At 34.2% G+C, this 131,869-nt stretch overlaps 1 protein-coding gene across 8 annotated transcripts; it reads left to right on the top strand.

Annotated features, from left to right (window-relative positions):
• The first annotated feature begins 53,153 nt into the window (after window positions 1–53,153).
• On the top strand, window positions 53,154–127,692 carry CD36 (CD36 molecule (CD36 blood group)). Of its 8 annotated transcripts, XM_079150561.1 has the most exons (16): window positions 53,178–53,306; window positions 81,953–82,242; window positions 97,968–98,071; window positions 102,008–102,216; window positions 110,759–110,919; window positions 113,242–113,389; window positions 113,808–113,987; window positions 115,267–115,358; window positions 117,251–117,297; window positions 119,633–119,702; window positions 120,726–120,913; window positions 121,669–121,787; window positions 122,762–122,835; window positions 123,361–123,415; window positions 124,168–124,324; window positions 126,740–127,692. In XM_079150561.1, exons 4-16 carry the CDS (start codon window positions 102,097–102,099, stop codon window positions 126,748–126,750), a joined length of 1,422 nt encoding a protein of 473 aa, XP_079006687.1. In that variant the 5' UTR covers window positions 53,178–53,306; window positions 81,953–82,242; window positions 97,968–98,071; window positions 102,008–102,096; the 3' UTR covers window positions 126,751–127,692. The 8 variants fall into 8 exon arrangements, with proteins under 8 accessions (XP_079006692.1, XP_079006688.1, XP_079006690.1 ...); XM_079150562.1 differs by lacking the exon at window positions 81,953–82,242 and having other exon boundaries at window positions 53,157–53,306; XM_079150564.1 differs by lacking the exon at window positions 97,968–98,071 and having other exon boundaries at window positions 53,176–53,306.
• The last annotated feature ends 4,177 nt before the right edge of the window (window positions 127,693–131,869 follow it).

The raw sequence follows: 131,869 nt of genomic DNA, 5'->3' as shown, positions 1-131,869 counted from the left end.
AAAACAACATGGGCAATGATTTTTTTGTATAAGAACCCAAAAACATAGTATAAAAAGACAAATGGAATTATAGCAAATGAAATTCCTGCCCAAGAAAGGAAATAATCAACAAAGTGAAGAGACAATCTACAGAATGAGAGAAAATAGTTGGAAACTATTCATTTGACAAAGTATTAATCTTTAGAATACATAGAAAACTAAAATAAAAACAAACAACAACAAATGAACTTCAACAACAAAAACAATCTAGTACAATTAGATAAATGACCTGAATATGCATTTTCCAAAAGAAGAAAAACAAATGGCCAATAAATACATAAAAAATTCTCAGTCTAATTATTTTTCAAGGAAATACAAATAAAAACCATAACAAAAATACTACCTCAAAAAAATACTACCTCAGTTAGAATGAATATTATCAAAAAGATAGAAAATTAACACTGACAAGGATATGGAGAAAATGGAACTCATATACTATTGGTGGAAATGTAAATTTGTACAGACATTATGGAGTACAGTTTGTAGGTTCCTCAAAAAATTTAAAATAGAATTACCATATCATCTAAGTGTACCACCTCTTGTTATATATCCAAAGGAAATGAAATCAGTATTTCAAAGTGATACCTGTATGCCCATGTTTATTACAGCACTATTCACAATAGGTAAGATATGGAGTGAAGCAAGGTGCCTATTTATGGATGAATGCATAAAGAAAATGTATATATATGCACAATGGCATATTATTGAACAATCAAAAAGAATTATGTCCTGTCATTTGCAGCAAAATGAGTGGTACTGGTGGCTATGCTCTTAAGTAACATAAACCAGACACAGAAAGACAAATACTGGATGTTCTCTTTGATGTGCAGAAGCAAAAGTCTATCTGAATGTAGAACAGTGAATACTACAGACTGGGAAGTGTGCAGGGAAAAGCAGCTTGAGGAATGTTGGATAAGTATGCCAAATCAGAGAAAAGGAGTAAATTATTGTTTCACAGTACAGTGGGGTGATCATGGTTCAAAATAAACTGCTATGTACTTTATGAAGCACTGGGAAGAGAGGAGCTTGAAAGTTTAAAAAATAAACAAATGATAAGGGGATGGAAATATTAATTGAGTACCCTAATTTTATCAGTGCATGCTGTGCATGAGTATTGAGCTATTGCACTATACCCATAAATAGGTACAATTATTACATGTTAATCAAAAAATAATATTCTAAAATGGGAACGTAAAAATTATACTTAGGCATATTCAATTTGGAAAGGAAAAGACAAGCATTTCTCAGAAATGCTTTCTTTGGTCAGATTCCAAAGAACTTTAGGGATATAAAGAAATGGAAGAAAATAGGGCAGGGGGCAAAAACCCTGTAACACATGAATGTCAGTGGCAAGGGAAATGTAAACTTAAGAACTATGTTGAAGAAATTCTTTTTTCTTTTAGTTTAATAAAATATTAGAAATAAAAACTAGCATAGAGATGCATTACACTAGAAGAATGGTTAATTAAAGGAGAATCAAGTCTAATTTAAGCCATATAAATAAATTAAAATGCTTGAAATAAAAATTATGTGTTATGGTTTGGATGTGAGGTCCCCCGAAAACTCATGTGTGAGAGAGAGCAAGAAAGTTTAAAGAAGAAACGATTGGGTATGAGAATCTTAACCCAATCAGTGAATTAATCCCCTTGTGGGATTGAGTGGTAACTGAAGTCAGGTATGATGTAGCTGGAGGAGGTAGGACATTGGGGGTGTGCCTTTGAGGTATATACTTCGTATCTGGCAAATGAAGTCTGTCTCTGCTTTCTGATCATTATGTGAGTTGCTTCCCTATGCCACATTCTTCCACCATGATGTTCTGCCTTACCTTGAGCCCTGAGGAATAGAGTTGGTTGTCCATGGACTGAGATCTCTGAACCTGTGAGGCCCCAAGTAAACTTTTTCTCCCCTAAAATTGTTCTGGTTGAGTCTTTTAGTCACTGCAGTGAAAAAGTTGACTAAACATCATCTCTCAATAATAACATTGAGTGTAAACAGTCTAAACTCTTCAATCAAAAGATGTAAATTGGTATATTGGATTAAAAAACAAGATTTGACAATACGTTGCCAGCAAGAGATTCACCTCACAGGCAGGCATCCACAGACTGAAGTGAAAGGATTGGAGAAAACAAATCATTCCCATGGGACTCATAAACAAAGAGGGGTTGCTATTCTTATATCAGATAAAGTGGACTTACCGTCAAGATTAATCAGAAATGACAAAGAAGGCACTTCATACTGTTTAAGGAAATCATATATCAATAAGATAATGATCATAAATATGTATGCCCAAACAATGAAGTGTCTATGTTCATCAAACAAACCCTTCTCAATATTAAGAATCAAATAGACCACAGTATAATAATACTGGGTGACTTTAACATGCCTCTCATCATTCAAACACACAGTAAGTAAAGAGTCTACAGAAGGAAAAAATACAATTCATAATATGGATCTTGCACACATCTATAGAATATTTCATCCATCAGTGATTGAATTAACTTTCTTCTTAGCACCAAATAGAACATATTCTAAAATAGATCATATTTTATCTCACAAAATAAATTCTAGTAAATATAAAAAACTAGAAAATATTTTTCATTCTATCAGACCATAATGGAATGAAATTAAAATCAATAATAAGAAAAAAAAAACAGTAGCCACTCTAACACCTGGAGATTAAATAATGCACTTTTTAATGATGAATGGATAACAGAAGGAATCTGGAGAAATAAAAAAAAAATCTTATAAGTAAAGGAGAATCATGATGCAACATATTCAAATCTCTGGGACAGTATGCAGGCAGTTCTAAAAAAGAGTTCATACCATTAAACTCATACATTAAAAGAGTAGAAAGATATCAAATAAATAATGTAAAATTACATCTCAAGACTCTAGAAAAATAAGATAAAACCTACACTCAAATAAATAGAAAACAGGAAATAATTAAAATCAGAACAGAAATCAATGAAATTGAGACTACAACAAACAATACAAAAAAAATCAATGAAAGAAGTTGGTTTTTGGAAAGGATAAACAAAATTGATTAACCCTTAGCCAAAAGAACCAAAAATAAGAGGAGAAAAAGCTCAAATTATTAAAATTCAAGATGAAAAAGGAAATATCACCACAGACACTGCTAAAATCCAGAGGATCATCAGAAACTCTTTTGAAAATTTATACTTGAATTAGCTAGGAAATCTTGAAAATATTGACAAATTGCTAGAGATATATGACCTACCCTAATTGAACCAGGAGTGTATAGAAAACTTAAACAGATCAATTTTAAGAAATAAAGTTGAAGCAGCTTTCAAAATCCTTCCAACAAAGAAAAGTCAGGACCATAAGGATTCTCAGCTGAGTTCCATCAGATCTTTTAAAAAAAACAAATACAAATCCTCCTCAAAGTATTCCATGAAATAGAAAAGGAGGGAACACGGCCAAATCCATTTTACAAAGCCAGAATCAACCTGATACCAAAACCAGATAAAGACACATCAAGGAAATAAAACTTAAGACCAATATCCTTGATGAACATAGATGCAACAATAATTAGCAAAATATTGGCAAACCACATGCAAAAACACATTAAAAGGATAGTACACCATGATCAAATAGGTTTCATTCCAGGGATGCTAAGTTGGTTCAACATATGGAAATCAGTAAATGTAATTCATCACATAAATGGACCTAAAGATAAGAATCACATGATTATCTCAATAGATGCAGAAAAAGCTTTTGACAAAGGTCAGTACCCTTTCATGTTTAAAACTCTAGAAAAACTAGGGATAGAAGGAACTTACCTCAACATTGTAATGGCTATATACAATGAACCCAAGTCCAACATTATTCTGAATAGAGAAAGACTGAAAGCATTTTCTCTAAAAAGAGAGACAAGACAAGAATACCAACTTTCACCACTTTTATTCAACGTAGTTCTTGAAAATCTAGCCATAGCAATCAGGCAAAAGAAAGAAATTAAAGGGATACAAATAGGAAAAGAAGAGCTCAAATTATCCTTGTTTGCTGATGACATAATCCTAAATTTAGAATGCCCGAAAAACTCCAACAGAAGACTTGTAGGGTTAATAAATGAATTCAGCAAAGGAGCAGGATACAAGATCAAGACACATAATTTAATTGTGTTTCTAAACACCAATGATGAATCAATGAAAAAAAATATTCTGAAAACTATGCCATTTACAATAGCCTCAACGAAACAAAACAGGACAACTTTGAAATCAATCTAACCAAAGAGGTGAAGGACCTCTACAACAAAAATAGTTTAAGAAGTCAAAGAAGATCTTAGAAAATAGAAAGACCTCCCATATTCTTGGATCAGTATTGTCAAAATGACCTTACAACCAAAAGTGCTATATAGTTTCAAAGCAATTCTCATCAAAATTTCAAAGACATTCCTCACAAAACTAGAAAAAGCAGTTGTGAAGTTCATTTTAAAAAATAAAACACCCAGAATATGGAAAGAAATCCTTAGCAAGAAGTAAAGCAGAAAGCATCACGATACCAGGCCTCAAGTTATACTACAGAGCTATAGTAACAAAACAGCATGGTACTGGCACCAAAACAGGTATGAAGAACAGTGGAATAGAATAGAAGACACAGAGACAAACCCACAAAAATACAGTTATGTCATACTCAATAGAAGTGTCAAAATCAAAAATTGGAGAAAATATAGCCTTTTTAACAAATGGTACTGGGAAAACTATAAATTCATATGTAATAGAATGAAATTTAACCTCTATGTCTCACCTGCACAAAACTCAAAGTGATTCAAAAACCTGGGGTTTAGATCAGAAACCCTGCAACTGCTAGAAAAAAAAATGTAGGACCAACACTCTAACATGTCAGCTGAATAACTGTCTTCTTTAACAAGACTCCTAAAGGGCAAGAAGTAAAATAAAAAAAATCAGTTGAATGTTATCAAGTTAAAATGCTTCTTCATAGCAAAGGAAATAATTAAGAGCATGAAGAGTGACCCAATAAAATAGGAGAAAGTCTTTACCACCTGCTTTGAGACAAGGCTTCAATATCCAGGGTATACAAAGATCTCAAAAAACATAACACCAAGAAAAACAAATAACACAATAAAAAATGGGCAAAAGAACTAAACGGACACTTCTCAAAAGAAAAAAAAAATAGGAGTGGTCAACAAATAACATCTCTAGCAATTGGAGAAACAAAACCACATTCAGATTTCATCTTACTCTAGTCAGAGTGACAATTGTCAAGAATATAAATGTGGACGAGGATGTGGGGAAAAGGGTACACTCATAGGTTGTTGGAAGGACTGCAAATTAGTGCAACCATTCTGGAATGCAGTTGTGGAGATTCCTCAAATACTAGGAATGAAATCACCATAACCTAGACATCCCACTCTTCAGTTTATATCCAAAGATTTTAAATCAACATACTTCAGTGATGCAGCCATATCAAAGTTTACAGCAGGTCAATTCACTATAGCTAAGTTATGGAGCCAAACTTGGTGTCCCTTGACAGATGAATGGATAAAGAATATGTGGTATGTATACACAATGGAGTACTGTTCAGCCATAAAGAAGGATGGCATTTGCTGGTAAATTAATGGAATTGGACATGATCATGCTAAGTGAAATAAGCCAGTCCCAAAAAGTCCAAGGTTGAATGTTTTCTCTGATATGCAGAAGCTAATCCAAAATAAGGTGGGAAGGGGATAAAAAAAATAATAGAAGTAAGATCAAAGAGTAGACAAAGGGCAATGAAGGGAAGGGAGTGAGATGGGCTAGGGAATGACAGTGGAAATAATCTGACCAAACATTCCTATCTACCTATAGGAATATACCACAGGGAATCTCACCATCATAAACATCCACAAGACACTAACTTAAAAAAAAAAAAAAACTCTAAGTGAATAGCAGAAATATTAAGTATTGGAAAGGAAACAGGGTGAGGGAGGGGAGGAGAAGGAGAAGTACTGGAGACTGAATTAGAACAAATTATATTCCATGCTTTTATGATTATGTCAAAATAAATGACATTTATAACTAGAAATCAATTAAAAATGAAAAGGTAGAATTTTCTCTTCAAAATGTGGTTATCCTGAAGGTCTAGAATTATGCCTGATATTGGGTGCTCAGTTAATGTTTGTGGAATATGTAAATAAGCACTGAACACGTGGATTCATTAAGATCTAATTTTGATGTTACTTTCTGGAAGTATTTGTGGAGAATTTCAACAACTAGATTGAAGCGTACGTAACTACCAATAATTGAACATTCATGACCTGTAAAAATGGCAATTTCATGAAGAACTTCAATATGAGTAATTCTAAAGAAATGATAAAAAGTAATAAATTATAAAACAGTCTACCAGCTATACAAGTGCTCTCTGATAATGGCAAAGGATTATTTTATTTGATTAGGTTAAATTGTTTAGTATGTTATTCATTGGAGTTTGTTAAAATGAAAATTTCTGTATTCTTTACAATTGGAATTCTACCCCAAAAAGGAAACCTAAATCCATGTGTGGCACTGAAGGACCCTTGCAAGAGGTTTTGTCTTCTGTGTTCAGTATCAGCTCCTCACCAGCCCCTGCTTTTTTCTTTACTTATAATGATACATCATACATTATTCCCTTCCTGTCTTTTTTGTCTCTCTCTGAAATTCACTGTTTTGTCAAATTAATAAATTTATAAGCTATTTCTTCATAGAGTTACTTAATTATTGTCTGGTTCTCCCATTAAGCTGGTAAATTCCCCAGTGGTAGGGCTATTTGTTGACATCTGCCTGGCGACTTTACCTGGTAAATAGAATGTGATCAATAAACATCAGTAATATCTTTATAGTAGAATAGCATACCATAGTATAAAGCTAAATGACATAAATATAAAACAAAAATGGATATTCCCTAGGATGAACTGCAGAGTTTCAGTTCGTTAGTTCTATTGTATTGAGGGGTAGTTTTAACAAAGGCTTCATTGAAATGGTGGCAAATCAGGGCTGATTGAAGGCTAGGGATTTTGACTGTAAGCAAGAACTGACTAGGGTTTAGTTTTCTCTCTCTCTCTCTCAAAATGGAATGTATTGTACATATTTTTTCATTAACTTCTCAAATGTTATTGTTTCTTAATGTCTACCCCTTTTCATTTTTCAACTTCTTAATTTCACCTTAGTCAGTAGTTCTACCTTTTATTTTCTTATTTATTTAATACAATAATATACTGTTATTAGTGTTGTTCACAGCAAATTTCTATCAGCTCTGTATAATTCTCTTGGAACTTGTGCTCAGTATAAAAAGGAGTTGGCTTTTGGAAGCATCCCAGAAACTTTGACCTATGATTTATAACATTTACTTAATGATACAAAGAAAATAAACAAAAGAACATTTTTTAATATCCCCAGAGACATTCCCCATTAATATCTAATTTTAGATTGTTTTAGTTCCTACTATTGGAGGTCTTGGAAGCTGGAAGTTCACACAGTGCTTTTAAATTTACAGAAGGCAGAAAACATATGGGACCAAAGTTCTGTTTTTTATATTCTACATTTTAACCTTTCCCTTTAAAATTTAATCAGCATGAGAGGAAATAAACACATTTCGTCTCCATTGTACAATGGGAGTGATATCCTCCTCCATTTCCCCACCGATAGTCAGGTTCCAGATGGCTGCCTTTCACTGAAAAATTTGATTCAGGTTCACTCCCAAAAACAACTTGACAAATATTTTTACCAAGCAGAGGACACCTGCTTCTAAGATGGAGCAGAGGTGAAGGGCTAAGTACTACTCTAAAACTACTCATAGATTCATATATCTAAACTGGAGTAAAATTGTTAAAGAACTCTCTGATATTTTATATGCAATATAATCTAGAAGGGGAAAAATGCAAGAGAAAGGTAAGGACTTGTAGAGCATAAAGTAACTTTCAAAAACTGATTTGTGCTTCATAATATTTTCTGAACAATGACAAAGATATACAATTGGAAAGGGAAAGATAAAGATTATGTAAAACACACTACTATATTTTCTAAGATTTCATTTGCTTCATGTAAAAACAACAAATAGAAGTACTTGTGAAAATACATAGATTTGAAGACTTACCCATGTATTCGGTTCATTAAAAAAGAAAAAGAAAATTATTAAATATGAATTTTTCTATCCTGGTTATGTCTGAAATGGAATTGTCTAGCTGTATATTGACTCTATATAGTGTCCACACTTAATGGTCCTACATTTTATTGACATCAGAAATAAAAGCAAATGTTTTCATTCTTTAACCTTGGGAGGGGAATATTATAAATCCGAAAGAAGAGAATTTTATGATTCAATGATTCTACTAATTTGGATGAGTAAATCTCTCTCTCTAAGAAAGACTTGAAAATTTCTATCAACACCTAGTTCAATAAGAGCCTTATAGAAGATATGATTATTCTTAAGTATTGGTTGATATATTTCCTTTCTATGCAAATATTTTTGTCAGTGGATACATTGTTTTTCCATATAATTTCAGTCATTAGATCACTAAGTCATATAAGAATTTTTTTTCCTACAGAGTAAAATATGTGGGTAACATTTTATGTGTTAATTGTTCCTATTGATTGGGCTACACTTGTGTGTAAAGGGCTGTGGTAAGAACATTCTTTGCACATTCTGATACTCAACTTATAGTTGTCACATATATAAAAGGGGGAAAACAATGACATTTACCTTTTAGCTTTAGTGTTTGAAATAAAGGATTGGTAAATGAAAAAACTTGGAAGAGTGGTGACTATAGAATAATCTCCATATGTATTAAATATTTCTTAATATAGGATCTAATACAATTTATTGATATTTTATCTTGTGGAATTGTCCCATGGGATTGGTAATATTTAACATTTAAATGTTGAGAAAATTAAATTTAGGAGTTTAAATGAGAGGCTCAATTTCACAAAGTATGTAGAGATGACAAAACTGGAATCCATGTCTCTCTCAATCCAAAGCCCACATTTGTAATCTACCTCTCCTGTTGCTCCTATATTGCCCACCCCACACACTGCCTCCCAGCACATACAACATCGCCCTGAAGGAGGCATGTACCTTGACTCCCTTGCTGGGTTGTGTAGAGCCTGCTACAAAGGAAGCACTTGCCGGAACTAAGTTCTCCATGTTCTGTTTTGTCTTTACAGTGTGCTACTCTTCTTTTTACATCCCATTTCTGTTTCTTGATTTCTGTCACTCTTACTCTGTCCTACCTCATATTCTTTCATCCCCAGGAAAAGAGGAGAAAGTCTGTCTACTTTAAAGCAAAGTTATCTTTTCTCTCATGGTGAAGACCAGACAGCTTTTCTCCCACCACTTCTTTGTATTCAAGAGATATGGCACAGTGCTTGTTTCAGTTAGTCTTGAAATCCTGCCTTAATTTTAGTTTGCAAATTAAGGTTACTTAAGAATACCTGCAATCCTTTTAGAAGACTAAGGCTTTCTTGAGCTATTTTGTGAATTTATGTGGAAGAAATGAAACTCCAATGCATTTTTCACAAATGTGGGTCTCAATGCCAGAAAAGGCATGATTACTGTGAGAAGGACAGGCTTATCCCTCCACAGAAGAGTAGTTTAACTCTGAAGAAGAAAAACCAGGCAGAAAGGAGTAATTTGCAGGCAATAATCTTTTTTTGAGTATTGATTTTCATTGTTGAAATATTGACATACCTACTTACTCAGGCTGAAAGACCTTTATGCCTCTTTAATTAAGAATTTGTAAACAAGTAATTGCTGGGCTACAAATCAAGAGGAAAAGTCGCCCTGTTACTTCCTGCTTTTCAATCAGGAATATAGGCAGACCTTCCGTTCCTCTTCCTGTTCTTTCAGCAATAACCTCCATCCTACTGGCCCAGAGATAACCTTTTCTGATAATGTTTCTCTAGCAAGAATTAATAATAATTTCTCTTGTAGAAATCCAATTGCATATTAAACTAAAAAGCTTCTTCACGGCAAAGGAAACAATCAACAATGTGAAGAGAGAGCCTACAGAATATGAGAAAATCTTTGCCACCTGTACCACAGATAGAGCATTCATCACCAGGATATATAAAAAACTCAAAAAAACTTAACACCAAAAAACAATAACCCAATCAATAAGTGGACAAAATAACTGAACAGTCACTTCACAGAAGAAGAAATAGGAATGATCAACATATATATATAAAAAAGTGTTCAACATAAGTAGCAATTAGAGAAGTGCAAATTAAAACTACACTGAGATTTCATTTTATTTGAGTCAGAATGACAATTACCAAGAATACCAGTAACAAGAAATGTTGGTGAGGATGTGAGAAATAAAGTTACACTTACATCTTGCTGGTGGAACTGCAAAGTGGTACAATCACTCTGGAAAGCAGTATGAAAACTTGGAATGGAACCATCATTTGACCCAGTTATCCCACTCCTTGGCATACACCCAAAAGACTTAAAATCAGCATACTATAGTGATGCAGCCACGTCAATGTTCATAGCAGATCAATTCATGAAAGGTAAGCTATGGAACCAGTCAAGATGCCCTTCAACAGATAAATGGATAAACAAAGTGTGGTATATATACACAATAGACTATTACTCAGCCATAAAGAGAAATGAAATCATTGCATTTGCCAGAAAAAGGATGGAATTGGAGAATAGCATACTAAGTGAAATAAACCAAAGGCCGAATGTTCTCTCTGATATGCAGTTGCTAACTCACAATAAGTGTGGGGTAGTAGGGAAAAATAGAAGTACTTTGGATTAGACAAAGGGACATGAAGGGAGGGAAGGGGGAATGGGAATAGGAAAGACAGTAGAATGAATTGGACATTACTTCCTATCTTCATATATGAATACATGACCAATGCAATTTCACATCGCGTACAAGCAGAAGAATGAAAATTGTACTCCATGTATGTATAATGTGTCAAAACACATTCTACTGTCATGTATAACTAAAAAGAACAAATAAAAAAGAAAAAAGGAAACTCGATTGCTATAGAGGCTACTTATATTGATATTTCCCAATTTCCTAATCTAAAAGGATGACTATGAATAGTTAAGTACTCAAATCTGCTATGTAATATGCCAAAACATATAGCTTAGAATATGTCAAACTGGTAGCGATTAATGCAGTTCCATGATGTACTGAAGATTCTGTTTTTCTGTATTAATGTTTGTTCACAAATCTTCAAATAAATTTATCAGGGTATGTTGACATACCATGGCTAACTTGGGATTAAATAAAGGAGTCAAAATTATTTGCTCAGGGTGACAGAACACTTACTTTGAAATAAGAATTATGTAGACCTAATGTAGAGATACTTTTCAAACATATCAAAAAGTTATGATTAAGATTCTAATTCAACTTTCAGGAGCTCATTGCTCTATGATAGCTTTTATTTATGGGACCAAACATATTCTTATGCAATTGGTAATTCATCTAAACATTCCTTTCCCAAGGCATTCATATGTCTTCTGTTCAGTCAGTTTCCACACCCTCAATAAACACTTTTTATTTTGTGCAATTTACAAAATTGTATGACCTTAAATTCTCCTCTTGTCTAATTTTTCAGTTCTCCACATGTCTAAACATGCAATCTACTTGGCTATGGAGTTTGGGGGAGTAAATGAATGTTGATTTCACTTGGTTGAAAACTCAGATACAAGTCTCTATTAATACCTTTTCTATGTGGGAAAAAATCCAATAGGAAATGATGCTAACCACCACAATTTCTTCAATTCCTTTTAAAATTGTTAATAATTCACAGGAAATTTTAATTTCCTTTTTCTGAAATCTTCTGTAGTTTCTAATGTTCAAAAATATTCCTTATACTGTTTTACTTTTGCTTTGCTATTGCTTATTATTTTTATTTATCTTCATTAATTCTTTCATATGCCAATGCTTTACACAGACAACATATCATAGTTCTCTCTTTTGAATTCAATTAAATGTGCATTTACTGTGTTATCTGGGCACCTTTTCTTGGTGGTGGTTTTACTGTATTCATGGACTAGCAAGGCATACATTAAACCCACATAGTACTTACAAACTACTAAGTAGAAATCAGCACATATGCACCAGTTGATTATAATACATATAAATAATTAGGAGGTAATCTCTCATTTGCCATGTAAAACAAATGAAAAGGAGGAGAGAAGGAAGAGGAAGAAAGAGATGTGAATGGAAAGAAGTGAAGTGGAGGAAGAAAAGATTTTCAGAAAATCTGAGAAGTTACTTTATCCTTGAGTAACAAATTAGATTTCTCAAAAAAATTTTTTTAAACATTTGTTTCTAAAACAATTCATAAAATCAGAAATTATAGTGAAACCCATACGCCCAACCCTCTTGTTGAACAATTATTAACATGTTCCATATTTCTTTCAAATAAGTGGATTTTGATGATGAAAAATTTGGGGGTGAACGTTCCAGACAATACACATTTCCTAAGGAAAGGCACCAGAATGAGGCTCTTAAGAGCTGTTTAAAAACAAGTTTCTTAGAAGGATAGGGGACAAAAACAAAATCAAGGTTATGATAGAGCTGGTGTCTGAATCACAGGAACAAGCAGCTCAAGAATGTGTGTGCATTAAGGGATGTCAAGGATAGAAGGGACATAACATTTTTAGTGTAAAAAAAAGTAAATGTAGTTTAAGTGTTAAACAAAGGCCATATTGTGAAAACTCTGGTCAAGAGAGGCTCAGTAGTTACTATCATTTTTTAAAAAATTAAGCATTGGGTATAACTTTGTGACTGATGTAGAGTTTGATCTATATTTTCCAGTGAAAAGAAGTTTACTCCTTAAAGGAGAAAGACCTAAGTTTATGTAAATCCCCAAAATTTACAGAGTACATAGATAATATAAAAGTAACAAATACTTAATTTTTGCAATATATAACATCACTTGTGGTTCTTTGTTAAACTCCAGTAGACTTCTCATATATTTGTGATACAATATCACATTAAAGCATTCAGTGGTAGAGTACTTGAGTAGTATGAGTGAGTCTAAACCAAAAAACCTAATGTTAGGATTGTTAGATTGCTATCACCATATATCTGATACTACTAATAAATAAATAACAAATATTGGAAATTCTTAATGAGAAAGAAACATCTCTGAACTTAGTAGTGCATTTTATGTAGAAGATCTTCCTTGGTTATCACATGACCTACTTTGATTTCTATGAAAATTAAAGAAATTTTAGGAACATATGACTTTTTAGGGTAAGCTGTTAAATATCTGTGTTAGTCAATTTCTAATTGCTATGTGTTAGTCAATTTCTAATTGCTATGAGCAAAATACCTGGCAAGACAACTTTGAGGAGAAAAAGTTTATTTTGAGCTAATGGTTTTAGAGTTTTAGTTCATGGTCATCCAAGTCCATTGCTCTGGGCTCTAAGAGAGAGAAAGAGAGGGAGGGAAGGGGAGAGAGGGAAAGAGGGAAGGGGAGAGAGGGAAGGAGGGAAGGGGAGAGAGAGAAAAAGAGAGAGAGAAAGAGAGAAAAAGAGAGAGAGAGAGAGAGAGAGAGAGAGAGAGAGAAAAGAAGAAGAAGAAGGAGGAGGAGGAGGAGGAGGAGGGGGAGGAGGAGGAGGGAGAGGGAGAGGGAGGAAAGAGAGAAAGAGAAAGAGATACTTCCAGGGATGTACTTCCTCCAGCCATACCCCATCTGCTTACAGTTACCATCCAGTAGTCCATTTAAATTATTTACCCATCAAGTGGATTAGTCTCCTGTGTTGAGGGTACAGCTCTCATAGTCTAATTATTTTACCTCTGAATATTCCATCATTGTCTATCACATGAGCTTACTGGAGACATCTCATGTATGTAACATCTATCACGTTTTTGGGGGCCGGCTTTCATTTGTTCTAAATTGCTTTCCTAAATAATTTTTTTAAAGTATAATGTACAAAAAAATCTCTTAAGAATAATTTATGTAGTCTGAGTAGTGGAAGAATTTTCATGTGGTAGAAGAAGAGCTAATGAGCAAAAGAAAAGAAAAATGGGTTACTAAGAAATGGTGCTCTCAATGCCAGGAATTATGTATTGGAGCTATTTGGTATACATTAGAGAGAGGCAATAAAATATAGGCCTTTTAATTATTTTGGTTGCTGGAGCATGTTTCTTTGCGTGTAACACTGAGTACTTGAACTAAACAGTGCTCAAGATTTAATTTAGGTTTTATATTTTTTAATAACATAGAGAGATATTCAATTTCTATTTTCCAGTAAGGTTGATTCAAATCATATATAAAATGGTATAAGAGATTAAAACCAGTGAATTTTTTGGCTCTGTTATGCATCTGAAAGATCGTACCACAGTCATTGCAGTTGGCATACATTGTTAGTGTATTCAATGCAGGAATACTGAAATGGTAACTTTGGTAATTTTTTTAAAATTTCACCATTCTTTTTAAATTATTTTTTAATTTAATTGATTTATTTTTATGTGGTACTAAGGATCAAACCCAGTGCGTCACACTCTGTCACTGAGCTACAACCCTATCCCCTGAAATGGTAACTTATTAACTAACCTCAAACTCCTGTGTCTATGTTTTGTGTAACTTTTTAGTATCCTTTGGGAGAGGAGAAGATCCTAAATAAAGTGTGGTTAAATACTTATTTTTAAAATGAATATATGATGATTTTGATAGGCTTATTTATAACCTGTCCCTTTGAAATAGAAAATAGACACCTTTAGGTGGAAACAAGTCCCAACTTATTTATTCCTTATCTTAAGGTACAGGATTTAGCATATAAAATACACTCAGCACTTATTTAAGTAAATGGATGAAAGTGCAAAGTACAAATGTGACTGTAACTGATCACCCAATGTTATGATAAAAAGGACATTTCCTTTCCAACAATTTATTATGAATAGAAATGAGTTATATAATTATATGTGTGTATATACATATACACATAGACATAAATATAAAATAATCTAAAGTCATGTGTAATGTATGTACACATATTGTTCCTGGTTTTGACTATTATAAATAACACTGCTGAGATCCAGAATACTTGATACTCCCTTAGTCCAATTTGTGAAATGTCAAATTCTCTCTTCTAAAACCAGAGTGACATTGGGCTCAATATGAAGATAATCAAGCATCCTGTATACTACATTATAGCAAAGAGAGAGAGTTAGCTATTTAACATAGCCCTGGAACTTGACTGAATGCTGATTGTTGACTTTCCAATGTAAAGTCCAACTGATTTTTTAAAAATTCTATTTCTTTATAGCAATTGAAAAGTTTTTTTTTTTCTAGATTGATAGATATATACTAAGTGCAATATGTGTTGATTTATTCAAATAAAGGTATCATTCACATTGTCACTGCAATTGGGGCGACTTGGTTAAGTCTATCATAGACCATTGCCATCCATAGAGTTTTTGCAAGACTCCTTTAGGTGAATTAAATGAAAATATCATGATAACCACCATACACATATCATTAAATCTTTGAGAGTAACAATCTCTAAAGTTCTACTGAGAATAATTTTTGCTTCTGAAATTTTAGGAATGAGAAATTTCAAAGAGATTCACTTGTTTTTTCCTTTATGTTACCTTAATGGTTTTTATCACATGTGTAAAGAAACACATATTTCCAGCTGAAAATGTATCCACCTCAACTTGGACTTGTAGATCCAAAAATTTACTAGTGTGATCTTTGGACTTGGGTCCCAGAAACTTTTTATTAACTGGTGTTTTAGTCAGCTTTCCATTGTCATTACAACAACTGAAAAACAACAACAACAACAAAAACAAATTAGAATTTTAATTTTGACTCATGGTTCTAGAGGTTTCATCATGAGGTCAGCTAGATCTATTGTTTCAGGCCTGAGGTGAGGAAAAACATTATGGCAGAAGGACATGGCAGAGGAAAGCTACTCACCTCATGGCAGTTCACAAGGAGAGAGAGAGAGAGAAAGAGAGAGAGAGAGAGAGAGAGAGAGAGAAAGAGAGAGAGAGAGAGAGAGAGGAGAGAGAGAGAAAGAGAATGACAAAGAGTCCAGGGACAATATATAGACCCTAAGGACATATTTCCAAGGACCCACTCCTTCAACTAGACCTAACTTCCAACACTTTTCACCACCTCTCAAATTACATCAAATTATTAATCCACTGAATCCTCATGATTCAATCACTTTCCAAAATTGGATAGGGCACCAAACCTTCAACACATGAAATTTTGGTGGACATTTTAGATCCAAACCATATCAACTGGTCTATTATAAACCACATTGTAAACAAGGAGCCATGCTTGCTTTTACATCTCTTGATGAGGCAGGAATATAGATCTCCCACAGGCAGCCTGGATAAGGGCCTTGGAAAAGGACAAAAAGGGAGGGGGACGTCATGCCAATCTGACAGGAGACATCAGGTCTGAAAGACATCTGTCAACTTGCTACTCCCTGCCAGTGTTGACCACAATGCCTTCTCTGAGTTAGAATACCTGCTTCTTCTCTTCACAGCTTCAACCGCAGCAAACCTTCTATAGGACTTACCCATACAATGGCCAACCACAAGCAGACCCATACCAGAAATGCTTCTCTTCCCACAGAGGTATCAAACCACAAGATTGGAATGTCCTTTTATTTACATAAATAAGGGACTGAAATTATGAACTTTTGATTGGCTTATTAAACTTGGCATTTGAACACTGGTCCTTGCTAAACATTCCTCACCCCATCAATCACCTGTGCTGGGTCATCAACTATGTCTTTAAAAACCCCTAGTCAACAGATAACCATTGGCAACCTATCTTAGGGCCCCTACCCTTTGGGAGCTCTGCTTTTTTTCTATTATTCTAATAAATTTTGTTACTTTCCTCTCACTCTTGTGTCCATGGATTTCATTCCTCAAATTTAAGTACAAAGAACGCAACTGCCTAGATCCATGTTACATCTCATTCAGGTTCCATGAAGGATGAGTAACAGGAACAAGAGAGATCACATCCTTTTTCTCTGTGCTCTTCCGTAGTGCACAAACTAAACACTGGGCACCTGTCAACCAGTTAAAAGTAATGAGCTCAGCTGCTGGTCTGCAGACTTAGATGATATCAGGACTGATCTCCTTTTACCTAGGCATTGGGAATGTTAGGCTTGAAGTGCTTCAGTTTCCTTTCTGTGGGAGAAAAATTGGTGTGTGAGACAGAGGAATGCTTGAGACAATTGGAAGCAAAAGAGTAGGTTGACTTCCTGATGCTGCCGGAAGGTTTCATGCCCTGAGTCTGACCCTAACAGCTCTCGGGTATCAAATATTGATCATGATCTATATTTCTGTTTCTGACTGACTTGGTCCAGAACTGAAGGGCACCCTCACCTGACCAATCTTGGATCCTGAGACGAAATCTTAGTCTGATCCAAGGTCTTTGGGAAAGAGGTGGCCCATTAATCCCCATAGCATGAGCAAGGAATTTCTCTCCTTCTCTGCAAAAATACTTCTTCCCCCGTATGTCCTGGTGCTCAGGTTACTCCCAGCTATGTTATGCGTCTGTCCTACTGACCCTAATGAAACACAAAACACATAGGTGTGCACACATACACATTAAAAACTAACAGGAAGCAAAGATTTTATAGCCTTTTGCCTCCCACAGGTAGGAGACAAAAGAGTTATGGATGTTTGTTACACAGACTGTCAAATTTAACTCTCTAGAAATTAAAATAGACCCCATCATAGATTTCTTTCTTTCTCTTTTTTGCAGTGCTGGGGATTGAACCCAGGGTCTCATGCTTGTGAGGCAAGCACTCTACCAACTGAGCTATATCCCCAGGCACCCCATCACAGATTTCTTCCAGTGTGACTCACACAGAGTAAGATCCTGTATAGTTGAGGGTGCTAGGAGTAGAGTCTGCCATCCATGGTGGACACTGAAATCAAAGGTTCAGGTGGCACTTGTCCTCCATGGGTGCAGATACACTCCCATTATCACCACTGTTTATTTTTCCTTCTCAAGGTTCTCCAAAGGAGATCTCATTTCCCTTTCACTGTACTTGAGGGTTAACCCTTGAATAGCTGATCTATGAATATAACCACAAGAAAGAAAAATGGAGTAAAATACTCCAATTTAACCATACAAAACTAGGTATAGTACCAAAGGTGATTTACAAGAAAATCCTGCACCTAGAAAGAGACAGATACATTTAAAAAAAAATGTCACAGCCATAATTACTGTAATAAAGGAACACATGGAACATGCTTATCAGACCAGAGTGCAAAGAACTTACTGGAAGAGCAGAATCCCATAGTAAAAGAAAAGAGGAAATAGTCCTTTATGTCCCACAGCTGCTTGGTTTTAAAAGTGACATTTTTTTCCCTCTGGTCTCAATTGGTTTGGGCACTTTCTCATGTAGCTTCCATTTCAGTGATATCAAGCAGACAGCTAAGGAACAAGGAAAACATCAATTATGAGCACAAGAGGCAAAAAACTTATACCTAGGGAAATTTTGACCAGTTTTCTCCCTTTTGGTAAAAACAGGTCTAGCTCTAAGATGGCGTTACAGCTTACATTTCTTCCAGAGTCCACTTATCTCTATCCCCAGGCAGATAATCAGGCCAGGTTTGGATGCAGAAAACCCTAGGCATTTTTTCCTTAAGGTCTGGAAGTCAAATTTAGTGTGATTCCTTTACTTTTGAAGCATTCCAGGAGGTGGAACCTGGTTTCCTACCTAGGAGGCAGAAGGAAGAGATAGAGGGTCCCCTAATATTTTTTGTCTCCTATGAACCAAAGCATCCTCTGGTTTTCCCCACACACTAGCAAAACTCACATAGTGCAGCTTTGCCTTCATGTGTGACCATGAGGGGAACAAGTCTATGTACTACCTCAAGCTTATTTCCTGAGACCCCATCCAAAGTGCCCTCTGATGAACTGGATAAAAATTTCCTAATTGAAATAATTTGAACCTGTTTATGACTGAAGTTTCTTGATCCCACCACCAACTGAAAACTTTTGGAGGGAGAACTGGGCCTCACCCAAAATGGAAGTTCTTGCATCTATAAATTGTCGCTTGCCGCTGCTTGCCACCGACCAGCGGGACAAACTACACGTACTCGTCAGAAGTTCATGAAGCAGCTTTTGCTTTATTTGGATAACACCCTTAATATATAAGCAGTCTCATGCATATGCAATTGTAACCAGATATGTCCATCCAATCCTATTAAAGGTCAAGCGATCACGATTTCAAGCATACATGTAAGATATATCTGTCCCCGTGCTAGGCAGCTGAACTAATTATCATACAGCCAATGGTAAACGCTTCCTGTTTTTCTCAAGGCACATTCAGCACTCCCTTTGGCTCTCTGCCAGTCGCCATCTTTGGATGCATGTGGCGTAACCCTGGGTCCCGGGTCTTGCCCGCCACAATAAATCATGTACCAAAATTGGCATATAGATAAATGAATGTTCATAAACCTAAAAAGAATGGATTCAAATGCCTTTTAGTTCATATGACTTAAATTGGCTAAATAGATAAGAGTAATGATGTCTTTAAAGTTACTCACACATTTCTCTAGGTTGTCAAACGATCAATAGTGTTGGTTTCTATGAAAGTTTTAAAGTGTAATGTCTATTGCTTCTAGGATTTTTCTTTAGCAGCAAAAATGGCTTAAAATGTTAAGTAGGCCTATCTAATACCTTGGTTTTAATTTAACATAAATGGAATAAATATAAGTGTGTTTGTTTTAAGAGGCACCTGATTAATTTGCAAAGTTAAAATACTTAAATATCAACTGCTAAATATAAATCCAATTATTCGTGACTTCTTAAGTTCTATAAGACACGTATTTGGCCTATTAAACATGTTTTTATATATTGTTGGTAAATGAAAAACAAACTCAAGACTTTTTCTGGGTCTTCACTGAAAGCAAGGTTAAGAAGAATAATATGGCATTTGCAAATAAATGGATGGAATTGAAGAATATCATGCTAAGTGAAATAAGTCAAGCCCAGAAAACCAAAGACTGAATGTTTTCCCTGATAAGTGGAGAATGATATATAATGGGGGTGCAGAGTGAGAGAAGAATGGGAGAACTTTGGATTATGTAAAGGGAAATGAGAAGGAGAGGGGTATGAAAAATGGTGGAATGAGACAGACATCATTACCCTGTGTACATGTATGATTACACAAATAGTATGAATCTACATTGTTCACAACCATAAAAACAAAATGATGTACCCCATTTGTGTACAATGAATGAAAACACAGTCTGTATAAAATTAAAAGATAAATAAAAAAATTCTAACAGGTATAATTCTATATACAAAGAGTATGCAGATATTCAACTGTTGGTTAAAGCACTGTATAAAACAAAGTATTTTATTTCATCAAGAAAGGGAGTAATAAGAATTGTTTCAGAATGTAAATTTAAGAAGAAATCAAAAACAACAAAAAATATCTACGTAAGTCACAGATGCTTTATGAAAGATAAATCTTAAAAATTTGTGTGTGATTAAGTTGACTATAATTAGTACAAACTTATTTAAGCTTTTCTAAGCTCAGATTTTAATATACTGATGTAAAGCAAAATCTAATTTTCTAGTTTTAACAACAAGAATTTCTTAAAACATTGGTCTACTTTTATTTATCAAGATAACTTCTTATGTCTGTTTGGTTTTATTACTTAGGGAAACAAAGTCTTTAAATATTAGGGTTTATACCTGTTTTAAGGCTTAGACTGTTACTCCACACCTGGTTAAATATATAGTTTATTTTAGGTTATGACAAAATAGTTGACACTCTAAATATATGTGACTAAAGATACGTATACATCTGAAAACTAAATGTCCATATTTTGAGTGTTATGGAAAAGTTTGTAAAATGACAGCTTATGAAGATTTAATACAGGCAAGGTGAGCAAAAAATTTTGTCTTTTATACATTTTACCTGACATAAAAGGGCCATACTGTCACTTAAAAAGTGGCTTACATCTGTTTGCTTTGAATACATAAAGATCTTATCATAAATTAGATACATTTATAAACTGGATAATAAATTTATTTCTGACCATTAATACTATTTTATAAATATATAAGGGACTTAGGGCTATTCCTCAAGTTTTGCCAGTATTTTGATTTCAAAATAAACAGGGGATACAATGCATAACTAAATAAAGGTTGGGTAAATTATAAAAGACTTAAGGGTTTTAGAAGAAAGTAATACATAAAAGATTTCATATATGACTTCACAAATTTATGGAACTTTGTATATGCCAAATAGATACCAAAGATACATTAGTGTTATTATAGAAATTATATTTCTTAGTTTAAAGCTATAATACAAATTAAAAATGCTTTTGCTTTTATTAATTTCATTTTGTATTTTCTTTGTAAAATTTACAATTTTAGCCTGTTAGTATTTTTCAGAAATATTACTTCTAACAGAACATCGTAAGTTAAGAGAATGAAGTATTATTTCCAGGACAGATAAAACATGGTGCTGACTCTTAGTACTGATACTAACTCTAATCAAACAAAATGGATCACTGTCAAAGTACAGACAATAAAGTTAAAACCTATTACTCTTATTTCAAGAAAGGTGAAACTGGCCTGCTGGATGTTTAAAACCAAAATTTGGAGACCAAAGTTAAAGGTCCAAGGTAAAAGCAGCCAATATTTTGGCCTTTTCCCTTTAAGGTCAGCCAGAACTCAGGGAACAACCTAAGGGTCACCTAAGGGTCCTGCAACTCTGATGAGTCATCTGACCCTCCAGTTAGTGGGATCTTGAGGGCTCTAGAGGACAGGAAATCAACCAGTGCAAATTCTGCAGATGAGGGTCATTGGAAAGGGAAGTGTGTCTGATGTTTCCAAGGGAGTTACAGATGGTCAGTAAGACCCTGACCCATCCTGGCAAATGGCACAACTTCTAGAGGAAAGCTAAGGGAGCCAAGGGACTTCTTAGATGTTCCCAAAAGTGACCTCTGACAAACTCAGTTGACTATTAACAGTAGATAGGAAAAAGGTAATTTTTGACCAACTTGGTCTTAAACACTGAACAAGAGAGTATAACAAAAGCACAGTCACACATGGACATTAAGGGAAAGTAAAGGTTCTTAATGTAACTTGAGATATACATTTGTATTAATCCTCCCACAAGTAAATAAAACTGAGATGTTATAAAAAAGGATTACAAAAGATGCTACCAGTCACAAGTAGTTCTAAGTCAACTTGAGACCTACAAATCTTCCTAATGTCCCTACCTTGGAATGTTGAATCTCTCCTATTGCTAACACCTCTGGCTGTGTTTGTGTGTTTATCAATGCCATAAGTGAGAAGACACTAGCCCAGATGAGCTTACTAAAGACAAATGACTAAGGTACCAAGTCCTCCAGTGTAAACTGGTATGGCTAATCCCACTTCTTGATTCCATAATAGTAATTATTATTGTAATCTAATCTTATTTCTTAAACCATGCATTTTCAACTACCTTCTATGCTTTATCTCTTTCCATATAGAAGTCATGAAACTTCAAATGGTGGTGGAGATGCAACCCCCATGGAGCTTTCTCCTGACTTCTACAAAGTCTTCTAGATAGGCCCTGTGTGTGTGTGTGTGGGAGGGGGGGGTAACTCTGACTGCCACAGCCAATGTCTCTTATCAGCAGGAACCAGTCAGAGGTGTCGTCACCCAATTCCCTCTAACAGCAGTTAGAGTTACTTCTTCAGAGGTGGGGATTTGAGGCAGAAAAATAGATCTCCCATAGGCAGCCGGGATTAGGACCTTGGAGAAGAACAGGATGGGTAGAGACATCATTCAACCTGGAAGGAGACATAAACTCTGAACATTAACCAACATTAACCACCATGACTTCTGAGTTAGAATATCTGTCTCTGTCCCTCATAGTCTCAAACAGGACAGCCCTTCCTTAGTTACTTACCCTTGGTTTTACCCCTAGCAACTGCTCACCACAAGCAGACCACTACATGAAATGCTTCCATTTCCCCACAGTTGTGTCAAACTACAAGATTACATCTGTCCTCTTAATTATGGAAATAAGGGATTGAAATAAAAAACTTCTGATTGACTTATTAAGCTCAAAACTTGAAGAGCTTGGTTGATCCATGCTAGCATCCCTCACCCTACCAATTACTTGGGCTGGGCCATCAGATATTTCTTTAAAACCCTTAGATAACTGACACCTGTTGGTGTTCCTCTCTTGGGGCCCCTCCTCTTTGGGAGCTCTGTTTTCTTTCTATTACTCTAATAAATCTATTACTCTTTCTTTTCCTCTCACCCTTGTGTACATGGATTTCATTCCTTGCATTCACAAGACAAAGTACGGTCTAGATCCATTACACTGCTGACAATGCCAAATTATATCTTGAGGACCATAAAAGGTATGAGTATTTTTCTTTCCTGTTTTACATTTATTTTAGAAATTATCTTGAGGTCCCCTAAGGGAGAGATGGGGACAGTTTTTTATTGTATGTGCTTGCTGTGTTGTTACATGGTTCTCTTTCACACACAGTCACCCCTGAGAAACAGGTCTCCCAGTTCCCAAATCCAAGAGGAAGCATAGGAAGGTAGGAGTATTCAAAGAAAATGCACACAGAGTTTAAACTGGTACAATGTTTGCTAGCGGAAAGACCATGTTAACCAGGTTTTTGTTTATTTCACAAAATAATTCCAAGGTACTCTTTTGTATAAACTTTTTACCTTTCCTACTTTTTGCTTTATTTTTCCTATAGTTGATAGGAACAATAAAAACAAATTGGACTCTAGACCCTGATTATGCTTAGCTTCTTTTTGACTGGAGATTACATTTTTTAATATATTTAAGGTAGATAAGAATTACCAGATTATTTCAGATAGAAATAATCTATCATAAACATAAATACTCCGTTGGCCAGAGTCAGTGTTTTTAAGTTCTTGCTGTTGTGGTGCTTTTGTTGTTGTTTTTGTGTTTTGTTTCTTGCCAATATCTCCACATTATATTTAGACTACTAAAGAGAATCATCAAGTTTGGGCCCTAAAATCTATATTAAAAAAAAAAAAAAAAAACCACAATGATTTTGGTTTACTTGGTTAAAAACTGCTAGACTCAATTTTCTCTCTGTTTTAAACCATTGCTTTAAAGTATTCCTTTGATTATATTTTCCTGGTTCACTAATGTTCATGAAAGATACATTGTGATGATGGTCTAGGGACTAAAAGTAATATTTGAGTAATTGTTCTTCATATTATGTAATCATTATTTCTCTTTCTAGGACTTTACACAGTAAGATCATCAATTCTTGACTTTGGTTATATTACCATTATGGATTTCCTTCTGATTTCCATTCTTAGAACCTAAGTCCAGATGTGAGAGAAACAAATCTCACTGAGGGTTTGAATTGTATCAATCTTCTGTGATGTCTATGTTTCAGCTCTTTAAACCTGGGGTTTTCATTCCTTTGCAGTACAGAGGATGGTCATAGAAGAATTTAAAGTTTGAAAATATAAGTCTGTTGATATGCTTAGAATAATTTTATATTTCTTCAAACACTTTTAAAATTTTTATTTAATCTTTATGATCCTAGAGTGGAAACTGGAAAAAAGGCAAAACTCTTGATGTGCCCTATTTTAGGCCAATCATAGGCATGCAGTTACATTATTCAGTATCATTCAATTCTTTTAACATCCTGGTTTTTATTTATTTAGTTTTACTTATTCATTTAACTTTAGATAATAGGTGTAAATGTTTACAAAACAAGATATCAAAAAATAATGAAACAAAATGGAAATAAAAAATTCACCTAGAACCTCTAATAAGTACAAAGTATGTCTCATTTCTGTCTTTTCCTGGTCCCATTTTGCTGAGATAATATCTTTTAAATATTTCCAGTTTTATTTCTTATTGTAATTTCCTCTGTAATTATGTGTAGTTAGCATGTATAATAGCCAAGAATGTGAGATCCGGAGTTACGTTACTAGGTTCATATCCTGGCTTCATCATTTATTAGCTTGTCCACCTTCAACCTGATCTTCTGTCTCCATTCCCTCACCTACGAAATATATATCAAAGTGTCAACTTTCAAAGTTGTAATGCATTAAAGTATTGTACAATATTTGACATGAAGAATAGGTTTTACCTATTCTTAATACCTCCAGATTTCTAACAACTATATTTATACCACTACAACTGTATTTTTTGAATCACTGATTCATTACATTGTTTGAATCATCAATCTAGAGTATTTTCTACTCATGAGATATAGATTTAACTCACATAAACCAGCTTGTCTGGCTGCTCTATTGTATGTGTTTTAGGTCATGATTTCTATTCTACTTCATATTTCTTTACCTCTTAGAAATGCAATGATATCTCCTATAAACTGAAGGATCTCCTCCCACTTATTTTACTAGATTCATACATTTATTATGTTTTTACTATTAAGTGATTGGAGTTTTGGAGGTAAGGAAATAAATATATTGAAAGCTTATTCAGCAGCTTGAGTTTAAAACCATAAGTATTCTATGAAATCAAGAGTGAGATAGAAGGGTAAATTATATGTACTTTTATGTGGAAAGGGGAGAGAGGGATTTAAAGTCCCTTTAAAATTACCTAACTTTTCTGATCCTTAATTTCCCATCTCTAAATGAAGTCGTTGAGCGAGATCTTTTCATTAAACTATGTGGTTCTATTAAAATCAAAATCCTACATTGGCCAATATACCTTTTCTAATCTTACCCATCCTCCTCCTTCATCTTCTACCAAGTTCTTTACCTTTACTATATTCCAGCAGAACTGGCCTTCTTAGCATTTCCCAAATATGCCAAACCTTTTCTATCTTTGACTAATAACACTTGTGGTGTCTCTCTTCTCTCTCTCTTTTCCTCTCTTTGGTACCGGGGATTGAACTCAAGAGCGCTCAACCACTGAGCCACATCCTCAGTCCTATTTTGTATTTTATTTAGAGGCAGGGTTTCCCTGAGTTGCTAAGTGTCTCACTTTTGCTGAGGCTGGCTTTGAACTCTCAATTCTCCCACCTCAGCCTCCCCAGTCACTGGGATTATAGGTGTGCACCACCATGGCTGGATTGTGGTGTCCTCTCTTTGGATTAGTCTCTGTAAAATTATGATACACACACACACACACACACACTTTGGGTTTCACCCCATGGTTCCTAGAACACAACTCCCTTCCCAGAGCAAGCCACAGAAACTAGATATTCTCTTTCCCAAGGCAATTCTTAGAATATCTAATCTTAAGTGACCTAAACTACCTTGTTTGATAGTAAATGATAAGAACCTAATTTCAGAAAGGATTCTGACTCACATCTGTAAGGAAGGAATGTTGAAAACTGACTAGATTCCTGGTGGGAGATAGTGGAAATAGGACTCTGGGTGAGGACCTTCAATATTAGTAGGCATGTTTGCTGTGGATGTGGTTTTAGAACTACAAAATGAAATATGTCACATTCCTCTGTCTTCTTTCTATTAATTCAAAGTTGATTCTGAGTACCTAAATGCCTGGACTGCAGCTTAATTTCACCCGTGTTATTCTGGAAGTTCTCTTTCCTCCTGTCAATGTCATGGATACAGCTTGGGTTCTAATCAGCACTCAAGTCCCAGGAAGTTGCTGTTGGTTGTCTCATGTGCTCACTAATTATCACTAAAATTGTCTGTGATCATATCTTCATTGTGCTCTGAGTTTGGGGACTGTTTTGCTTCAATCTTATGTTTTGGGTTCAGAAACCCTTTGTGGAAGCTAGGGGTCCTGAGACTTTCCCATCATCCCCGACCATACCAAAGCCATCAGGATCCTGCCATTTTGCCCAGGATATTTTAAAGAAGCTGGAGAAAAGTCTTCCTTTCTGGACTTGAGAGTGCTGCCCTCTACCCTCCACCAAACACTTCTTTCCCTTCCTCTTTATACCCAAGTCCCTACACTCAAGAGGAAGTGAATTAAATCTACAGTTTGAAGGTAGGAACATCAAAAAAATTGTGTACAGATTTTAAACTTGTACAATATATGCTTGCAGAAAGACCATGTTAATCAGGTTTTTGTTTACTTCACAAGTAATCCCAAGGCACTCTTTTACTTTTCTCCTTTTCTATTTTTTGCTTTATTTCTCCTAGAGGGGATGGGAACAACAAAAACAAATTGGACTCTTGGCCTTGATTATGCTTGGCTTCTTTTTGAGTAGAGTTACATTTTTTTTCTATATTTAAGATAAGAATCATCAGATTATCAAGATAATCGAGTCTTTCCTCATATTTAAATATTGTTTTATATCTTTTAATTGACATAATTATACATATTTATGGGGTATAGTATGATACCCCATAAATGATTGTATATAATATATTTCATACATTGTGTAATGATCAGATGAGTGTAATAGGCACATCCATCACCTCAAACATTTATCATTTCTTTGTATTGGAAACATTCAAAATCCTTTTATTAATTATTTTGAAATATACAATTAATTGTTATCAACCATGGTTATCCCACTGTGTAGTAAAACATTAGAAGTCGTTCCTCCTAACCACGGCATCCCTGCACCTGTTAACCTTCATTTTCTTTCTCCCCTGTGGGTGTTTAGGGCAGGGCAGTAATGTCCTGCTGAAGCCATTGCTATCTATGTTTTTAATTTGGTCCACAGAACAGTTCTCACAAGGACAATGCATAAGAAATACCATTACAGTTATATACAAATTATTGCACACAGTAGGTAATTGGGGGCTTTAGGACTTGATTTTCATGTATAACCCCAGTTAAGAAAGACTATAAGAGATCTGGTGGCTTTCTTTTTTTCTTATACCATCTGCATGCCAGTTGAGCGCACCATATTAATGGGCCTTTGGGTTTGAGTCACATTTCACCATCTTGGAAGCCAGTTCTTGAGGAGTCTGAATTATGTATGTATTCTCTTTGACTGTCTAAAAAATTTTAGTGTCATTCAGGGTCTTTTCACCATCCAAGTGATAGGGCCTAAGGCTGTGATTATGACTCAAAGCTAGGATATACCTGAGTCACTCAGCACATGGATGTGCATTACTTGCTCCTGTGCTTTTTTTCCCCATCACTTCTGTAATGTGTCTGACTTTACTAGTGGGAACCCTGGACTATGTCACCTTACAGTCTCAAGGTCTCCTTCCTAGACTCTGGAATACTTCCCTATCATTTGTCCCCTTAAAATACTCCATAGTGTCACAATTTTTCTTCAGATCATTTGCAATGCTTCTGCAATGAACATTGACTTATAAAAAAGACAGGGAAGTTGGCATCAAGCATATTTTGTCGTTATTAATAAAAACTAATATTTGTCATAAAGAAACGAAATGCTTTGGTATTTATTTGTAAGAGGGATAAGAGGAGATATAGACACAAACACAAATTAATGTCTCAGCAAACTCTTTTGCCACAAAATTTTGAACTATATATGAACAAGAAAAGTTAAGAAAATCTTATTCTTTATCCTTGTAGGAGGCCAGGTCAGACATGGGTCCAGCTTCTTTGGTCTGTGGGGACAGTGCTGAGAGTTCTAAGAGTTTTCCCTATATTACCATACCTAGTGCTAGAGGGCAAGTATCAGAGAATAGCCATGGTGTTTAACAAGACCAAGGTATTAATAGTATATCTGAGTCTAAAGGTTTAATCTACTATTCTTAAGAGAAGAATTTGGGGTTTAGGAACCAAGTCAAGCAGATGTCGGTAGTCAACACTATGGTGTGATTGCAAGGGTCAAAAATTCCAGTGATATGGGGCAATGGTCAAGGTTAGGTTACATGCACTTCCTGATTTGCCTCATAATCCTGATGAATACAGCAGTCCTAGTTTTCATTTTTATTATAGAAGAACAAAAAGTCCAAGAAGAAGACAGCTGACTGTACAATTGTGTCTTGATTTCATAGGGTTAAGAAGAGCAAGTGAGTCTATTTGGTTGGAATGTTGACTTCTGGCACTGTTATATCATGTGGTAGTCCTTGAAACACAGACTAAGTCCTCTACTTCCTTACAGGCCTCATGCTTATCTGAGATTCCCACAATGAGCACAGAATAGGTGTGGTAATGGAATAAATCCATTAGGTATATTTGTACTGATGATTTTACTTGAAATTAAAATAGAGGGCAATGTTACAGAAATTAGCTTTCTGTAACAAAACACCCAAAATAATCAATTTATGAGGTGGATGGGGATGGGTTTATTTTGTCTCCTGGTGTCAGAGATTTCGGTTCATGAACACATAGCTCTGTTACATTTGGACCTTTGGCAAGGTCATAGCAAAAGTGCATTTTGGGGAGGATTGTTCACTTCATGGTGCCAAAGCAAAAAGAGAGAGGAAAAGGCCAGCATTCCAATATGCTCTTCAAAGGCATACCACCAATGAATGACCTAACTTCCTTTCCCTAGACCCCACCTCTTAACAGTTCCATCATCTTCCAACAGTGCCATAGGCTGGGGATCAAGTTTTCTACACATGGGCCTTTGGGAGACATTCAAGATCCAAATTATTGCAGGTGTCAATAACCTTAGTATTAATGGAGTTGTAAGCCTCTTGATAGCACACACCAAAGAGTAAAGGAGATCTCAATAGCAAATAGCTTTCTTCATGCTCTTTATGTGTGGGTCCAATACTGGCCCTCATCACCAACCAGCACAAGAAACATTAACGAGGACTTTAAGTGATATTCATCAAATTAAATGTGCTAACTGAAGTGGTCAATGTAAACACCCTCATGTTGGGTACAAAGAGATAATATATTAAGCTCAAGAATGTATTAGGGGCTGTGTGTAGCAGCTGCTCAAGTCCAATTAGAAGGAAATCAATTCAAGGACTTCAGTTCATTCAAAGGGACTTTTGTGGAAAAGAATCTAATGTTTTAAAGAATTTACAAAGAAAAAAATATGGAATCAGTTACTCAAAACCAGGGTACCAAGGTACAAGCAACATCAGCAGAATAGCCTAATATAGACCAGTGTGACTGCTGCCTGCTCTAAACCACAAGACATGCCCATGATCTGGAGGTCTGAGCCAGCCCACACTAGGGTCTTTCAGGGGGCGGAGACTCTGATAAGATAAATGGTCCCCCTGTAAATGCTAAGGGAACATGTCTGAGACCCAGGGTGATCAATCCAATGTAGTCACAGACATTTTATTTTATGGTGGTGGGATACTGATTACCTGGAGCCTAAGTGCTCTTATGCCAATTTTAAAAAGTTTGTCTTTTGCCAAAAAAAAAAGTCTGGATTCTAAAAGGGATACAGTTTTACTTCTAATCAGTAACACTTGACAGCAAAGGGAAGTACACACATGTGTACAGCGATAGCTATACTTTTCATAGTAAATTCCTTAAACAGTTTTCTATTCTTGTCTAAATAGGAAGCTGCTAACTTTCCTCTTTGGAAACAGAACCATTCTTCTGCAACACACATACTCAAAAGAATTGACAAGTAAAGCTTCTTAAATTTTCGCTTAAATTTTGGAATTTTTAACAAGAACACATCGTAATCCTGAGAAGGCCTCATTCATGTCATTACATTCAGGTCAGCTCATTTTAAAAATTTGTTGTTTTTGCAAAATGTTTGTTGTTTATATGACTTTTAATATATTGTTACTGTTGAGACTTTTTGAAGGGGTTATGTTTTGCTTTTATTGCTTTTTTTTTTTTTTTTTGGTAATGTGAGGAGTTGTAGGGAGAAAAAAATTGCCATTCAGTCATTTTTACAACTGGATATGGATTATGATGAGAATTTTGACTATGAAACATCTGAATTAATAAATAAGAGATTGGATGTTTTCCAGATTATTTCCCTCCCTAAATAACAAAACAAAACAAAGCTCCAAGACCTCCTAATCCTGAAGACAGAATAAAACTCTTCTGGTGATCTATTGTGAAGGTTAAAAAAGCAGGGTTATACAAGAGGACTGACTGTGATGGAATTTATCAAACAAGATTTTTACTTAAAAAAGGAAGTGAAATTCAGAGGGTGTATTTAAGTTGCTTTGAAGAATACACACATTCCCTCTCTTCTTCTGCTCTGTTCTTATCAACATTAAATATTCTGAAATTCTCATGTGTGTTTCATTTACTTACAACTGAAGTTTTGGTATTGGATTGTGCTCTTAGAGACCCTTTTCTTTTCCAGGGAATAATGTATGCTTCCACAGTTTTAATTTGGAATACTTAAACATCACCAAGCATGATTTATTGTACCTAATGACCACCAATGGATATTTATTATAAAAAGAGATTCGAGGCTAATAATATTAATAGTGAAAAGTAGAATGCAAATGTTTTGTTTTGTTATTCCCTTTAAATAATGCTTAAATGTTCAAAGAAGGTTTTAGTTTGCTGCTGTTAGTCTTATTCACCATTTTAGACTTAATTCAAGTGGTATTTCCTAAAAGATGCATCCTGTATTCACTAAAGGTATAATAGTGCTGCCCTTGGTTCTCCCTGTACATATTTCTGTCCCTGCTCTTGCCCAGCTATATTCTGTTTATATATAAACTGTTCCCTCTATGCTTGTTTTCCTCACCAGACTGTGAACTTCTTAAGGGACAGAAACATAAAATTCTTGTATCCTCCATGCCTGAAATATAGGATGTACTCAATTTTCTAGAGTAAATGAACAAATAATGAAATTGTCCATCTTTCTTGTCTATCTATGACATCTGGAGGGAAGAACAACCATGGCTGTATACAGTTAAAATACTACAGGAGATGCTCCCATTACTTCCTGATTTTAATGTAGCCATCTACATATATTCCAACATATCTATCAAATGACTTTTGTAGAAGAAAATCTTATTCAATGTAACTGATAGGGGAGATAATTTGTAAACATTTGAAATTCTTAGAATGTACTTTTTTAAAAATAATTTTCAGTTGTCTTCACATCTCAGTTAACCAATATTAAAAGTTAAATTTAAAAAATTCAACTTAACAGCTAATAATTGAAATGAAAATATAGCACAATGTAAAGACTAAAAGAGCCACATCCACTATATAAAGTTACTTATGATGACTTTAGCCAAACAAAGCAAGTCTACAGATGAACATAAAATAGTTTCCAAGTTCTTCCAAATGAATAGCAGAAGACTTCAGCCACCCATGAGGAGTATCTGGCTTCTTAAAATTACGAGATCCCATCAAAATAAAAATATTCGAAAATGTGTGTGTCTTTGTATAATATGGATTGAAATAATTACAATATGAGTGATTTGTAGCTCTCAAGTAGTAACTAAACCTTTTGATTACCAGAAAGTAATTAGAATTAAATTTAAATCACATAAATATGTCATACCCCCTTCATATCAAGTATATGTAATTTTAAACATGGTTATAAACAGGAACGCAGCACATTTCTATAAACCAAGATAGTACAAAGGCTGAGGAAGAAGGGTTGCATATTCTAGGTCAAAGCAGTCAATGGAGCAAGACCCTGTCTCAAAATAAAATAAAATAAAATAAAACAAAATAAAGGGCTGGTGGTGTATCCCAGTGGTAGAGTACTTACCTAGCATGTGCAACACCCTGGACTTAATCACCAGTTCCACAAACAAAAATAAAATATTATGTTAATGCAAACTGTGAGGCAAATATATGATTTTTATTCAAGGTAGCCCTATTGTGCAGTGCAACTTAAGAAGACAGATCGCCACTGAGAAGTCCAAATTTGGGAGTCTTTATTAGCCAACTGGCTGACTGTCTCACACAATGCCCGAAATGGCTATTGGGAGAACAGTCATGGCCATACGGTTTTATAACATAAGTCAGTACATCAATCATAAGTATCTGTTGCTATAATTCAAAACTACAAACTTACATCATGAGATCTAAAACCATAAGCAGAAATAAGTAGGTCAAAACCATCTTAGTTGAGTACAAGTTAAAGAATGGATACTAACATCTAGATAATCGCTGTTGAGGTGGTACATTGTCTAAGAAAAACAGTAATCAAAAAGAGAACAATTTTACATTATATATGAATATCTATTTTGTGTTGCCAAAACTACTATGCTAAGCAACCATTGATGGGTACAGAGGCCGGGTGTTCCCATGGGAGAAGAATTTCCTACATAACGTGGAGTCTTAAGGTAAAATGGAGTCTGTTTGGTCACTGCCTTTTTAACCTGGCCTATAACATTTCCATGGAGTCAAATATGTCAACCTGTCACAGGCCTTGTATCCCTACTCCTGCCTCATCCCCATTTCTCTCATACCATTCTTAAAAAAATGTTTACTGAATTTGATGCTGGGCTGCATCAGGCTTTTCGTGTTACAGAACTCAAGAAAACTTGCCTGCGGAGTGAATTGCATCCTGTGCATGCCTATCTCCCTCCTCTATGCATAACGCCAACCCTTGGCTTTTCCTGCATTTACATCTTATCTTCCCACACTCTCTCCACAAAACCCTCTTTGACCAGTTCTTTTGCCCTCAACACTGATCTTAGTTCATTTTATCTTGTTTTGAATTAAGCAGCATCGTGCTGATTTAAAACAGGGCTTTAGCAATGAAACGAAAAGAGCACTTTCTCCAATTAAAACCAAGTCTTAAACTAATATTCTTATGACCCATGAGTAAGTTTTACTTATCATAAATATTAACTAAGCAGTATTTTTCTTTGTTTGTTTTGGTACTAGGGCTTGAACCCAGAGGCACTTTACCACTAAGCTACATCCCCAGTCCTTTTTATTTTCGTGTTGAGTCAGTGACTCACTAAACTGCTAAGGCTGGCCTTGCACTTGGGATCTTCCTGCCTCCCCCGACCCTCAGGAATACATCACTATGGCATTGCAGGAATACACCACTATGCCCCACTGTAGTGCATTTTTTTTTTTTTTGTAATCTATATGTTTTTTTTTTTTTATTGTAAACAAATGGGATACATTTTGATTCTCTGTACATGTAGTATATTTTTAAAGAGAAGGATCAATGGAAATGAAGCAAGAACTTTAGGTAACAGAAGAGTCTGACTTTAAAATAGAGAAATGTCATAAGAATGGAGGGTCAAAGAATCAAAGTAGATTTTAATTTATTGCAGAATTTTGTGTAGGAGGATCCCTTAATGTTTTTGTTTTGGAAGGTTTTGTTTTGGGTGTTCACAGTTATATTGAGCTGCGTGGTGCCTGGCTTTGTTACAATCATGGGACCATGCCACAGTAAATGGCAAGGCTACAAGATTGCCTGGGCAAAATTTTTTATTTCTCTTTAACAGACAGAAAAACTGAGGCTCAAAAAACCTGTACAAGTGAATTTTCTGAGGTTTCTGAGGTTCCTGGGTTTAGTTTGGCAGACGTGCATCAAGAAGGAAAGTTCATCAGACACAGAAAGACACATATTGCACTCTTTCTCTTACTTGTAGAATCTAAAAAGGTTGAACTCATAGAAGTAGAGAGTAAATGATAATGACCAGGGACTGGGGCTCATGGGATTGTTGTAGAGCTGATGGTCCAATAGTACAAAGTTTCAGTGAGGGGGAATAAGTTTAAGAGATCTAGTGTATAGCATGGTGACTACAGTTAATACTAATATGTATGTAGATTTGAAAATTACTGAGCGATTTTAAATGTGCTCATCACACACACACACACAAAATGTTGTTTGCTTTAATCATTTTACAATGTACACATATCTCACAGCATTTTTTAAAAATAAACTTTGCATAAAGGAAAAAAAAAGGAGAGTCCAGGTCACCCAGGTTTCCTCTTTCTTTTCAGACCATAACTACTATTTAGATGTCAGGTATATAATCTTAGTGGGACATTGTCATGTTTTCTTCCATTCTGTGCTCATTTCTTCTTCACTTCAGTCACTAGAGTGTTTTTCTTCCCCATGTTTCTGTCCTTCCCTCGATTTCACAAACACCTTTTAAAGTTTGCCCTTGACATTGTATATATTGCTCCATCATTTAAAATAGACCCAGTCAGATTCCCATGATAATCTCTACTCTAAGCATGTTGGCCAACATGCCAGGGAGGCAGGAGGTGAGCCAACATGTTGCATAAATGTCTCTGTCATGTAATTGGATACTGTGGCACAAGACAGGGAACAGGGAAAGCCAGAAGAATGAGGCGGGGTCAAGGGGGAAAGGAGAAAGCCACAGAATTGTTACCCAATTTCATGAGAAGCAGTGACAGGTTGCAACGTTCTTTTGCAACTATACTGCTATAGAGAGTTTCCTGACAGAGATTTCAGTGGAACCCTAAATCTAATTATGTGGAACTTTATTTGGTCACTTGATCTTGCTCCGAGGAAAGAAGGAGACATGTCTCAGAGCACAGAGCATGCACCCTGACTTAGGGTCTCTCTAGAGGAGCCAAGTAGCAAAAAAAACCTGCAGTATTGGGACTGGTTCAATCACTCATACTGTTTGTCTTTGATATTTGCTGCAGGATTTGTTCCAAAGGATTTTAGGGAATTGGGGAAAGTCTTAGAATATTTTTATCATGTAATCTCTGAAATGCCACTTGTTCTAAAAATTTGAAAGGAAAAGAGTTTCCCTTCATATCGTGTTCTTCCTACATTAGGCACCATTGTCTTCTGTTTACCTTCAAATTTATTTTCAATTTTCTTTGCATATTTGGCAAAAAACAGATGATTAGTGCACTCTATTTTTCGAGGTATTAAAGGTTAGAAAATGACTATGGTAGGGGATACTTGGGTATCAATGTCTATAACTGCCCTTTGTAAAAGAGCCTTAGGATTATACTTTTTAAAATTATCTCATTTGACAACCTCTGTTGTCCAAAACATTAATAGTGTCAGTTATCTGTTCCCAAAGCTTTATAAATAGCATTAGTGTTACAAAAAGGAACATTCTGGAAACGAGGTGTATAAAAGACAGTTGAATGCTGAAGAACTTAGGATATGGGCTCAATTGTTTATTTAAGCTTGATTTCTCCAGGAAAGAAATATAGTTCCTTCTCATTTACAGTATCTCCCTGTGGAAGACAATTGTTAAGCCTTTCCACTCACTCACTCAATCAAATTCTATGGCTTGAAATTTGGGTGTTCTTCAAAGCTGTATAAATCTTAGGGCTGGTAGGAACATTTTAGAATGGAGATACAAGAAGAATGAAGGGGGAAATACCTGCTAAGGCAGTAATTTAACATGCTATTTCTTGTAATTCCTTAAGTAATCTTCAATTGCATGATTAAATTTTCCAAACTGAATGAATAATAATTTTAAACTGAATTAATACTCAAAATATAGTTGTAAAAAATAGGAAGAATATTAATGGTGAGACAATGCCAGTGTTATTTCTTATACCAATTTTAAGTAAATAAACACTTATGTAAACTAAGAATGTAACTAAAACTCTGGCAGTCTAAAATGATTTTTCATTGAAAAAAAAGTATTCAAACCATAGCTTTCATATTGGGTCATAATTTGTGATGTTTTAGAAAAACTAATTGTTTTTTTTTTTTTTTTTTTTTTTTTTTTTCCATGAAGATAAAAATGCTCCATACATATAATCAGGGAAATAATTAAAAATTGAAAGCATGTATATGTTATTTATTCCACTAGGTATGACCACTCTCAAGTTTCTGCATAGTTCCTTCCAGTGATAAGGATATTTCTTCTTGCTTGAGAGAGGCACAATGAAGAGCAACTATTGCATAACATCACAAAACTTAGAAATTAAAGTTAAAAGTTCAATGGATTAGACAAAGGGGAATGAAGGGAAGGGGAGATGAGAATAGGAAAGACAGTAGAATGAATTAGACATAACTTTCCTATGTTCACATATGAATACACAACCAACATATCTCCATAACATGTACAACCATACTCCATGTATGTATAATATGTCAAAATACATATAGTAATGAGTACAAGGTCAAGTTTAGAATCCATTGAACCATAATCTAACCTTTAGGGAGCTCAGGATTCTGATGTCTTTTGTTCCTAAATAAGAAAATGTGATTCTTGATCTTTAAAAGGTTGGTTGAATTAGTTAAGTATTGAGAACATCTGAGTAACAGTGTTTGGAAAATCCAGAATCAAGGAAATCCATTAGACATTCATTTCCCATTCAGAACTGAATCTTATGGGAATAAACAACCCCAAATGGATACCAAGATAAGGGAGGATGTTATAATCAAATGAAATTTGACATTTGGTGTCACTTGATGTAGCAGCAAGGATAAATAATCATGACCAGCTGATAAGTAAGATAGCTTCTATATCCAGTGGTTAATTTTCATCATGGAGTCTCACATGAGACATTTATTGAGACTTAAATGAAATGGCAATTGTCTGAGCTATGACTTCTAAGTAACTGTAAGGTGGAGTGTGGGAGTAGGACTGTTGGTACAGAGTTGGTATAAACTATACATTCAGGGAATATTTGCCTTGGAGATACAAACTCAGTGAAGTGCAAAGACCAGGAATCTATGATAGAATTTGCCTTGAATAGCTGCTGAGCATTGACCAAAGCATTGAACTTTTCTCATTTGTCATATATGTAACTTGAGTTAGCTCTATTGATTTTCATTCAAATTAATTCAATTACTTTGAATTAATTACTTTATGTATATCTTAGTCAGTTAATCTTGTTTTTATAATTAGAACTCATCAGAAGATTTTTTTCTCAAAAGTGAGCCTTATTCAAGAGACTAAACTCAAGAACACGCAAAGAGTGGCCTGACATTGGAGGAAAAGCTGAGATCAAAAGGAAAAAAATATTTTAGTCATTTCAAAAGTGCAAGAAGCTGGTCTGTCAATCAACAGGTCTGTATGGTTCTTTGTCCATATACAGTCAACAGGGTAAACCAAGACATCTGGAAATGTAAATAGGAAATCTAACCCAGGGTATTTTGCCACTGAGATATATCCCAAAATCTTTTTTTTATTTTTAATTTAGAGATAGGGTCTTGCAAAATTTCTGAGACTGGTCTTGAACTTGAAATCCTTCTGCCTCTGCCTCCTAAGTCACTGGGATTACAAGTCTGCACCACTCTGCCTGGTGATAGATTCTTATTGTTCATGATTATGATAGTACATAAGGTCAAGATTTTCAATCAAACTATTGATTAATAATATAGTGATGAATACATGTATTTTAAAGTATTATCAATTACTTACTATGTTTCCTTGGAGAGACTTTATATTGTAATGTGAGAAAGCCCCTATTTGCTATTTGGGCAATAGAAAAGAATTTTAATTTAAACTATCTTCAAAAAATGTAGAGGTGACCACTTTGGATTCAGTGATTTTTTAAAATTATCTCTTTGATCTTATGGATATCTTGACTAATAGTATATGATAGATAAATAAATTAATTGCTCCTGGGTTGTGAGTTGAAATGCATAAAAATACAAACACAATTTTTCCCTAGTGTCTCCTGACCTTGGTCTTTGAAATTCTAGGTTCTCATTTAGTTTCAATTGTCAATATTCAAATATCTGGGGTTTTTATATGTACTCCATGTTTCCTTTTAATCATTAAGTTCTTTCGTATTATCTAAGTGATTTTCTGTCTAAACTGCAAAATGCTAATGAACATTGAAACTGAGGGATAATCATCTGGAATCATTATACCATTATCTCCACTTCTGAAAAATGACCATGACACAAGGTCAGAAGACTAAGAAAACTAACATTGTCTTTGTGAACAAAATAAATATGACATTGACTTTTTAACAGGAAGAGAGACGTTTACAAGAACACTGAGCAAGCATGTTTCTTCTGCCTATTATAAAACACATTTATATTTTGCTTTATAAATGTCGTAGGCATTTCAATTTTTATATGAAAGACAATCAGTCTCTTGTAGTTTCTAAGTTTCCTGGAAGAAACCATGCCAGAAAAACCCTGATGAAGAGGTAGGCTTTTCAGTCATAACTGCTCCATTTTCCCATTTCTATATTGTGGTCATTATTAGCTTAAATTTCTAATTTCTCAGGCAGGTCTGTTTCATTTTTAGTACATCATTTATGCTAGGGACCAGATGTTTCCTTTAGACTAGGTAAGGGTTTGTTTTTTGCTTCCTTTATTTCTCTTATAATATGTTTCTAACCAATGTCTTCTTTGAGGGACATTATGGCATAGAAACCTTGAGCTGGAAACCTGGGAATTCCCTGTTTCAGGGACAAGCAAGGAAACTAAGTAAAAAGTATGAAAAAAGGAAAAAAAAATGAAATGCAATCAATGACTATTCCAGATGAGACTAGGAAAAAAATAGCACTCTTGAATGTAACCATGATCTCAGTGTAGAAGGAAAAAGAAATGTCTTATGGGGAAATTCCAGTTTGTATTATAATTGTAGTTTAATATTTAAGTAAACATTTAATAGTTGTCTTTTAGAATAAGGCTGATTATTTCTATGGCTTAATAATCTTGTAAAATTATAATATTTGACTACTTGTCATTTAAGGGGAAAAATGAAAACATTGATTATATTATTCACTGTTCCTTTGATATAACTTCTTTTGATGGCTTCATAAAATTAAATAGAAAATATGCAACAAACAAAGACATTGAAGATTGTATTGGCACTATAAATAATCAGGTCCTACTAATATACCAAGTTTCTGCTGAATTTGCAGATGATAAATTTGAAGTTTAGAGAGATTAAGTGGTCTATGATCATTTACCTTATGAGTGGGAGAATTGGCACTTAGCACAGGACTCCTGATTCAGAATTGTACCTTCAAGTACTACCATTTATAGGAGAGACACACTTTTTACAGTAAAATAAGAATAGTATTTAAAAATTTTTCAGTTTTTCCAAAGTCTAGAGATTTACATTACTCTCAACTAAAACATTATTTAATTTTCAAGCATACTGAGCTATTGCTGAGAGTTCTGTATTTCATATAAAAAAATTACAAATGTTATATAATTTTTGCCTGAAAAAAATGACTCCTTTTAAATGATCTCATTAGGTGTAGAATCAGCATATTTCCAAAGAACAAAAGTTACAGAAGAGCTCTTTTTAGGGATTAAAGTCAACTTTTAGAAGTATTTTCAAAATTATGAGTTTATCGAGTACACAGTATATACATAAATTCTTCAAATACTTTCAAATGCACAAATGTCTCTTTCAAACTGTATTTTTAATAGGTGATAGATGAATTCCAGAAGTTTAAATATACTTTATTTTTAAGTTCCAAACAGGTAAGCATAGGCTGGTCATCTAGAGCACAACCTGAGTGACAGGTAAGAGAAGACTGATTTTCCAAGCTGCAGGATCTCATTGAAAATTTCCTACTCAAGAAAGTAATTGCTGATGGGATGAGACTAAGCAAGGACCAAAGCATAAAGTTGAGATCCATAGGACAAAACCTAGGAGAACCAAGTCCAGTGGGGAGGCTAGAGATGAAAAAAAGAGAAGTGTCTAGAACTACATGAGACAGTTAAGAATCTGAGGAGCATGGATTAGAAATGAGCAAGCGGATTTGTGCTTCACAGACTGCCTCAGCCAAGCAGCAGAGTTCAGAGGCCAGCGGATGCAGACGGATTTCTCACATATTCTTAATGGAAACCTCTGTCACTAATTAGATAAAATGTTTTAGGAATGTTCTCTTTCCTTCCTGCTGAGGTTTTCTTCATCAGGAAAAACCTGTGCTCCCAATGTTGGCCACCCACCCCCATCTCCATTCTGCACGTGCACACAGTGCACAGTCTCAAAGAAATGCACGTGCTCACACATACACATTCACTCTCAAAGGCTCTTTGAATTAAAGGTACAAGGAAAGAAATTATATGATTGCATATTTATTAATTTCTTGGCATCATGTGGCTGACAGTTTAATAGCACCTTACACCAGGCACATCACTTAGCATTTAAATTTCTGGAGTCTTCTTTCACTGAAAAATGCATAGTAGGCCCTCATCCAGTGTATTGTCATTCCTTTTGTCAGCTGTTGAAATATTTGAAGGAATTTTAAATAAAACAATGTCCTCGAGTTCTACAATCATGATGTGTCTCAGAACAAAAGGTTACCAAAGGATATCTTGCAGGAACTCATTGTGAGAACTATCCTAATGACTCATGTGAAAGGCACTGCTGAATGAGTAGTTCTAAAATGAATATGTTAAGGAACAGGTAAGATCAGTAAGAAGAGTTTTTCCATAAATATATGGCTAGGGTGGATCCATTCCATTTTCAGACCTTTGACCTTTGTTCAAATAGTTTATACTTTATCTGACTTTGTGGGGCTGACTGACATATAATAAATCTATAGGCTATCCTTAATGTTAACTCTATGTGCTTTCAAGTAGGATTTGAGGTAGCCTACATCGAGTAATATTATCACTGCCTCATTATCCCTTATTAATTACACTCAACAATAACAGACAGCAATGTCTTTTGAATACTATGTATGATTTAGTCAACAAGCTTCACTTGTGCTTGAAAACAAAGCAAAACAAAGCAAGACAAAACATGTAACTTATATTAGGAAAAAAGAAAATTAAAATTATCAGTGAAAGCCCCAAAACTAATTTTTAAGAGCCTCTAAAATGCTCATTAGTGTGTTCTGCCCATGCAGAAGATGTTTAAGATTGTAGATCAATTAAGAAGCTAGGATGCCAGGTGAGGTGGCGCATGCCTGCAATCCCAGCAGCTCAGAAGGAGGAGGCAGGATTGACATGAATAGACCTATCTTCTAATGGTAATTGTTAGAAGCAATATAAATATTTATTAAAGTAAAAGTACTCTTTATGAATACCTAGATGATACCCCAAAGATGGGGTGGATAAAAACATTCAGTTTATAAGCCATGAACTGCCTGGTAAAGTGTACAAATCTGGTAATGTAATGCCAATTAGTGAAAGTGAGGGAATGGAAGATTATGGAGAGTAAGGGATTGACCGCAAAATTTTAAAGTAATAGTAGTCACAGGAGGTAGCACAGGAGTCTTAAATATATTCACTATTATTAAAAGTCTCCAATGCTTATAGTTTTCAAGGGAAGTCGAAAGTGAAAAAGCAAAGGAAGTTATGAGCCAAGATATGCAAACTCCAAAAAACAAATTTCACCAAACTTTGTAAATGTTTAATATTCCATAACTCATATTTCATGGATACCTTGATCAAGTATGACCTGCTGTGATGTTTCCTCTGTGTTCTTTTATTTTTTCCCCATTTAAAATTACTTCCTGCTTCTTGAGTTAGCAGAGCTGGGACAAGCTGAATCCCTTTCTATTTCTGTATATGTCCTCTTTGCTCAGAAGCCCATTTCATTTGAGTTCCTCATCTAATATCCTACAAAATTTTCAAAGTTCTACATAATATCTTGCCATCTCTATGTTTGCTAATTTCTCTGTGAGCTCTCAAATTATTCATTTATATTTTATGGTTCTATAACTAGCTACATATCTATAGGTAACAAATTTTATATCCATTATTAGAAAGCTCTACATTCACTCAGAAATTTGACATATCAGTAAATAAATAGGTGTGTAAATACATGAGGTAGAAGGTGGATTGAGTAGACAGAGGAGGAGTAATTGTCTGTAAAGATAGAAAGAACTGGTTTGAATTATCATGCTGCTATTATGAACTGTAGGACCCGAGGAAGAACATTTATACCTAAACTTTAGTTGTAGAGCACAAGATCACTATAAGCAAATATAGTAATATCTCTAACACATCTAGCTGTGCCGCACTTCCCATGAAGTTTCCATCTTACATGCTGTACTTTAAGTGTGGGTACAACTTGCTTATGGTATTTATGTGGCTGCAGTGTGTGTTGAAATGTTGGGGAGGGAGATACAAGCCCTGAAAATTGGTACTTCTCCCCAGCTTCACCGTGTGCTGTCGGCATGTGTCCAGACCCAATTGCACTCCAGTATTGTTTGATAGCATCCCTTAACTTTCTAGACTAAGACTAAGGGCTGAATCCTTCCAACTCATCTACATCTTTATAATTTATTCCACCAAATTTTAAAGATGAAAAAAAGTTTTTATAAAATTTGGTCTAATGAACACTTGATAAATAAGTTAATATTAATGTGTTTAATGGCAGGATTGTATAGTATCACCTACATATTGCTCACAAGTTCAGAAAATCTTCCTGATTTTTAATGCTCAAATCCTAAAATCATGGGCACCATGATAGCTTCTTCTGTTGTATTTGTTTAGTGATCTATGCATTGATGAAGAAATTGTAGATTTCTCAGTTCCTCATGTACTCCCCCAATACTTTCCATAAACATGCCTGAGAATGCCGCTTTATAAAGAGCAAATGGGCTGCCATTTTTACATATAGATATTGACTATTAAATAGAAAAATATATCTCTAGTGCACTAATATTAAGATTATAGATTGCATTAGAATTATATGACATGACTTAAAATTTTGCATATTTCTTGACAAGGAGAGCAGGGATTCACATTGCATGATTATTGTTATAGCAATCCCTAATATGAGACTGTGTCTGTTTCAAATATAAGGCATAACTAAAATAAGATGGTTTGTGGCACTGGTAACATGTTAATTTTTAAATATTCCTGGTACCATTTTTCATATTACTGTCTCTAATCAAATAACTAGTGTAAGATGGTGATCACAAGTACAATCATCTTTTTAATTTTAACTTTTATCCAATACTGGACATTGAACCCAGGGTCTCATGAATGCTAGGCTAGCACTCTACCACTGAATGCAGTCAGAGCTCTCAAACACAACAATTTTTAATACTGAGAATGATAGCTACTGGAACTTCAATAACACTGTTATCCTGTTTAAAAACAGAATAAGAAGCTTCAATAGCTGTGCCAATTCCATAGAGGTAAATAGTCATTTATTTATTCGCTCTTCAGAATATCACTAGTAACAACTTTGGTTAGGTTTCATTTGGGATAATAGCATATTAGATGTAGTAGAGAGAACTCTGTGTTGACTCCCAACATTTCTGCTGTCCAGCATACATACATGTGTAATTTTTTGCCTTAGATGAAGGACTGTAATTATGATAACTTTAACTTCATGATTAGGGTATTGCTATGGTTCAAATATGGTTTGATTGTGTCCCCCAAGTGCTCATGTGCTTGGTCCTCTGGCATATTAAGAGGTGGCGGAACTTTTAAGAGGTAAGGTCTAGTGAAAGGTGGTTGTCAGACAGAATTAATGCTGGTCTTACCAAGTGAGTTATTTCTTGCAAAAGTGAGCTGTTGTAAAAGAGAAAAGCTTACCCCTCCCTGCTCTCTAATTGCCTGTCTTATAGTGTTTCCCCACAGATGCACATGCTATTTGACATGATAAAACACAATAGGGTGGAGACATGTGCCAGAACCAGTGTCAGGCTGTTTGGACTTTCATCCACCAAACCTGTGAGCTAAAGAAACCTATTTTCTTTTTAAGGCACCCAGTCTCCAGCCTTCTGTTTCAGTGTTGGAAAATAGTACTGTATGTTCTGTTGTAAATGTTTTGTGGTAAATGTGAAGGGATTTTGTAGATCCTGAGTTAAGCAGATTGGAAGTCTTAAAAAGGCAATAAGGATTTAAAGTATAAGAGACTCCTCTGTTGACTTTAAGGAGGTCATCTTCCATACTGTGAAAAAGCCTCCTAGCTAGGACCCTAAGACAGCCTCTTAGTGGACAAACCCTAGAAAACCATCAACAGGGAAGCAGGAACCTCAGCCCTCTGACTGCACAGAACTCAACAGTTATATGAGCCTGGAAGAGAACCCCAAGACTCAAGTAAGAATTCAGCTCAGCCAAAACTTTAACTTCAGATTTGAGAGATACTGAGAAGAGAATCTAGTCATCCTATGCATGGATAGCTGGCACACAGAACTATGAAGCAATAAAAGAACAAAGTTTGTGCTAATTTATTGTGTAGTAATATAAAATGCTTTTTGTTTTTTATTTTTGTATTAATTCCCATCTCTCTGTATCAAGACAAGTAATCCAAAATCTGTGTATTGGATGCCCACCAATATTCTTTCATGAAATTAAGATTCAATATTAAATTCTGAACAATTTTAGTTGTTTGTAATGCAGTAAAAAATATACAAAAGTTTTCTTGCACTAGCCAAAATATATGTCTTAGCATACCAGATATATGTCTGTGCTGAGTATTCTGAGCAGAGTGGAAATGGCAGTGAACCCAAGAGAGAAATTCTCCTGATCTTAAGGAGCTTACATTTTCAAAGGGAATATAAATACTAGGAATTTTTAAAATATAAAATTAATATATGGTAAAATGGATAGCTTGATAAATGCAATAAAGTGTGCCTGGAAGATAACATATGATGAGAGACCATTATGATAAACAGTGGCTTCTGGGTATATGACATTGGAGAAGAGACACTGAATGAAAAGAGCAAATAAAACTAAGATGCGGATATCTTGGAAACCGGGATCTAATGGAACAGCCACTGAAGGAATAGTCCAGAGGCAGAATGTTGTCTGGAATATTACAGGAAGCCAGAATATTTTGGCTGTGAGCATGAAGTGGAAGGGTCAAATCATGTGAGAGCTTATAGACTCTGAATCCTTGAAGGCTATCTTTTCTACTGAATATTTTATTAGGATATTTTGAAAATACTTCCTCTTTTAAAGTATATCTTTTAGAAAGATCTTCAAGTTGTCTTAGAGTTCAGTGCCTGAAGAAACTTGATGTCTCCTGAAGTATTTACCTTTATCTAATGAAAGCTTTGACACACTGCAGTTGCCTGTGATTCTGACTTTCAGGGAACTTAAAGCTTATGCTCCAGTGAACTAACGTTCCTTAGCTAAGGTATTGGGCAAATCCATTTCCCACCTCAATTATTTTCTTTGCCCTTTGTTTCATGTCTCCAATAATGCTAGGTATTTAATATTATTCTAAATACCTTTTATAATAGGTGTAATAAAAAATCAAAACCACCACATTTATCACTTCTTTTTAAAATTATTATTCATGAGATATCTACTTATTAAATAATGGGTTTAGTATCCAGCCACTCTGTATTAAATTAAATAGAATGATTAAATATGGATTTAAATTGACAGATAAGATAAGGCTTCATCTGTGGGAAGCTATTATAGACAGAGCTTTTGCCAGGGACAGGGAAATTGAAGAAGACATCACAGATGAGATATTTACATTGAATCTTGAAGACTGCTGTGTGATGCTGAATATTATAATGCTTTCTGTACACAGAACAAGACTAAAGGGTGCTATTTATATTGTATATGTGATATATTATATATGCTATATTTATAATGCAAACATTATACATGATGTGATAAATGTAATGGTAATATATGCATATGTATGTTAATATACATAATATATATATTATGGTAATGTTTTTGCAGAGTACAGTGAAGTGTCCTGAAGAAGTGGCTTCTTTCATTTGTACAATGCTGTCAGAAAGCACTAACAGCAATTTTTAAATGTGGAAATACCATTAAATCAAATTCAATTTGGCTGAGATGGAGACTAGACATGGTATTTTTTTTTAAAGTCTCAGCTGTACACAGCTTGTTAACATTAAATTTGGTGAGCAAAATTGAGGTTAAGAATTTGAAAATTCTAGATAGAAGAAATATTTTAAGTAAATAATAAATGTTGCATGAATTGTTTCATTGAAGAACAGACTTCATACTAGTATAGATATTGTATTTGAGGACCTTAAATAAATATTAGTTTAAGGAGCTTAATGCCTTTTAACTAGATGAAGATGATTGTAAATAAGTCATAAAAACTAAATTTATGTTTTTAGGATATTAATCTGATAGTAAGAAGGGAGCAAATCTATGTGCAGGGAGATCAGTTAGTCAGTCAAGGCAAAAATAAAACACAGGAGACATGGAAAGTGCATGGAGAAGTTAGATTTGTAAAGAACTAGAAGATGTTGTATGCATGATGGACAGTTTCAAGCTGGTGACAGAAGTGTGCTGATATAATTTACAGAAATTGACAATGCACACTTAGAGATAGTGATGGGAAAACATGCTTAGGCACCTGGGTAGAAATATCCACAGAAGTTTGAAATGCAGCTGTACCACAAAAAGTCGACCTCACCAGAGTGTATAAGAGCATCTGAGTGTATCCAGGGTAAAGACGTAGATCTATGGTTATCTGATCCCAAGTCTGGTCACCTTAGCACTATGAGAGTGAAATGGGTTACTTTTCCAAACTTCCATTTGAATTTATAAAATACTAAATATTGCTATCATCTCAGAAGTTAAAAGATTAAATGATATAGTAGATAATATAGAAAATTTTCAGAAACATGAACAAATTTTACTATAAAGATAGAATTTATGGATCAAAAAATAGATTTTTAAATTACTGAGTAGGGGTACAAAATAAAGCCCAGAGACAGACTACATCATCGAAGAAGGGAATATACAGGAAGCAAAAGGGAAATATAAGCCTAGATATTCACAGATACCTACATTTAGAATACAGGTGGAACAAAAGTAATGCAAACAGTAGACACAGAAAGACCACTCAAGAGAATAAATATTTGATCCTTATATAAAAAAGATATACAAAAAATGAAGGGACCATATGTGAAGGAACCATTTGATAAAGACTGAATTTCTCAGTTCTAGAACTTTGCTAGAACTGTTTGATCAACTTTAGCATTGCATAATTAATCTTCCCATGTTTCTCTTGAACAAAAAGAGGTAGGAGATGCAGTTCACTAAAACTGCTCTGTACAGTTGCTCACAATCAAAGTACATAAGAATTGATTATTGCTGATGATTACTTGATAACATCAGAACAAAATTTTATAAATAAAAAGTGCTAACAGCATGCAAGGAGTAATTATAATACACCAAGGCTCTGTGTCTGATTTAAAAACCAGTGGGACATCTGCTTGGCTGCTACCATAATTGGCTATCAGCCTGTTGTTTTGTTGTGCTGGAAAAGGAACTGTATGTCCTGTGGATATTATTTGCTCTTGGTCCAGCGGGACCTAAGTTTCCATTAGATTACAAGCTCTATACACATAACCAGATGTGTGTTAAGACTCTTATGGAGTTTCTCTAAATCATGTTTAACATGTTTCCTTTCAGTATTGGATTTTTTTGTTTGTTTGTTTGTTTGTTTCTTGTGGTCCTTGCTCTGTGAAAATTAAGTATCTCCTTAGACTGGTCTCTAAAGTATCATACGGTACATTGTTATTCTTCATATCGCAAGCTTGTAAAAGCTTCCTCTGATTAACCAAACTAAACAGATACATTATTATTGTCTCTTGGTATACTTGGGAGATTGTTCCAGGACCTCTGAGGATTCTAAAGTGTAAAGATACTCAAGAACCTAAATAAAAAGTTGTAATATTTGCATATAACCTATACGATCTTCCCATCAGCCTCAAATTATCCCTAGATTATTAATAATAGGTAACATAACATAAGTGCTATATAAATAGTTGTATTGTTTGGGGAATAATGACAAGAAGAAAATCTAACATGCTAGTACACACATTTTTTTTTCAAATATTTTCCATGCATGGTTGGTTGAATCTGCATATGCCGAACCTCAAGTTGAAGATCCCAAGGAGAATGAGTGCTGATGGTGTTGACGTTGCAGTATCAGCATACCCTGAACTCACTTTCAGTTCCATTCGTGTTCTCATCCATTTATTTACTCTTTCATTCGGGAAATACTTTTTCAGCTCCTACTACATACTGATGTGTTCTCATGTGTTATCTGAAGACTCAGTGTTCATATTAAGGTATAGAATGATTTCAATAATAGTTTTCATTAAAAGTCTTTTTCAGTGAATTCCATTCTCTTTTCTTCACATACCACCACCATGACTAAAACCTATTGATTTTATCTCCTAAGTATTTCTTCAGTCCATGGTTTCCCCCATCTTAGGCCAAGTTACATTACGTTTAGCAAGGGTGTTCCTGTTAATTTCTCCACATTCATCCTCACCTCTCTTCCATCCATTATTCTCACTGCTGTTGGAGACTTTGTTCTGTCCATGTAAATTAGATCCAATGATGTGTCTCTTCAGATTAAAATACTTCAAAGTCTTCTCATTTTAGGGTAAAACCCTACAAGTCCCTATGACACCTGGCCTCTCCCTAACTGTCCTAAATCATCTCTTACTACTCTTCACTATTCTCTATTTTCCACCATATTGGCATTGGCCCTTCTGCTTTCTACTTTCAGTTACCTAAATCTATGCTGTTTTCTGTCCATGGCAGGCTCACTGCAGTTGCTGGTTCCTTATCTTTGAATGCTTCCCTAATCGGTTACCAGTGAAAATCTACCTATTTTTAGATATTAGCTCATTTAGCTCCTGTGCACACATGGACACAGACACTACCCATATGTATCCACAAATACCCACATATATACAATATATATTCATACACATGTATACATATACAAGTTTAAACACACATACACAAACACACACACATATATACAACTACATATATGTGTATGTGGAAATACCCTCTGGACTTCCAACTTTGCTTGTCTCCCTTTGCTAAACAAAAAGAAGCTTAAGCAAACAAACTTTGGCTCTTAATTTATTATTTTTCCCCTAAAGGAGCAGTATAATATGTTCACATTGACAATCTTAATATATCTTTCTACTGACTAAATAAATGATTAAATGACCACCCATCCATCTTAAAAATAAAAAAATGTAGCTTTGGATCTAAACTGTTTAATGCAAATTGTTGTAAGAATTTTATAATTAATGAAGGTGACATTGGAAGGGAGGGGAGAAAAGGATATAGAGTTTAGCAATAATTTTAGGCTTCAAAGACATTAAATTATTTTTGATGGTAGTGATTCCCATCAATCTTAATCAATTTTTAATTCCAAGCCTATAACATTATTCTCTAAAGTATTCTTTCTTCAAATACATAAAACGTCATTTAGTTTTTAAAAATTATCAGTTAAAATTGCAATGTGTTATATACAAGATGATATTTTGATGTAGATATACATTATGAATCACTAGTTCTAGATGATTAGCATCTGCATAAACACACATAGTTATCACTTGTGTGGTGAAAACACCTAACCACTCACTCTCTTACCATTCTCCAAGAACACTATACTTTAAAGTCAGTTTTCAGAGACAGTGACAATCAAAGCTTCACCTTAAACTGATGTTTACAATAAGGGCATTTCAAACGTGATAGATTTGAGGAGAATGACATAAGCAGAGAAGTTTAATATTAAACTTTTATCATAGCTCTCCTGAAAGTGTTCCTTAGGAAGGATGTTTTTAGGTGAAATTGCTTATTCCATGCTAAAATAGAAAACAGTGACCCCTGGGAAGAAGAGCAGGCTAACAGAAGCAGGTACAAATGAGCACCCTGATAGCTTTCAGGTCCTAAATACAAACTTTAAAAAAGTTGATTATTCAAGGGTGTTTCGCAAATGGGTTTTCCCTAGACATATGTTAGTAAGGTTAATGTGCAAGCATTTCAGTGAATACTACTCATTGTTTTCAAGTAGGTAGAGCAGTGTATGCCAATTTTCCCTGGAAGGCCACAAACTGTTCCTTCCCTGTTAGGTTCAGAGCCAGATGTTCAAGAACAGTTCACTGCTAACTCGTACACAATGGGCAGAAATGAACAAATGAGGGACTGATCTCTCATTTAAAATTTCAATATATCTGAAGGAATTTTAAAAAGCATCATACTATTAATTTGAACATTCTAAGCACATTGAGCAGGACATACTGAAGGATGAATCAAATGTCAGTAGTCGCACAGGCTGATGCTGGCTGGCTGAAGAATGACATCTGAAGGAGGGATAGCAGAAGGCAGGGGAGAAACAGGAGTTGGGAAGTAATGGGGAGAGGAAAATATGAACACTCTTATGACTCCTGTGTCACCGTGACCTTGCATATGAACAGATGAATTTAGTAGCTTGTTCTGAGAAAATAATTTCACAAAGAAATAGGAAGTTCCACAATAATATATTAAGAAAAACATTCTAGCAACAGCTGGCAGTAGTGGCACAGTTGTTAATCCAATTTTAATGGCTTAAAGTTATATTGCTCACTGTCTGGCAAAAACCAGACAAGGTCTCAGTGCTGCCTCATTCAAAACTTCAGTTCATAAACACTAAAGAGACAACCAATTGGGTGTGGTGGGGACTCCTGCACTTAACTGACATTGTGATGACATGTTCAGTTTTGAAGAGAGTTGATGAAAGGAATTTCTGATGGATTCCCTGGGTTAAGAATGTCATTTACTTAACTCAGTCCATCACTACTCTTCCTTGGACCTCAACACATAAGCTTCATAACTTGATGACAAGCAAGGAATGAAAAATTTAAAGATGATGCATACATATGCATGGAAAAGAAATTCAAGATTTCCCATCTTACTTATAGGACATAATCCATATTCAAAGATGATGGTGCTTAGAATGTCCGAGGCATTCTATTATACCATGCTTCATGTGTTGCTGGGTTCACCCAAGTTTTAACATTTGTCTTCTGACTTCGTTGATAAAGTGATTTATAAAAAGTTGTTGTTTAACAAGATTTTAGTTCAAGTAATAGAAATATTTTACATACATGAAACATTTCTTCCTATAATGAAAAGCAACATTTTCTTTGCTATCTGGGAATAGGTGGCTCTAATTCTCATGGAAGACTCCCTGGCTTTGAGCCCCAGACTTGACTAACACCTTGCCACCTGGTTATTTATCCCTCCCCTGTCACCCTCTGATTTTCTGCATCAGGACTAGCCCTCTCCAGTCTTTTGTAAGTCAAACTCTGCTTTACAAACCAGCAAAGAGAGCTTGAAAAACATAATTTCAAGAGATGAGAGCTATCTCTGCCTAGGATTCTGGTTTACATATCTTCTATCGTTTCTTTGTGTTAGGGATATAAAATGCTTCTGGGAATTTCCTGGTGTCATGGTAATACTCCATAGGGATCATTTCTATGCTCTCCCTAACTTTGTTTAAATAGAAAAATAAAAGAAGATGGGGAATTGCTCATGGGATGGCAATTCTGACACATATAAAGGACAGATGAAATTTATTTTTAACCTGTAACTACAATGTAGGATGGAAAAGAAAACTTACTCTCAAGTCATAATCATCTGGGTTAGACTCACACATGAACTACTTATTAGCCATGTGTCCAACTGTCAATATTTATCCTTTTACTTTCAGTTTTCTTTTCTGAAAAATGTGATTAAAATATTAGATTGAATTGGAAAGTTCTTTTGAGATTAGGAAATGAGAATGAAATGATATGATGTACACAGAGAATGTTCAATGCATGAGAAGCATTAATAAAATATGAAAATACTGGTTTGATGAAACAACCATCGTTGTTTTCTTTGATGGTAGGTACAGCACAGTTTCAATTAAAGAGTGGTAGTTCTGCATGATTTTTCCCTTAATGCCATTCTATAAAAGATTCATTAAATTGAAAATATTTAATACCTCAGCACATCAAGAGAGTAGTACGACCCTTCTAGTTTTTCTGTTTACTTTGTTTTAAAATGAAATTAGAGATTTTTCATGTATGAATCCTAACAGGTGATTTATTATTAGAAATGTCATTATGTCTTCAGAGTAATAGCTTTTTAATCACAGAGCTATTCAGACTGAGTAAGAGCCTTATTCATAGGTTCAACAGGAATACTAAGCAAAATCCATTCGAAATCAAATACACTATACAACTGTTACAAAACCAACAAATAAAAATAATAATAACAAAAAAGAAATAATTTAAGACTAAGCACCCTGGCAACATATGCCACATTCCACCCCATTAATTGAGGTAAACAGTTACTACTAAATTACTACTAAAACTATATAGGAAATTGAATACTAAGAAAGTTTACCAGATGGACTTCATATTTTACCCACTCGACCTGTAACCATGACTGAAGCAAAAACCTGTTTGTTAACTAAATAATACTCAATATTCACTACAATAGTGAATAATGCTTTTGTATTCCATCAGGAAAGGGAACTTGAACCTGTCTCTACCATCAGAGCAATTGGTAATCATAAAGAAAAGCGAATTGATTATTAACAAGTAATTTAAATTTTCATGTTTCATAAGCACTGCGACTATTTGTTAGGGGCATAATAGGTTTCAGCAGGAAAAGGATTAAGGGTTTTATTTTCCTCAACTGAGGCACAAACTGAGTGAGATTTTCGAGTTAACTTTCATTTCATTTGGCTCATGTGTCAGGGACCTATATTTATCTTGTGTTCAGCATGCGCCTGAAGTGTTGGAATGCTTAGGATGTCAATGGCTTTCAGATGTTAGGACAACCTTCGTGATAAATGAATGGTGGAGACCCTGAGCCTCCTCTCTGAGCTCTCAGTTGCTGTGCTGTGGAAATCATGTGTTTACTTTCTGCCTCTCCTCCGACACTCTCCCTGAAGCCAGTCTCGTTCTACGACTGGGCAAGCACACTCTTCTAGAAGTTGGTGAGCAGAATTTTTTTTTTTTTTTTTGTTTAGGAGTATGCCTATAAATATCTTTGTAGTTGATACACTTTCATCTACTAAATAGCAGTCATTAGTTTAAAGCCTTTAGGTAAATAAATGCTATGTGCTATAATAATTTAGTGTTTGATACTTCTTTTAGTGTATTTATAAGCTTGCAACCACATAAAGTTGATGTTAACCTTTAAATTTTACATTTTCACAAGTCTCTAAATTCATTCTATGAAATTTACGTTTGCACATTTCATGTCTCTTGTTCAGAAAGTAGCAAAAATATTTTATGTAGTTTTAGTTGAACTTTTTATTCCTACGTATTCTCTAAATTTACCTGGTGAGTCCTTATCTAATTTTATATTTTATGAAAATTCCTGTTTACTTGCTTATAGGCCTTTTATAATATTAATCCTGTGAAAAGGATATTTAAGTCCTGACCAATTAGATTTTTCTCTTCCAAGTTGGAAAAACTGCTTTTAAAATCAGAGTAGAGGTTATATGACTTTTGTTTATGAGACTCTGAAATTTTACGTTTTTGGCTGCTTGTCACAACTGATAAAAATATTAAAAGGATCTTAAGACAATCTTCTTAATTCCCAAGAAGGAAAAAAAAGTTTTTCACACATGAAATCTTTTCATCATTGGTGAGCATGAAAATTTTACTGATTGCACACCAGATATGTTATTTGTGAGGTCGTGGAAGATTTTGTTACATAGCAGAACTTTTTTAAAGGTGCGTTCATAAATGCTGTATAGGACTAGGAATAACTGCAAAGAATTCTAGAGTAATGACTTATCCAGAAAGGGAACTTAAGGGTATGCTTATTTAGAGAGAAATCAGTTGCTGACAGAAAATAGCAATTCCCCTTGTCTCTCTATGCTACTTTTCAAAGCCTGAGCATGATTTAGGCTGTCTGACTTTTTGAAGGTCACTGGCTTTTAGTTTTTACAGAATAGTTACTTGGTGCCATGGTGCATTCTGGGGAAAGTATTCTTACTGATTCTTATATGTGCAAACACCTTGTTCTGTCTCTGTGAGACAACTCAACTCAGGTGAGGTTTGGATCAAATGAAGAGAGAGACAACCTGCCTTGTTCTCGGGTATACCGGTAATACAAGCGGAGGTGTGGAGAAACACCTGAGACTCCTGTTACTCTGACAGGGGAAAGGATAAATGTCTGAAATGTTTTCAAATGATGCACTACACAAACACCAATTATTTGGAATCAGATACTTTTGTTGAGGACAAGGACAAATTTGTAATGAACTGTTCTGAGAGTTTAAGAAAACAAATACCTGAGGATAATAAAACAATTTTCACCTGGGAAAAGAGATAAGCTGCTGAACTCAGAAGAAATGCTGTCAGGAAGAAGCAAAAAAGAAAAGGCTTTAAAGTGCTGATGAATCAGTGGCAAAGTGTTTAAGACTGTGGGATAGGACTTTAAGAGAGAAGATTTACAGCAAAGAAATGTATAATGTAACGATCCTGATGTGACTATGATTCATTTTGCTTTTGGCACAAATTGTTCATTGCTGTTGCTACATAAGGAATTTTATTTGATATTCTTAGTATTTATGAAATAAACTTTGCACTGAGAATTTTTGGAAAAATAATCACAAAATTTTGAAATTAAAAAATTATTTAAAATGAATGAAAAGGGAAAATGTCATGGTCAGTTGTTTGTGTTTTTTCTTAAGGATGGGAATGAAAACTGTAGTGTGTGTGTCACCACCTTATTGCGGCCCAAAAGGAGTTATCTAGATTGAAGATGAAGGGACAGAGAAGTTTTCATATCAGATGATTAGAACCCTAAATACTGTCGAATTCAAAATGACTCTCTGAATCACAAACCATGAACTATGCATCAAGAAAAGGAAATACTTGCTTGCACAGGAATATTAAAAACATAGTCTAATAAATAGATTTACTGTTTTGATGTTCTAAGTAAAAATGCAGAAATCAACTGAACCTCAGAAACTGTTCTTTTACAAAGGACGTTAAGATGAGGTTCCACAGCAGACTTTCCAATTGTTTCTTTGTGGAAAAGGGTAGGTGAATTATATTTTGTGTCTTCTAACAAATTAAGCCATGTGGAGAACAAGTACCAAGTACCACTTTTAATTAGGTGCTTGGTAGTACCCTACTAAATAGTTGAAGATGTTTTGCAACATACCCAGAGACCTTTGTCACACAAACACTGTCATATGGGAGGAAATGACAGACAATTGGCAAGCCTTGTGGAGGGGATGTAGGAGACAGCGTGGCTGCATTTTCCAAGGACTCCAGAGTGTACTCACTAGAAAAGAATTGTGTGTCCTTCAGTGCTTGTGAAGTTTAAAAGTAGAATAAGGACAGGTTTTCTAACATTGTTATCAGTTTCATATTTTAATTAACATGCATTGTCATTAAATCTTCCAAATATAAATCTTACACTTCTCTCAATGTAATTTTAGGAAATAAAAAATACATATTAGCTGTCATTGTCATGTTATAAATGGAGCATAATTTCTCATTTTTCTGCTTGTAAATGTTGCAGAATCACATCAGTCATGCAGTCATACATGTACATAAGGTAATAATGTCTGTTTCATTCTACTATCCTGCCTACCCCTATACCTCCTTTTCTCCTTTCACTGCCCTCTACCTAATCTAAAGTAACTCTGTCCTTCCCTAACACCTGCCTCCATGATTGCAGATTAGCATCCCTATATTGGAGAAAACATTCATCCTTTGGTTTTTTTTGTGATTGTTTTATTTTGCTTAGTATGATATTCTCCAACTCCATCTATTTACCTGCAAATGCCATGATATTATTCTTGTTTAAAGCTGAGTAATACACCATCATATATATCACATGGTCTTTATCCATTCATATGTTGAAGGACACCGAGGTTGGTTCTATAGATTAGCTCTTGGGAGTTGAGCTGTTATAAACATTGATGTGACTGCATTACTGTAATATGCAGATTTTAAGTCCTTTGGGTATAAACCGAAGAGTGGAATAGTTGGGTCAATGGTGGTTCCATTCCAAATTTTCTGAGGAATCTCCATATCCCTTTCCATAATGGTCGCACCAATTTGCACTTCCACCAGCAATGGATGAGTGTACTTTTCTCCCCACATCCTCGCCAACACCTATTATTGCTTGTATTCTTGATAATTGCCATTCTGATTGGAGTGAGATGAAATCTTAGTTTTGATTTGCATTTCTCTATTAGTGATGGTGAACCTTTTTTATATATATGTTGATTGATTTGTATTCTGTGAAGTCTGTTCATTTCCTTAGCCCATTTATTAATTGGATTATTTGTTGTTTTTGGTGCTAAGGTTTTTGAGTTCTTTATATATCCCAGAGATTAATGCTTTATCTGAGGTGCATGTGGTAAAGATTTTCTCCCAATCTGCAAGCATCACTTCACAATTTTTTTTTTTTTTTCTTCCGAGAAGCGTTAGTTTGAATCTGTTTGTTTGGGAATTTTTCTGATTTTATGTCATTGAAAAGATTGTGCATTCCTTTGGTTTGTATCTCTGTCCCTTCATCTATCCCAATAACTCTTAAATTTGATCTTTTCATGTTATCCCCTAATTCCTGGAAGTTCTATTCACAGATTCATGCATCTTTTCTGCATGATCAACTTTATTTTACGTATAAAATATTTTATCTTCATTGCCTGAGGTTCTGTCTTCCAAATGGTCTATTCTATTGGTGATGCTTTCCATTGAATTTATAATATGTTTCACTGATTCCTTCATTTTGAGGATTTCTGCTTTTTTTTTCCCCAGAATCTCCAACTCTTTACTGAAGTGATCTTTCACTTCTTGTAGTGAAATCAGATTATGCACTTTCTAAACTCCGTGAACATTTCTTCTCTGTTGTCAGTAGATTGTTATTGGACCATCTTGGTTTGTTTGGGGTATTCATTCTCTTCGCTTTTTTCATGTTGTGTGTTTTCCCCTTTAGCGGTATGGATCTGAGGCAGTACAGATTCTACCCTGTGCTGTTTTCTCATAATAAACAGAAATGAGTTCAATCACTGTCTACAATAGAAACAGAAAATTCGCTAAAAGGGTTTACAATTTCAAATGGTGGACAAAGACACAAGAGAAGTAGTATAGGATATGATGATCATGAGGGATGAAGAAAGAAGTTAGAAGTAAAAATCTACAGGACGAGTGGAAGAGGAACCAACAGAGGTTGGCTGTTAGGTGGAGAAAAGGTAGAAAAAGAATCCAGGAAAACAGATGAGTGAGAGGAAGAATACATACAAAGAGAAAAAAATAAATATAAGAATATACAACAAAACTGCAAAATACCATTTATGTATCACCATTCTCAACTAACTGACAACTGAAAAATGCCTTGCTACAAATATGGTAGAGATGTTGGAGAAGAAAAAAAATTAAAATAAAAAAGACTTGGATGGAAAATTGAACAACTGTCTCTGTCGCTGTTTGAAAGTTTCTCAGCCCTGTCTCTGACTTCTCATGGGATTGCCTGGCCCAGACCAGCCCTGGCAGACCCAGTCACTATCCCACTGATCTGGGCTTCTCATACCCCAGGCTCAGCCACGTTGCAGTCCCAAGATCTCAATGCTGTTGGAATTTGCAGAGACCACTAGGAATGAGCAGTTCTGCAAAGCAGCAACAAACTGGCAGCCAGCAGCACTCCCACCAGGAAGAACCCAGGCACAGCTAAACCCATAGGCACCCTGACTCTGAACCTCCAGGTCCTGACCAGCATCCCAAGACAGGGGCAGCTGACCCCTGAGATGCGATGATGACAAAGCTGCTGGCACCTTGAACCCCCATGCCCTGGCCAGCACCCCAAGACAGATGAGGCCTGTGCAACCAAATCTGGAGTCTCCCTGGCAGCGTACCTCTGGGTGGTGGTGGAAGCGGTAGTGGCAGGGTTGGTAGCAGCAGGCAGTGGCTCAGTGGCAGCTACAGTGGGTCAGTTGCATTGGCAGCATGTGTGGTGGTGGCAGCAGCAGAGGTATTGATGGCAGTTGGATAGACATCAGCCACACATGGAGAAAAGAACTCTGGGGATCCTTGGCGTCAGGGGGCAGCAGGACCTGGAGAAAAGACCTCCTCAGGTTGGTGGCAGCTGTGTCAGCGGCATGATTTAGTCTTAAAATACTAATTTTGTATCCTCCAGAATCAAATAACTGCAGTATGGACTCTAGGGCTTTTGTCTATTTAATTCCTGAGTTTATTTCTTGTGGAACTAATTGTCTAAAATGGGGAGCAAAGAGTTGTCTAACTTTTAGGCTGGTCTCTTGGGTCTACACATAGATGTGTAGTTTCTATGAGCCACAACCTTTTAAGAGTGGCTAGGGCAACATTTATATCAAAGCAGACACAAAATGTGCATTTACAATGCAATAAGGTACAAGTTTTGATGCAAGTAATACTGTATGTGGTGAGAAGGTCATGCTTACAGATCAACACTGTTGCTTGGAGTGAACTTCCAGCTAAAATAGAAACTCCAAGAAGGCAAGGGTCATTTGAAACTTATGTCAGTAGCAATGTCCTAGTACCTGCCATATAATAAGCACTTGATTGACAGATTTTGTTGTATTAAAAATCGTGTGTCTTTTCTAACTGAAAATGCTCACTTTCTATTAAGCACTATTACTAAATTATTTTTATTTATTTTTTGGTACCAGGGATTGAACCCAGGGACAATTAACCACTGGGTCACATCCCCAGCCCTTAGGGGTCTAGGCTGCTTAAGCCCTTGCTAAGTTGCTGAGGTTGGCCTTGAACCTGTGATCCTCCTACCCCAGCCTCCCAAGTTGCTGGAACTATGACTAAACTTAATAAGTTTTAATAATTTAGACAATTTAAAAGTCTATCTTTCATCTCTTGACTCTTTTTAAAAATATCCAGGTTGACATAAATATCTACCATAAAATACACCTGTGAAACTTTTTGTGTGTGAAATCCTGTGATAGTTTAATAGAATGTTATTAGCATTGATTTTCCCAGCAGACTGGGATTTTTATTTGAATGGTGTTTTGTTTTTGCTATTTCAAAAATAAAGAACAGATCCTCATATAAGTAATTGTGGAATTTAATGGAGAAATAGTCTGTAATTTCTATCATCCTAATTACATAGACTCAGACGCAGAATTTCTCAGTGAGTCAGTCCAGGAAGCTCATTAATTTCACCCAGTGTCTTAGTTCTCTCTTCCACAATTGCATGTAAAACTTCAGCATGCTTCCTTCTGTATATTCAGTGTTTTAAATTTCTTCAGTACATGAATTGAATTTAGATAAAGTCAGACACATTCAGTTCAGTCAGTTCCACTGTGACTGTAGAGTCCAAAGGCCATCATGGGGATTTGCTGACCTTGCCATAGGCAAGGGTTGTGATTTCTCCAATATCCACATTGTGAGGAACCACAGCATGTACAGTAAATGTTCTTTTTGAGCCTAGTCACACATTCCCTTCAAACATCCTCTTGGTTGGAGGTAGGGGCCAGCTGCTGGCAGAGGCACAGTCTGATATCACACTTTGTCTTTATTTACCCTTCTGTTCCTCTGGGGTCTCACTGAGAATCTCTCAAAGTTTTCCCCTTCCACACTTTGTCTTTATTTACCCTTCTGTTCCTCTGGGGTCTCACTGAGAATCTCTCAAAGTTTTCCCCTTCCATTCTTCCAATCTTCTGTATGCGGCATTCTTGTCTTACCACAAAATAGTTTTTTAAAAAAATCATCCCCTTCCTAGATGAAGTCAGGAAAGACAGGAGTATACAAGGGAGGAAAGCAAATCCTATAATTAAAAGGTAAACAGAAAGGAAGCTTACTACAATTATTCCCATTATCTTTTCTGTTCCATTAATATTCCTCTTGAGTATCCACGATGCCATTTTGTTCTCTTAAATCTCCCATGCAAGACTTCTGTACATAGTAACAGGGAGAGCATTTCTGAAGCTGAAATCATGTAGAATAAATAAAAGCAGTTGAAATGGAAGAGGAAAAAAAACGAAAAAGAAAAGTACTTAATTATTTACCATGGCAAAGCAACAGCTTTGAAGCTTGGTTTGTTTTCTGAGGTTTAGAGGAGGAGATCTACTTGGCTACTTTCCTAATGGTCACATATTTTATAGCAAAATTTAAAAACATTAGAAGTGTGGATAGTTCTTAGCATACTCTTAAACAAAGATCCACTGACACTTATTACAAAGAAGACCTCTGAGGCTCACAAAAGTTAAGTGAGCTTTTATACCCTTACCTAGATTGTTATTTCCCAGTTTTCCTTTCTGTAGATTTTCCAGGCCCTGCCTCTCCCTCCATCCCTTACCTTCTAAGAGATCTTGTCCATTTTCATAGTTTCACCTATAAACTATGTTGAAAAGAACCAAATCTACATCTCATGACCCAATCACTCTCCTGAGTTTGGCCATATATATCTCTGTGCCTATTGGTCAAGTTCCAGATGTTAACACTTCACATCGTGACTGTCTAAACCCTTTCAGCACATAAATTTGCCATTTGTTTTATGAGGTACATTTTAATATTCAAATTATATTATAAATGACCCCATGATGGATGGTTTTATCATGCTCAAATCTAGTGTTCAGTAAAACGTATGAATATAGCACATATTCTGAATATAACATGTATTCTGCATATTCTTTCTAAACAAATGAATGGATGATATTTATCCTAATTGGGTAGCCACAAATCCCACTGATAACGATGATGTGAAGTGCTTTGTATTTAGGGAGAAGTAGTATAAATGATTGGGTAAGGTATCCTTTCTGTGGCCAGATTTCATAGATTTAAAACTATGATCTACCACATCCCAGTTTTGTGACCTTGGCAAGTTAATAAACCTCTTTGCCTCTGCTTCCCTTTTTGTAGAATAGGGATGGATAACAATAGTATCTTCATTATAAGATGAAGTGTTCAAAATAAGCATGTTAATGTAAGGAAAGTACACAAGTGCCTTTCACACATTAAATGATAAAACACAACTAATTTTTATGATTTCAAAGTCAGTAGTGATTTTCCCCATTTGGGTAATTAAGAAATATTAAGAAACTATTCCAGTATAGTCTAATAAACATGCTAATATTAAAACCAGATAGCATGAACCTCACTTCCCACCCAAATTTAGCCTTTTTCCCCTCCAGGAATAGTATCTCTCTTCATTTTGTCACTCAAGCCTGAGACCTTGGACTCATCCTTGACATTTCCCGCTCCTCCATCTAGCTAATTACTAAGCAGGGTTTGTATGTTCATACACTTTCTAAATCTCTCCCTCTTCCCACTAAATATCTTTCCCAGTGCTTTCCTCCCATAGCTGCTGCTTAATTAGAACAATAAAATTTCCTGCCTAGATTATTTCATTAGGTTTCTTCTGGCCTTCAATTCAATCAAACTTCCATGATACCAGAGTCAAAATGGACGTTTTATCACACTCTCTTTAAAATCCTTGCATGGTCCTGTATTGCTTTCAAGATGAATTCCTGAGAATGAGTTTCTACTTATTCAAGGCAATTTGGCATATTGTGTGTTACATTATGCTTCTGATGTCATTTGTACTTCCCTTTCCAGTGATTCGTCTTGTTCTTCTTGACCTCTTAAGTTATACCAAAGTCTTATCCAACATCTTTTCACCCAGGTACCTGTTCTACCTGGGTCTCTTTTTGGTGAGATGCCTGTAAGTCCTAATGCACTCTCCCATGCTCCAAACCTTGACCTGTGTTCTACAGTAGGGCATCATTTCCTCCTCCAACTGTCTCTTAGCACCCTTCTCCCACCCAGCATCCCTTCTCAACACCTGGGGTAGATGTCACACTATCATATTCTCTGAGTCTGCCCTTCTGTCATGGTGTGAGTTACTTGGGGGGCATATCGGATTTTTGTTTTGTTGATTCTCATATTTTATCCCAATTAAAGGTCCAGAATACTTAAGGAACTTATTGTAGTCTTGCAAGAACTATGGATTAATGAAATAGTTGCCAATGTCACTGGGGGAATGAAAGCATAATGAAAACTAACTGATTAAAGCTATGCTAAGAAAGTAATTTCAAGTATAATCTGCCCATTTCACTAAGAAGAAAGAATTTGATAAGGGAGATAATGGTCTTAGCGACAGAAAACAAAAATAAGAGCAAAAAGACTTGAGCTAAAATTTGCTATGTTCTGATGTCACTCTGCTAGTAGAGTGAGACAGAGCAGAACTTGGTTCAGGTTGCAGGCATGACTGCCCAGCAGGTGCTTGCTATGTAGGCAAAGGGTTGAGGGCAAGATAAGATTAGGGAAGGACACGCACTGTGGACAGAGAGCCAAGCTCAGAGTCAAACAGTTTTAAATGCTTCCTTCTCTTGGAAACAAGGATTGGCAAGTGAATGCTAGAAACTAGATGGGGAAATATTATCTGGAAGTATATAGCTCAGTTTTAACAATTGATTAAATCAGACTAGTCTTAATAAATTAGTTCTCAAAATTAGGTAAGAATGATCATGTTGCTTAACTTTATACACATTTCTGCTTTTAAGAAATTCATTATTGATATGTTGCAATGATCATCATTACTGATTTTTTCTAATCTACATTTGTAAGTAATTCTCAATTCACTGATTAAAATTTTTAATTCCTTCTAAATAGTTTGTCTTAATCCTTTCTAAGAAGTTATTCAAAACTCCCCTACTATAATCTTAGTCATTAATTGGGAGGAATATTAGTTCCCTAATTTTTCTTATGTTTCCTTTTGTAAATATAAGAAGCATACAATATCTGCCATGTGTTGGCTGAGACTTCTTCCCTTGAGTGAAGCTTTGATGATACAGACCTACACCACTTCACTATCTTTTGTTAAAGAATTGTAGTACAGCTGTTGGGCACTGCAAAGCCTTCAGCAAATGGTCTCTTCCACTGCTGTGCCCTGGCTCTATTCCTCAGCTCAGTCTGCCCTTTGACCCAGACCTCTAACCCCAAAAGCTTTGTCTGCTGTCATTTTACACATTCATGATAGTCTCTCCTGTTTCTCATAATTATGGCATCTTGTAATTTCCTTCTTTGAAGTCGTATTTTGTTTTCTTGAAAATTCCAAAACATTATGCTACCAAATATGTGAAAGATCTCTGATAACACTGGTATTTGGAGTCGAACTTTTTAGGTTCCCTCTTAATGCCAATGACCTTCAACCAGAGAACACCAGGAACATATCTGTGAACCAGTTGAGTAAGCTGAGCTTGTTACTCATGGTAAAGAAGGACAAGTATACCATCAGCCAGTAAGAAGATGTAGAATCTGTTACAGACTTTGGACTTTGGTTGGTTGATTTGGGATAGGAGTGAAGTTGAAGGAAATGGAGGTTTTCTCTCAACTGGATGTTGTAGAGGCAAGGTAAGATAAAATTAAGACAGCCATAAAATTATCTGTGGGGAAGGAAAACTAGATGGAGGTTAAATCTGTAATTGATAAGCAGCAGTCACTCACATTAGGTGGGAAAGGAAATTCATGCTGTGGCTTGGACAGGGTTCATAACTGGGCTATGTTCACATATGGTTTTAGAAGAATAAGACCTTGTTTTGTCTTGATCCATTCTGATCTCAGAGTGTCCAGTCTAAAGTTAATGCTCTATGAAATTGCTTAGGTTCAGTGGGACACTCAGGCCTGGTGGTGAATATCAGGCAGTGTCTATAAATAGCTAAGACTTAACTACTAGTCCTAGCACAGCCCCTGGAGGGTGGGCTATTTTCTCACTCCATGACCAAGTTCTTTGTGACTTCATGAAATCTATTCATGGTGAATGCAATTTCCACAGTTAAAGGACTGTTGAAATAAGATTCTGGTGAACTATAAATGATTCTAGTGAAGTTCCTTTATAGTTTCCTCCCTAGCTCCCACGAAATGCTTAACACATTGGGTAATTAAACATGAAATTTCATTTCTGTTTTGCTGGTAGTTTGACCACTAAGGACAATAACTGGAGATAAATCTATGCACAATAACTGTAACATGCAAAAATTTAGTATTTCTTAAAATTCTAAAATCTAATTTGTTATATAAGTGAAAAAATACATAAACTTTTGGCAGATATAAAATGAAATGAAATTTTATTTAGTGAAAGTTACTTGTGAAACAAGGTGTCTTTCCACTTATTACATAGAAAAATAGCTTGATAATCAGATTATAGAATGTTGGACTTGAGAATTACCTTAAATTGGTATATTTCCAAAAACATGAATTTCAATGTAACTTACATAAATGTGCTTTTATATATATTGTTAAGCATTTTTAGATATTCTTTATCTCCTGAAATCAATTGGGTAATATGACTTTGTTTTACAATAGATGTTTTAAATGTTTTAAACTGACAGATAAATTACATTTCTTTACTGTGTACAACATGCTGTTCATAATACATATTGGAATGACTAAATCTAGCTATTTATAATATTGCCTCCCTCACATATCATTTTTTAGGTGAGAGCTCTTTACATCAAGTCTATGAACACTTTAATATAAATATGTAGATTTCCATCATCAAAGCTTTGATTAAAGAAAGAACATCTAGCTAATGAGTCAAGTTAATGACTGAATAATATTCAGCATATTTTAGTTTATGGAGCCAAAATGAGTGGAAACATTAACAAATGTCCCAATCTAATAATTTACTTTCTGACGACTTATGTCTGTAGCAGAAGTGTCAGGAAGTGGGAGAAAAGGAGGAAATGAGAGAAGGCTATAATAAAGCTTGATTCCATATGAAAAAGGCATATTTCCTCTATAGATATGTAATATGACATTTGAAATACTTTGATTTAAACACACATGATTTTTAAATATGAGCTGTACAATAAATGCAACATATGAGAAAACATCTCACCTAGTTAGTTATTAACATATCTCAAATAGTTGATATTTTTGTGATGAAAACATCTATTTTCTTAACATTTTTCAGGGTACAATATAGGACTTATTAGCTTTATCCACCATGCTGTGTAATACATCTCTTGAGCTCATTATTACTATCTTACTAAAATTTTATATTCTTTGACCAACACTTCACAATCCCACCCCTCAAATTCCCTAGTCTCTGGTAACTACCATTCTACAAGATCACTGTCTTTAGATTCCACATAGAAATCAGATCATGAGGTATTTGTGTTTTAGTGCTCGACTTAAAGTGTAACATAATGTCATTCAGTTTCGTAAGCATTATCACAAATAATAAGATTTCTCTTTATGGCTAATGACTATTCCACTGTGTATATGTACCACATTTTCTTTATTCATCTGTTGATGGATACTTGGGTTAATTCCATATTTGGGCTATTAAATTTTGGTGCAATAAATATGCGAGTACAAATATCTCTTCAACATAATGATTTATTTTTTTTGGATGTATACACAGTTGTGGTATTGTGGAATCACATGGTAGTTCTATTTTTTAAATTTTTTGAGGGACCTCTATATACTGTTTCACTTAATGGCAGCACCTGTTTACATTGCCACTAATGATATTCTCCTTTCTATGAGTCCTTTCCAACACTTACTATTTTCCTCTTTGAAAAAGAGACATCTCTTTACAAGAATAAGGTGATGTCATTGCAGTTTTGATTTGCATTTCCCTGATGAAAAATGTTGAGAATTTTTTTTTCATATACCTGTTTATCACTTTGTATTTTAAGAAATGTTTATTTAGGTCATTTACTTATCTATAAATTGGGTTATTTGTTTTATTGCTATTAAGTTCTTTGGGGTTCCTTATATATTTTGCGTATTAACCCCCTGCAGGGATTAGTTTGCAATCAGAGGTAGTTAACAAATATTTTCTTCCATTTTGTAGGTTTTGTTCCCTTGGTTATGCAAAAGAACTTTAGTTTGATTTAATCCCATTTTAAAAATGTTTTTGCTTTTGTTAATTGTGCTTTTGAGTCAAACATTTAAAAAAAAGAAAAAAGATCATCACTAAGACCAGTGTTATGGAGATTTTGCCCTAGGTTTTCTTCTATTGATTTCAGTTTCGAATCTTACATTTAAATCTATTTTGAGTTGCTATTTTTTATATGGTGAGAGCAATTTTCATTCCTCTCTATGTGGATATCCAATTTTCCTATTTATTGAAAAGACTATTCCTGTTGTGTGCTCTCAACATCTTTTCAAAAACTCAATTGACTATAAAGGTACATGGATATATTTCTGGGTACTCCTTTCATTCTGTTCCATTTGTCTTTGTGCCTGGTTTTCCATCAGTTCTATGTTTCATGGCTATTGTAACTGTAGTATATTTTGTAGTAAAGTAGTGAAGTTTTCCACCTTTTTTTTTTTTTTTTTTGTCAAGATTGGTTTTGTTCTTTGAGGCCTTCTGAAGCTGCATATGAATTCTGTAACTTTTTATTTCTGTGAAGAATGTCATTAATAATTTGATAGGGATTTCATGGAACTTGCACATTGCTCTGAGTAGTATAGACATTTTTAACAATATTAATTCTTGCAATTGATGAGCAAAAGAAGGATATCTTTCCATTTGTGTCTTCAGAATCTTTCATCTCCTGATCTTCTTGGACCTAAATATGATAAAGTCAATACAAAATGATTTTCTGCTTTCTACCTCAGCTCTATATTATTTTATTAATAAGCTATTTTGATTGAACTTCATAGTTTGCCTTTTAACTTCTCTTAATGATATCATTTTAACAAAGAATGTTGCACATTCTTCACTTTCCTATTTAGGTTTGTATCCTTTCACAAGGTTCTATTTCATCTTTCCTATTTTTAAGTTAATTATGTAGCTTGGTTTTATGTGAAACAAAAACAATTTACCGAACAGGAAACTGAATTTGAGAAGTTAAAATTCTAAATAAACATTTTATGTTTAAAGATTAAGGATGGCTGTCATGGTTTTAGGACATAGAGTTCACTTAAGTTTTTCAGAATTCGTGGTAGTACTTTTGACCCTTCAATCTAAATGGGCTATTAGATAAATTTGAATAGGATCCTGATAATTGAGTTGACATTTTGTTAGTAGTAAGAAAGGTAAATAAAGTAAATAAACATAAAAATATGAATTGGTTATTTAGGAAATTAAAATAATACTCTTATAACCCACTATATGCAGGATCATATTTGCATATAGTTAGCTTAATGTGCCTTTTGGATATTTTACATTTTCCAATATCACTGTATGGAAGGCTGTTACAGATGAGCATTTATTACTGGTTTTCCTGTTGGTCAAAGGGATATTTTGTATGCCCAACTTTGTAGTAAATATCTATTTGAAATGTAATTGAAACATAACTGATTCAGTTTCCTTATAGGAAATATCTCTGTACTTGACTGTGCAAACTCCTTATAGATCACAAACATTCTTAAAGCAATTGTATAAATTATACAAGAATAAAAAGGGCACTTTGCTCTTTGTTTATGTTTAATTTTCAATTCCCAAGAAATACATAGCCTTTTGGGCAAACAGTGGTGATTGTTTTTAATTGCAGAAACTACGCAGATCATTTTTCAGAGAGTCTCCTTATTTTTCATTGGATTTAGACATAGGTTCTTTAAATGCCATAATGTACTTATATACCCAGTAGCCATTGAAATAATCTACATATATGCTTACCAGAGGGTAGATTAATGTAATCATTTCATTCATTGCTTCTTTCTGATGAAATTCTTTTTTTCCTGATTCCAGTTCCTGACTCTACATTATGTAAGATGAACTGATCTGTTTCTCCTACCTGTTGGTTCATGGCCTTTTTCAGGGATGGCCTTGACCTCACTCTCTTGACCTTCATTCTCTTAACACCTCCATCTTCCTCTCCCAGTCCTGCTTCCAACCTCACCCCATGTCCCATGCCACTGAAGTGCTGCCTGATTCTATGCTACCTTGGAAGACAAACCTTGGAGCCAAGCTCTAACACCAGGATACCAACCTGCTATCTCAGGTGGAGAAAATGGGAAATTAATTATTGCATAATATCGAATGCACTCTGTGGACTCTGTTGTCTGCTCAACTATTTCTTAGTTTTATACAAGTATTTGTCATTTCAGCCAGACCCAATGTAAAACAAGTACTAAGTCCTTCTATTCCTTCAACCTTTAGTAATTTATCTACTTTTACAGACTATCACTTTAGTTCTTATCCAATTCTTATTTCTTTCTACCCCCAGGTTATGTCCTGAAGTGCCATAGAAACAACTTAAGAGTGTCTCTCTCACTCTTGAAGAGGACTCTTAGTCTGCTTTCCAAATTTACAGCCTGCTTTCCAAGTTTATAGCCCTCTGTACTGCTGCCATATACTGCAAGCACATTCCTCACTTATCCAAACCCTGTTTAGATAGAATGGGCCCAACTGTCTTCATAAGGCTGAAACCAAGTTTTAGTTCAGGGCTTTGTCTTTTTAATGTTATAAGTCCTCTAGTCAGATTTATCCTGATTTACTGCTTTTCATGTGACCTTTAGAGATGGAAACTCTTATCCTGTCAATTCCCATATTCAAAATTACTTAATAGTTCTATTCTGTTTATAGAATAAAGTTCAAACTCCTTAGAATATTAAGTAAGGAGATTAAAGGTCTTCTCTACACATTTCCCTTGCTTTTTTCATTTCACTAAAAACAGTCTTTCATTCCCTTCCTGAAACTGAATTTATGCAAGCTCTTTTCTACCCTCTTCTTCCTCTTGTGTTATTAGAAATATTTATCCATCTGTTGAAGCCCTTTTATTATTTTATAGTCTATCTCCTTTTAACAAAACAACAGTATTTTGAAGGTCATGTTTCATTCATCTTTGTATACCAGTGCCAAGCCCAAAGTTTGGAATATAATCAATGGTCAGGAAGTGTTTGACCAGATTAGCTCTTTAACCCTTTCCTTCCTCTAGATCCTAAATTTGGTTTGGATGTTTTCTTTGCTCTTCATAATTAGTTATTTCAAAAAAGCTTTAAGAGGATGCTTCATGAAAACTCTTGGGGTTTCCTTAAGGCTTTGTGACCTTGAGTAAATGATGTAACTTCTCAGTGTCTCCATTTAGTCACTTGGAAAATGAGTACAAAATCATATTATGGTTAAGATTTGAAAAGACAAACCACATATGAACAATCTGAAACTGTTCTTTCATGTGGGGAAAAAATAACTGATATTATATATATTTCATTTTTTGTCCATGGTTCCTGGCTCATAACTTCATCCCCAGGCAGACTGTAGAAACCGCAGTTCTTCCTCCCAGAGGCAGATTGTAGAAAGGTCAATATCCCCCACTCCTGGCCCCACACCACCACCTGCTTTATGTCCTGGAGCTGGTCATAAAGAAATCCTTTGACCTACCTTTTGTCTAATAGTAGGTCATAAGACCCTCCTCATTCCAGAGATGTCCTGCCCCATCCCCTGGAGGGAGGAATGTTAACACACACCAAGAAGAATCTGAACAGACAGGCCTTGCTGCGTCTCCCCACTCAGTCTTGCATTAGATCATACCCCTGTGTCCAATCATATTTCAGCACTGTTGTCCATGCTTCAATCATACCTATGTAACAATCTCCATAAAACCAAAAAAGTAGATTTGGAAGGCTTCCAGATAGCTGAATGCATGGAGGTTCCTCGATGATGGCACACCTGGAGAAGGCAAGGAAGCTCTGTGGCATTTCTTTCCATACTTCAACCTATGCATCTCTTCACCTGAATCCTTTCAAAACCCTTCATAAGAAGCAGGTAAATGTAAATAATAATAATAATGATAATAATAATAATAAAGTTTCCCTGTGTTCTCTGTGCTACTCTAGAAAGTTAAACCCTATGAGGGTATTTTGGGAACCAAAATTTTAGCCAGTCAGAGCACAGGTAATATAACCTAGGGTTAGCAGCTGGCATCTGCAGTAGGGAATAGCATTGGGAAATAAATCCTCAACCTGACAGATTTGATGCTATCTGCAGGTATATATAGTAGTATTGAACAAGGTCTATTTTGTCCTGCATGCCAATCACTGAAATGATAAGGTTTTGAAAAAAGTTAATTCACAAGGTAGCCAATTGTGAAGACCAGAGAGAAATCTCAAATCTGCCTCCCAGAGGATAGGGTTTAGGGATATTTATGGGATAAAGAAACAGGGTGGTGTAAGGTGTGGAGAGGGTGATTGGAGATGAGGAAAAGTGAAGTCATTCAGTGTCTGCACATGCACGATCAAACTTTGACTTGTCACAGAGCACGTTTTCAGAAGCATCAGTGTTAACATGCTTTGCATGTGGACATCTGGGCTTCTGATATTAAAAGGTCACCTCTTAAGACACTTGCTTAGGCCCAAGTGCAGGGTTTCAACTGGTAGAAGATAGACAAAAGCAGCCTTCAAGTTCCTGGGGAAAAAATAAAAACTTAGATATTATCCATAGAAAAGTTAGTTTTAGCTATGTGACCTTTAAAAATTGGTGATTTTTAAGTTAAAAGGAAGTGCAGCTAGTTAAGTCTGGAGGATTTATTCTGATATTTCCCTTGGTTTCCATAATGTCAGAATTGAATTAGTTTAGAGGCTATCCAAGTGGTGTCTGCTGCCGTCCATTGCTTGCTCGGGGTATGGGAGAACCCTCCACACATCTGTTGTCAGTGTTCATTGTGGTGTGAGAGCAGAGAAAAAGCAGGCAGTTTGTTTTATTATCCTGACATGATGATTTTAATCTTTTTCAGACTGTTGAATTGAGACTTGAGCTTGGTTCCCATCTTTTACTGTCTGTAACATTGAGAAAGTAACCTTCTCATGCCATATTTCTGCTTCTTAGAAAGAGAAAGTTGTACCAGCTGCTGTATAAAGAACATTCCAGTGCTGAAGATATTCTGTGATCTATGATCTGAATTCATGAATCTTTTTTCTTTCCCATTGTGTATACTGGTGTATCAAAGTTTCCCAAATGTGTTTTTAAAATTTTTGCCAAAAAAAGATGATTTCAACAGGAGAAATCTTCTAGAATTACAGGGCAGATGATTGGAAACTGGTAAGCAATTGGCTGTAATGTCTGTTTCTAAGCAAATTCACATTTTGTTGAATTTTCTGATTACTGTTGATTTTCTGCTATACAGGATTATATAGCAAGAGTTTATAAAAAACTTCCACACAATTTTATGTATAATATCCAACTGTAATATCCCATTTACAAATAATATCCTAAAAAATATTTTGCAAGAAAAACTGTTTTTAAAGTGTGTAAATATTTCTAAAAAGTACTGACAGTTTATAATAAAGGGCCATTGGAAGTGTTGAAGAAATGATAAAATCTTTGGAGGTCACATAATTCTGAAGTTTACTGTAGCGTTAGTGTGTGAGGAATAATAAGTTCACAAGAGAAGAATCTGACCCCAAGGCAAACTTCAGTTTTGTTCATTGTTTAGTTTCAGAAATGTGTGGTTAGGAATGCCAAAGACATTTAACACATTGTTTTCTCTTTTTGAATATCTATAATCTGGCTCCACCTTGTAAAGATCACAGAAGTCCTGACAATTCCAAGTTACACTCATCTCTGTCTTTCTTGTGTATTTGTTCTATATAAATTTATTTATACACTGATTCTTCTGAGAATTATGATTCTCAGATTGTTTTTCTTTTCATGTTTTAGTTTTCTGATTGCCTTTAAAATCATTACCCTTTTCAGGAGTGCTTAATTGGTTTATTTTATATATTTTGTGATTAAGGAAGTCTTTTTTCTGGTATATAGAAAAAAATAACATTGAATTATATTATTGGATAAAATTAGGTAGTTGAAATGAGATTTATACTGATGCTATAAAGGAGTATTGGACATAATCACAAGGAAAATATACATAATTTCATTGAATCTAGATGTTCAGGCAAGAATAACACTTTGTTAATTTTCAGGTAAGAATGACACATCTATAATCTTTATTAGAGAGAAAACAAACTATTCTCCATGTTGATAGATGTTACTTGGAAAACATCATCAGGTATTATGGTGCTATTTGGACATCAAATACATTTTAGAATGATAATTAAAGACATTTATTATATTTTAGCATTCTAAAGAGTTAGTTTTCAAATTTGTAACTAATATATTCAATTTCCCTCTTTGGGGAAGTTATTAAAGGTGAATTTTATTAAATGAGAAAATTCAGTCTCTTCTGCAGACTGTGTGATCCATGCCCCAGGCTCCTGGTCACCAACAACTCTATAAATTCTTACATGTAATAAACTTTTTTATTCCTATCAGAGAAGAAACTATTGTGACTTCACCCCAACTTCACAAACCTGGCTCAGGTAATGATTGGCCCCATTTGCCTCAGGTATTCCACCTGGCGTAGTAAAATATGGCCAAGACTAGGCAGTATTGCATGGGTCTGACTTTGGTAGGAGCCCATTCTAAGCCAATCCCTGTGCCCAGAGAAGTCAAAACTACAATTAAAAGGATGACTCCAAAAGACAGATATCAATTTTTTTCTTCATGAATATGATGTCAAAGAGAAAGGGACAGCTGATTTACAGGGGCATTTTGTAGAGAGGACAAGACTATAAAGTAGATAGATTCAATCTTTTCAGTATAGTAGAGAATATAGTTCTATCCTGAGAAGACAGGTTTCCAGTGATATTCTTAAGAACGTGAAGGAAACAAGAAAGAATAACTAGAGGGAAGGGGGGAATCATAAGAGGAGGTAGGGAGATTGCAAAGCAATATTGACCACACTCAATTGAAATATAATCTTGCATAATATATTTGAGCCAGGTGTGGTGGCATGTGCCAAAATTCCAGTTACTCAGGAGATTGAGGCAGGATTGCAAGTTCAAGGTCAGCTTCATCACCTTAGTGAGACCCCATCTCAAAATTTTAAAAAGAACTGGTGGCATATCCCTGGATTTAATTCCTAGCACTGACGTGTGTGTATGTGTGTGCACATTTGTGTATCAAATGAATGTTTCTTATTGAAAAAAGTCAAATGGTATTATAAAAAACAACTGCCTTTTTTTCTAAACTAATTCCTCATGCTTTTTTCTAGGAGGGAACATTTTGAGTTATTTCTAGATACAGTGGTATTACTTATTTTAAAAACAATTGTTTTAACTATTAGTCTTTGATGTCTCATGTAGAAAAGAATTTAGCTTTTATATTACCACTCTATACCCTACCACCATCTCCACATAAAAATTTCTCATTTCAACTAATCAATGCAGTTGCTGTTTTAATACTATTGACTATTTACATCATCATTATTACAAATGTTCTTTACAGTAGAACAGAAAGGCACATAATAGTTGCTTTCTTTTTGGTAAAATTTAATTATTTTGGTGATAATTCCCTCCTTAAATCCTCTTCTCTTCTAGATAAATACTATTTTTTTTTTCTCTAGCCTCTTACATAATTTATGGTCAAGACTTCCAAACTCTTTCTGGAAATTCCCTTTGTATCTTAGTTGTCAGATGAACTATTTCCTCAGTCTTCTGTCTTCTTATTTTTTGGCTTACATCCTTGTTTTGGTGAAGTTTATATTCTGGGAACTTAAATATATTACTTAGTTAATATTCTTGAAAATTGGGTTGAATTCTTGAAGGTTTGATCATATAAATAGCAGGTGGGAATTATTTTCTCTGTTTTAAAACAATTTATTGATTTACTTCTAAATTCCAAGTATTGCTATGGGAGTGTTTTCTTTCTGATTCATATGATATTGCTCCCCAATATCTTCTTTTTATTAGCTTGATCCTCTCTAATGCTCTGAAGATGAGTAGGTGGGTCATGGCCTGTGGTCTTATAAGATGTAGACAGATGGTCTCTTGCACTCTGGAGAGTAATGTCTCTCAATTCCAGAAAAACTTTTTGCATTCTCTTACTGTCTCCATTTCGTTTTGGGTTTTACTTCAATTTCTGTGGAAATCTCACTGTATGGAAATTGGATTTGCTCTCCTACTCTAATTTTGCTATAACATTCCAACCATTCTGCTGGATTACTTCTTCACTCACTATTTAAATTTAGTTTGCTGTCTCATTTTTTGATTGATAGTGTCATGGTTTTCTACTTCACCATCTTCACTAATGCAGTAGCTTCCCTTAGTTGTCTGAAGATATTAATCATAAAAAGTTTCTCAATTTTAAAATACCCTTTTTATATTCAATCTTACTAGTGGCTTATTTGTATTAAAATTTTGTCTTATATGTAAAAGCTTTTGCTCAAATGAACAATTTTCCATTTATTCTTAAATTGTGGAAAATAAATATGGATTTTTCTTGACATATATTACCCCATCCAACAGAGTAGCTACTACCCATATGACTAGTGAGAACTTGAAAGGTCGCTAGTCCAAATTCAGATGTACTATGAGTGTAAATAAACACCAGGTTTCCAAAACTTTGTAACACAAATATAAATTATACTTTAATTTTATATTGACCGTTTGTCAAAATGATAGTATTTTTGATAGTCACTTGTTTTCTGTCCTGTATCATTAACATCTTTGGGCCAAACATCTATGTTCATGTTTTTGTAAATTTTATTCATTGTATTTTAATGAGAGTTCAAGTGCAAGTGAAAATAAACATAGGTATTTGATTTGCCATGTTAACTAGAAGTTTTGGTCATGTTTTAAAATTTTTAGGTCATCTCATCATCCCCTTTTACAGTAACTTGCGCCTGCTGGGTTGTTGCTCAGGCATTTAAGTGTCCTGTGATGAGGTCTCTGTTTTTCCCTCTGATAGCCATGGGCTTTCAAGTCAGTAGGCTTACGTGGTTCATATGTCTTTTTTTTTTTTTTTTTTCCCTCAAACCATGCCAACTACAACGATGTAATTACCTAAATGCTTTATGTAATTACCTAATTTTATTTGCTTAGAATTTCACTTCCTTTTACTTAGATTCAGTTAATCTTCTGGGATAGAGTAAGGATCTAATTCTATAAACACACTTTTAGGGGATTTGAGTCCCCATCGATCTCACTGTCTCAGCTAAGCTTCTCTCATTTTCTGCAATTTATAATTTTTAAAATATAAGATGATACTCTGAGGAATTATCTGCATGGTTTTTTTTTTCTTTTACTCTCTTCATTCTTTTATTGGACTGAATGATATGAATCTATAAACTGGGGAAAGGCTTTTAGGTGCCAAGGAACTGAACTTATGCTACTACACAGGTCTACTAAAGATTTTGAAAGTAATTATTACTCAGTCTGAAAGAGTTGTTCTCAACATCGTCCCAAAACAGATAAAAGGGCCAGAAACATGAATGGAAGTGGGGACACCAGAGCTTAAGTCTCAAAGTTCTGTGATCTGCCCTGCTGCAGACTAATTCCTGAGGATGAGCTCTCTCCCTCTTTCACCCAGCAGGTGAGTGTGAGTGTTTCAGTGGAGGTGTCTCTTAGAGAGGGCAAGTCCAACAATATGCCCATCCTGGAGGAAAGGCTGTGGGGTATTTTTTGGCTGTGTGTTGTGGGCTACAGGCAACTATATTTAGAAGCAGATAGGAATGGAAACATTTGGATCCTAAAACTGGGTCCAGGGCCCTAGAAGATGGTGTAATTAAGTCAGGGAAAATAACTATTTCAAAGTGCTCATGGCTGCAACAAGGGAAATCCATAGCCATGCATTTAGTGGAGGCATGCGATATGTTCTCATTCCTATGCACATATTCAGTTGAGAAAAAAAAAATCTGAGATCTAAACACGAAATGACCAAGAAATATCAAAAGTTGAGAGTTTAACAGTGAATATATAGAATATTCTGGATTGTACAGAATGGAGGCTCAAGGTAAAATAAAATTTTATTTTGCACACCATAGTTTTATGATGGTGAAATTCATTTCTATTTCAATATATAAGCATCCCTAGGATTTCTTGTGATTGTTCTCTTATGAAAGCAAATGAAAGATATTTTCAAGTCTGTGATAGCTTTTCTATGATTCAGCTAAATTCGGTATTTCACGTTCCATATGTCAGAAAAATCAATTCTATTTCCCTGAGTGATAGAATCATGGACTGAATTTTTATTTTGAATTTTGAGTTTTTAGACTTCTTAATGTATAACCATTTTTTCCTTTAAAGAAACAGACTTATATTTCCCATAGGGTTTAGGAGATCCTGGTATGATATGTTGATCTTTAATTTGTGTTGATTACATGTTATATACCCACATACATACAAAAATGGAACAAGTAATTATATTATCAAAGAGTCATGATAGTCCAATATTTTATAATGGTTGCTCTAGAGAAAAGCCAGAAGTTTGGAACAGATAATTATTTTTTAATTTTTTAATAAGCACTATAGAAATAAGTCTCAGCAAAAGATCTATAGTTTTATGAGTTGGGATGCATTTGTCTGCAAGTTATAAAACAACCCAATAAAAGTAACTAAAAACATGGGGCACAATAATTTGTTTCATATAACAAGGATTCAATATGTAGGATGATTCCAAACTGACTAATTCAGACAGTCAACAATGATAGGGCTCTTTGTGGGTTTGTCTGTTTATCTCATGGGTGCAAAGTGGCTGCAGGAATTACAAGCATCATGTCTTTATATAATAGTATGGAACATATTTGTCTTGTGTCAATTTTTTAAAATTGAGAGAATCTGTCACTCTCTCTAGTATGTTTTCTTTATGCCTTAATTATGAGCATTGTGTTCCATGTTCAACATGTATCTCTAATTGTCAAGGAGAATTATTGGCTCAGACTGATCAGTATTCAACCTCAGTATCTTGAAAGGGGGTCTTAGAATCACATGGACATGAAATATCTGAAATATAAAATCAGTTTGGTTAGGAAAGATGAGTAAGGAGGAACAGTGACATCTGTCACAATGTGTCCTACTTTGATTTATGTAACTTCAATGTTTGAAGATTAAAATGTCTTCAAAACAAGTTTCAGAAAGTAAAATTGCTGTGAAGAAGATAAAATCTTCAAGTATATATCAAACACTGAAGTTTTCTTTTCTGAAAAGAATATCATTATGATATTCTTTGCAATGAAACCTGTGCCCCTATATGATGTATTTAAGAAAGGCAAGGTAGATTAGACTTGCAAAAAGGTGGTCAAGCCTAAGTTACCCAAATTGGATTTGAACAAGATTTTATTTTCATGTATGAAATTAGTATTTTCTTTCATGTGTAAACTTATTCTCATGAAAAAAGTTAAGAGAAAATATATCATTTTAAAAAATATTTCATTTTAATGTTAGTTTATATAGGTAGTAATAGGTGATCATGTGAGACAGTAATATTAAAGTTCAGAGTTGTGTTGAACTCTTGACTGAGTACTGATTAACCTTGAGCAAGTTACCTAACTTCTCACAGCATCACTTTCACTGTTGTGATATTTGGAAAAACAGTAATTCCTCAAAGGTTGTTGTGAAGATTAATATAGAGGATGTAAATGCCCATGTAATAGTTTCAGGAGACTCTCTGTGGTAAGCACTGTTGGCATTAGCTGTTAATATAACATGACATAGTTTAAATGATTTTTCAATACATGTGCTTGTGAAAATATTATTTCACAAATTAAATATGAAGAGATTTCAAGGACTAAAAAAGGTGATGGGATTATTCTAGTAATCAGTACACCACAAGAATATGTAACCCCCCCACTACAATTGGATTAATGAGATAAGCACAAAGACATTTAAAACAGTCTGTAAAAATAGTCTTGGTTCTACTTGGCCCCAAGGAGGAAGGGGCAGGAGATACCAAAAGGTGGAATTTAGTGAGATTAAATACCTATTTCCTCCAGTTGTCTTATTCTAGGAAGTTGCTTCTAGGTCTGTGCATCCATTTGTTTACATTGAAGCTCAGTTAAGTTCAGGGAGGAGACCAGTGCTTGTCCCAGACTTTGAGGGCTGCTGTCGATGGGGAGAAAGGATAATTCAGATGCTATTGACTAATCCAGTTGAGCAACAGAGGAGGAGAGAATCCAGGAAAAACTGCTGGACAGAGGCCAGGTAGTGAGTTTCACGTGACAAGAATGTGCTGTCCTCAACCTGACCCAAGCTTCTGGGAAGGGTAGTAGAGCTTGGAAACAAATATGACCAGAGTGGTACCAGCAGAGTGAATTTTACATGAGCTACCCAGGATCATCAGAAGATTTTTAAAGAGTAGGGGGAATAAGGGAGATTAGTAGAAAGTCCGTACTTTTAAAAAGCTAACTTCAGTAGCACAGTTCTACCACATAGGCTTATCTCCACATTAAGGTGTAAAATACAATAAAAGAACTTATTTTAAAATATTTTCACCTGTGTTTTCAAATTTCCTTGTGTTTAATTTCTTTATGAACTTCACTTAGATTTCTATATTGTGCATTACTATTTATACATCTCAACTTTCTTGTTTCCTTGGGCCTGAGCATTGACTTTCACTGCTCCCAACATTCACAGTAAGATGATAAGCTTTTATCCATAGATACACAGAAACATACTAAGATCTTTTTAAAATATGTATTACTTAACAAAGCAAAGAGATTTGTACTGCCAGAAACACTTACCTTTTGATATTTTTAGTTTGAACAGTTTAAGGTTTAGAAATCATTATGGTGCTTCCAAAGGTATGTATAAATCTCCTGACTTTTATATTCATTATTTTCAAATTATAGTTTCTGCATTTTATAACAAGTCAACAGATTTGCCCTCATTTTCTAAATTTAAATGGATTTTTCTTTAGGCTAAAAGTTGCCAAATAGCAATGAAGATGCTTATAAAATGCTTCAAGTGTTTTCATAATCTTTTAGTATTGAGATTTGTGTGCCTTGAAACAAAATGTAGTAATTTTTATTTGTGCTTCCCAATGCAAGTTAATTGAGAACTTTTAGCAGTTTGGCTGCTTTTGAAACCTACATTTTCTTCTAGTGGCGCATGAACTAGGTACTCAATTTGAAATGACTTTTCTCTCATTTATTTTGAAGCTACCACAAAAACTGTTTCCCTTCTGAGAGTCCTTGGCTTCTGGAAGAAATTGCTAAATCCTCCTATGGATGAGGAAATGTTCTCTGCCTTGGGCAAGGCCTGGTGATTGATCTGACTCCTGCTTAAGCACAGAGCTGGACTATTGTTTTCTCTGTGAAGCCTGCCATTTCTCCCCCTAAAACCCTCTTCAGAATTTCCTCCTCTGTGTAGGTTGAACTATAGGCCTTTGCTATAGCCTCCATTGTGCTATTTTATAATCATTTTTCTTTGTGTGTAACTAAGCTTATTTTCATTAAGGGTTTTGTCTATTTTCAGATTCTCTGGACTCAGATATAGCTACTGTCAAAGATTAGTTTATTAAAGCTAAATGACTATAAATAAACTTATTTTAATTATAATCTGTATTTGGAAATAAGATAATTCTCAAACATCAAAGTAACAGAGAAATGTTTCTGCTGAGAGATTTATATTGACAAAATCAAAATTTAAATATGAACAAGAAAATGCCTATGTTTACTAAGCATCTTCCTGTTTTCCTACCAATCTTTAATAGTACTTACTTATGAACTAGATGCATAAACTCAAGGTTACCTCTTTGCATTTATCTAATTTTCTTAACTTCCTCAGGTCAGTTATCTTCTCTGTAAAAATAAGCTAAAAGTACTTAATTTAGAGAAATTTTCAGGACAGGAGTATTTTAACATGATGCCTGACCCATGGTAATATGTGCACAAGTATTTGTCATTTTCCTAATTCTTTACTAGAATTTATCAGGTTGTCCCACATCAGGGGAAAGAAATAGAATATGTTGTTTAATTGATGTCATTCTATTAATAATTTTAATTAAAATTTTCTATTTAATTAATGTAGCCTATTTTAATTCTATTTAATGATTTAATTAATTCAATACTTAAAATATGAAAGAACAGCTGGGTGCAGTGGTGCATGTCTGTAATCCCAGCTGCTTGGGATCCTGAAGCAGGAGGGTCACTAAGCAACTCACTGAGACCCTGTCTCTAAATAAAATACAAAATAGGACTGGGGATGTGGCTCAGTGGTGCAGTGACCCTGAGTTCAATCCCTGGTACCCACGGCCACCCCCCCCACACACAAAAAACTCAGATGAAATAAAACAAAAGAACACTGGAATCAAAGTTTTTAAAAATTAACTTCATACTAATAATAGTAATAATAACATATGGAAATCAAAAAGAAGTATAAATTATTAACACCACCCAATAGGTTATTTTTAGGTTGAGTAGCATCACTGAGGAACAAAGAATAATGAAAAATTACAGCAATACCTTATCAAATATCAGGGTAAAACCTGGGATAAGAGATGTAAAAAGAGGTGACAAGTAGAGAAAGTAGGAATACAATGAGAAAAATCAAGCAATATTCTACTTGAGGGCTTTACAAATAACCACTAGGATGATCCAGAACAAGTTTTTGACTCCCTCATTCTCAGAAACCTTCTTTGTTAAATGATGAGGATTGGATGATCCCTAAGACTTTCTCAACTTCTGCTATATGAAGGTCATGAAGGAAAGAGAAGAACTGCATCACGTGTAGACGTGGGCAAAGGGTCCTTGGACTGTGAGTCACAGCTATTTATATCTGAGCAAATGTGCATGTCCTATGAGTCAAAAGGATTCTGTAGTCTTCTCCCCATGAATCTTTATGGAATTCTGCATATGTAGAGTGTAAGCTCCTTCAAACTATGTGCCAGTGTGGACAGGTACTGGTATTGGGTTATCTTGGTAAGGATTAATACCATCAATAAATAACAGTTCATTTGAGAAATACCCTTAATGTGTATCTAAAACCAACCCTTCATTCAGAAGCACCAAGACTGCTTTAAATCAATGCTTAGATAATAATAAGCCATTTCTGAGATGGCTTTAGACAACTCTACTTTGTAGATGTTTTTTTTAACTGTTATGTAAGAGTAGAGAGTTGGCCTGTACTATTTCTAGTCAATTCATAAATCCTTAACATCATTTATTTCACCAGTAAAACCTCAATGAATACTTATGCCAATCTCCTGAGGAGATAAAGATAACTAAATTGTAGACTTGTATTAAATGCTAGGTAACTATCTCTAGAATGAATGTTCTCAACTAGGGTAGATTCAATGTATGGAACACTTGAATACATGCTGTAATTTATGTTGAAGTATTTGAAGTATATAGCAGAAAATATCCTGGTAGGAATCATGCTTTCTTCTTTGTGGCAGAGTTCTAAGCATGTAGTGGCCACATGGTTAATATCCATGTGGTATGTGAGTTCATGAGGATGCATGTAATCAGGCTTGAAATCTGTAATCATTTCTTAAATGATTTGGGAAACAATCATATTTTTGGTTTCATTTAGCATATATTTAATGTCCTTAATTTGTAGAGTACATTTGTTTTAATTTATGATTACGTATTGTATATTTTATAGTATACCCATCAAATAGTACCATCTTAATTCTCTCATGGCAAAGGAGTGTCAACACTATGGTGAGCCTGAACTTGATAGTTTTCCAGGGCTCCGTAAAATACTATCCCTATCTCCAGCTTTCCAAAACCTAGAATATTCATCAGTGCTTTGTTTCTCCTCCCAAAGGCCAGAATACATGTTCTTATGTGGTTCTGAGGAAGATCGCAAAGACTAAGACACAGGATGGACAGAGTCGAGGGAATTGCTAGGGGAAAATAAGTAGGGCTATCCCTGGAGAATGAACTGCTGCAGTGTTCTTTTAAACGTCACAGAGTAATTGTTTCTTTCTTTTTTTTTTTTTTTTTCCCTAAAGAAAAGAACCAGGATAAAGAGAGCTCATTTTCAAGTTGGACAGGTTAGCAAACACTGGGCTCAGGGTTTACTTTGGTTTTGGAGTCTACTGCCTCACTGGAGTGTCAATCAAAATTCCACAGCCATTCTTGGATACTTGGAGGTGGGGCTGTCTGGCATACAGCAATGATTTGACCCAGCACTTGGGGCACACAGACTGGAGTCATCAGTGTTATTCCGTGGTCTTCCAACAGCGTTTGCAAAATACATTGACATTTGTGGACTTGCACTCTTTCATCGGACTTCTAACTGGTAATTACAACTATGTAATAACTGAAAGTTACCTTGTCTAAAGATATGACTCAAGACTGGTGCCTGCAATACTAAACACTCTTGCTTTGTTCTGATTTTTGCTTTGTCCTTGCCCAGTTTAGGGTGTACTTGAATTTCTTTCTCCTTTCAGGTAGGAGAGTGTACCGGGTATTGTAGGCAGTAAGCTGGTACTGCATCCCAAACTTTTAATAAGGATTATATTTAAAGAAAGGGGAGAGAGAGCCCAGGTGTAGTAATTTTACTATGATCTGGCCTAATATCTGCATTACTAACTCAAGAGGACATTCAAAAATATCTGAAATTATCTAAACCCTCCAACATATGCTTGCATATATGCAACAACAGAAAACTACCTTAATAGAGCAACATACTAAAAAGTGCAAATTTAAGCGTATAATCCTTTATTTAAAGGATATACATGTCCTATGAAGACTATTAAATTGTAGATGGTCAATTTCAAAGATGCAATTAATATAGCATAGAAGTATTGGGCTCTTTTGTATTAAGATTTTAAGGCAGAGTGGCTATTTTCCCACACAGGAAGAATAATCTGTGCTCCCTGCCTCTGATCAGTGCAACAAGTAGAGGTCACAGGCAGTCTCTCCTGCTGGAATTCCTGGCATGGCACTAGTCAACAGGTGACTTCTGTGACTGGCTTGAGAGGCAATTTTGTAATTTTATTTTACTTAGAGAACTCAGTTATTGTGTTGTAATGTATTGACTCTGGCTACTGATCTCTGATGCAATAGCAAATAGGATGTATAAGGTAATATCAAAAAAATTAACCAGTAAATTAAAGCCAGTTTTCAATTGGCAAATCATCCCTAAAGATGTTTTTCAAGGTACAAATTTGCTACATAGAATGACAATAGAAAGTATTTACATATTAGTCACAATTGCTTTGCTAGTCACACCCAATCATTCCTCTTTGTGACATTTTATTTGGACTACCATTGTAACACAATGGTCTGTAGGAATAGATAATATTTGTATGCCTTTATTTTGTTTATTGCAATTATCTTAAATGTTTAGAAAAATTCATCCTAGTGAATTAATACAGAGCCAATGGTTTGCCTCAGTGGGCACTATGTGAAAAACAGAAGACTAAAGAAGGTTGTTTATAGACAGCAACAGGAAATGCTAATACAGGCTCATTCAAGAAAATATAACTTTTCATCTAGATCAAAGCAATTCTGTTTGTCTATTGGGTAGCTAATATTGTTACTCAAATATTCTAGACAAGCCATGATTTTAAAAATTTAACACAAGATCTCAGGCAATTCTTTAATTATTGTACACTATGGTAACCTTAATAATATATACAAATTGAGGGGACGTACTATATAGTAAGACTACTAAACATATTTTGTAATAGGCAATAAATTATGAAACTAGCATTAAATAAATGATGTCTTTAGAGAGACTGTATGTTACATTTAACACACAATCTTTGTTCATTCAACAAATTTGTTCATTCAACAAATATGTGTTTGTTCAATACATAGGTACTGACCATTTTCTGCACTTAACTTGTCCCAGCTAGCACTGAATATTCAAATAACTCCCCAATACAAGTACTATTCTTTAAAACAAAATAAATGCCTATCAGTACAGGGGACATTGGATGAAAGTCACTTCTTTACTGGACAATCAAGGGATCCTTCACTGATTTTGCTACAGTGTTCATATTTGTTCTTTAAAGATGATGAAAGATCAGTGGACTGGTATGTATCTGCAGTCTGTGGAGTTGTAGGTTGCTTAGAAACTCAGTGACTATGGGCTTGCTATGGCAACTCAATTTATCAGCGAATGCAAAACTAAGCTGGCATTGTGCTAAATCTCCATATTTTGCTGGTAAGAATATTCAGATTATCCCTTTTATCTTATCAGTATTTTTATTATTTACACAATCGAGCTGAATCTTGTAATTTGCCAAATATTAAAAATAATTTATTAGTATTATAAGAAAATAAAGTGTAAATTCTACATTTTTAACTCAAATTTATAAGGTCTACTCATTGTTCTTATCTGAGTTTTGATATGTACAGATACAGATGATTTTTATTAAAAGTATGAGAAAACAAAATAGTATAGCATATTATCTATATGCAAATAAATTTTTTGTGTCATACTTAATTTTAAAATATTTAATTCTAGTAGCATGTACATGACAATGTTCGCTGGCCTATAGAAATAATATCCTCTCTTTTTATCATTTGACTTTTTCAATAATACCTGACCAAAGAATAACACATAAGGAATATTAAACAGATAGTTTTGGATAAAGGGTCCCTTAAAGTACTGTCATTGTGTACTTACCAAAATCAATTACCTGGAGGTATAGAGAAGACTGCTTGATTTTTCAACAAGAAGGGCTAATTTATGTTCTTTCCCCATTTGTAAAATTTGCTGAATATTTAGTACTCATCATTTTGTGTCCTGACAAAAATCTGCAATTATTTGTAATGTTTCATTGAAATATTTTTGTAAATCTCTCAGATATTTCTGTTAATCTAAAAGTCTAGTATAATGGCATTTTTATTTTACATCACTAACTTCTTCACAGATAATACAAATATGTAACTGTATTAGTTCTATTTTAAATATTATGTTTTAAGAAATATACCACATAATATGCTATACAAATGTATTAGAAAACAAATTTACTGGAAAAGCACAATTTGGGCATGTGGAAAGATATTGGGGAACTTGCTCTTACCCTTATTTTGAGCAGTTGCTTACTGCAGTAGATTTACAATGATGTTATCCTTTGTTTTGGGGCATGCTTTTAGATTCTAATAGCTTTCATCGTTTCATACATTTATGCTATATGTGCATTGTTATCGTCTCTGTACTTCTTCAAATGTAAGTGTTGCATTTACTTTATCTCCCTATTGATTCCTGCTGCTGTGTTTATCACAGTCAATAGCAGAGGTAGAGCCAGTAGGCTCTCCTGAGACAGAACTACTAGCAAGCTTTATTTATTGTCCTTTTCTCCTGGGTTTTGGCATTCATGCATTTTGTTTTGATATTTAAGGGCTTACCATATTAAAAGCTCTCTTGAGAATAAATGAAGTAGTTTGACTCAGGTTTTCACAGGACAGTGCTACATTTGATGCTTTCAGTTTTTCTTTATATTCACTTCCACATAATTCTGCAAATAATCTGCTTTACTATTTTGAATCATCTGGTTTTTCAGTTCAGCTAGAGTGCCTCTATGGATAATAATATGCCTCATCTCACTGATGAAAATATGTGCAAGAGCTAGAATGTGGTCCATTTCCCTGGAATTAACTGCCCTGAAAAAGTCAATACCCAAAAGTCCTTTTTTTAAAGCTCCAATGAGTAGGCCATACTGATCCCTCCCTTGAGAGGGAGCATTTGGTTAAGTCCCACTGTTCTGAACAAAATAAATGAGCAGTCCAGAATATTAAACAATGCAAAGGAGTCAAACTCTTATCATGTAATCACACACACACACACACACACACACACACACACACACACACACATATATATATATATATATGATAGTCTATCAGAAGACAGTAGATTGGCCTGTACAAATTAGATGGTAGAGTAGAAATATTCTGGAGACATGAAGAAGACTCAGAACAACAACAACAAAAAAATACTACTTATTAATGATCTACATTTTGTTTAATCATGCTTGGTGTGATTAAATTACTTTCATATTTTAGAAAAATTCATTTTAATCAAGATTCCTACTCCTGGCAATGACTATATGAACACAATTGAAATGTAGCATCATTTAAAATGTTTTGGGTAAACATTTCATAGAAGCAAGTAATCCATTCTTGTAACTATTCGATCAATATCTGTGGAATGAAAGAACTGAAGTCCTTCATAAAAATATTCTCTAGTGTGAAAAGTCATATTATCTGTTCAATATTCAGATTTTTTTCTTAAAGCAAACTTCATTATATTACATGCATGATGTCTATTGAACACAGAAAAAAATGTATCTGAAAAATCACCAATTCTTTTAAACGTATCAGATAACTTGAAAAAGCAAAGATGCCACATCTCCTACAAAAGTATTTAACATGCTTATGTCTGTTTTCTAATCTATGCTGTGATACTCATAATTTATTCAGTATCCATTCATCAAATATTTGAGTATGCATAATATATCAGACACTATTTTAAACTCTGGAACATAATAGTAAACACTACCAACATGGTTTCCAGTTTATGCCTTGCAGGGAATTTCATTGTGACCTATTCCTTTGCTACTCATGAAAGAACAAATGCATGATAACTTGAGCTTCTCTGGAACAGCTTCTATGGTGGGACACTGAAGTGCTCTGGAGATACATAGAAGAATAAAATAATGCCACTTGATTATGTGGTAAAAATGAGGGTTAAAAGAATAAATGGCAGAATAAGTTTCAATTTTTACTAAAATTCTTGTCATAATATTTGAAGGTTCATTATTGTGTATTGAATTGCCATTGGAAGCTGTCTGCTCTTAAACATCATTAAAGTATATAAAATCATATCCCTGAAAGGATTCAAGGACCATGAACCCATGGTTTCTTCTAACTTAGGGTTATTTATTTTGTGTGCAATTGTATTAAGTTAATTTGGATGCATACACAAATTTATACACCTAAAACTAGATAGCATTGACAGAAAATTATGATGGAAATAAAACATAATAAAAGCACAACAAGAATCGAATATAGGGTAACTGAAGAAAAGATGGGAAAAAAAAGTTGGTAGAAGAGAATTCCATAAGTCCATACTGAAATCTTATAAAATTGTTTTTTGGAATATGCACTTTTATAACATGGGCAGTGTTTGTATTTTGGGCTGCATGAATGTTGTTTTCATATTTTAATGGATTTATTTCACCTCAGATTTTTGTTCGCTTTCATCTGCTTTCCTCCAACCTACTGTGATTACCCAAATTTTCCCCCCTGAGGAGTTATTGAAAATGAGAGGAAAAACAGGCCTAGCAATAATCTTGGATCATGGCCAGAAAATATTTTTAGTCCTTAGACTGCATGGAGGATACTGCCGCAAGTCTTACAAATGCAGCTTGGGAAAATGATATCCTTAGCATATTTACTCTGAGCACTAAAGCACACTGTTAACAAAGGAACATCAGTACAGTGAAACATGGACAAAACAAGCATCCTGCCTCACATTTGTATCTGGATCTGTGAACAGGAGGTGTTTTGGAACAGGAAAGTTTGTTAACCATACTTGAGAAATTGTGGGCTTCAGAGTCAAACCCAGCTGAGTCCTAAAAATCTGAGGATCTATGTCTTAATTCAGCAGTGCAAAAGTAGCAGGACTAGTAGAGTCATTTTAAGGATGACATTTAACAGCAATTAAGATTCCATAACCCACTACTGTTTGCTTAAATCATATTCCCAAACAGAAAAATTACCCTCATAAAATTGAAAGGGATTAGTCAAAGAAACTTGCCAAGTCCTTGGTTTATTGAAGATCAATGAGGATTATAGACACTTGCATAGATAGGGTTCATAGTACCTAAACCTACCACGCAGAGTTAGGAGGAGGAAAGATTTTTTTTTCTATGTGACCCACAAGGTAAAGTACTGTACTTCATTGTCATTGTTCCATAATGTGAAGCAAACCATAATAGTACTAATGAAGTGTCAGGGCTAATAGGCTTATAAGTGTTAAGATGGTTAAGTTATGCTTCTCTATTATTCAAGATTTAAATTGGGAGATTCCAAAGTTAAGATTTCACTCTACCCCCACCTGAAAAGTTTTGAATTTTTCATATAAGCAGATACCAGCAATCACAAATGCATACAATACAGTCAACTGTTTCAATATTTTAGAATGATTCTGAATTTAAAAGACGTGTATTATACATTACAGATTAATAACCTGCTTTTTATATTCTTTCTGAATTCTAATTTTCCTAGAATGTTTATGGAAATATGGTATAAATAAAACAATTTTAAAAGATTTATAACATTTCCAGAAAGATGTTTTTTCTAGAAGTTTTAATATATGTAAAATTGCATTATATATAATATATATTATATATATAACACATTGTTTTAGGTATGTCTATATATGAATGATAATATAAAACATCTTTACATATTTTTGCAAAAAATACTGTATGGTGCCTTGTCAAAGTAGAAAAATACAGTTAGAGTAAGATGTTCCCCCTTTTAATCCTATAGATTCTTGAAAAACTTGCCTAAGTTTTAAGGTATTCTGAGAATACCTTAGAGAATTAGCATTTCAAATAAACCTATTGGTACCATGAAAGAAAATTCAGGCTTCTCCAAGAATAGGTCCTTCCTTTAAGAACATGGAGACTCAACAAATAATTCTTATTAGGTGAGTTTTCATACACATGGAATCTGTGTAAGTATGTTTGCTTGTGAGTCTATGTACGTATTTAACTGTTCCAGGAAGCTAATGTTCAGGATTGTGTGTTTTTAAACATAAGATATCAGAAAGTGCAGATGTTAATATAATTGTTTTTAGAATACTTCTTGGGTTCATTTTCAAATTTTTTAATTTTTTATTTGTTCTGATTAGTTGTATGTGACAGTAGAATGCATTTATACATTTTGATAAATCATACATAAATGAAGTGTAATTTCTCATTTTTCTGATTGTACATATTGTGGGTTCACATCAGTCATGCAGTCATAAATGTACATGAAGTAATGTCTGTTTCATTTTTAAGACCCACTTGAGGGATTCTCTATCTAGTTCAGGGGTATAATATTTCTCAGCATTAAAATTGTTATAACCTCAATTATGACAAATTTTGTCCTTCTGCCTTGCAAAATATCACATTAGTTGACTGAATATCTTAATTTTGTCTTTGTTACTTGTCAAATTCTGATTTTAGCTGCCAATTATTGATCTTTTTTCCAGCTATTTTACCACATCATGCTTTGAGACCTACTTGTTCTTTTCCCGTAAAAATTTCTATCTAGTATATTAGCACAACTATCTGAAATTAAGCTGAATATAGTATTTCTTGGTGTTTTCTTAGCATAATTTCTTAGCATTCTAGCATAATTATGCTAGTATTTCTTAGCATAATTTAAGGAGTGGAAAGAAAGGAAGTCAACATTGAAATAGTTAAGTCGTGTTTGTAGCTGTTCAATTAAGAATGATGTCTGCCAACATTTCTCGATAGCCTGGGAGATTTACTTATTGATCTGGTCAAACCCACATAAGATCTGTCTGCGTTCTCAGAGGTGTTCTCTGTTTAATTTCTTTTACACACAACTTCTACCGTGGCTTCTGTGAAGCATTTAGGCAACATTATTTTGTTTTTTAAAAAGTATGTTTGTTACCTGTCTTTTGATTCGTTGAGCTATATGGTTTAAATTTAGATGTTCCCTTGACATTCTGCATTTTATCTTTAAGAATATTCTTTAAGTTTTCTTTTAAAAGAGAAACTAGAAATCTACAGGCATTACATTATACTTTTGTCTTTTGCAACTTAAAATTCTTATTCTATATCTACATAATTATTTTTATTCCTACACAACATGTACATGTCATGCCCTTCCTTACCATTTAAAGCAAGTGGAACATATCATCAATTTAATACTTCTAATTGATGTACAAGCTAGCATTTGAAAACTTAAATGTATGACCTTATATATATTCACATAAGCATGTGTTTACATAAGTGCATAATTGTATGTATAAATCTACATCATTATTCCCTAAGGATTAATGGGATATAGTTTTCCTATTTTACATTGCTAAATAATGTTTTGAGATGATATTCAGATCATTAGAAGCAGTTTTATTGTTCAATTCAGAAATGATTAATTGCCACCTACAGAATATATTAACTATTCATTTGTTATGTGTAAATAGTTTCCTCTCAATGTAATATTAGGTTATTTAGAATCACTATACAAACATTTTGAAAAGAATATGTAAAATTAGCATTGATCAAGAATGCACTTAACATTTTTTTTTTAGAAAGGAATGTAGGCTCTTCAGTCTGTCTGGATTTTAACCCTTATTTTGACATATGTTTCTGTGACCTCAGTTGGTTGTATAAAGAGCCTAATAAAGTGATATGAATGGTCAATAAGGTTATTCATGTGAAATTCTTAGCTCAATATTGCAGTTAGTAAGCTCCCACTGTGTGTTAACTTTATTTTATCATTATCTTTATAACTTATGAATGTTTGCTTACCCATACAATCTGGGTTTACAATGCAAATAATACTGCAATGTTTCATTTGATGTCAAGATATTGCATTTATTGTCAAAAGAAAAAAATCACTTAAATTTAAAACACCAATTACTGTAAACTACAAATATATTTGTGTATGACTATACATTTTGTTTAAATCTACCATCTGATTTGATTGTCAGCTTAAGGGTATAGACTATGATTTTTCCTCTTTAACAAGAAAGACATTAGAAATATGCTGTTTCATGTCCACTTCACCAATTCCATTGTGAATAAAGTTGGACTCAGAATTGGGATCATGTGATCTCTCTCCTAGAACTTTTGTAATGCATGTCATCTGCTTTTCAAATATGTTGCAATCTTTGTGCTACTCAATTTATCCTCTTCCTCTTTTACTTTTCAAGTGTTAAATTCTATGAGTCAGCTTGTCTAAAATGCTGCAACAAAGAACTTTTAAGAACCATAAAATGGGGCTGGGGATATAGCTCAGTTGGTAGAGTGCCTACCTTGCAGGCACAAGGTCCTGGGTTAAATCCCCAGCACCACATACAAAATAAATAAGTAAAATATCTAGAGGCAAGCATGTTACTTTTTATATTCTCAAAGTAAAGAAAGCAGTTTGAAGAATGACACAATTCTTGAAATGACTAAAATGTAAGGGAGTAAAAATTTTAAATTTCCATAATTTAAACATATTTTAAGCAAAAAATGACAATTTTTAAAAATGACAATGTCAGAGGGTTGACTATTGGAAAAAGACAAACCAACCCTGAAAAAACATGAAGGGTATTATCATAAATGTTTTAAGTAAATGGCTAGTATACTTTAGAAAATGTCATATTTCAGTTTTTAAAAACAATGTACTTGTTAGAAACTTCAAGTTCAGTATAAACCAGTGTGAACCATGAATGTATGAAGATGGGCAGTCTCACCCATGTCTGTGTGCAGGTACAAATTAAAATTTGACAAAATCCTCCCTACTGAAAAGGACAAAAGCATCATCCTAGAAATTTCACTTCCCACTTTTCACTGGTGTCCAGACATAGGTACATAAAGCTATGATAATTTTGTGCATTGCATTTGTAAGAATAGCAAACCAGAAACAATGATGTTCATACATAGAGGGTTTGCCATTTAAGAGTACATCACTCACTATAAAATATTTTGCAATAGAAAAACAATTGACTATTCATGATTTGGGAATACCAACAAAGTACATAATATAAGAAGAGGCAAGTTTCAGAAAATATGATTCAGTATATATTTCATGTCATATACATGAATATATAATTTTAAGATCGTTAAACTACTGAGTGATTAATATGTATAACATTGCTTCTCAAATTGGAGGTTGATGGAGATTTCCAATACCTTTCTATAATTTCCAATCTTACTTGCCTTTTTAAAATAGATTTCCTAAAATGGAATTTTGTTTATTAGCAATGATAACTTTAGCAATTATTTATTAAACTAAAACTATGTTAGGCTCTGTGTGAAGTCCTTCACATTATCACTCTTACTCTTTACAATTATGTGAAGGACATATTTCCACCCTGGCTATGAGAAGTAGTTAGTGACAAGTTATACACTTAGGAAGCAATGAATTCCTAATTCAAACATGGGTCCATTCATTTTCTTAGCAGATATTCTTAATTCCAGTCCCAACCATTACCTAGCCATGCTACAAATAAGCAGTATAATAGCCTTTCATTTCCGTCAATTCTCATTCCTTTTTCTAGCATAATAATCATTTTGTAGGTCCATTCTTTCAACTGCTTAGCAACTCTACCCTATTCTGTGCTCTTGGGATTCAGAAATGAACTTAACAGACATGTTGCCCTCCTCGTGGATTCTACACTTTAGCAGGTACAGAGATAGGGGGAAAAATATGTAGAAAGTTGATTGTAAAGTGTGTCCAACAGTGAAAAGTGACCTGTGGAAAGCAAAGTAGAGAAAGGAGGAGGAAGAGGCCTTTAGAAAAGGAGGATTCTAGTCAGGGGGACCAGTAGGTGGCAGATCCCTTTCAAATACTGTGTCCTACTCACCTCAATTCTCACCAACTAGGTTGATTGTGTCAATCATTTCACAGTGCATATAGAAACATCACATTCACCTTGATGGAGTTAAAAAGAAAACAACTCCTATTTAATTCCCATTCTACCTGATACTACTAGAGCTTGGTAGTGTGATTCAAACTCTAGTCTGTCTTCTAACCCTATGTGGTCTATAAAAGAAATTTTTTTTAAGATTTTTTCCAAACAATTGTGCCTAAGCTGATAAGTATATTGAAATTTTTATTTTGTCATTCTATTAAGTTTGTCTAATGCTGTGAGGGTGTACATAAGGGTAAGTGTACCCTCACATAAAACACATCTTCTCAAAATACAGTGGAAATGAAAACCCAGCATTCTTTAAAATGGGTACAGCCTTTTGCTTCCTAATTGTTCAAGGTGTATATTTTCCTTAAAATCCATGGTTGTAGATTTGGTTCAGCTCTGTGATTTCCCACTCTTGAATGCCAAGCTACTCAGTATCTGCTGTCCATGGGATTGGACACTTAACAGTTGCCTCTGGGGATGTAAATTTGATTCCTTGGACTGCTCAAGGAAATGTGTGACATTTTCCTCTCCAAGCATAGTCTAGAAGATTCGGATGGCATTAGACTACTGATTAAATAATGATCCAAGTAAGTTCAGTGTCCATTTAGGCATCCATTGTGCATGTATTTTTTTCTGAAATATCTTTGTGTTTACATTTATTATAATTTATCCTGTCAAGTGTTTAAAATATACTCTTTAAAATATTATCTAAACTCTTGTGTTTGCAAGATGTTTTAAAATTGTCATACTGGTATGTGCCTATGAAGCATAAGAATTGTGTTTGAGAGGAAAATACTTACGTCAAAGTGCTTAAATATACCTACAAAATAGTCAAATAAGTTAAAATTGTCCTTTTTTATACTACCTTTTTGACATCACACAACCAAAATAAATGGTCCTAGTTATAAGGGAATTGGCTTATGTTTCCTGAAATCTCTGTACATTGTTATTTTAAAATGCAAACACTAAATCATAATGAGAAAGCACTAGGAGATTTCTATTTTCTCTAAGTGATATGGAAATTTGAAAAATAAAATCCTTATCTACCTATGTTTAGGACTTCTTAGTTACTTTAAAATAAATATTCAGTAAAAACACTCTGGAAAAACAAAAGCCTGGGTGGGGGAAGTGTTTGGGGTTCCTTTGCAGTTGTATTGTGCTGCTTGCAAATGAAAAGAATCATGTATAACATGCACAGAGGAGACAGCACAAGTGACATAAGGATAAGGACTGGTTCAAATATAATCTAATAAACTAAATATATTTTTGCTCATTATTCTTAGGTTACTTTATTTCAAGAATGACTTGTAGGCATTTATCCAGCTGACTTATCCAATATATGTCAGTTTAACTTTCTGAAGATTTTAACCATGTGATACTGAGAATTGCTTTGTAAGATTGGGGTCCTAACATTGAGGGGCCTGCTTTCTCCAAAGTGTAAGAACTATTTAGATTAGATATGAATATAATTCCTTTCTTCGAAAGTGAATTTTTTTTTTCTTTTTTCAGTAAAAGTTCATCTTCAATAGTATCTCAATTTAAATGTTATTTTATAGTGGTATTTTGGCTTCAGGATATTAAGGGCTTTATTTTTTGTAGAAGGATTTTGCTGTGCTCATGAAACTTTTCTAAAACCAACAGAATGATAAACAATTAAGAAGTTCCAGCTAGAACAATGGGCTATTTCCCTTTTTAAAGACTGTTTGTCATCCCTGTTAACTGACAGTCTCCAGTTGTTTTCAAAATTATTAATCTCACAGTACTTCAGATTAATGGTGTATACTATAGAAGAATACCTTTTCTTTCAACTTCATCATATGAGCTTGGAAGTTCAATCTTGTCAGGCAAGTGAGAATATGATCATGTTCCCCACTTTCCCCTTTTTATCCCCATCTCGGTTCAGCATCTGGAAAAATGATTGTGTAGTAAAACACATTAGGGGTGGCTCAGCAAATCAGTTCCTTTTGTTTCTCTGACCTCTGACTTACTTGGATGGGAAAATGGCCAAATTGGGGGTGGAGGGGAGTACTGCTGACTATCTCAGATATAGGTAATGGGTCTTTAGCAGACCATAAAAATAGACCCATCCCAGTAGCGTGATATGTGTGGGTTTTGTTTTTTTTTTTTTTTTTTTTTTTTTCCTTTTATTTTTTTCAGTTCCTCTGGCAGTAAACCACACACTGGGATCTGACGTTGTAGGGTTTTTTTTAAAAGCATATTTAAACTCTCACACACATATGCAATGAAGGTTTCAGGGTAGGATTTTTCTGCAGTATGCCATTTGGTCCTATTAAGAATTGTCTGTTCAAATGTTGGAGTATTTGACTGAAAATTCCTTAATAACTCTTTTAAAGGTAAGTCGTGATTTTTCTTTAAATAGAAAAGATCAAGAAATTTTCCATTTTCCAAATGATGGAAGAAGATACTACTCTATAAATACTCCAGAGAAGTTGTGGAGAAGGAAGAACAAAGAGTAGTTACTGTTTTCTTAATGTATCTAGGTTTAATTTTAAAATCTGTTTTGTGTTGTTTCCTTAATTGTGACTCTAGCTACATTTTATGCTTAAATGTTAAAACTGATCAATGACCAATGACATTTTATTTCTGGATATTTTATATCTTAAACATTTATTTGTTAGCATTTAAAATGATTTATAATCCAAATGAAAGCAGAATTTTAATTTTATACTTAGGCTATTTATATATGACGTTCAATTAGGATGAAGGTAAAAATGAAAAGTTTTCAAAAATGACTTGCAATCCTATGTCAACAATCTTTATACTGTGCAATTGTTGACTATAGTCATTAGTTTGTCTCATTTTCAATTTGAATGACATACATTTTGGTGAACCTGATTTTGTCTACATGATTAAATGCAATGTATGTTTTGGCTATATACTTAGGCATTTTATTAAATGAAATCTGATGCTGCAATTTCTGCTAGGAATGGTAAAATATATCTATTTTAGATAATGATCTGAAATTAAAATTTAGTAACAAAAATAAGCCAGAATTAATACTTTTATAATTCATGAAGCTAATTGTAAACATTAATGAATTGTCTTAAATAATTATACTATATGAGAAGACAAGTCATTCTGAATAAATTAATTAAAAAGATCAATTATGAGTAACTTTATAAATAACTATAAATGGCATAAATTCCTTGTAGAAAATTTGTTTCTATAATGATCAAGTTATATATTGAAAGATGATTTTTAAAGATTTTTCAGGTCTTTCTCTTCCTTTTCTATATTGTTCTAATTTATAATGACTTTTGAAGCTAAAAGAAAATATTACTTTAAATACCGACGTGCTAGGAAACCAAAATGAAATCTCTAAAATTTTTTTGTTATTTAAAGAATCCAGTGGATCCTTGGAATTAATAAGAAAAAAAATGTAAAAATCTTCTAATCTCCTCAAATCATTATTGAACCAGAACAATAAACTAAATTCAGAACCATCAGATAACAGGTTAACCTGGAAGAAATATTAAGATAACAATGGGAGAGGTACTTGCACAGATTGTACTGAAAATGTAGGAATTGACCTTAGAGATTATATTTGTTTTCCTTATTTTTATGAAATATTGGCAATGTTCACTCCAATTCATTTGATGTGTGTTGTTTTCTACTTCCAGAAAGAACTAATTCTGTAACTATTGTCTAATTTGATCACAAGATGTTTTAGTTCACTGGACCAAGATAAGGCTAAAACTTTCAAGTAGCATGTTCTAAGCTAGTAGCTTCTTTTTCATTTGTATGATATTTTAATTTCATATATATATATCTTCATCAATATACCAAATTCCATTGTTTTGCCAATAATCATTTCTATTTATATAAAACATGCATTTTATTAACAATTTTAAAAATGTTTACTTGTTATAGGTGCTTAAAATTTCATAACACTTCAAAATAACATTTTCTGTGAGAATTTTTAAGCATTTTCTTATTTAGTACTTGCAGCTTTACTTGATATATAATAAACTCATTGGAAAAAATTGAATCACAAGCTTCCACATGAAGACTCAGAATTGAATCTATATTTCCTAACTTCAAGTCCAGAGTTTTAACCACTGTAAACCTTTTAGTATCTTCCCATTTACAGTGAATTTTAGGTGTGGAAAAAAATAGCATTACAAAAAATAACATTTCTATCTAGGGTTCAATGATTAGGAATGGGCCTATCTAATCTTTAAGTCTACATACTGAAAGAGTTATTTAAAACTATAGTAATTCCTAGTTCGTAAGTCTGTATACAGATTTAATTCTTAGAGGATCCTAAGCATATGTGAAACTAATGAATGTATTTTTGCAATATTATCACCAAAACAAGTTTCACATTGTGATATCTGATAAGTATAATTTAGTGAGATACATTACTGTTTTATATTATACCTGTACATTTTTTCTGTTTTTAGCCTTCATATATTCTGTTGGGCTGCAAATGCACATGTGTGTCAAAGGATTGTGGTAACTTCAGTTTAGGACAAAATGTTGGAAGCCTCCTTATTTCATTATTTAAAATTTTGGGGATGACGCAGAGCCTAAATGAGGGGACAACAATTGTAGCTCTTTGAATTGTCTTTATAGCTGAAGATTATGCATGCAATTTAATTAGAGTTCTACCTCTAAATATAAGTCTATGAAGATTGACCTAATCGTCTCATTTCCACATGATAAAACAGCCAGATTCAAATGATTGATTTGCACCTATTTCTACTATTTTGGATTAAAATGTATACCACCCATGTTTAAGTAACCATGGATTTGTAAACACACAAATATGGTATAGGATAAGAGTATAAAAAGAATTTAATTTTAAAAATTAACATCTATACTTATATTCAATTTGATCATCCCCAGTAACTCCATAAGTTGGGTTTTATGGGCATTTTTTTTTTTTTTTTTGATGTTGGGAAGAGTGTACTAAAGATCAATAGTGGAAAGTGGAAGTATGTGGTCTTGCTTTATACCTTAAGAAAAAATGAAGGAAGTTTGAAGGACTAAATAGGAAATTTCAGATATCCTCTGATCAATTAAAACAAAAATGTCATTCAGGTCCTGGCACTTATTTCTGATACAAGTACCCTAGAAATGTGAAACTTTCATATTTCACCATTGGTATCCCAGTGAATGTTATCTCTAGGTCACATCTTTTCTAGGTAGAGTGTCCCAGGGAGCAGAGTTTTAACCACACATACAAATGATTATGGATTCTCTGAGGATTTGATTTAATGTTCTGGCCTATTTGCTAGAGAGGCTTCTTTCAACAGTCTACCACTGACTTTGTGAAATCTCAGTTTCTATCACGTTCCCAATATAGTAGAAGAGTATTTTGCTTAAGTTCATTATAGCAACACTGTCAATCTGACACACAAAAATTATTTTTCCTCCTTCTTTCAAAGACAGCCCAAGGGAATAGAATCCACTCACAATTCTACAAAAGGAGTCTATTTATAACCTATAAACTGAATAGGAGGCAACTGATCTACCTATAGATTCAAGAAAGGTATGTAATTAGTGATACCTTCAAAGATACCCTTCCATTCTCTTTCTACTTTACATAAGTTTTCTGTGTTTGTGATCATTCTCCACTTTCTTCATTTGAGGTCTAAAGCAAAAAGCAAGCTATCAATATTGTGTCCAACTCTCATAAAGGACAAATAGTAAAAAAGAGCCAATGAAATTAATGAGCTATTTTAATATGTAAGGAGCTGTGTTATTGAGAAAACAGTATGATGGATCCAAATTTAATATGCCTAAATAGCTAAATGTGATGAAAAGAAACAAACTACATTTTTTCTCTGAAGTTAATTTTGGGTTTTTAGAAAGCTCCTGACTAGAATGTGCCATGTTACTTGAATTTTCATGGACTTGGTGCGTGTCTTATATAGCATGTTCAGTCCTTCTCTGCCTAAAGTGAATAAAACTCTTTTGAGCTGGCCTGGTGGTGTACACCTGTTATCCCAGCTACTTGGGGGACTGTGGCAGGAGAAACCCAAATTCGAGGTCCCCTGAGCAACTTCATGAGACATTGTCTCAAAATTAAAAAGGGGTGGGGCTGGGGCTATAGTTCAGTGGTAGAATACTAACCCACCACGTGTGAAGTCCTGGGTTCAATCCACAGTACCTGGGGAAGAAAAAGTCACCAACTGTATAGTATGCAGCATCAGGATAAAGTCTGATTATACTAGCAAAGCATCATTACTCGTGTTTTCAGGGCACTGAAGGGTAATAAACGGACCTGAAGATGTCATGCGTTTCATATTCTTAAAGGGAAATAAAACAATCTTATATCAACGTAGTAAAAGTTAATCAAGTCATCAAACATTTGAACAAGTAGAAAAGCTTAACTCTTATTCTCTTAAATATCGGTAAGTGTTTGAAATGTTAGAGTAGTACATTTTTACGTGTGATACAGACCAATGTTAAAGTTGTCCAGCTATGTGATTCAACAGAATACATTACTTGATACTTCTGTTTTCTAATGAACTTTACTCAGTTGAAGTGGGAGGTATACACTGTCTCACTTCAGTTTTAAGTTCAAAGCAGACACAATCCAGGGAACAGGCAAGCCTGCCCACTGCTTGACATATCTGGGCTCAAAGTCCATACAGTCATAAGAATCATTCTCCAGGCACCAGCAGGTACAGCTCCCTGGGTTCCCAGTGGTGCTCTTGTAATTTTCTATCCCTTGCATAAATTCTTTTATATAGTGTGTGAGTCTTGATAAATAAGGAAGAATGGTTCTGGAAAAAGTCAGATTTAAGGTTGTGTCATAGAACTCAAAAAGGGGTTAATCTATGTACATATATCTACTTTAAGCAGAATGTGATTTTTGTTTTTAAATAATTATAACTCAAATCATTTTCTATTTCACCTATGGAGTTGGAAATTACATTAATATTAAGTGAATAACGTTAGTGAAGTTCGTATCGGACATAATATTCCAAAAGAGATTACTAAATCTTTGAGTTATACTGCTTTTACATAGATTCATATTAAGTTCACAAAATTGGAATTGGACTTGGGATTTGGGGCCTCATTGTTTTTAATGGCCTCAAAAATCCATAGGTTCTTACAGAACTTCACCTGCCTGAAGCTTTGTAAGGGTAAGAAAGGGACAGAGGCAGAAGTGGAGACCAAGCGAGGAATGAGGACCTCTGGGTTGTCACTACTGCTGCATGAACTTAGTCCCAGGACTCTTGGTCTTCTGTGCAAGGGTTGAGCAAAGAACTCGTTCAGAACTGAGGTTAAAGACTGCTGAACCTGCCTTAAGTCTCAGATCTACAAATGATGAAACCAAGGTGTCCAGAGATTAAGTGGCTTGTCTGTGGTCATCTAGCAAGAGTGGAGAGTCAGTCTGGTTGATTCTCCAGTCTCCTGATGCAATTGCACAAGATTGGATTCCTGTGTTTTGATTGCTTCCTTAAGTATAATTTGCAGATATGATTATTGATTTACACCATACAAAACACCAGAAATTTTCTATTTAGCAAAGACTTCAGTTGCTTAAAAGACTGTTTCAAGAAAAGTTTAAGTGTTTTATAATTATACTTTGCAAAGGATATTCTGTTTGATAATATTCAGTCCTTATGAGCCTTAAATAATTTGATCCATTACATTATGACAATCCTGGTCAGAGCCATAGGAGGTCGCTTATTGAACGAATTGAAAGGACAGAGAAAGCTATTCTTCCCATTCCGTCCACAAACAATTACTAAAAATTTCACTATAAAAATAAATCACTTGTTTTGGAATGTTTCCCATTTGCTTTGGAATAAACTTGTGACACTAATGAATTATTCAAGTGTCTTAGGAACAAGGGCCTCAGTGTGAATGGAGTATGTGATTCCTATGATTTCCAGTGGAAGTATTCGAGGCAGGAGGGAGTAGGTAAAGGGAAATCCCAAGAGGTAAGAAAGAGTAAACAAAATTTGCCAAGAAAAAAAGAAATTATTCCATTTATATTTCTCCATTTGGGGGAAAAGTCTTACTTCTTTCCATTATGTTCTTAGTTGCAAAAGGAATTTTTTTTTTAAATGAAATGGTCTTCAAGTGGAAATGAACATCAATAAAATCATGAGTGATCCTTCTATTACAACAAATATGTGAAGGGAAAACCTGAGGCCATGACAAAACATACTTGCTATTGTTAATATGCTGGCAAATGTACTTTGTTTGCCTCCTTTTTTTTTTTTTTTTTTGCTATCACCTTTGTTTTGTTGGCATCTATGTTTGCCTTGGTCACATGCATTTGGAAGTAAAGAATATTTGTTTATAAGCCACAATGCACATTCTGACTACACAACTGAGACAAGTCCATCATAAAAAAAAGTCATAGCTCAAATAAAAGTTTTTAATATTAATCAGAAGTGGCATATTCGTTTTATTGCAACATGATCCACTCATCCATGAATTGTTTCCTTCCTATCTTTATGAAATAACCAGATACTATATAATACCACCCAAACTAGATTGACAAGGTGAAATACATAAAACTAGTTGATTTAATAGAATTTGTATGAAACACTACACATGACATGACAAAACAGTATTGCAGTTGAATGCTAAAAAAAAAAAAAAAAAAAAAAAAAACCACTAAGACTAGTAAAACAATGCCTGTCATTAAAACACAATATCTTCCATATTTTATGTCTTTTAAATTCTTCCTACCTCTAATCTATTCAAGTTGTTGACAGTGAAATTGAAAATGAAATGCATTTTAAATAAGTGCTTTCCAGTTAATAAGATAAACATTTCAAGAGGAATCAACTCAATGTTCATGTAAATGTGATTCTTTTAAGTTATAATTATGTACTAGAGAGTCTCCTAGTATTTTCTGATAACATACTGTCCCATACTTACCCATACTTTGTTTTAACAGGTAGCTTATAAATGATTAGAAATATTGATTCTTTCTGATAATCATCAGATTTTTTCCTGTAAAACACATATCTTGCTGTTTGTGAATAAGGTATAGTCACATCTGTTACCTTGTATGAGTTAGCATTCAGATGGAGAAAGCCCCGGTTCAGTCACACTGAGTGCAGGAGAATTCCTGGAAGGGAGTAGAGGGCTGTGTTTGGGTGCAGAGCATAGATGAGGGGTGAGGTTTCTAGGAAGCATCTCGGGCTGAGGCAAAGAGGATGAGGGTGTGAGTGCATAAACAGCTCTCCTTATATAAGACTTCAGCATGGTAATCAACCACAGGAAGAAAACTAAGAAGAATTTCCAAGAAATGTTCTAACATGATTATTACTACCATTGGTAGGTAGGTAGGTGCCAGAGAAGGAGAAGGGCTTGGAAATCAGTTTGGTAAAACTAAAAAGGATTTGTTTTGTTTATAGATGGCAAAGTCACATTTCAATTTTGTTTTCTTTGTACTTTGATCTTTTTGTGCTGATATTTAAGCTTCTGTTTTATGATCTCTCTCTCATGATAGAACCACACCTCGTAGAAAACACGGTAATCATACCTGAGAGTTTGAAAGAAACAGGTGCTTAACCTCAATTCTTCTCCTGCATAAGAAAAATGGGCTGTGACCGGAACTGTGGTCTCATCGCAGGGGCTGTCATTGGTGCAGTCCTGGCTGTGCTCGGAGGTATTCTAATGCCAGTTGGGGATATGCTTGTTGCGAAGACGATTAAAAAGGTACAAGTAGTCTAATATTTTTTGCCAATGTGATTGGTTGTATCTTGTCTCTTTTTTTGCTTTGGGTCCCCTTTTTTATATTTTATGGTAACTGCTAATATTGTGCCTTCAACACGAAAGTAATCATCAATTTCTGCAACTCTACTTGATAAAGTGACCTTGAGTGAAATGTGACAAGTGATCAACATGAATACATTGCTATCTTAAATTTAAATAGCAAATTCCAATAAAACTATCTATAGGTATGTAGGTTAATAGAAATAATTATTTTTAATTATATCCAAAGTGCATGTTTACATGCTTTTGAATGAGAAAAAAATATTATGTTGTAGGGGGATATTCATCATGATAATTACATTTTGGTTAATACTGAGAAAAGTAGAACTATGTGTGCATGTATCTTTAAACTTCGTTTACTATCATAGTAGGAAGTTTTGGTAAACTGGTAAACTGCTTTTTGTAGTATAATCTTAAGTATTGTCTAAGGTTTATATTTGACTCAAAGTACAATATTGATTGACTCAAAATTTCAGGAAAACATTTCAGGAACATGTTATTTATGTAGGACATAGCTCAGAATATATCGACAAACTGTAGTTTTAACTAAAATTAGTAATTTGGTCAACAGGATTTGCACAAATATCATCTGCCACCCTAATTCATTCCAATTAGCCTCACACTTTCCAGAAATTTTAAGTGATGGAAGACAGAATAAGAGAAAACAGATCTGCAGAAATCCTTAACCAGGTATGACTCAAGGAGTTTGGAAATAGAGGTTTAAAAAGATATTAAGCTGTCAAGGACAAGGTAAAATGAAGAACAGGCACCACTGTGTACTTGAGGGTTTCTGTACTGCCCAGAGGCAAGAATGTTCATTGGGGGTGGAGGAACAGAATGCTGGCCAACTAAAACATATCAGAACACTGGCTTCAGCTTTCAGCCTGGCTATTGTCCCAGCACCCTAGACAGAGGGTTAGTAAGTGTGGTGCACAGTGCAGAGAAATGGGAATTGAAATAGGTTAGACCTATTCATTTATTCTGCAACATCTGATATTAACCAAGACCTTTGTGTCTCTCATACATGATTCCATGTTTAACATCCTGAAATATAAACAATTATATTTTATTTCCCTGATACACTGACTTAATTGACAAATTGACATGAAAACTGATATCAAATGTAGTTACTCATGACAAGAAGTTACTTTGATTTTTCTTTAGCAAAAAATGCTTAAGGCTTTAAAGTTAGAAATCTTCTCTGTGTACTATTATTGCTGTTGTCTTACTATAAAACTAGGGCATTCTTAAGGTAATTCCTATATTTGCATCCTATTTGCTTAATAGTAATCTGGTCATTTGTATCTCTTGTATTGCTAACATACTGCAGATCTTCAGTTTCATATGTTTAACCAAAATATGTATTATTATAAGATGTGAATATATAATTATAATATAGGTTAAACATTATATTATATATAAATACATATTATAAATTGAACCATATCCTCTGTCTTGGAATTCCTCGGTTTATTGATAGTGTATTTTTTTTTTCAAACAGGGATTGAACCCAGGGTTACTTGACTAGTGAGCTGCATCCCTAGCTTTTTTAAATTTTTTATTGAGACAGGGTCTTGCTAAGTTTCTCAGGGCCTCACTAAGTTTTTGAGGCTGACTTTGAACTTGTAATTATTATAGTATTTTTTATATAGGTCAGTGAGACTGACAAGTATTGGTGAAGTGAGATTTGTCTAACAGTAATATGGAATTACCATCACTCCAACACACAGTATGTTCCGTAATCTGTGCTTTTCACCAGGATCTTCTGCTAAAATGGAATCAGTTTCTATGTTACCAGATTATGATATATCTTTTGGAAAAGTTTTTGGAATAAACTCACTCTCCAATGCAAAGCATTTTAGACTTTTTCTTATACATTATCAATGATCAATAGCTGAGTACTGATCTTCTAATTTTTTTCTTTGTGAAACAAAATGAGTGCATACACTATTAGATGATGTATAAGTGCTAACATCTATTTTAAGCTAATTATTTAGTATTTATCACTAAGCTTATAAGTAGTCATGAAAAAATTTTTTGGCATCAAAATGTACTTCTGTATAATAATTGAAAGACTAAAATAAATTTTATCTCAAGTTTAAGATATAACTAAGAAAAATATATCTTACAGGGAAAAAAATAATAGACCTGTGAGATTCTAGAATTGAATTGTGTATGATATGGAAAAATGATATTTAGAAAGAGAAATCTGAGTATTCAATAAACTTTGGGAAGAAAGAGGAACTTGAGTTGGATTTTGAAGAAGTACCAAATTTTGAAAGTCCAGAGGATTGAAGCAAAGTTGTCAGACTAATTAACAGCATCGAAAAAAATTTGTGGAAAAGCAACTAGATACAGTGATGAGGGAAGAAGGTAGCAGATGTGATAAGAAGAAATGCAGCTTTGGATTAGATTTAAGCTTTAAACATAAGACAGAAGAATATTTAGTTGCTATACTATGAAATGGTAGTTGATGTATTTTTTTCAGTAAGATGTAGCAAAACCTGCATTATTTAGGGATTGGTATTGCCAAAACACTAGCCTTCTTTTGTGTGTATGCTAAGTGTTCCCTGTATAAAAAAAATAATCTTCACAGATTATAAAGTGAAATTATATTACCCATTTTATAAGTAAAAATCCTTACATCAGTTGACTGAGTTGGTGGAGTCAGTTTCCAAACATCAGCAATCTGAGCCTAGATAATACATAGTCATTTATGCTATGCTTATACAATAGAAAGGGTTGTGATGTGAAAAGACAAAAGAGGAAATACAAAAAACTACGTGGGACATGGTCACTTTTAAGGAAAACTTAAGATTCACTTTTAGAAAGATACTTGAATAAAAACGGTCCATTATAAAACCAAAGGTACTCTGGTCTACTGTAGTGAAGTACATAAACAAAATTTGTGGATGATGGGATGCAATAGAAGTTTGGATAGAATGCCTGAATCAGAGAGTAGAGCAAAAATAAGGAACCAGAGTCCAGTTGAGTAAATAATAGAACTATGTACCTCAGGAACAGAGGTTCAACAAGTGGTTTGATACGATCGATCTATATTTCAAAGGTCAGACCTCTTGATCATTGCTGTTAAGATCACAGGTAATACTAAACACTAGATTTATTTTCTAGAGAGTTTGAGAATAAAAAAGCAGAATTACTGTAAGAATATTTTACATAATCAGAGGAGGACAAAATCAGGAAAAAAAGTGATTTTATATGAAGAAATAGAAATAAGAGCATTGTTTCTTAGAAGTTAGTAAGAAGTCAGAACTCAAGAAAATAAAGAATAAAATGTTTTCTGGCTGATGGAAGTTAGGGAAAAAAGTGCGATCTTTTGCAAGTCAAAATAGAGAAATACAAATGCAGATTCAAGGAGGAGGAGTTACTAAACTGAAATTGAGTGGAAGACAGTTTCAGAGAACCGTTGAAGGATAGTTTCTGTTGTATACTCACCACATCCATAGCCTAAGACCCATCTGATGATGGGTCTTTACCTGCAGTGGTAAAGGTCTGTGGCACATTTAAGGCTACTTTTGATTTTGCTCTCGGGCTTCCATATGAACACACTGACCTTACCAATGTAGGTTGTATAAATGAGCTGTGAAGCTCAGGATGCAGCTAGTGGGAGGGATGGACTTAGCATGTGTGAAGTCCTGGGTTCAATCCACGGCCCTCCCAAAAAGAAGCTAGAACTTTTCATTTGTTAACATAAGATAGTTGTATTTTTCTTTAGTTTATAAAACGAGTTTTAAAATTATATTAACCTATGTATATCTTTGGCATATAGTAAAAGCCAAACCACTGAATTTTGTGTCTCATCCCTGTCTTGGCACATTCAGAGTCCTCTTATTAAATTAACAAATATTTAAGAATTTTAGTACTGGTGAATTCTTATTTGCTTATCATTGAAACTCATTAAATACTCTTCAGTTAATAGCAAATTGAGAAAGCTACAACTAATATACAAGTATTGTTTTGAAAAAGATTAAAATGTTTAAAAAAGATCAGAAAATTATCTCCCATTGTTTTATAAAGCATAGAGTTGGAGCTCTATGATAGTTTCCTATTTTAAAAGATGACACTCTGACATTATTTGAAATAGTCTAAAATAGTCCAGAAATATTCTAATTTATTTTATTTTTGCTCTTTATTTGTAAAGGATATTTTCTGGAGACTTCATGCTTTTTATAGCTAAAAATCTTTCAACCAATATTGTTTAGTATAATCCCTAATAGATTTGTACAGAGCTAGTAGGTTTATGCAATCTTTCTAGACGGACTGAAAGTCAATAGCATGAGATTCCATGAATGTACAAACTACCAAAGCACTTTAAAAAGTTCGAAGTTTTGCAACCATTTGCAAGATTTGATGCTTAATATTGTTAATCATGTGATAAAGTGTTTAATGAATATTTCATAACAAATATCATTTTAAATGAATTAAAATTTAATTTTTCCTATGATATAAACTATAAAACATCAAGACAAAATTAAAGCTTATATTAAAAGACTAATGTTTCATTATAATTCAAGTTTATCATTTACTTCCCCATTCTTGAAAATAACACTCCAAGAACTTGTTCAAAAACACCTTAGGATAAAACAAATTGGAAATTTATTTATTAGAAGGACTAGACTTTTAATAGTCATGTAAGTTTTTCTGTTACTTTTAATAAAATACAATTGTGGTGTTTCCAGATATGATAAAGTATCCTTTTTCACAGTATCATACAGCTCAAATGTGTGAAGCATTAATCATTGAAGATGATAAATTTATATTATATTTAATGACAAGATAAAACAATATTCAAAAAGTTTTGAATTCAAATAATGCCATAGAAAAGGATTAAACAGTATATACCTACAAAAATATACTCCAGGATATTTTACCAAATTTTATACTGGATTTTAATTGGAAATGAAAATCTAAAAGTGAACTCTCAGCACAACTATTGCTAATATTCTAATTCATTCTCTTTCAGTATGCACTCATAATGCAGAAATGTGAGAAATTTTTTAAATGAGAAAACTGTACTGTTTAGGCCAGTTAATGAGTAAATTGCAGTTCTGAGTAAGGAGGATGGGGGCTATTTTCAGTGTGCATCTGCTCTTTCAGGAAGTGTTTAAATGAAGAAGGAATAAATATAAAATAATCATTATCAGAAAAATGTGTCCCAGGACATTGAATGACTTACTGGCAATGGATTAGACAGTAAATACTATTAACCAAGTGGTTAATGCAGTGTGGGAGCTAAATGATGATAGTTATCCCTCTACAGAGTGGACTGGATCTGCATAACACTAAGGGCTAGTACTCATTGAATGTCTGCTATGGACTGACACTGTCCTCAATGCTATACTTATTAATCAACTTGTGAAGATAAATATTTAAATGATATGAAAAAGTCAGTAGTCAACTTGTTTTCACTTTCAAGAATACAAGGTGAAATATGGTTCCATCTAATATTATCATCCTCACTTTCTAAATAAAGAATCTGTGATACAAAGAAATTAAATAACTGCCCACAGTTTAAATGTTCAAGTGTCCAAACTGGGTCAAGCTCCTAGCATCTAGTACTGCAGTTTAGTCACTGCACTATTAGAGCAGGGTAGATACAGCAGGAGTTTATCTCATACATAGATTCGAATCTGCTGTGCCTGGTTCTCTTAGTACTTTGTAAGGTCCTTGAGAAATGAGACAACATGTTTTCTGCTTTGGTGCTCTATGTATTCCACAGAGAGTACATCAAGGGCATTTTAATAATTATGTTAAATTTGCCAGTTATGTCAGAGTACTGTTTTCATGCAACAGCAATAATCAAGTAATATATAGAAGATATTAAAGTCCCATACATTTGCTTTCAAAGTAGCACAGAAGAAAAGTTTCGAATGAGGTCAATGGCTTCCAATACAGCTGGAGATCATGTCATGTGAGAATGCTTAATTTAGAATCTAGTACCCACATATTTAACCTCAGCAGTGAATACTGACTTAGCTAAGTGAGAGGATCCTAAATTATGTTTCTTTTCCTGTATACCTGGTTAACACCTTTGTACTTCAAATTTTGTGAAAGATTTCCAAATAGGCTAAATAGTCCAATCCAATTTAATTTAAAATCATTTTTTTTTAATTCACAAAGAACATATAAAATATCTTGCCTCTTTTAAAAATAGAGGAATATGTAGTATTCTTGGCATTCAATAAGCAGCAATACAGTTTTATAACATATTTAGTAGAATTAGCATCAGAGGAACTGCTTTCCTATTTTGCCTACTCCAACATTTGTCTTTGAGATTTCTATAACACCATGACTTGTTCAAAGATTGGAGTGAAAAGACCTGATTTCTTCATTATCTGATACAAAGTTGGCATGTGACATTGAATGACATATCTATTTTGCTTGGATCCATTTTCTGTTTTTGAAAATTAGATGGTTTTATTCTTAACTGCTGATAATTTGATGTGTTCATTTCCACTTTTTATGTTTCAACTTTTCCATTGTAAAAATATATCTCCAGAAACAAGGCAAAATGACTTATAGCCTTTAAGAAAAAGGCATGATACACATCCAGTGTATTTTTGGACTTAGAGGCACATAGATTAAAGGTAGGGAGCATTTCTTCCTGTTGGTTACATCCTGTCACAAGCCCTTCTCAATTCCATAAGAATTGAGTTCTTATCATTAAGGAATGAAATAAAACATACACCTTGAGAGTCACATGATGATAGATATTGCCCTAGGCCTTAAGTTTCATATAGTGCATGAATAATTTTGTGTGTTTTCTCCCTTCATATAATCTTTTAAAAGAGGAAAATGAACAGTTTTCAGCTCCCACAGTTTTCAATTTCAACATTAACAAACATCTTTACATTTAGAAGACCAGTCATAATTTATGCAATTTTTTCTTAATATTGGGCTTGGTGTGGAAATGAGCCTTTGGGGCACAAATAAAAGGTTCTTCAGGAACACTGTATTTTAAAAGCAATAGGGATTGGCAAAGTCACTTTAGCAACTCTTGTTGCCAGGATAAGTGGATTGCAAAAGCAGATTTTGTAACTGCATTTTAACTGGATGCCCAGTTCTTTAAAGAATTCCCTTTTTCCCTGCATTAAACAATAAAATATCATGAAGATATGGAAGCTAACTTAACTTCTACCAACTATGTGCAGACAGTGACAGAAAGAAAAAATAAAAATCCAGTAATAGTACAGTGTAAAAGAGGACTAGTGTAAGGTGAGGGACCAGGACTGTCTCATGATTATGCCATTGTTTGCCTAGGTTAACCTCAGGCCTGTCACCTGGCTTCTCAGAGCCACAGTGTGCTTTACTGGAAAATGTGATATCTAGTGTTCCTTCCTGCTATTTTTTGAAAGATGCTTCCAGGTGAAGTAAAGAACAAAATAGATCTGGTAGTTTCTGGGTCTCTTTAACTTCATTTTCTGTGAAATCATTTTCTTCCTCTTCCTCTTGTACACTAAGGTAAATTGCAGTGCTTGAACCAGGTGCTTTGTTGGAAATGCTACCAGCTATAAATGCCTTTGTTCACACTTGTTGCTATAGTTTCATAGACTTCCAGCTCTGGGAAGGAAAAATGAGGAAGGAAACTGGGAGAGCATCATGGTAACACCTTCATCTTACAAAGAAATGGACGCACAAGCATTTGGTGACCTTCTACTTAGTCCCAAAGCTCTCAAAGTGAGGAGGAACTAGGTTTCTAATGTAGGGTTTTAAAAACCTGTCCTTAATGTATTTTCTACTTGTCTCTTTCAGTATCAAGGGCATCAATAATTAACAGATTTCACACAAAAATAGGGCATCTTCCTTGTCTTCTTCTTTAAAAAGTAGTAATCTAATAAAGATGTATTATGCAGCTGTAATTTTTGGAGACATGAATTAATGGGTTACTGCAAATATATTGAGTTGGGGAAGTCATATTGAGCAAGTTTCTGAAGTGGAAAATTCATATTTGTGTGTTTCATCTATAAGCATTTATTCATTTAATAAATGTTAAGTCACTATCCCATCAGTTGCCCAACTTTTAAAGAGGAAAAATTTTTCCAATACTACTAGATTTTCTTCTCAGTTTTTGCTGTTTTTTGCCTCATCAATATAGCTACTTAGGGACAGAATATTCAACCTAATTGAGAACTTTTTGGAACAACTTTAATAAAACTTGCTTAATAAAATGTGGTACCAAGTGTTACAATATTGCTACAGCATCATTTTAAAGCTTGCCTTAAAATCAACAGTCATGGCTCCTGTATTACACTGGTTCTCTTCCTAAAAGATTAACCAAATGAGGTTGCTATAGTACGTTGAAAATATTCTGGCTGCAAGCATGTGATAAAGTTGCAAAGGGCTTCAGGAGTGAGGTATTTGGGCCTGGCCCTTTTATTCCTGCTGCCTAAATGCTATAAGCAAACTTCCAGAAGTGCTAGTATTTTCTACAAAGAAATAACTCAAACTTGTTTTCCTCTCTTAGGAAGTTGTCCTTGAAGAAGGTACAATTGCTTATAAAAACTGGGTTAAAACCGGCACAGAAGTTTACAGACAGTTTTGGATCTTTGATGTGCAAAATCCACAGGAAGTGGTAGTGAACAGCAGTAACATTAAGGTTAAACAAAGAGGTCCTTACACATATAGGTGAGTGAGTTCCCACAAATGAGGGGTACTATGATCTTGAGCATCATGCTACTGAGAAGGCTCCCACTTAACTTACTCCTTTGTATTGAGATTGACTTATTTCTTTGCCAAAAATATACCTTGAAATATGTTTTGCTACCTATGATACTAATACTACTAGTATAGAATATTAATAAAGATTTAATGGCTATATTTTCAATAGGTGGAATAGAGAGCCTTTAACCTCTTTAATGAACAATAAAGGGATGTGTTAGATAGATTCGCTTTGCTCGGAGAAGCAACAGAGGGAGATGTGGAGAGGATGAGTTGAATTTAAAGTTAAATTTTATGATCAATAAACTCTTCCTTGTGTAACAACTTTAAAAGGATTCCTAATCAACTACAGCTTTTCTCATGATACAACCAAAATAGTCTTTTTTTTTTTTTTTTTTGGGAAAAATACTCCTTTTTTAAAAGTTACTACTTTCAAGGCTTGTATGCTGAGCTTAATATGCTTCTTCATCAATTATATCCTGAATCCAGTTGAAATTGGAACTATCAGAAGATATTTCTCCCAAACAGAACCAAAGACTTGTTTGTCCAATGGCTTCTAAACTGAATTTGATTAAATGTTGACATAGTACAACATCTATTAAAGCATGAAATTGTATGGATTCAAGATCTTAATTCTAGTTCAACCAAAGCCATCTCTATGAATACTGTAATTCCTTCAGATTATTCTGAGATTCAGTGTAAATCATTTTTAAAGTTACCTTTGGCAGGAATACGAAGAAAGAAGTCTTGGGAAAAATTCATAAGAGTGTCTTTCCCTTGACCTTATTAACTAATGCTTTCCAAAACCTAGGATTTTTTTTTTAAACAAAATAATAGAGCAATATTCTTTCTGAAAATACATTCGGAAGGCAGAGCTGTTAAGGATTTTCTCTTAGTGACTGCCATCTACTGGTATAATGTTGTAAGTACAATTTAAGGACAAATTTGGTTCACAATTATTTTGGTTTCAAGCACTGTATATCCATAAATGCTCCTTAAGTTACAGTAGCTTGTTCTCAAATGATATTTTATACTCCAGTTTTAAAATAGTTATTTGAGAGAAAAGACGTTGCTTCTAATTTTGACATGGATACTGTTTTGTATTTTTATATTCTTCGAATTTAAAAATTATTCTCAAAGAAGAATAATAAAGCTCTGGTACACATGTATTAAAGAGATATTTCTAGCTTGTTTTAATGCCTCTTTTGAAATAATGTGAGCCATTCATTTATTCATAAGGAAATAAGAAAACACTTGATGAAAATTCACCGTATCAGACCCTGTGCTCAGGAATTACAAAACTCATAATTGCTACCCTATAAAAACTTATGTTTTTAGTATATCTAAAGTGTTCTTATTTAAATTTCAGTCTCATACTTTTTTAGCCTTTACCTTAGTTGTCTGGTCACCTTGCATATCAATATTTAAATATGATAGTGTGATAAATGGAGGATGCCTCGTACTTGCAAAATACTTTTCCACATAACAATCATTCTTTTTAACACATTGTAAAAAATATTTAGTACTTTAGAGATAAAGACAGGAAATTAAAATTTTAAAAAACTAATACATAAGGATGGTAAGGAAGAGTTGGTTTTTAGCCCTCAAAAAGGATGATTATATTATCTCTAGTTCTCAGTAAAATATTGAAAAAGAAAAGTCAGTGCAACATAGGCTATGTACTTTCAGATTTTTTTCTAGTGTAAGAAAAAGTACTCAACATTCCCCTGCTTAACCTCTCTACTGTCTTTTCCTTGCCCTCAGAATAAAGACTTTGTTGAGTAAAATATGAACTCCTTTAATTAGAGGTCTTACTTATTTCAGTGACTTTATTTCCTACCCCGCTTTTCACTCACTCTACAATTCAGCCTCAAGCATTTGCATTTCCCAAAATGCATCATGTTCGTTAGCTTATAAATGCTACTCTCTGCCTTTCCTTACCTAAGTCAACTTCTGTTTGGTATTTAGACCACTTCTATAGAATTGCTACCAAAATGATTCATGACCCTCACTGTGACCAGCCCAAATCTGGATTTGTATCTTTGTTTTCTGTCAACTTCATGTAAATGCCCTTTGTAGCACTAACTCTTCTCCAGCTGTTCTAATTTCCTATTTGCAAGTTTAGGATCCCTTCTGATTAGTTGACTAGAGACTTTACTCTGGTTATTTTTAAATTACATCCCTTGGCATAATTTCTGACATATTCTATGGGTTCAAATAGTATTGTTGAATAAGTGGCATTTGAAAATCTGATTTTTTAAAAAAATCTCATTTGTCTGTTTGTTTCAGAGTTCGTTTTCTAGCCAAGGAGAATATAACTCAGGATCCTGAAGACAACACAGTCTCTTTTGTGCAGCCCAATGCTGCCATCTTTGAACCTTCGCTGTCAGTTGGAACAGAAAATGACACCTTCACAGTTCTCAATCTAGCTGTAGCAGTGAGTAGACAACCACTGTTTTAAATACTCCAGGACCCACCATTCTCATCATTAGAATTTTCATCATTAGAATTATCTTCAGATATTAGTCGTTTTGCCATTTTTATGAAAATGTGTTCCTTTGTTATTTTGAATGGAGTTATGGTCATTTGTAAACATGACAAAATCATAACAAATGGAATTAGAAGACTGCTTAAAGTATATCATAAAAAAAAGGCTTAACTTGAAATGTTTTCTTATGGCTTTCAATGGGCCAGAGAAATGTAATCAGCTAGACAAATTACACTTTTAGTCCAGGCAGAATGTGGCAATAATTTTAGACATACAGTTTAAGAAGTTTTATTCTAATACCTAAGCCATCTATTTGTTAGAATTATATTATGTTAGTGCCTTAAATGGTGTTTGTTATTCTTTTTAGGCTGCACCCCATATCTATCAAAATGCATTTGTTCAAGTGGTGCTCAATTCACTTATCAAAAAGTCAAAATCTTCTATGTTCCAAACCAGAACTTTGAAAGAACTGTTGTGGGGCTACACGGATCCATTCTTGAGTTTGGTTCCATACCCTATTTCGACCACAGTTGGTGTGTTCTTTCCTGTAAGTACTCAATATAATGATATGCTGTTGTATTGACATTATATTGGATAAATATAATGTCATTGGTAAAGTATAATTTTACAATTTAATATGTTAGCCCTCTTGCTGACTTGGGAATATAAATCCTAAGTTTTTCAAAAATGTATTCCTTTCATATGACTTCAGTTTTCTAAGAGGAAAATTTACTTAATTAAAATAACTAATATTTTAACAATTTCTACTTTTATAAATATACAATTTTTTATTGTAGTTCTGTTCAAAATCAAGTCCCATACTGTAGTCTTGCATTTAAAAAATTCATCCTATCATAAAATTTAATTAAAAAGTTGTCTTATCGAAAGGTACAAATTTGATTAGGTCAGCATGCCTTATTTCAGTAGTTCACAATTATCATTAAGTGGCAGTTTGGAAATTAAGAAAAAAATTGTGGACTCAATGGTGTGTTTATTTATAACAATGTTTGAAATTGCTGAAAGGATAGACTATCTTGAATTGACATTTAGCCTTTATTTAGTACTATATATGAATGTTATATTTTCCAGTTCTTTAGTATTATTTTACTTTTACACAGTGTTTAGGATTGCAAGGTTATATATCTGTTAAATACAATGTAGAAAGCCTTAAGGAATCAGATTTAATTATTATTTGAGTTGAAAGACTCACAACTCTTTTCTTGACTATTTTTTAAAAATTATACATCTGATATTTTTCATTTTAGTCACCACTTATTAAAGGGATCTCATGAAGATCAAAGATAGATCATTATGAGGGAAGAGGGGTGGGCAAGGGGAGATTACAGGGATAAAAAATTGATCAAATTATACTGTATGCTTGTACAAATATGCCACAATGAAACCCACTATTCTGTGTAATTAATATGTACTCACAAATTTTTCTAAAAAAATAACATTTTAAAAAACTCTAGAAATCTATCATTATTCTCAGAATTTTTGTTCAATGAGCCCTCATTTCAACATAATAGGAATGGTGATAAAAATTTTCTGAATTATGACATAGAGGACTCAAATTTGTATCACTTCAGCTTCTGGTATTTATTTTCTTTGTCTCAGCATCTTGACTTATTTCTAGGCAGTTTTTGTACTCTACCCTTTAAAAAAATTTAACTGTTTTAATTTAAAAACTTGATTGTATTATATATTAAAAGTGATAACATTGTGAATAACCTGAATTTGAAAAATGTTCGAGTTAATTACATATACTATAACTTGGAAAATATGATTTGTTCTGCTAGTAATTTTTTCTTATACATATTTTTCAGTACAATAATACTGCTGATGGAGTTTATAAAGTCTTCAATGGAAAAGATAACATAAGCAATGTTGCCATAATTGACACTTATAAAGGTAAAAGGTAAGTATCTGCGTAGCACATGCACATGTGGGATTATTAGGGTACTCTAAGGCAGGAGTGGTGCTTAAGGCACAGGATTCAACCTGTGGCTGTGTATCAGCCCTGGAAATTATTGTTCTGTCAGGCATTAGCCCCTCAAATATAATAATTGTCAGGTTCACACCAATGCAGAGCTTATGCCGCTGAACATCAGCTCTACCTAGTTTGATTTGCCTTTATGCCCAGGTTCTCTTATATAAAGAAGTGCAAAGGGACTATTATCATCTCCACTGCATATCCAACATTGTAGAACACCCATACAATGAGATAATTATAAATGAAAAGAAAATCAATACATCAATTGATATTCTAATGAATAGAATATATTTTGTTTTAATGTTTCTATAATCGAGCATGTCAAATAAAAATTGTGCATTTCAGTGACACAGCCTAAATATGTCTATATAGACAGAAGTTCAAATCCACGCAAAAGCTTTTTTCCCTGCTAACCATCTTGAAATGATTTCTATACTGATGGTTTATCTCATTCTATCTATGTTAATGCAAGAATGAATTAGTTTAGGTACAGTACTGGAATATGCATACTAAATGCAGAAATATCTTTGAAGTAATAACAGAACAACACAGCTTCTTAAGCACATTATTTCCCTTCTGTCTCCTGCCACCATAACCAAAGGAGTCAAAATTTTTCATATGTGTAAAATAGAACTCTAAAATATCAGGGAAGCAAGCCTTTTCTTCTCCTTAAAGTTTATAACTGAAATTTAGACCAATTATTTCCTGAAAACTTAATGAAAGATATTACATGTTTTTATTAACAGAAGTATTGCCTCAAACTAGATTGTTAGCTAATATAGCATGCAACAGCTAAATATTTACTAGTGTTGTGCCTCTTTCTTCTAAAGAGTTCAGAGTTACATATTTTTATACAAAAGTCTGGTGGAGGAAAACAAACACTTCTAAGTGTTTCAGGGGAAATCACCAATTGATGTTTATGTATTGAACAATGAGCATTTCACTTCATGTCACTATTTAAAGTTGATAAGTACTACTAATTAGAGTAAGAATTACACATCAATTTAAGATTATAAGGGTTGCTCTAACCCCTTGTGACAAGACCAAGCATTTTTAACTGCATATTATGTTTAAAAATTAAGCAATGGTTTGTGCTGACATCATAGTAGATAACCAGTGGGAAAACAAGATTTTTCCATCACTACCAAAAAAAAAAAAAAAATGCCTGCAGATGCAGGGAAACTATTATTACCATTTTTCTATCATGTACAGATCATTCTCTCCCTCTTAAATAGACATTAATACATAAGCTAGTAGACTCTATCCCATTGTAATGGCAGTCCATGCAAGTGTTATAATAAGGAAAAAGTAAAATTGAAATATTTACATGTTTTGAATTCTGTGTATTCAAATATGTTTCTTTTATCTTCCTTTTCTTTCCCCTCCCCTGCTGCATTCTGAGCTTTCATTAGAACCCCTTTAATGTTTTCCTTCTCTTTAGTATGAACACCCGACATGCAACCAAATATTCTTTTATTTTACTGGAAGGAAAATTCTCTAAGTAGAGATCTACATTTCTGAGAGATGTTTTCGAGTGTTTTCTTTCAGAAGTGTGTCTATTCCACATTGTTTCTGATTAACTTAGCATCTCTGTTTTTATTTATAACCTGGTCACTTAACAGTATCAGGCACTTTATTGCAATAAGCTGAAAAATTCAAACAAAATGTGAATCAAATGAGTTAGAACATTTCTTAAACTTTGCATTTGCCACAACTTAATCTTCATTATGTTAGCAGAAGTATTGAATCATAGTAGAAAAAGTAATGTGAGTGAGGTGTTCTTTAAATATGTGTTCATTTTCCTTTTTATTCTTAAGGAATCTTTCTTACTGGCAAAGTTATTGCGACATGATTAATGGTACAGGTAAGAAACACTTGTGATAATAATCACCATGAACTCACCTCACCTCTCCCACAAATCCAGCCCCAGCCCTACAGTATTCTGAAGGTTGAGGGTATGTTTATTTGTCTTCATTTCCCCGTAAAATAATTCAGTCTCTACTTTTATGTGGGTCTAGTAAATGTATCCTTAATGTTATGGGATTTCTGAAGATTAACTGCAGAGGATCAGTTCTTACTGCATTACTAGGAAGTATTTGTTTTGCAAAACTGTACTTAATGAACTGTCATTCTGGCAATAAAATAAGTTGCTTAAAAAGACAAAAACCAGGTTTATAGACATAATTACTATTGAGAACTTTCTAAATACTATAAAGATAACAGAATTAAAAATAAATTAATAATTACAAATGGGAAAACACTCTTCTCTGAGATTCAAAACTTAACTGGAGAAGTTGCAGAACAGAACCATCTATTTTGCATAAGATATCAGAATAAGATAGTAAAGAAATAATAGCAAGATTAGCTATTACCTGTGAAAAATACGTTAAAATAAATTCAGAATTAGAACTGGAGGAAGAACTAAAAAATTTTAGGTTTGGTTTCATGTGGATAATTATTTTCCCTGAAGAAAAGCAAAGTACACATTTGACTCATCTTAGGTGCCTTCAACAGATGAATAATGCACATATATGCACAATGGTATATATGCACAATGGAAAGGTTTATTTTTCTAAAGTTATAACTGATTTTTGCATGTTTAATTTGATTAAAATCCCACAAGGGAAAAAAAAAATCAAGTAGGATTTTGGACTTTGCAAGTGATCCTTTCTAAGAGCATCTCTGCGAATAAACTATCAAGTGCGTCAATACTAGTAACTCTGGGTTACACCAGGATAATAAAGTCCTTCAAGATTGAGAGAAATGCACTAAACTGCTCCTAAAGAGGAAAGAATCCTGTATGGGTATAAAGGGAAAATATTATAGAACAATTCTCTCCAGAAGAAATAGATAAGTGTAACAAAAGGAGGTAGAGATCAGAGGAATTGGTGACTATGACAAACGTGAAAATTAGCATGAAGTTAAAAGTACAGAAGCAGAAAATCGAAGTAAAATGGACCAGGAGCAGTGGTAGTTTGGCTTGGGTAGGGGACATACTGAATGAAACAAGGATGCCCATGTGTTTTCATCATAATTAAGAAATGTATCTTCTACCTTCAGTAAGTTTTAAGACAAAGTAAAAATACTAATCCACATTTAGAATGTTTCTTTTGGGGAAATTCTGTTAACATAAGCCATCTTATGGTCATCCCACAAGGTGATTGCCGGGTATAATTAAGGCATATCTTCAATGATATTTCATATAATGATTTTAAAAGGTTTTCAATATATTTTCTTTCTCTTTCACTTGTTAACAACCTGAAAAACAGTTTTAGATTATGCCATATAAGGACCAATATGGGGATTTTAAACTCTAATATCCTAACCTTTCAGTGCCAGGATCAAGCAGTGACCACAGTGTCATTGTAATCACAAGCATCAGTGAAGGATACAAGGTCATAGGTTTTAAAAGTTTACCAGATAAAGAACCTAGAATGCTTAATTCAAGGATGAGTTTAAGCATTTTAGAATACATGCTTTCACTGGTGGCTCAATTTGGTGATATTTGAGAAATGATTGGAGGAGTTACCTAGTTATTTTTTCATTTATTCAGTGAGTGCTATGGATTGCAATCATAGTAGAAATTCAATAAACTCAACAAATGCCTTTTTAAATTTGATGGATATGTTTTCAAAGCATTTGCAAGAAATACTAGTTTGAGAACTTTAATGGTCTTAAAAATATTAATCAGTCATTAGTACAGATGAATGAATCACTAGTAAAAATAAGAACAATGCCAACATAGCAGAAGTTCTAAATGAACTTCATTGTTTAAAAAAAAATGCCTCTCAGCTGATGGAGAAAAGCATTTCAAAACCACATAATCACAAATTTATCTTATTTTATCTTTTACTTTATACCTATGAATGTACATGGTATAAAAATTTGTTGAATATGATAGCCTTTAGCTACATGTGGTTACCAGGCACTCAAAATACAGCAAAAATGAAATGAAATGAAATGTTGAAATGTTAGCAAAAAATGCACAGTGGATCTTAAATGAAAATATTTTTTGGCATTGTGGTTTAAAGCAAATGTACATGTTACTTTTAAAATAGTGATCATAGTACTAGATGATTTTTAAATTACATAGGTGCTTTTTATCATTTCTGTTGAATATGCTAGAATAGAAATTTCTAGATTTTTCTAGAATGCACATTAATCACTTGTCACTGAATTGATTTTTTTTTTTCAAACAGATGCAGCTTCATTTCCACCTTTTGTTGAGAAGTCTCGAACACTGAGGTTCTTTTCCTCTGATATTTGCAGGTAAGAGAAACATGTCAATATATGTTTCTAAGTCAGACATATTTCTCCAGATGATAAAAATGAAGGTCAGGAAACCCTTACCTAATAATTATGTTTTTGGGAAAATAAAATGTAGTTAGGGAATTTTTTTCTTGATTTAATAAATGCAGCATATGGAATTTATGATGTTTAACTCTGCAAATATCCCATATGCTTCCACTTATAAAAATCATTTTCTATGTCATTTCTAAGAATTAATATGCATTTCTTTTTAATAACATGTCTAGAAGGGAATGTTCAGTATTTCTAAATGTCCAGAGATGATGCAACTATCACAAACTTAATTAATGTCATTCCCTGTCACTACAGCATCTTTTCAAATTGGTAGGTTCAATATATGCCCCACAAGTACTGGAGGCCAGGTCACTACCTTTGAACCTCAGTCATATCCCTAGAGACTGAGATTTTGGGCAAGCCTTTAATAACACCTCTGAAATAATCTTTATCTGTAAGATCAACAAAAGCAGTGTTTCTTCATACAGGGTTGTTGAGGATTAGAAGGCATATTTATGAAGCTTTTCTACATTGCCTCGGGTGCTGGTGGATGCTTGTCAAATGCTAAAGGTCTGTGTGTGCACGCACAGGAACACACCTCAGTAAAGGAGTGGCTCTTCTCAAGATCAAGTTTTGAAAGACAGAAATTTTACTTAATTTACACTGGATACAAATAAAGAATCCTGAAGTAAATTATAAATATTTAATCTTGGGGGAAATTACTGTGAGAAATATCTTTGGTATAAATATTCTATGGTAGTTCACAAGCAAAACTTGCCCTAAACTTCTATTCTTTTGAGAACAAATAAAAATTCACTACCTGAATGTGAAATATTGTCTTGAAACTTCATGAAAAATTTCTTCTAATTTTAAATTCTAACAAGTATCTCATATTTCTAAGTTAAAGCATGAATATAAACTAAAAGGAAGCAGTAGATCTTCAGAATGTGGCTCTGGTTCTGGAATAAAGCTATTTTTATCCCTGTTTAGGTCCATCTATGCGGTATTCGAATCTGAAGTGGACTTGAAAGGAATCCCTGTGTATAGATTTATTCTTCCAGCAAAGGCCTTTGCATCTCCAGTTCAAAATCCAGACAACCATTGTTTCTGCACAGAAAAGATTATCTCAAATAATTGTACATCCTATGGTGTGCTAGATGTTGGCAAATGCAAAGGGGGTACGTAAGTACACTCAGTATCAAGTTTCATGACATAATTTTTAGTATTAAGTAGAAATTTTGCCTAAATTCCCTTTTCTACCCAAAATTTAATATTAAAGATGCCAACGATGACAGAATGTAAGGATTGGTGACAAGAAGTGGTCTGGGATTCATGTCGTTTTTGAGGCCTCAATTTTGTTTCAATGTTGCAAAACTTAGTGGGGGAAAAAAAAATCACACTAATATTACCTTGTGCTGTTTTTATGTTTAGGGTAAAAAGAAAATCCCCAGAATACTTTGAGCATCCCAAGTTACCCATCTGCCATTGTTCTAGTTCTCTTTTTCCTAGAAAACGGTAAATGATAAATAAAAGTAAATGTGTTTTCAGTATGTCTCTAAAGCAAGAACTGACAAAACTTCTGGCTCAATTCTTCATACTATAGTGAATACAAAGGAAGAAAGAAAGATAATTCATGAATTCTAGGTCCATAGACATATTCCTGCCCAAAACATGAAAAAAAAAAAAAAAAAAACAGTTCAAACTTAGTGATTTACTACTTTACTTTGCATATTGAAAATTGACATCTAAATAAAGAATGACCAACCTGAGTAGTAGAATGATTTTATTTTTGTACATTAGTAACCCGATATACTTTTTCCTTACCTTGAGCTATAATCCACATTGAAAATCAACTGTATTTTTTTAATCTAAAAAAGGTTAAGGTAATATTTTCTGAGTGAATTTCCAACTGACTCTAAAAACTTATTTTCAGGTAAACCTGTGTACATCTCACTTCCTCATTTTCTACATGCAAGTCCTGATATTTCAGAACCTATAGAAGGCTTAAGTCCAAATGAAGAAGAACATCGAACATACTTGGATGTTGAACCTGTAAGCACATATATTATTCTTAAAAACTGAAAATTATCTTGTCAGTCATATATGCTGAGCATACTTTTTGAATCATTCTTAATTACTGAAACCTAATTTCAGTGAAAATTACATTGACTTCTTCCTATTGCATATAAATGTCAAGAATATTCAATTTGAGTTTCAGTATATGGAACTTTATAAGCTTTTCTGTTTCATAGGTCAGGAATACTAATAGTGAAAATTAGACTAATTAGCTTACGAAAATTAATATTTAACTATATCATATATTTACATATATATTTAATATATTTACATAAATATATGTATATTTATTTTATTCTGATACTGTGTATCTCTGCAGACCTATGGGGAGCCAATGTATTCCATGAGGGATTAAAATATGTTAGTATATTTTGTGTCAAGAAAAATCTGTGACAATTGCTATAGTACAACAGTTTTAATATTTGAATTATTTTAGTCTCTTTTTTAAACGTTAAAGGAGGGCTACGGATATAGCTGTGGCATGTACAGCAATTCCGTAGCATGTGAGAGGCTCTGAGTTTGTTCTTTGGCATACTTCCCCAAAATTTCTTCCCCAGACAGATGCATAGATTCTGATCAAATGTATATTTGACCACACATAGTTCAGGAATTAAAAATTATATAAGATCTTTTTACACTGTGTTAACATCGCTATTGTTTTTCTCAAAAACATTTTCAGTAAATATCATAAAACTAAAACCTTGATATTAGGTTCGACAAAAATGTCATGAACACACATGTATATGAACATGGTGTAGACACAAATACAATTAGAATGTGTTTATTATAGTTATGTATGGAATAATAATTAGGTCCAATTTTTTACAAGCTTCAAGTAATCTTTAAGTTCTTTTGAAATCTTTTCTGCTCTCATAGCAAAAGTGGATTTTGGATATTATAAGAATGTCTTTAAAAGAACTTGGTAATTATTTTAGTTCTCTTTTTTTTAGATAACTGGATTTACTTTACAATTTGCAAAACGGCTACAGGTCAACATATTGGTCAAGCCAGCAAAAAAAATTGAGTGAGTCTTTAACAAGATTAATTATAATTTGTAGCATTGTTTTGAAAGAATGAGTAAATTCATCGAAGTGGAGAGAATATCAAATGTTGACTTTTCTTCCGCTTAATGTCATTATACATTAAATGTTAAATACTTATTATATTTTCTCTTATAATTTAGAATAATACAGAGTTTATTGAGATGGAATGTACGTATTTTGGAATACTTCTAATTGGATCTTTGTGGTAGTGCCTCTCATTTCACTAGACAATTGTTCCTGTGACAATAACTTCTAAATCACATTTTACTTTCCTGAGTAGAACTTGTTGAAAAGAAAAGTGAGTGCTTGGGAAATTTCTAATTATGAGTGATAAGTCTGAGAAACAGCTGTGTTGAAATTTAAATGATTCATTATAGAGGCCAAAATCAAGAAACTTAACCAATATGCCAGAGCAGTTTATTTCTGAATATTTATTTACACAAGTAATTACTAAAATATCAAATATATTGACATATTTTCATAATTATTTCTGATATATATTACAGAGCATTAAAGGGCCTGAAGAAAAATTATATTGTGCCTATACTTTGGCTTAATGAGGTTAGTATTTCATTTATTAGTCATTAACAGTCAATTTCTTATGTAAAAAAGCTTTTTATGTTTCAAAATTATGTATATATAGTGTTTGAAGTTGTATTCCCATTGCCCATATGGATGAGTTTGCACTTAGTACTGATATCTATTTGAGAGAACCAAATTGCATAGACACTTGTTAATTTTCATTGTCTCAGAATAATGAAGCACTTTACATTTATATTCAAGATGCACCTATTATACACATACAAGTAATACTGAAGACTCACTATCATGCTAGTGATAATGAAAGCCAACTATGCTTTAAAAGACGAGGTTAGAGTAGGTGCAGGTACTCTGTCCTACTGTCTTACTGCCTGACTAGCCAATTTTAGTGTAAACCAGTGAATTGATTAGGTTCAGAATTATAAAATGCCTTGTTTAAGCCTTCAAAGCATGTAGAAATGTTGACCTTTGTAGTTTCCCTGTCACCGGGGAAGGTTTGGAAAATCGTGAACTATTTCACATACTTCTGAAGATCATATCCGTCTTAATACATTGAAGAACACTATACAGCACATTTAAAGGAAAGGTGGATATTTCCCTATATTGACATGCTGTGCTTGGCATGCCAAGGGAATTTTACTGCCTTGTCCTATAGATGCAGTTCATTAAAACCTCTACAGGTGTTTGGAGAAAAGGATGGTACATAATTGGAGGGTTTAAACATTTGTTTCATTAACATTTCCAAATAATGCTATGTATTCATTTGATTGCAGACTGGTACTATTGGTGATGAAAAGGCAGAAATGTTCAGAAGTAAAGTGACTGGAAAAATAAAACTCCTTGGCCTGGTAGAAATCGTCTTACTCAGTGTGGGGGTGGTGATGTTTGTTGCATTCATGATTTCATATTGTGCATGCAGATCAAAGCCAGGTAAGTACATGAAAATATATATTGCTTAAGTAACATTAGTTTATATAGTTCTTGTTTTCATGTTGTCAGAGATGGGTGGCATATTGGGTCACAAATATTTCCAGAGATATTGAGCCAACTATCATTTCTTAATTTATATTAGACACTTCAAAAATTGGAGGTTATATTAAGACACAAATCAAGACTCAGTAAATAAGGTAAAAAATGCCAAGCAGATCACTAAGTTATATCCTCAACTGTGACCATTACAAAGTTAGCATGAATAGTTTTTGCCCCAAATCTTCATTTCTTGTATATAATTAATAAAAATAAAAACCCACAAAACCCACAAATAGATAATTTACTACGTACTGACTAGGAAACTTATGTAAAGTTAAATCTCTACAGTCTTTAAGTGGACTAAAACTTAAAAGGGAAGAAAAATAACCAAAAACCCAAATGACAGAGATCAAGATAAAAATATGCTGTTTTAACAAAGCATGGAAGTAAAATGAATTATAAAACAAAACATATTAAGGACATGTCCAAATTCAGGGTTTGTACCCTATTTAATTCATATGAAGTACTGATGAACAATTAATATTATGATCTAAAAATCTGAGTATAACAGTATTTAAAAATATAATTAGTCAACCAAGTTATTCACAGGCTGGAAGATGAACCCAGTAACTGTGGAGAAGAGAATTACAGACAAATTACAAAGGGAATTCAGGTCACTGATGTAGATATTTTGTGACCATGTTCCCTGTATATTAAAAGGAATTAATGTCTTGCCTTACACTCCCTAAATGAAAGTTTTTTTTTTTTTTCCTTAAATAGTCTTTTAGGGAGGTATTTCCATTTATCCAATAATTTCTATCAGCTTTCCATTCTTACACCATGTCAAAAGATCACGTGATATAAATAGGATAGCCTTGCTATGAAAATCACATCAAAATGAAACTTTAAAATTATCTTTCTAATCAAACAAATGAACCTAAATTCTTATATTAAAATTCTGAATTTGCTACTTATAACAAATATTGGAGCTGTAAACATTCACATTTTATGTGAATTATCACATCCATTCCTTAACACAATTTAATGAGTTTTCCAATAACCTGGATTGATCAGCTTCAGTTCCATCTTCTGGAGACATTTCAGAAAATCAGATTTTAATAGATGTGACTATTATGAAAGTGTAATCAGTCAAATTAATTATTTTTAAGGTGGAATTTGTAGATTTATACATGATAGTAGAATTCATTTTGATATAATTATATGCAAGCATGGAATATATCTCATTGTAGTTAGGATGCCATTCTTGTGGATATACATGATGGTGGGATTCACTGTGATGGTTTTATTCATGTACATAGAAAAAAATTGTTAGATTCATTCCACTTTTTATACTTTTTTAAGACAGAGCTTGTGTCTTGGGAAGCAACCCAATATTTTTGTCTGGATCAGTTCTGAACTGCTTTTTCACTTAAAAAAAAAAAAAAAAAGACTGAAAAACCCTGCCTAAAATATATTTGGACAAAATGTACTCAAAAATGTTAACCTAGTACATTAACATATTCCATTAATGAAATAACAAGTTCTAAGGCTATTCACATGTAATGAAAAGCTTGACTCACTGAAAATCTAAACAAAACAAAAATGTATTCAAGTTGGAAAACATGCTTTTTCAAAGAAAATATAAAATTTTAAGTATCCTATGTTAAACTTACATGATGGATTTCATCACTGAAAAGTTCCTGAATATCAGATTCCTTGGACCCACATATAGCCAAGTTATAGAAGAACTTAAAAGTGATCAGTGTTTGTCAACAGATATTAGTTTTGAATATACATTTAACCGTTATAAGGAAAAAATATTGCCATTATAACCCTTTCCCCTAAAAAATATTTTTTATTACTTGTTTTACTAGAGTTAAAGGAAATATAGGAGATGCAGTGTTCCTTAAGCCTCAGTTTTGAATATTCAAAAAGTTATGTCTCTGCAGAAATTTGTGGACAATTAAAAGGAGACCAATGTATTTGAGGGAATAAAGTTTAAGATGGTAAAACTAAAGTGTGTTTTACTCAGTGGATCACAAGGACAATATGCCAGTGGTCCTTTTGAAAGTAGTAATACATCCACCTCTACAAGAAAAAATGGTCTTAGGAAGGTGGAGATGCTGGTTCAGAGCAGATTTAGTTAGCTACCATTCCCTTGGCTGTTTATGTGTTCATCTTGAGAGATGGGAAGCAGTCTTGCATGGATCCTTGAATGGGAACATGCTAATGGAGAACTACATCAGAGAACCTCTATTCTGCTTGAGATATTGGGTTGTATAATAGAAAGTGTCAGATCTTGGATATATAGGAATGGAGTACTTTTTATTATTCCATTGCTTTCTAATAAATAGAAATATTTCCTCTACTTTACAGGTAGTAAATGAGTCTACACTTAAGCACCAGTAACATCAAGACCTTTGGTGATACAGATCTACAAAATGGATATTTAATGCTTATTTTTACAAAACATACATTAACTTTTAGTTGAAGAAATGATGGCACTTTCTCTATATATACTTTTTGCACTAAGCTGCACCACATTTCCAAAGGATTAAGATGTCATTAAAATCTATACTTTGAACAGAAAACGGCACCTTTTAAAATTCATCATTTACACAATTGAGTTGTTTCCAGTTTCTCCAGACCTGGTTCTAGCATGAAATGATTGTTTTTACTTGGTTCTGAGTAACTATTGGTTTCCTGGTGGCAAAGGAGAGGAGTGGAAATTCTAAACAAATCCTGGTCCCCCAACTCCTGTCTTTCTAATGAAAGTGAGACATTATCACACTCCGAGTGTCCTTGTTCACTGGCAACGGACAGACCTCAGGACTGTCAGTACATTGCAAATCATGAGCATCAAATATTTTGAAAGACATTTAAGAATGGAAAATGAGTGACTGGCTTATAAGCCATTCATCATACCTTGTTTCTCTCCCTATGGAATCCTTTATACAGCAGACATCAAAACCATTTTTTTTTTTTTTACTTTATAACAATGGGTTTATATTGTTTGTCACTGATCCTGCAGGTGGACATAATTTTTCACACACTGTAGCTCTTTGTATTTTAAGTACTTGGTTATTTTTTCATGTTGTGTAACTCTTCTGGAAGTGAGTAGATTTGGTCTTTCTAGTCAGTTGCAACTTATGCCTGGCAACCTCAGAATGCTGTTCTAGTATTAAGAGATGTAAATGATATAACGATTATTTTATGAAATGTTATGAAAAGAATAATAAGTGCTAAATGTTATTTGTTGTAATATTTCTTGCTTTCGTAGTCACCTCAGAAGTACTGGTTTCAAGCATTAAAAGACATTCTTCCTTAAATGCCTGTGTTTTGTCTAACATTGTGCTACAAAATGTTTATACTTATTTCTACCTGAAATATGCTATGTGATTCCACACTTTTTTTCTGAAATATTCTTTCTGAATTTAACCACTTGCTTCTGGAACAATTTTTTTTACGCCAAGTGGAAGAAGAGCAAAAACAGACACTTTTATCCTTTACAATAGCAGGACTTGAGTGCCAAGTTTCTTTTTATGTGAAGAATATTGGTAGGTTTCGCTGCTTTCTTCAGGAGAGAGAGTTCATCTCTTACAGAGTGCTAGTTCTACGAAGCTCCAACATAGAAAAGAACAACAGATAAATCCTGTCTTGTGTTTGACACAGGGGGTTATAGAACAAATCAGAAACTGACATTTGGATACCAAAATTAGGAGTATCTTGGTCTCTTTATGCTTTATGTAAATATTAAAAATTCCTATTGAAAACCTTAAACTAAGACACTAGCCCTATGGAGGGATCTTTTGAATCTGACAGTACTAAATTAGTGCCTTTCCTTTTAATTGGGAGGAAAAGAGGTATCATTCTAAGATATTGACATAAGATGAAATTCTAAACATCTACCCTTGATAATTAAAAATTAATTCTGTTTACACTAAGGTAGTTGTGGGTATATAAGAAATAATCTAAGAAATATAAATTTAATTCGAATATGGAGGGGTGAGATTAAGTTTATAAGTCCTATTTTCTCAAATCCTCTAAAATGTGTTTTAAAAAGGTAAGAGTATATTAAAATATTCAGTAGAAAAAAATCTATAAGAGGTCTTTTAATCTGTATGAGGAAGAGGGTGGAGCACATTGATGGAAAAATAATTGGCCCCTGCAGAAACATCAAAGACATAGCTATTCATACCTGGCAAAAAATAATAATAAAATAATAAAAAGAAAAAGAAAAACCTTCACACAAGTGCTGAGAAAGCCAGATGAGAGATCACAGTACCTGGTTATAGCATAATAAATAGATGCATTGGAGAAACTAGGAAAAAGTTTTATATTATGCATTGCATCTCTCATCTCTCCCCCAGGCAGCATCACATGGAGAGAAATACTGATCACTTAGTAGAAAGAGAAAAGCAAGCATGGGACTTTGTCTTACCCAACCCCAGGTATGCCACAGTAAAACCCAGCACTAGGAAGACATCTATTACTACTCTAGGTTGCCATAAACTGAGCCTGGAACAATGAAGGAACAGTAAATCCCCCAATACAGGTTCAATCCATAGTGTGCATCACTATTAACAAACTGCTGTGAATTTGGGTTCCAAACAAAACTCGGTGATGGGGAGACTCCTGCAGTCATGAGCTTCGGAGATGCCTGAGAGCTGCATCTGCCTCAGCAGCACAGGAGGCCAGCTCCATTGGCACTTCTGGGTATAACACTGTGACAGACACAGTGGTCCCAGGTGTAAGGACCTCACCAGATGCTCTGTCCAGATTCTCTGGATGGACTAACTCTTGAAGTGCTTTCCCAGACAAAACTAGTCTGCAAAAAGTAGAGAAAAGCACCTGCTTCTTCAAATGTGCAGACATTGAAACATGGCCACAAGGATCAAAAATAATCAGGGAAACATATCATCAGAAAGAGAAGATGTTAGTGAATAAAAGGAGGTGGAGATAAGACTGAATCAAACACCATTACCCTATGTAAACATATGATTACACAAATGGTATGCCTCTACTTCATGTACAAACAGGTTGTACCCCATTTGTTTACAATAAAAAAGAATTTTCTGAAGAATTAAGTGGGCTCAAACATAAATCTTTTTATATCTATGCTGAATTCAGTGAGTGGCTATAAGTCCAAAAAATATAATTGTGAATAAAATGCAAAACACATGCACACACATAAAAAAAGAGATGGAGATATATAGACAGTCTGAAAAATATAGTCTGCTTTATGGAAGCTCACAACTTTAAGAAAATACAATAAGCAATCAGACATTAAACAGATTGAAATACAAGAGCAAAAACACCCAGAATCTTGGAACTGAAAAATACAATCAACATAATGAAAACTGCCAATAGAGAGCATCAAGAGTAGATTTGAGGGCTAGGGATATAGCTCAGTTGGTAGAGTACTTGCCTGTCAAGCATGAACCTTGGGTTCAATCCCCAGCACTGCCAAAAAAAAAAAAAAAAAAAAAAAAAAGAAGATTTGATCAAACAATAGTTTTTATATGTATAAAAACTCAATGGCAGGTTATTTAACAAACAGCATTCAATAAACAATCAAAATATTTGGGAAGAGGGGAAGATGGCAGACTAGAGGAAGGACACATGTCCCAACAGTTCTTCAACATCAGATTTAAAAGCAGGAAGATGACTTCTCAGTGAGGTGGGTAACTGGGGGAATACACTGAAACTTAATACTGAAACTGTAAAGAAAAAAAAAATCTATAGTCACAGAAGTCAGAAACGTGAACATAAATAATTCATTAGAGAAGTGCCAGTTTGGGCACCAGTGTAGCCGCCAGCAGTGATAGCTAACGGGAGGGGCAGCGCAGACAAAGGAGATGGCCTGGTAGCTGATACATAAATTTAAAAAGAATTGATTTGGGGTAACCTGTGGATTAGGGAAGTTGAATTTAAAAGACTCAGAGTTGGAAGGGGAAGCCAATCAGTGAAAGCAACTCCAAAATTAACTTCTGTTCTGGGCACGGACAGGTGCCAGGCTCCTAAGGGCACTCCCCACTGCCAGTAGAAGTAATTGCACCCTCCTACCAGAGAAGGTGGCCACCCCTTGTGATTGCACTGTCATAAAAAATGACTGCTGGCTGAATTACCACCTCCAGGCTCAGGCCACTGGAGAGACACAGTTGGCTGCATTCCCATATCCAGAGAAAGCATGTTCTTGCACTATCTACTGGAGAAAGTGAACACGTACTGTGTTCTCATGGCCAGTAAAATGTGTGCTCCTGCTATCAGAGAGAGCTAGCACCCTCTGGCGGTTCTGCAGCCAGGAAAGGTACAGGCCCTTGCCATCCCCATCACACTCCCATCTGCAAAATCTGCGCCCCCTCATCAGAGCACTCGCAGCCCAGAGACACAAGATCTGGAAGCCCTGCAGCTAACCACAATGTCCCAGAAGTCACCTGAACTAGAGACTGAAATAGGCACAGAGAAAAGCTTACATGGACCACTTAGGCTCTGGATCCCAAGGGAGAAAGCTCCTGCTGTCATTAGTGCTACAGTGAGCTGCAGCAGACACACAAAAGCATCTGCACTCCAGGGCAGATCTACCCATTAATTCATATTCTAAGTGGTTAGGCTGAAAGCTGTGAAGGTTTTCCCTCTATACCCTAAAAGTTGATTTTACCAGGAACCCAGAGAATTCCTGCAAAGATCAGTATCCCCCTTTCAATAGGGAGTGTACACCAACACTCAAACACAGAGTTACAAAGTTCAATGAAGACTAAATCCCAATTACTGGAATCTCCAAGTTAGAAATCTGCAACACCTTCACCCTACAAACATGAAATTGTATACTGGGAGACTGGAAGCTGAGCTCTATGAAATCAGCTTTGCCTCCCAGCCACAAAGGCTGGCAGCTAAGGTGTCAAGCTTAATAACCCCCAATCTTCAACCCAAGGGTTTATAAAACCAAAAACAAATACCAAGTATGAGCTCCATCCCTGCCAACAGTTTTGAACACCTCAGCAGATATAAGCCTTTTATTTATCATCAAGAATTTTCATATTTTTTTTATTTTCTTTCCTCATGTTTTTGTTCTTCATACTCATAATTTGTACCTTTTATTCTTTAAAATTTCAACTATTTAAAAAAGTTTTCAGGCGATCCAAGATGGCAGACTAGGGGGTGACTGCATCTCCAGTCACTCCAGAACCCAGGATTCAAGAAGGGGAGGCATTGAGAGACTTGGACTAAAATAGAGTCTCAGGGTGAGTCTTCCCCACCTGGTGAAGCGCTGCCCAGGTGGCAGGCCCGGATTCAGGTGGCTTATTAGAGTAAGGCCGAGCAGCTAGAGTCCTCCCCAGGTGGCTCTGTGCACTCCGGTGGTGGGCTCCTCCCACAGGGCCAGATTCTCCAGCATCTCAGAGCAGGCCCCCCAGTGAGAGCCTATCTGCACAGAACCAAGCTTCAAGTCCCTGAACCAGGGCGGCAAGTTCCTGCCCGCAGGTTGCTTCAGGGACCAGGACAGGG

The sequence above is a fragment of the Sciurus vulgaris genome (assembly GCF_902686455.1).
Source record: "Sciurus vulgaris genome assembly, chromosome: 8".
In the NCBI taxonomy this organism is placed as follows: Eukaryota; Metazoa; Chordata; class Mammalia; order Rodentia; family Sciuridae; genus Sciurus; species Sciurus vulgaris.
This window is presented reverse-complemented; position numbering and strand designations above follow the sequence as displayed.

Excerpts from the sequence above, each read along its gene's own strand:
- CD36 (XM_079150566.1), top strand. The coding sequence starts at position 102,097 with ATGGGCTGTGACCGGAACTGTGGTCTCATCGCAGGGGCTGTCATTGGT. Across the intron at positions 113,988-115,266 it reads CAGTTGGTGTGTTCTTTCCT|TACAATAATACTGCTGATGG; the intron begins GTAAGTACTCAA and ends CATATTTTTCAG. Across the intron at positions 122,836-123,360 it reads AAGCCAGCAAAAAAAATTGA|AGCATTAAAGGGCCTGAAGA; the intron begins GTGAGTCTTTAA and ends TATATATTACAG.